This window comes from Trichogramma pretiosum, unplaced genomic scaffold (genome assembly GCF_000599845.2).
Source record: "Trichogramma pretiosum strain Unisexual culture from Peru unplaced genomic scaffold, Tpre_2.0 scaffold51, whole genome shotgun sequence".
NCBI classification, from domain to species: domain Eukaryota; kingdom Metazoa; phylum Arthropoda; class Insecta; order Hymenoptera; family Trichogrammatidae; genus Trichogramma; species Trichogramma pretiosum.
This window is the reverse complement of record NW_019641226.1, coordinates 393823-538001: the sequence shown is the minus strand read 5'-3', so window position 1 is coordinate 538001 and position 144179 is coordinate 393823. Positions and strand designations below refer to the sequence as shown.

Below are 144179 nucleotides of genomic sequence, written 5' to 3'. Positions count from 1 at the left end.
GCAATAATATTGTAAGCGAGCGAGACTTTTGTGGCTCCGAAATCCGCAAATGTGCGAAAAAGTGAAAAGTGATTTCTGTTTGTTCTGAGTTCGCGAGGAAAAACGATTTAGTGAGTCGCTTTGACCACATGTGTTATATATGTATAAGGGACACGACGATCGTACGCTATCGCACTCGGCGTGGACAAACACGCGACCACCGCACACGGCTCTGCACAAAGAATTAGCTATGCGAGTCTTTGCGAACTGATATTTTCTAAATAAAGACGCCGCCCGTTTGGCGTCGTACGGCTCAAAGTTTCGCGCACTCGTCGGTCTTTTTTTTTGCTGTTGCTTTCTTCGCCCGGCGCTGCCACGAGGCGTTACCCGAAGAGTTCGCAGCCTGCTGCACAGCACAAAGGCATAGGTCAAACGCGACCGCGGCGGGCGCCTTTTATAAAAAATAGAATTTTACTGGCCGATAAAATGCAAAATACATCTTTCGACTGGTGCGTTTGACGCGTTGCTTTGTTTTTGCTAGGTCGTGTTGCACTTGTTTTCGCCTTGTATTTCGTTACAATAAGTCCTCGGAAGAGTTCGTTGATATTTACTGCTGCGGCAAAACGATTCCCTTGAGACACTTTCTAAACGGTGTTTAAAAAGCATGTACAAATTCGTGAAATCGGAAGGCCGTGTTTATTAGAAAATGACGAAGATGACGAGTTCGTCGACTTTTCGAGCCCGAGTGTTTAGTGAGAAAATATCGCGTACGAGTATACACGAGCTATATTCGGTACATGGAAGCGATCGATGAAAGCTCGAGCAGGCGGGAATTCGCGGCTCTGCGGCGAGGGATTGGCGTATCTCCCGCCGCGCGAGGCCGCAAGAACATTGTAGCGATGTACAATATAATGGCTCGGAGGATTGAAAATTCAAATTTAGCCGTGGCTCGGCCAAAGTCGCCGGAGACACATTAAAGAGAGCACACGATATTATGTAACGAGAGTATAGCACCAGCACCAGCAGCAACGAAATATGAACACGAGCTATGATTTGCGAGCTCGTAAACCCGTTCATATAACGAATAATAATGTCACCGGCAGTGGCAGTCGCAGTGCTAGGCTGCCTCGCTGGAATATGTGCAGCGCTATACCATACGCCGCTGCACCCCTCCTCGGGCGTGTGACGTGGCTCAAAACCCACCTACAATATCACCATCGGCCTTTTTCATCCTCGGAGCGCCTATACAGCCATACAGCTATGCTATATAGGTGCGCTGACTATATATCTATGTATATGCGCGAGAGGGAGGCCAAACTAAACTCTCAGCGCGCGCACGCAGTGCCTCGAAATTAAATAATAAAATATATCTCGTCGGCATGAGCTTTTTCAGCGGCTTTTTTCCGATTAAACTTTTCTCGCTCGCTCGTTTACTTCTGCTCGCGAGGCTGGGGGAACTCTTTATTCGCCGCGAGTCGAGCTGATAGCTGCTATTGTATATATACCTATAAGTGTTGCGCCGAACGAAACTGCCGCGCTGCATTTTAAAGTTCAAATCACCGGGCTGGGATTTTATACGACTTAAGCAGTGTCTAGGATGAAAAAAGCTCGCTTAAAGCGAGCGGCTAAAGAACGGCCCTTTTCGAGCTTTTTCACTTGGCTTCGCCAAGTCCCATTGGACCGGGGGGTGCGCTCCGTCGTTCCAATCGGATTATGTAGTTTTAAAAATGCTCGCTTCCTGTGTCACGCACGAGCTCCCGCCTGCAACTTTAGTGCTCGAAATTTTTTATTCTAGATTTATTACGATAAGCTTCGGGGACAATAGTGTTTCACTCGTCGCGGCAGCAGCAGCATGCAAATTAATAAAGAAAAATCAGCCCAGACAATTGGAAGCTCCGTCAATAAATAAGCCGCAAGAGAATAGCGGCGCTTGGGCCTGGCATCTTTGCCATAATTTACAGGTGTCGTCGATGTCGATGCCACGAGGACCGGAGAGCCACATTCGCACACGTATACTCGTAAACACACACGTGCCGCAACGGAGAGGATGGAAAACTATTTTGTGATTTATGTTCTCGTTTTCATTAGCGGTTGCATGCTCATACGAGTAAGAAGGAAAAAAAGCTTCTGGTACTTGATTTTTTGCACGCATAAGAAAGCTAAATATGTAATAAGGGTAAAAAAGCGCGAGCAAGAGAGAGAGGCGACAAAAGCAAATGTTGAGTACACATAGAGGACGAGAGAATAAGAAGAAAAAGAGAGAGAGAGGTATGTGTGCGTATGCAAAGGCTGCAGGCCGAGTGGACTCGGAGCGCCGTGTGCACTTGTATTACGTAAAAGAGCTGCTGCTGCAGCTGCGCAGCGCTAGTTGCTACCGTTAACGTCCTCGGCTCTTATAATGGGAGTCGTGTTTTAAGAGAGGCCGAGCAGAGTAGTCCTCCCCGGATCGCAGCTCGTCGGCCGTGTACGCCGGCAAACCTGATTATATGCGCGCTCGCCGTTGCTACTCTCAGGTACTGCAGGCGCTACATACAGCTCTCCGGGCCTCCCTAATAATGAAGATGTTGTTTTAATTGCCTCTCGCGTGCAAGCATCTCTCGCTCCTGCAGCTAATTAACGCATCTTTTCTCTCGCTCCTGCGCAGCAGCTCCGTTGCCTGCAACACTGCCCACCACTGCTACGGCGCATTGTGAAACTGCAGCACGCCTATACCTTTTATTCCCGGCTCCCTTTTATCAATTGGCTTATTAATTTAATCAAAATCGAGTCGTCCGAGGTGTGAGAGACAACCGTGCAGGAGTCGATATGACGATGAAATTTATCGAGTCGACTCGAGTAGCAGCACGAGCCGCTCTTCCCGCGACGACGATCGTCGATATCGCGACGATGATCGTGATGTGGCGTAACGCGCGCCTCCCGGCCGATATGCCCAGCTTAATTGAAAAAAAGGAGCAACATTAACGAACGTCGGGGCATGGAGAAAAAACGTGTCGAGCTCCGATGTACATATATATTTTTTAATAACCACCTGCATATTTTTGCGCCCACAGCGGAATATCAAAGGAGAAACTGCGCGAGCACGAGGCAGCTATATCATGGAGGAGGTGCAGCATCAGCAGCTCAATTAAGAAGAGCGAGACCTGGCTGGGCATTAGCATTCAGCGAGTCCGTAATTTGTGCTCCTTTTAATTAAATCATCCGTTAAAGCTGTGCTCTCTCCTCTCTCTCCCTCTACCTTCTTGCAGTTCACTGTTTAACTACCTACATCTTTTTCTTTTCTCTCGCTCTCTTTTTCTCTCTCTCTCTCTCTCTCGGACACTGAACGCTTTTTTTTTCTTCTAACCCCTTCCGCAAACAAATTTTATGGAAGACGCGTAGGAGCTTCTTCATTCTTCTCGCTTCTTGTGCCTCGCGTCGTTTCTTTTCCTCGAGCAATTAACCACCCTGAAAGTTGGCTTCCACTTAAGCAGCAGCTACCTGCCTTTAATGCCAAGCGATGCATAGTCTCTCACATGCAAAGGCTCGGCTCGGAGGAGAGAGAACACGGGTAAATACGCGCAGTGCTGCAGCAGAGGCGTGCGTGGACTCTGGGCTCTGGAACAGCAGCGACGATATAAAAAAGGCAGAAAATGGCCAAAGGGAATTGAGATGTCTGTTTTTAAGAGCGTCGAAGGAGGCGTGCGCGTAAAAGATCTCTCGCGATTTAATGAAAACTTATTTCGAGTACTATACAGCGGCGCACTCGGCAAAATAATCACTTTCAATTAAAAACTCTTTTCTCTCGTTCCTCCCTCTCGACTCTTTGCTACTAGCTCTTTATATTATAACGAGTCTTTGACGTCTCTGTCTCCAACTACAGGACCAGCGTCAGCAGCATTTTTTCCAATGCTTGCTTTTTTTTCATTCAGCAACTTCTCTTGAACGTTATTTTTCTTATGTCGAGAGAGAGATATTTTGCATGCGAGAAAGAGAGAGAGAGAGAGAACAAAGGTTTGCTCTTTTGCTATAGATATAAGGAGAAGAAGAAACAGGAGGAGAGGAAGAAGAAGAAGAAGAAGAAGAAGAAGAGGAAAAGAGAATAAAGAGAAGAGGGAGGACGGAAAAGAGGACGACAATACGCGGCCCCCCGCGCTTCGAGCTCTAATATATTGCCGCTGCGCGACATGACACACACGCGGAAAAGTATTGAGGCCTTGTTAGTCCTGCCTCTATAAGGGTCTCGCTCGAGCCTGCAACTCTCACTTGGCGCTGCTCTCTCTCTCTCTCTCATCGCGAGGAAATATCCCTCTTTCGCTGCCTCTCTTTTATACCTTTATTCAATTTTGCACTCGAGCTGGAGCTGCTCACGCACGCCTACCTTATATACCTACCTCATACCTACCCACTCTCGATGTTGCGCTGCTGCTGCTGCTGCTGCTCAGCTGCGCCGGGAGAATTTTAATGCGAAAAATTGCACGTATATATAGCGCCAACGATTTCTTTCCTATATAATATTAAAGCGACAATATTATTCTCGCTACGGGCGTCCAGGGCTAATGGCGCGATCGACGAGCCTTTGTGCCGTGCATGTGGTGGCCGCGCGCCCAAGCCCAAGCCATTTGCAGAGAGCTATTTCAGAGAGAGAGCACAACGACTAGCACTGCTATATAATGCGATATATAGGCAATACATATACGATTATAATGATTGCCGCGGAGCACTGCAGCTTACATGCACTTGTACTTTTATGCTGCACACACACACACACACTCACACACATACTACTACACGTATTTCCTTTTCGATTTTTTGGAGATTTCTCGGCCAGATTAAATCGATCGACGAGCGAAATTTATTCCCAGCTCCCTCGATCTTACATAATCGCGCGCACACACACACACTCACGGATTCTCGGCGCGCGTGTATATAAATGACGATTAATTCGGTAAAAAAAGTGCAATTTAGAAGAGAATAAGTAAGCTGACTCTTAATATTATGATCTTGCGGTTACGAGCTCGTGAGAAATTTCCTTCAATCACACACATTGATAGTCGAGTCTTGAGTCGTCGTCGTCGGCGAATCCTCGTTTCGGCTTTACGAGAGCAAACACTGCCACGTAGCGAGAGAAAGAAAAAAGGAGCGCAGGAAAAAAGCCTCGAGATCCATATAGATTATGCACTGCGCGCTCGGCTCTAATAAAAATCTCTGACGATCATAATCCTCGCTTAAGCCAACGAGGTTACACCATGATAAATAAACCAATAAAAACGAAATGGCTGAACCCCTCGGGTTCGTGCGCTACTGCTGCTTTTTACTCGCGTGCCTTCGCACCGAGCGCGCACACAAACACACGCACACACAACACACATACCCTCTATGTGTATTTGCAGGGCTTATATAGCCCCTTTTCTCGCACCAACGCCTCCCTCGTATACGTATATAATGGCTCGCACTGGAACACGAGTCGATTTTTATTGACATTAGTATATTAGGCGCTGTGCGACGCTGCCGCTCGGTCCGGGGGCTATCTTTTCCATAAGTCACACTTGGAAAGCCGAGTGCAGATATCAATCGAGTCTCGTGCGCGCGTCGGATTCCTTCTCGCTTTCACGAGGCAATGATTACACAAGGAATTATCGCCTCGACAATGCGCCGCGTGCTCGACTGCCCATTTGCATGTCCCCGGCTCTCATTACAATAGCCGCATACTAGTTGTATCCTAGCTTATATCGCCAACTATCTCCCCCTCCCAACTCCAATTGCTCTTGCTGCTATCGATGCGATTTGCACATTTATTTCATTACTCTTTGCGATTTTTTGTAAATCGCCATTCGTACCTGAGCACCTGATTACCAGATGCTCCATTTTTCAAAAGAAAAACCAATTATTTTAACTACTTGGATGTAACGAGAAGAATATTCGAGGCTTGTAGGCACGCGATGATTCTTTGGTATGTAAGCCGACTCCAGTACATGATAGAAGCGAATTATACATTCATATGAACTGCCGTTGGAAATTGCTACTAGTGTGCAGATAAAAAGGGTCGTCGGCCACGAGCCGAGTATCGCCGTCGCTCCCCAAGGGGAAGGAAGAGACATATGCTCGCGTCAGTCTTTTATGCTATCCTGTGGCTTTTTCTCACCCCCTCCCCCCGAATAGACTAACGCGATTAAAAGCTCGACCTACAGACGATGATGACGATGATGCACCCGCGTAAGGCACAAAATTGCCCACCGCCACACTTCGATGTTTGACTTTCGCACAGTTAAAATAATCAGCCCGAGTCTTTTTAGAGGAAAAATGATGCCTCGATCTTTTATTATTATTTTGATTTTGTTGTTCTCACGAGCCTTTATCGGCTCGAGCATTATGAAACGCAATTCCAGCCATGCTTTGATTTATTAACGATTGTATCATTTAATTTTAGAGCTTCTTGAAGCGATTATCTGTTGTTACACAATTTTGAATCGATTTTTGATAAGTCAGTCGAGGAATCATACTTACTTGCAGCTCTCTTTGGATTTTATCGAAAAACTGAAAAACTTAATTTATCGCGTTGAAAAATTTAATTCGTGATAATTTATTTTAATTTTTCGTTTCGACACATCTTGTGACGATGGTCGTGTTACTATTTTTAAAGCCGATTTCAGTATTTGTGAAAGATAAGAGGAAAATCAAAAGTGTCAATCTTTTAAAGCTTACGAAAATTTTCTATAGATTTCGAAGAGATGAAGAGCAAATAGGAATTATTTTATCGCGTCGCGAGAGAGAATCAGAGCAATATTAGATAGCTGAAAAAAATCTCGAGGACAAATATGTCGAAATAGCTCGCGGTGCGATAATGAGGCAGCGAAATTAGAATGATGATAAATGATCGAGGCTCGGGTGTAGGAAGCTTTGCATATTCACACGTATATAATACACGGGGACACACGGACGTACGAATCGTCGTGCCAAAGCAAGACAATTAGAAAGTACTAATTATCTGGTAGTAGCGCAGAGTATAACGCGCAGATAGAGAGCGAAGCAGAGTAGCGAGAGCTCACACATAGAGCAGTGCAGGCTTAAGCTGCTGCTGCTACTGCAACCTCGAGCGTGGCTCGCGCTTGTGTCCGGGGAAATAATTACACAGCTCTTCGGAGCAGCAAAAAGACATATACGGCAAGAGAAAGAGGGCACACACGGGAAGCGAGTCGCAGCACATGGAAACATACGCGCGCTACGCGGACGAGCGGCTAAACGACCTGCTGAAAACGAGGAAAAGGAGCAAGCAAAACGAGTCAAAGAACACATGACAAAGACGAGCAGAAGAAGAAGAAGAAGAATAAAAGCGAGGAGAAGAAGAAGAAGAAGCTGCCTTAATGGAAGGGGCGCGCGAAAATCCAAACGACACTGCGCGACGCTTTTAAATATATCTGCGTATTGTTAGCGCAGATCGTCGGTGCGGCCGCCCAAATTAAAGATGCTTAATTTTCCTCTTAGCAGAGAGTAAAGAAAAAAGGAAAGAACGGCGCGTTTTATATATCGCCGTCGCAGATCTCGCGCAGTGGTATCGCGTCGCGCGAGTTCGAGCGCAATTAGTATCAGCCGCGTGGCTGCGGCGCGCCTTTACGACTCTCGTCGGGCGTACTATTACCTTTTTTTATCCGTGCCTCGAGCTCTCGCGATCGACTTCCGTGAGCGTAGACGTTTTACGAGCTGCTGCACTTTTAACGCTCGTCGACTCGAGTGCGCGGCTAAAGACGCTTAATGCGCGGCCCAGCCTATAATAATGCCCTGGCATTAGCGACCTATCGCCCAGCTCGTAATCCGCTATTTTCAAATCCATCGCGACGTAGCGATCAGTGCTATACGTAATTTCCCACAGCAGCAAAAATGCCAATGTCGAGCAGATCGCTATTCGGTCTCGAGCTGCTGCCGCCGTGCATATAATTTTGTACTTTTTCTCTCCGGCCGTCTGCAGAAAAAACGAGGAACTTTGCTAATTGCAAATCACACAAAACGTGAGCGAGCTACCTCTCTTTTTCGTCCAAATATAGTCGCGCGAGCGTCGAGAGTCGACGAGGCCAAAGTGCACTTCTCCCGATATACTCGCCCGAGATGACTAATGACACTTTAAGTGGCGCTGTTATTTCGCAAAGCCACATCCAGCGAGTAGTACGTTGGGAGCAGCGTCGGGCCCGCGCGTGGAATACTGCATACAGATGCGTATGCGTATAAGATGTATATACGAGGAGCGACGAAAAGACGAAAGACGCGCGACGGAGACGGAAAGCGCCCGAGTCGTCGGCGTTGCAATACATAGCCGCTGCTGCTGTATTTGGATTTCGGGCCAGAGGCAAAAATGCCTTATAGGCACGTGAGCACGCGAGCGCCTCGCAGTGCCGAAGAATAGATCAAAGGGCGAATAGCTGCTCCCAGATGCTGCATCTGCCGCGGCGAATCGATCCGCAAACTATGTATGCACGCGGAGATTCTCGACTCTTTTTTTCGAGCCTGTTATTTCGGAGGACGATCAATTTCGGAGGCCGTCGCTGCGACACTTGCCGCGCGCACAACCGAGCAGCACACCGTTCCGATATAATACATGCCGAGGATATAAAGGATAGAGACAAAAGAGCCAGACAATGCCTCGGCTAATGGAGTCGTCAGCGTATACGCGTATAATCGCACTGGCACACACTGGCGAGCGGATCGCGGCACAAATCATATTGTGAGATTAGAATTTTAAATCGCGCAGCTATACATGCAAAAGAAGAGAGCAGCAGCAGCAGCAGCAGCAGCAGCAGTAGTGGCGGCGTCGGCCAAATCTTGGCGCGCGATCTCCAACAGCAGCAGCAGCAGTGGCGGCGAATAAACTGCCGATTGTTATGAGAGCGAAGATTTGTTTCTCGACTTCTGCGCCGCTCATTTGCTTACGTATGCCTGCAAGAACGATACGAAGCACGTCTTAACCTATGTATTATATACCCCGGCCGCGTCTCGGTCCATATCTTTCCTTTTTTTTTTCTGTGCGAGCTCCTTTCAACGTATAAATGCGAGCATAAACCGCGCGGCCACAGCTGCACACACACATACACGCACACACAGAGACTCGTGCTCTGCAGCCTTTTCGACAAAGAATTTATAGAGCAGCCCGAGAGAAACAGCGAGAGAGAAAGAGAGACTTTATTGCTTGATGCTTTTTGACAAATTGCCTTATATACAGCCGAATTAAGCGCGCGACGAGGCTTGTTCGCGATGACTAATCACGAGCTTGATTGCCTCGTTTATAGCCCAAGTGTGTGCATACACTGCAGCGCACAAATGTATATATGATTTCGAGCCCTCTCTCATTCAAGTATCCAAGCGATGTTTACACATACTCGCGCAGACCGAGAAGGAGGAGAGCAAAAACAAGTCGTGCTTTAATTGAAGAATTTATATAAAGGCGATCTTACGACGCATGGAAATCCTTTTAAAGATCTATAAATGTAAAGCGCTAACGACTCTGCGTATTTAATGTCGAGCGAGCGCGTCGAAAGGACAAAAAAAAGGGCCGAGGATAACGAATGCCTCGAGACCCGGCCGATTGATAGAGTTGTTTATGCCGAGCATAAACCGCTGCTCGTGCACTCCGACTCGCGGCTCGAGCGAATAATGCCCTACCTACGCTCTATTTCTCCGCACTGCTCGACGAAATTACAAATTTGCTGCTGTATTTTCGAAACGTCCCCTGCTACCTAAAAAAGAACGAAAGTGAATTTGGATTACGATTTGACCTGCTACGGTTCGTTTGGCTAGTCTGACTTACGCATCGTCTTGATCGACAACGCAACTTAATAAGATCCAGGCGAGCTCGATTATTTTTTTACGCATTGACGCTTCTTTCGAGTCAAACGGGAGTCCACAATAGAGGGTCAATGGGCGAATGAAAATCCTTTTAGGAGCGAGCTATTCGTCAATGCGGTAATCCGAAGTTGAATAAAGCTAGGTTCGTAGCCGTGAAGTTGGCTACCGTCTCGAGTGCTCGAATATACTCGCGCTGCCCAGGAGTTTGCTGCTCGTCGACAATGGCAGAATTAACTTGTACACGTTGCTGGGGCCCTCGGTGCAGTGTAGCGTGTGCGAGATCCATCATCGTCAGAGACGCAGAGAGAGAGAGAAAAATGATTTTTTTCGCGATCCTCCGGCAACCGCAGATCAGTCCGAATAAAGCTCACTCCCAGGCTGTCTTCTTTATGTACCTGAACGCAGCCATACACAATCGGACAAAAGCAGCAAATGGAGCTGCCATGAGCGAGGGAGACAAGCGACGGCTGAGCATCGTGGACCTGCAAGACTATATGAAAAAGAAGGTAAGTAAGTAATCGAGTAGGAAAGAAAGAAAGAAGGAGGAGGAGAAAGCGCAGCGCTGATGAGCATCGAGTATACAGCAGCTCGCGGAGATATGCAATTAGAAGCGCTCCTGTTTTACCGACTGTCATGCTGGCCGCGGCCGAGTCGGTTGTTCTTGGGCTCGCGGTGTACATTCGTTAGCTGCTGTTTAATAGGACGAGAAGGTGCGCGTCGACGACCCGATGCGCAAGCATAGACGCTCTAGCTGCGGCGTCTCTAATTGAAATGGATTGGACGAGCTGTGCGACTATATACGGCTCCTGGCCCATGCCGCTCGATCAATTATCCCTCGATGTGCGCGCGCACAATGACGCCAAACGCGGCTAGTCGTCTCTGCTGCTCTCTCGAGGCAGCGCGAGGAGCGACGCAATAATTTGCATTAGCACTCTTTGCTCCTCTTCGACGATCAAACGAGTAAAGTAAAGCTCTGCTGTATGATTATTATCATTATATATCGTCGTCGATCAATCGCAATCGATTGAACTCAATAGTAAACACGTATTAACAGCGAAGAAAGAAAGAGAACTGCGTATTTATTGCCAATTGCCAATTGCGTCGATGGATCGAGTAGTAATATTCGTTCGAGTGCGTGCATATTGCGCGACGCGAAGCTCGCTGCAGAGAGACAGAGACGAAATAAGAGAGAATCGTTATCTGTTGCCAGTGCGCGAGCAAGAGAGCGAGAGAGAAAGAGGAGAAAAAAAGCATAACACGAAGGCGCGAATTTAATCGGTCGAGGAGTGCGCGCGCACGCGTGCTATCTCAGTCTAGCGCTAACGAGCCTGTTAGCAGCAATTATTCTAATTAATATCTTGGGGCCCCCTCGCTCGAGGCCTGCTCTGCTCTCGAGCGACTCGATACGACTCGATACATAGGCACACATGCAAAAAAGCATACGATCAGCGCGGGACGCTCTGCGCGATAAGTTTGTGACTCGACCTCTCGCGCGATTCATGAAAAAATCATTTAGCCGCGCTATAAGCCAAGCTATATACACAATTGGACGACTCTTATGGCGATCTAAGGATACATAAAAGCTGCTGCTGCTGCTGGACGCGCCTCGCTCGCTTATATGCAGCTCCCTCGGGCCTTTTTGTCGACGTCCTACCTTTTTGCTCGCAATTCCTGATTGGCCATTACGTCTTATTTCGCGATCTCGCGTAGTTAGCGCGACATCGCTCGACCAATATATCTATACAGTACATATGGTACGCTTCGAGGCGTATCTTTTACAATTCTCTGATGTCTCAATTACTGCGCTGGAAACTCGTTACTCGGCCGTCTCTCGCTGGCGTTTTCGTTATAATTCGCCGCGATTCGTTTTTTTTCCTTTATCCCCCTTTTTTTTCGTGTACGAGCGAGCGCGCGATTTTTTATCGTTCGCTGCAAGCACGCACGTGTACCTTGCGACCGGATACGGCTCGATGTATCGTATGAAATTATCAGTAAAGAGTTTCTCAAATTAAGTGATTTGTTTGCGAGATGACGAGTGCTGAAATATATATAAACGGCCAAAAGAGGCCAGTGCGAGAGAGGCCGCGCAACGAGATAGATAGCGCTTTTACAGGAGAGAGAGATGCGAGATGCGAGCGAGAGCCTGTCTTTGTGCCATATAGAAGTCGATACGTAGCGCGCAGCAGCTTTGTTCCTCTCATGCGAAGGCTCGCTCGAGTCGAGAGCGGAAGCAGCACGCGGACGTTTTGCATAAATCGAGTACGATCGCGTCCCGGACAATCGATCGATCAGCCGCGGCGAGTGCGCAGCTCATGTATACATCGTGTCGCCTTGTCTCGGCTTCGCTCGGCTGTCTGTTATTGTTGCTGGCGTTGTTGTTGTTGTTATTGTTGTTTCTGACTGAGAAACGAATTTACAGCCTTATTCCCCATATATAACGATCGAGCGCCAATAGTCCTTTAGCCAAGCTTGGCTTTTTTTCCTTTTTTTCCGTAAAAGCTCCAAAGAGAGAGAGAGAAAGAGATTTCAATTTGAATTGAATAAAGATGCATCGTCGCTTGCCATATAGCCAGATAGAAAGAGCGCGCAGAGGGAGAGAGAGAGAGCGCGTAGAGCGTCCGTCCTGTCGCGCGGCCCGACCGAAGCCGAGTGGGTAATAAATATACTATGATTTTTTGCTCGCTCACCCTTGCAGCAGCAGAGTACCTGCGCAGACTGCGGAGAGCGCTGCTCGCGATCTCTATAGCGACGTATACAAATTTACTCGCTTAATAAAGCAACATTGTATGCGATAAACTTTTATAACGTTACAAGGCGCGCAAGACACGCTGGCGTACACGAATCGAGGCAGCCGCGCAGCGACGACGCTCGACTTTCCACGACTCGCGGGGCTGTATTAATCCTGATTTATCGGCGCGATGTGCGTCGGAGATTGATAAAATTTGATAGCGCCGCATGTGCACGAGAGAGAGAGAGAGCCCGAGAGAGCTAGCTGATAAATCAATTATTGTCAATATCGATGCAGCGCCAAGAGCCAACGGCCAACGGTGGCAGTGCCGAGGGGGAGCCCCGAGAATTTCGCAATGCACGGAGAAAAGTGAGCACTTTTATGTTATCGACGGGAGCGCACGACTATCGAGCTCTGCCGCGGATCGAGCTCTGCTCGCGATATGAAATGTTGGCGCAGGAGAGAGCGAGCTCGATATTGTCTGGCACTGCAAAAGCCTCTGCTCGCTCGCTCTCCTGCGCGGCGAAATATCTTGTCTTTATACGATCGCGAACGCCATAATAACAACGCGACTCACTTGTGACCGGTACGTGGCCTACCTCGCTCACGAATTGCCCTTGCACGCTCGCCAGAAGACCATCTTAAATAAGCCATCAAGAGAGAGAGAGAGAGAAAGAGAGGAGTATTATGTGCGCTGCACGACTCTTTACCTGCTTCCACTCTGTCCGCCTCGAGTATGCGATAGGGTGTACACGTATACACGATAGCTGTGTATGAATAAGGACGGGGAGCGCGGCGCGGCCGACACGAAATACATCATCGCCTCTATAGCGTACTTACATGGGGGCGAAGAACGTGGCCCGGGGATTCGCGCATATGTTTTACAGAGAGGAGGATCGCGAGCAGAAATATAATGCTGAGCGAGAGAGGAAAAGGAGCTGCGAGCGATAACGGGGGCCAACTTGGAGCTTTGCTAGCCCCCGGCCCTTTCGATCAATTGTCGAGAGTCGTAGACAAAGTTTTGACAAGCCACCGACAAACGCTGAGTCTACCCTCTCGAGGGCTAAGACTCTTGTACTCGAGCGCGGATCGCATCCCCTTTCACGACAAAGTCCCGACCGACTGCTGCTGCTGCTCGCTCGGAAAAGCGTCTTAAAGTTGTTATGTATATAATGCGCGCGCGTATATGGACGCGCGGCGGAGAAAAACCGAGCGAGCGAGCCGACTGCAGGCGCACAAGTTTGCGATCGTCGGGGGAGGAGCGATCGTGAGCGAGCAAGTGTTTACAGCGAGCTGCCAGCAGCAGCACGAGAGAGAAAGAGCTGCAAAGTATACGCGATTTCTCTCGGCGATACGAGGGTGATCTGCGACACGAGGGCCGCGAGGCTGCTGCTTGTCTGCGACTTGCGAGCCGCGTGTACCCCCTTCTATCGACCCTCCTACGACGCGACGACGACCATCTCTCGGAGCTGCTCCTCTCTCTCGCCCAAGTGCCTCGATTGAGATGTCTCCTTTTGTCCCGATGCTCCCTCGCGAGTTCTGCACGCACACCTATAGCTCCGCGTGTATTAAATAGCGTTGTATTAGGAGGCAAATACAACCAAATCTATGTACAAATACATTAGCTACTTTTTCATCGCCAAGGCTACAACTACGTATCTATTGATAGCTACAGAAAAATAATTACGAATGCGTGTATGCGAGCGAGTGTGTGTGCAAAAGCGAATGGTTAACTATAGTTAACACGAATAAGAACAAAAAAGTGGTAATTTGTAGTGGAATTTCTTTAATTTTTAGATGGATAGACGCCCATTGTGCCGTTGTGCATTTCATAAAAAATTAATACGAAAGATATTCACTAAAGAAATTAAAGTAAACGACTTGGATTGGAAAATAAAAAACATCGTAGAGATTTCTCAATAATTGAAAGGTACTGTTGTTAATTATAAATTTCACCTATTGCAGGTGATGAGGTACGAGCAAAGAATCATTTTGTGGGATTGTTTTATTTAGCTGAGAAAACCAATACACATTTTTGCTTCCACGTGCTACGTAGGACATATAGTTCAACTTTACTACTGTTTAATTAATTTAAATTGTTTAATTCAACGCACTTACATATGCATCAAATTGTGATTTTGATTTCGTCTTTCGTCTTTCTAAATAATGGAGTTCAACCAACCAATTTATAGAAACTACTCTTTAATGTTCTTGGACATCTAGCGGCTATAACGAAAACTTAATAGCGACATGACGGAAGGTGTGGACTGCACGAATTTGAAACATGCCAGAGTGGCACATATGCAACATAATACCTAGCTTTATTTACAATGAAAGCAATTAACGACAAGTAATGGTTATGTGTTCTAATTACGACAATAATTATTATAAATAATTTTTCGTCACAAAAAAAAGTTTGAAAACTTACTTGTTCAGTTGAAAAATATTGTCATTTCCAATACAGGTACAACATTGGCCAATTCATGAATGTAAGATTCTCTTGAAAATCGATGAGCCAGTTAAAAATCGCTTTAAAGCAAACGATCATTAAAAATATTCTCGACTTCAATGGTACATCGTCCGCTCGTTTGATTTGCACGAAAAAAAATGTGAAAAGATCGAGAGGAACCGATCTAATTTTGTCTGTTTTGAGAATATGAAAAAAAAGGCAGAGAAAAAAAGAGAGAGAAAAAGAGACGGGCTAGATCTGTATCATAGAAAGAGTCGAAGCGGCAGTGGCACGGCAAACAAGAGAACAACACAGATCGGCTTAATGCCAATTAGCGTGTCGTATCAGTCATTCGGGTTCCTAAGGTCGTTAAAGCCACCTGTGAGTGTATATGCTGGCTTCTCGCAGTAGCTCTACCCTTGTATCACTCTTTAGCGAGCGAGCACTGCACACGTACACAAATATATTTGCATGCATGCGAGCCCAAAGAGAGAGAGAAAGATAATGAGAAAAGAGAGGTATCTTTTCCAGATGCTTATCTCTGCTCTTCATTGTCATTTGTTTGTCTAACTTGAGCGGATTAGAGTCAGTCATTCTTGTCAAAGGAATAGCCGCGCGAGCAGAAAGACAAGATTCTCTGCTTCGATATCAATGATCCATACTCGTTTACTTCATCCCTCCCCTACTATACACACATATTACACAGCAAAGATGTCTATCGAAATCATAATAATTATCGCTAAATTACGCTAATTCAACAACTGTTGAAAAAATCCATTTGACTTTACGATCTTTTATCTCGAGTCACGAAGATTAAAAAAGTTTAGGAGCGAAACGCTAATTCATACTTTTGCTGATGCAAAGACTACGTGAGAATATTTCATATTTTTTCGGGCGATTGTGGTCGTGTATTACACGTACATAATATACGGGCTGTCTCATTTAAGCGATGACAAATGATCTTGGAGCGATACGCGCGCCAACATCTAACCGCAATGAATAAAATCGATAAAAAAAAAATATCAAATTTTTCCCTCCCCACCTACTCACGCGGCACAGAGCGCGTGAAGATACAAATTAGTCGTGGGCCTGCTACCACATGAGCGGGGCTCATTGGCTTTTGTTGGGACTGGAATCGAGACTCGGCTTTTCCTTTGGAGCTGCTCGATCAAGCGAATGATTCGGCCCACGGCGAATGCACTCCCACGTTAAGAAGTCTCCCGAATTTGCTTTCTTACCTGAGCTGAGCGATATTGACGAATTCACCTGTGCGACAATCCCGACTTCTGCGCGAGGGTATCTGACTCTTCTGGGTCGAAGAGCCGCCGATCTTTCCCAGGACCGTCGAGTCGCTCACTCGCTCGCAATTGGATAAACTTCAAATAATATTACGCCATGTAATCGATGAGTTATGCCAAGCACTTTTCTACTCCCAACTTTTGATTTATCGCCGAGCCAAGTACTTGCTTGATTCGACAAAAACTCGCACAATCTTGGCTTTCTCACCCAAAAACCATGACCAAATTAATTATCCCGTGATTATAAAATAACCAGTCAATGTTATAACTAATTATATAATTTTACGCGTTACTCATTTATAACGCGTCAAGTCATTACTAAAATAGTCAAGTCAATATTTTTGTAATAAAAATAATTGAAAATATTAGCAAAGGTATGTGAAGATTTTTCGGAATTTTATGAGACAATCGTTTTAGATAACATTATTATTTATGATAATCAATGATTTTTTATTGCTAATTGTTTTATCTAATCTTGAGATATTACCATTCCGTCACTTTGATTCTTGCTTCAACTTTACCCAAACAGATTGGCACGTTGATTAGAATCCAAGTATGAAGAGTCTTTTAAAAGTTCAGTAGTTATATTTAATTTTTAATTGGTACATGTTAAAACGTATTGGGTATTTCGTGGCGATTATTTAATTCTATCTATTAACTGTAGTCAGTTTTCAAAGATTACACAGATACAATCAATGATAGATATAAATTGCAAATAAATAAAGATGAAAATATAGATATATTTATATTTACATTTATTTATTTATTATAAGTATATTTATAAATTTATTTATATTAAAATATATTTTGATTATAAATAAATACAAGATTGTGAAAATCTGTATAGAAGTTGCACACAGTGGCAGCCGAGAATCGTAAACTAGAATCAGCCGATGGTCCTGGATATCATCATTCCTTGGAGCAATCGGTCATCCGTGTAAACACAAGACGCACATTGTTGCAAGTAATAAAAATAAAATGAAAAAAGATTCTAGGAGCAAGACTCGGTCCGGAGAATGAAGACATCAAAGTTGGAGCGTGCTCGCGAGCGGGATCTCGAGAGACGCATGCAGAGGAGTTTGCAGGCATGTCGTACAAGCGGTTAGAAGGGCCAAGCCCGCGCAGCTCGGCTATATGTGCAATTAATGCCGCGGAGCTGCGGCCGCATAAATAATACGGCCAGAGGAAAAATTGCGTGTAAAGTAACATAAGCGAGAACACAGGGCTCTGGCGCGCGAGAGGGATTACACGCGGCGATCGTCGATTCCTACAGCTTGTTGCAATTGGGCGGTAATTTTCAATAAGGACTTGTCGATAATTCTTCATACGCGGCGCGCGGACAGTTGGACAAAGAGTATAAATAAGAACACAACTTGATTATTTATATACCAGCGCAGAAAAGATATAGAAATAAAACAAAAGTACGTGTATAGGCTGGCGCGTGTGGATGCATGTAAAAATGTGCATATATATGTGTGTGTGTGTGTGTGTGTGCTATAGGTGCAGGTGTTGGCGGATGGCTGCATATACACATGCGGCCTGGAAGGCAACGCACCGACAAAGTTCACGATTCGCGGTATTCGGCATTTGTTTCTCGATTATACACACTATGCGATTGTTATCTCACTAGTTTGGTTTTTTCCTCGAGTTTCTTGCGCCGAGTCGACGTCGCAGGGGCTATATCGGCTATTCGCCTCTACTCGTCGACGAGTCGTTTAAAATTAAAAGTGTTCGATGGCCCCCGATACTTGCGGAACTGGCTTCATTACCGAGTAGAGAGAGAGAAAGAGAGAAAAGAGCTGGAGGAACGGGCGCAACTGCATCTGTAAATACTAATTACACATGAGCTGAGCTGACTCGAGCCAGATACAGTACAACGCGAGCAGCTACAGTAATTCGAAGGCGTGCGCGCGAGCGGCTAACTAATTTTTTCAAGCTGCCAGCTTCTCGGAACGTCTCATTCTCTCTCTCTCTCTCTCTCTCTCGCCTTCTTTCGCGCTAAATGGCCAAATACCATTTGAAGGTAGCTTGAAAATAAAATTAAAGAGGAACCTCAAGAACAATGAAACGATCATTTGACCGAGAGGTGTGCGAGGCAAACTCGAATCAGTACAATAATACGGGCTGGACGCTCAACAGGCGGCGGCGGCGGCGCTGTTTGTTTTCAAAAGTGCGCAGGAACGATGTTCAGCAATGCTCGTCGAAAGACATTCGTATCAATTATGGGAGGTTAGCACTGGCCAAGCGTAGAGCTTCTCCAGCCGTCCGCTTCCTATATATTTTACGCAGTAGGGGGCTTCACCCTCTATCCCCCTCGACCTCTCCTCGCGCGCTCTTTATAGATACACAAACCATTATTTTCTTACGATTCTTTTTTCCTTTTTACTTCGGCTCTGCGGTGCGCACACCTAGATATCCTACGCGATTTCATGCTTTTATAGATATTTATTTTACTTTGGCTACTCGAAATCATATACAAGCATATTTATACGTCCCTTTCTTTTTTTCAAATTACCGGTAATTAGGGACGTGTACTAGCTAATGAAATAACTCGTGCTGGCTGAGACTTCTTTTGCCGAGGATTTTCATCGGACATTGGAGCTATACAATAGAACAATTTCCAAATTGAACGCTCAAATCCCAACTCTATTTTAGGTTCGCAAAAATAGAAACTTATCGTCTTCTTTCCGTTAAATTAATAGAAAGTATAGACTCGAGACTTATCTAAAGATAAGCTTTGTCGTCAATAGTCTTATAGTTGGCTGGAAAAAACAGCAAAAACAATCCATGGGTGCGATAAGCAATTTGTAAAATTCGACGTGGAGAGTTTCGGGCAGGAGAAGAAAGTGCCAAGAAGGAAGAGTAAAAAAAATGACTGATATAAAAGATGTTGCACGACTCCCCGGATACAGAATCGTGTAGCCGTGCAGCTCTTTACACAAAAATATCTTGTATTAGTGTAGCGGAACGAAAGATTCAGGCTGCGGTCACTTATTTGATAACGGCGTCATTTATCTTGTTCGCGTTGGGCGCGCGAGTCTTTAATCTTTTCGTGCTTGTAACACGATGACAAGTTTGAAAAGATGAGCGAGTAAAAAAGAATAAATGCGCAATTTCGATATTATTACTCAATAATTGAGCTGGGTAATTCCGGAGCGCAGTCCGAAATGTCGTGGAATCGTCGCTCGTACGATACATCCTTTTGTACTTATCGCAATGAACTCGCCGGCGGAGCAGCGAGCGAGGCATTATACAACGTATCGATCGGGCACTGAAAAAGAGTCGTATAGAGTCAATGGAATGCAAGATGGATGATTCGCAGGTCATATTATTAAGGATGAGCTTGTAACAATATTGAGAGAGCCAGACAAATTGGACCACCATGAGCGGAGTGGCGGCGGCTGCAGCCGAGACCACTTGACCCCGCGCTAGCTATTCCACAGAGAGAAATAACAATAATCGACGTGTATATTAATGAACGCGCAGAAATGCAGGCGAAACACATCACTCGATGACTTATTTCTTTTTCGACTCGATCCAACGCCGCATCGCTAACAAATGATACAAGCCTCGCTGCGAAGAGGTATCGCGCCACGCCGTCGTTCAATGGAATATCTCAATGACAGGTATTCGCCTTTTTCCCAGACACAAAAGTGCCTTCGAGACTCGAATTTGAGAATGTTTCGTTCAAAATTTCTAACATTGCAGCCACGTCGCGCCGATTCAATTAGACAAGACTTAATTTTATTCGCTCTTTTTTGTTTAACGAACGCACCCAATTCATGCACAATTATCGCCTCATCATTTTTAGTGGCCAAGTGCTTGTATTTTTAACGCATTAAGTAGTTTTTGGGACCAATTTTTTCTTGATTTATGATCTTTCGGCGTGCGGTTAGTTGAAAGACTTTTTTGGCCAGTACTACCCGACCCGAATAAAAACCGCTCATCGAGTCCACGCTAATTTTGTTACGTCAGATAAGTAATCTGTTTGGAGAATTCATTAATGTAAAATTTAATCTATTCTGGTAAATTGAGATATCATCGCTGCGATGTTTTAGTGAGCAAATTTATCATCATTTAATACTTTCAACAGATTCGATTCTTTCAGAAATCAAATTCAAGTTAAATATAAACTAGATGTAATGAAAATGCATGAGACTATTTTTAAATGTCACTTCCGACCGCAGAACATACTTTTTGCATCAACGAGACAACATTCATAAAAGTGACGAATGGCGACGTTCACACATTTTCTTTTGGGAAACTTCCAAAATCTTTCAATTATTTGATGAAATTTAACATGAGAAATCACTATAAGAAATTTTTTCTCACAATCTGCATCCGTCGGAAGTCTGAACGGTGTAGCCACAGGTCTGCCACCTACAGTAACTTTTAAAAAGCTTCTTCCCTCTTATAGAGAGCTTGGTAACTTGGATAATTTCGGAATGGTAAGTTAGGAATTCGTGTTACCATTGCGAGTCTGAAGATATGTACCTCATGATGAGAAGATTGTACCGTACCATCACAAGAATAAAGCTACTTATTATTTGAGTAGACATTTCAGCAGTAAACATCTTGCGGCACCTCGCGATGAATAAAGCAAATACTCAAAGAAAAAACCTTGCGTAGGTATGAATAAATGAGAATTGAATTTTTTTTTACTCTCAGCTCATCCGTTCAGGACGCTTCAAAATACTCACCCTATTATGCCAAGCAATTTTTAAAAGAGAGGATTCAAATCGATCGAGTCTGATAATTTGTAGGACATGCTGGAGCAAATTTTTAAAAATATCGATTTTCTAAAAGTTGATCCTAAAATTAAAAATTGCATCAAAATATACTTTCTATGGAAACATTAAATATGATTAGAACCACTTTATTTTTATTGACCGTCTTTATGCATGTGTCCCATAATGTCGATTAAAGTATTAATAGATTATTAAATGGAACGAATGAAATTTTAGGTAAGCCAGAAAGACAAGAGATTTCTTGAAAACTCGTATCATACAAGCAGATTACATAGAACTATAAAAAGGTTAATGATCTTAAAATCCTGAATACATTTTATAAGAAATAATATTTCCTATTTAATGCGATTTTCTAGTTTAGACTATGCATTTAACAGATGTTTTGATTATAAATATCCTGTTGTTTTACAAAAGAATCGTAAAATAATAAGTCTGTATAAAAAATAAATAGACTTCGTTCTTCTTAAATCGATCAATTATAAGTTCTTCAAAGTCGGCATCTCTCTACAGTTTATTTGAAAAGTAAATGAGTACACAAAAAACTGTAATAGTAGCTTCATACCTGAAATTTTTAAGAAAAGAACTGCTGCATATTTATATCTACTTCTGCAGAAATTTGCAACATTTTTTTACTTAGATGCTTACATAGATTTCGGTGACAAGCCTTTTTATGATACTTCTCATTATACTTGTAAGCGTTATGCTTGAAAAAAAGGGTATGCAATTTCTCTAATACTTATTTTAAGAATATGTGAGATTGTCGCTTCTTCCCTCTCCACTTCTGAGGCTAACTTTGGCGGCCCGTGCTCACTGTGCGTGTTGGTGCTTGACCGCACTCTTTATTAAGCCTCTTCGCTACGCAGATAGACCTTTTGTTTTAAGAATCTATTATAAAAACTTTGTAACACATCACTATCTTTTTGAATTATGTTTAAGGAACTGAAACTCCAACACTTATAATAATTCTATTTACTTCATATCTAAGGATGTGGTCAATCGATCAAGTTCTGAATGGGATAAACTATTGAATAATACTTACGATTTTTTTCGGATTGAATTAATAAGTATTATATTACAATTATGAAGAGTGCTAGCAAAATTTGAAAATTTTGAAACATTAGTTTTTTCTTATTTATAGTAATAAAGCGACTTTTTTCATCTTTGTAATGCAATTTTAAAACTAATTAAATTCAATCACCTAATAATTTGCAGGGGTTTTAGGGACTGTTTTTTATAGTTTGTGCATTAAATTGTAGAATAATTAAAATCTTTTATTTTTGTGTTATTTCCAAAAACGATATTAAAATTTAACATTTTTTATTTATCACACCATTAAATTAAATAATAATAAATTATTATTGCAGATAATCAAGAATAATTTACTGAGAGAGTAATTAACTCTGATTAATGACCTATTATTTGAATATGTATAGAATAACATGTAATTTGTTGCTATGAGCCATGAATAATGATTTAGCAAAAAGTATCCATTCTTTTAAAACGTCTGAATGGAATTATTTCAATTTTTTTGTTTTTAATTATGAAAAAAAGCTTTAAAACCGAGAGGCATAACGATCAATATTTCAACAGTATGCGAAAAAATGTCAAAGGGTTGAATCATGTAATTTGAAACCTGCTCGATAGAATATTTTCTAAAACTAAATATCTATAACTAAAGTGTTTTCTCCGACACTTTTCAATGGTGTGATTGGTTTTCAAAAAAAGGGAATTTTTCCAGTTTTGGCATTTGATGCAAGTAAAAAAGCATATGAGATTTTTAAAATCCGAAACTCCATTCTAAAATACCAAACGATCGTTAGCGAGTGAGAATAAAGTGCTGGTATTTGAATAAATCTCGTGAAATTTTAACATTGCGAACACGATGCGAACTAATCATGTTAATATTGTTTGTAACATTTTTTATCACACGCGCACATCAAAAAGAAGAGTAACATTGGATTCTGTGTCCCAAACCCTATCTTTATCACGGCTGTGCTGGAGCCTTTAGGGTATGTAAGATTTCGTAATAATGAATTGAAAAATATGGGCGTTATGCAAATTTAGAGATTTTCTATTAAATTCCATACACCCGAAAACGCATCAATGAAAATTTTTTCTTGCTGATTTTTTCAATAAAGGATAAGCTTTGTACCGCAGAATGAAATGGTATTTTATTTTTCAGCGTGCGTGCACGATGAAAAAAGTTAAAACAATATTAATATGACCTGTTCAAATTTCGTTCGCGCTGAATCGAATGTTAAAATTGCACGAGATTTATTCATATTATAGATACACATATGTTTAGTAACTGAATAATATGAATAAATTATCACAAAATTGACTGATTTGCCGAAAAATGTGTACTTTTTGAACTAAGAAAGCATTATTTTTTAAAAATATATATCATCACACGAAACACCGGTGAAAATAAAGCCTTAAGACATATGTTGGTTCATGTTTTGTGGTAAATATCAAACTAATAAACCATATAGCGATCTAGCAATATGATCAAAATATTTTTTGGATAGATAATTATGTTTAATTAGCACATGGTTAGAACGATCTACCTGAAAATGAAAGAAATATCTGCTTCGCAAGATAGTTCGAGAGGGTAAAAATAAATCGATATTTTACCCAATGATGTATGCTTACAATGACAGGCGGAAAAGTATTTTAAAATTTTTTATAGGATACGTTGTACATACCTTGCACTTAATGTGGCCCACTGATATCTAGGAGCAGAGCGGCGCAGAGCAGAGCACAACGTAGCAGGAGACGCATATGTTTTTCCCGGAAGAGGACAATTCAAAAAAAGTTAAATTATTACCGGCGTCACTGGGTCACAAGGAAGTATGGAGCCAGCAATTAATAATTTACGATATTTATCAAATATAGGTTTTGCTATGAAACTTTTTTAAAGATGTCAAAAATTTTATCGATTTTAAATTTAAATCGATTCATGCGTTGCAGGGACAACTAAATAAAAATTTCGTCATCTGTACTGTACTGAAACATTTCCTAACGGAAAGTGTCGCGATGCCAGCATCTATGCATTTTTTTTTGAGGAAGTTTCAATATGAGCTGGCAACAAGGTACCGATCGACGCAGTACATCCTCTTCGCTTCAAGTGTTTTTCGCAGAATCCTAGAGTGGAGTCGCGTGCCAGTATGAAATCGCAGGTGCCCGGAACCGTATAACTATCTTAATCATTGTCACCTATTGTCGAAGCCTGCGTTATCCAGAAATTGTGGTTAGTACAAATTAGTGGAAGCAAATAGGAAAAGTAAATGACTCGAGGCAGCCAGAGGATATACAATGTAAATCGACCAAATAAACTAACCGTGGCAGCAAGTGAGCGCGCGCGTAAGATAGAAGCAAGTTTTTATATAATGGATTCATTTATAGAGATGCGCAGTGGTAGTGAAGTCTAGAAGCAGACGGATCGTATAGTCAAGGCGCCAGCAATTTTGCCATCGGACACCACATTGCCTCGAGCGCGCGAACAGTGCATTGCACTTTCTCTTGCTTCCTTGGCCCAGCTGACTTGTACAGCTTGCAAATGAGAGCATGCGCACCCCCGCTCGAACTCTTTCTTTTTAACTAAACTTTTCATTTTATCGAGCTAATATTGCTATATTTATATTTGTTACTTAATCCTTTAGTTTTTTAATAAACTAACTATCGGGAGTACGAGCAAAAGAGTACTTGAAATTTCGATCAAAAAATTCAGAAAGCGATGACGGATGTGAGTGAAATCATAAGTACACTCTTAAACAGTATTGTATTGCTCTATTAACACGGATGATTCAAAATGTTTTCACATTTTAATTGTAGTCTCGGAACTAATCGCGCGGACACTTCTTGATGTTGTGGTGAGCGCGTAATTTTGACAACTAATTCCCTTAATAATTATCGAGACGACAGTTCGATTCACGTCCTCTAACGTAGCGAGGCGGAGGTTCGGTAATGCAACCACCCGTGAGAGCGGATCTAAAAGATTTACATTATTCCCACAGTAAAATTAAGCAGTTATCGTATTGCGACCTCAACAGATATTTACAAAGAGTAGGAGCGATTTTTTTTCATAGCCAAGCTCATATTTATAATAAAATTAGATTAAAGCTAGGTGAATAGTAAAAGACGCGAGATGTTGTAATTTGATCCAAGAGTATCTAAAATTACATTGATTTAAATTTATTGCTTCGAGAAACTGTGCAACATACATCAGCACTTCCTAATCAATAAAATTCGGAAGAGACCATACCATATTACAATAAAGAAAAATTGCGTCGGAATGGAAATTGTTTTCGCGATACTGGCAAGAAAATTGTTATCAAGGTTTGATAAATTTCAATTCCGACATGCATGTATACATGTTACACGCATACGCCTACAGATTGAGAGTAAAAATGAAGCCTGTCAAGGGCTTGAGATTCCGTTGATGGCGTCTGGATTATGTTAAGTCTGAGAAAAGAAGTACAAACCGCAATAGATGTTCGCTTGTATTTCGTGGTGAGAAAAATTAAATGTCTTGTTTGCGTCTCTCATATTATGTCGTTTGACGTTTACTCTTCAAATCGTTGGAACATGTTCACAGTTGACTTTTGAATTACTGTATGGGCATGTAATAACACTGACCGGTACAACCATGGACATGTATAAATTAGAATTAAATTTTTACCTACACGGGAGCTATGACTCTTCAAAAAGTTTGTTTACACAATTAAATACACATTATGTTAATTTCTGGGAAATGAAATTATGGCCCTTGAGATTGTTTGATTAAGACTTCTTTTATAAACATAAAAAATGATTATTCATTTTCCTTGAGCGTTTGTATAACAATCGGAATTAAACAACTAATTAAATTTATTAAATATAATTGTTGATAAAGTTTTTCAGCGACCAAAAACTGAATTCTTTCAAAACATGCACGATTGTACAAAGGCGACTTTTTTGGCACAAAATCAAATTGCGTGCAATTTGCCTTGGCATTGGTTAAATTGCGCACAACAGGCGTAGCCTAGCAGCGCAATCTCCGCCCAGAGCGAGTTCTGCACTCATGGCTGTCGCGTGAATTCCTTTTTGCAAATATTCGAAAGCATTTGTAAATTAATTATTATTTGCAATTATATTCTCTGGACTCAAATTAATATCGGTATAATGATTTTTGAATAGTTTGAATGTACTATTAAACTATTTTACAAAATATGCACGACTTATAAATTTAATTCATAAGTATAACTTATAAATCGTACTTTTTTGTTTACGTATGAATAAAAGGAAACTTGAGTACCTGTTCATCATCGCCTTTTTTAATTTTACTTATAATTATTCCGTTTTGAAGCCATCACTACAATGTTTATAAAAGTTTCTCCTTCGCAGTGTTGGCTGAGTGATTATGCTGGGTTGATATCCGAACACATAAGAGAAATAAAAAGTTTGAGAGCCTGTGACTCCTCCTACGCGCTTTCTCTCTGCGTTTGACATATGTATATGTACCCATCTATATATACATATACACATTCGACCTTAAGTGGATTTGTTTTGTACATCTTGTTCGTGTAGCCGGGTCGGGATGTGGACCTATGGCACTTGTCTGGACTAGCGGGAGAAAGCAACGCTGATCGCGCGACTGCCGCCTACCCTCCGATACCAAGTCATTCGTGAACAAGACACCCTAGAAATAACATCGCTGCGGCTGATACTTACAGTTGCAGCTATCATTCGATACTGAGCTACGACGCGTGCAACAAGTCGATCCACACGTTACTATTTTGTTAAGCTGCTATTTCTTGACTTTTTACATGTGTTTACATAAAAAATTTGACTTGAAGTGACATTGATGAGCTACTTCCATTGTGCTGGTGACTTTCATCAAAAAGTGAACTAAAAACTGCGGAATTGCGGAGTGTCGTTATTTTACGTGGTTTGTGCTAGGATGTTGTCACCTGTAATATCGGCTGCGGCTACCCCCTTTGGTGTTAGAGATATTCTCAGTGCTGATCAAGAAATGGGTGATATGAGTTGCTATCAAGCACCAAGCGATGCCCAATCGCACATGAGTGCGCCAATGTCGACTGATTATTACGGATACCCGAATACCCTGGATAATTCCTGGGAAACTGATAAGCCGAAAAATCCGATTCTTCATCAATTCCCTACCTATGGAAGTATGAATCATGTTCAAGAACTTAGTCAAGTCGCTCCACCTTATCAAGAAAGTTCAGCAAGCGAAGAAAGTACGCAAATGAATTATTTTAAAATTTTTTTCACTTGGAATAAATATAAAGATTTTCATTAACTAAAAATTTTAAAAAAGTAAATAAAAAAAAATTGTGATAAATTAAATATTGTATAAAATTAAATGATTCAATGAAATAAATTAAACAAAGTTAAATTTTAATTGAATAGATTACCATACAGTAAAGTATGGATCATGGATTAACAAAATCTGCTTTTATATTATTCTTATATTTCATTAAAAAATTTTTTATCCGTATATCATTTATTTACATAAAAATTGTTCTGCATTAGGAAATTTAGTAACATCGAGCAAAACAGAACTGCGAAAAAATCAGTCCAATAAGAGAATTAAACGCAAGCCTAGAGTTTTATTTTCTCAAGTAAGTAAAAGTGGGAATGAATGAATTATTGAATTGAAATTTTTTAATACTAATAAATTAAAAAAAAATGTAGAGCTTTTTTAAAACATTAACGCTATTCTAATAAAAAAATAAAAAGTGCAACAATTTTAGTTTTGCAAACAATTTGCAATCAAGAGATATAATTAATTCGTTCTTCTTTATGTTTCAGACTCAAGTATCTGAGTTAGAGCGGAGATTCAAGCAGCAACGGTATCTAAGCGCCTCGGAGCGAGAAGTATTGGCTCAGTCACTTAAGCTATCTAGTACTCAGGTAAAAATTTGGTTTCAAAATCGTCGCTACAAAAACAAACGCGCTCATATTGAAGAAGCTGAAAAAGGCCTCACAGAAAAGAACCAGTCATTAAAGAAAATACCGGTCCCTGTTCTTATTAAAGACGGGAAGCCAAGCAGCCAGGACACTTGGAACTCATCTTACTGGCAAGCCAATAACTCCACGTGCCCAGAATCGTCTGTGAACCCGATAGCGTCCGACTATCCCAGGACTGCTCCAATTCAAGAATACAAAATGCTCGAACATCAGCAAGTGAGCTCGGATTACCAGCCCGATTATATAAATCGAACGAATCCTATTGCCAACGTGGAAAATCAAAGACCAGCAATGTCCATGGATTACCGCCAAAATTATACTGGTGACGTTATGCCATTTCCGGATATGAGAAATATCGTACCAGAAGTCAAAACTCCCGAGATGAGAACTGCTCATGTTCCACCTGATTACAGCTATCATAATTACGTTACTCAACCAACTTATCAAATGCCTTATTATAATTATGTAGAGACAACTACAGCCGATCAAAATTTTCAAAGACTGTATTAATTTTTTCGAAAAAAATGAAATGTAAATATTTTTTGTTAGTTATATATAAATAAATAGTAATATTTAGTCGTTACTTGAAATTTTAATAAAAACTAACTATATAATTACTTTTGTATTTGAAGTATCTATTCGTAAAGACACTTCAAAATGATAAAATTAATAATAAAATCATTATTGTTAATTATAACTATAGAAATTAGTAATAAATTAATGTGTGAATGTCTAGCAGTAAGAACCAAAGACTTATGAATGTATTAATATTATATATTATACGGTCAACGTTTTATCAAAAATAAATACTCATTTTGATAAACTGTCTTAACTTTTTTACAAATACTTGATTGATACCTTTTAAACTAAAAATTTCATAATAAATGCATGATGTGCGTTGCACTGCTAGTGTGTATAAATAATTTCAAGACAACGTTGTCGGTATTGAGCTTATAAATAAGTTAATTCTGACAAGTTGAGCAAAGCCACTGATGCTTTTAAGTTATCTTGCAGCGACGGGTCATCTGGCACTCAAGTGTGCCTACACCAACATTAAATGTTCGCACGCGTGTCTGTTAGTATTTATATAAATGTGCTTCTTGCATCTTATTTGATTGGCCTGATGGAACGTTGTCGGTACTATATAAAACACTACAAAAATTTCTATTTAAATTGTCAAGGTACATGGCAATAATTCAAACAAGTATTTTATTATAAAATCAACTCTTCTCAAACGTAATTATACGCTGCTTACAATTTTTAGTTTAATTATCAAACACAACAATAACTCTTGATTTAAATATTGATGGTTCAAAAATTATGTTTACCAAAAATGAAATTTTATTCGCATGCATGCTTAATATTGTCTTGTTCTTCATCTAAATCTGTTCGGTACTTGTATTCGATCTCGTTCCCTTATGATTTTTTTTTTATAAACTAAAGTATCATCAATCAAGCCATGCGATACGTATGACTGAAAGCTTTTATTACCAAGAAGTATAATGAAAAAAGCTAATGTGGTATTTTATAGAAGGGATTTCACCGTCATTATACTAAAGGATTCTAAATGTATTTGCTAAGTAAACTCTTGCATAATAAATCATTTAGAAAAGCTATTAAAAAATAACTGTATGCTTCGATCATCAGTCTAAAGTATTTTTAATATAGAATTTTCTATAATCTTATAGTTTTTAAAAATATTCTTGATTAAAACAAGTTTTAAATGGGTCTCATTCTTCATAGTTATAAATTTTATTGTAATAAATTAGAAGTGAAAAAGATGTGTGACAATGTCGATAAAAATTGAAGAAATCCCTCTATTGTTGGTAATGCAGAATCCTACGCGTTTATTTGAATTGATCTCGTAAGATATTAGATGGAGTGTGAATGATAATGTGTTTCAAACGGTAAAAAAAATATCTACCTTGCTTCATGTAACTTCTACATATAGCTTATCAATTGATAAAAAAGACCTACAACGATTTTTCGACAAAGTTTATGAAACTTTAAATTCCAAACTACGATTGAAAACTATGCAATGAATAAAAATCATTCTGTTAAATTTCTAGTAAGAAACTTGAATAGACACACAGTTTGAGGAAATTTTTCATTTATTTCAAATTTTTAGTTCAGGCTAAAAACAATTTATATATGTACAATGCACATTGTTAAAATCAAAAATTCGAATTTGTAACAAATGACACAGACATGTAATTAACGAGAATAGGGTTACTCAGAGAATAAATAAATCATTAAAAGAAAAAAAATGTAGATGTACACAGTGTGCACGAAAAGCAACAGCTTAAACAAGAAAATAAAAATTAAAAGCAGGTCTGAATGGAACTGATTTAGTGAATGAATACAGTGCGTACGTACATATACTAAGCACTAATATTACATCTTCTAACTGACAGACGTGTGGACTTTAAAACCTAAAGCTAATAAACATTTCGCATTCATCCGGTCTTCTTGTTTTTATGTTCTTCCGCAGATACATTCGTTCATTTGCTGCTGTATTGCTTGACTAAACGCATCTCTTAGTTCTCTTCTGTATGCTTCGTAAGCAGGTACACGATTGTCGATTTCAGAAGAAATTTAAATACTAAAAGTCGAATTAGCTCATCGTTCTTGAACTAAATTTCATATTTATTTTTCGATCGATCGATGGTTAGGAAAAAGAGCCGAGTTTCTAGAGAGCGCAGAAAGAAGTTTAGCAAGAAAGATAAAAGTCGAAGCAGCAGTGGCAGATCTTGGCGAAGGGTAGTTGGAAAATAAGGTATAATTTTCCGCGCCAATTAAGGTCTTTAAGAATTGCAACCAATTGAGCGGGAGGGTCAGAGATGTCGTATATAAGACTTTTAGGGGAGTGCGATGTAGCGAGCTGCTCTCCCCTATAATTTATTATTGATTAGATTGATTCGTGAAGAAAAAAGTCTCGTTTCACTTTTCTTCCGCTCTTACTCGGCTCGCTTTTCTTCGGCTTAAAAATGTGTACTCCGCCCTGCTAGTGGCTATTAATATTGCCGACCAACATCGATTCTGCTCATCATTTATAATACTTAATTTACTTTGACCTTTAAAACTTTTTAGAACGTTTAATGAGGTGGAAGATTTAAAGTTAAGAAACTCATTTAATATTCACTCAATAAGCATTTAATTTAATTACATTATGATTCAATAATTTAATACTACTAGTAGAGAAAAAATAAAATATCTTAAACCAAAAAAGTAATAAAAATGTTATTCGAATTTAAGCTTAAAATACGTTTAATTTTGTTGAAAAATTGGACGAAAAAATTGTCGCTAAAAATGAATGAAAAAAGATGAATTTTTCAAATAAATTAGAAGGTTGAAAAACAAGTAAAAGTTTGTTGAGAGGGTGATTCACTGGAAGTAAGCAGAGTGTCATGTCGAAGTAAGAGTTTCTCATGGCAAGGCGGCGAATGTATCGAATGTGCTCAAAACGTAATTATTCAGTCATTGTACGCGTTGGCTCATTCGGTGGCAACAACGCATCGGCAGGAGCGAAATTTCGGATGATAATTATCGCAGCGAGTGCACTGAATTTAATACAGTCGCGCGCACGCAAAAAAGCTAAGTATATGGGCGAGCAGAAAGAGCCGGTGGGCACATTTTAATCGCATGAGCGCCTGCAAACGGCTACATAGTAGAGATTCCGAGTCATCGCGGAATCGCGTGCGAATGTTCGCATCGATACATACACGGATCTCAATATACATGAATACATTTATGTACGTACGATAGAAGTGAGTGCGTTTATACGCGGGGGGAGGAGTGGCGCGCGGCACAGTACAGTAGCTGCGCTACACACTGGGCCATCATCAGGTCAAGTGAGGCGTGTTTAACGCTTCTGTGGTTCACACCTAATTAAACCTACACAGGACACACACGGCGCGGCGAGCAGGACGCGCCGCGCGAGGAACGAGCAGATATGCGAGAAACTCAGGAGCTCGTGCGCGCACGTGGCGAACAATGCCGCCAGTCTTTAGGCGCCGATTGTTATGTAAAGCACACTCTATATACGCTCCAGCCTGCCTACGCAGTACAGAATCATACACACATATATATATGTATACGGATGTGCACTCACTCAAATATACTCACCACTGACACAAAGCTCTGTTCTCTCTCTCTCTCTCTCTCTCTCTCTCTCTCTCTCTCTCTCTCTCTCTCTCTCTCTCTCTCTATCTTTCTCGAGGCGAACTTGAATGTACAATACACGACTTGACGCGAACCGAATTATCGCTGCTATTATTACTTCCTTATTAATTCTGTGCAAAATTAAAATATGCTCTGACTTTTCCACGCAATCATAATGTGTATGCTACACCTATGCGTATAATCATATATAGCGCGGCATATGTAAAAAAGTCCTCGGCATATAGAGGTCAGATTGCGAGATTGACTGAATTAAAAAAGTTATACTAACTATGCTACTAGAGTCGATTTGTAACATTTAGTCTTTTGATTGCATTATCTACAGCTCAACTCGTTTACAATTTTTTTTATTCACCAATTTCTCTCGAGACTTAAATTCCAACTGTTTTTGGATCTGCTGTAAGAAAATCAGTGCGCTTCTGAACGTGAGAAATAATTAAAATAAGCACGATTTTGTCATCTATTGAGATATATTAAAACAATGATGTCATTTAAATATTCAAGCAATAAGCAAAAGCAAAAAAATCCCGTCAAAGAATAAACAATGTCTCAAAAAAGATACTCATTTGTGAAAGAGCAAACGAGTAGGTTTATTTTTGCAATGGCTTTTAGTCCAGCTAAGTCGTCATCGCGACAATCGCCGTGTCGTCTCGAAGCAAAGTACAAATCTTCAAGCAAGCATATAGCTTCGTACTTGCGAGTAGACTCGCAAGCTCTCAGCGAGATGGTAAGTTCGGGACGCGTGCGCAAAAGCTCGCCGCCGCTCGAGCGAGAGCCCAGTCATTGGCCAGCATGGGCGAGGCCAGAGCCGCTCGCTCCTCCCTTCTCAGCGAGATCCGACGGCGAGATAGGCAGCTAGAGAGAGCGAGAGAGCTTTTGCCAGCTAGATGGCAACTCGCGCTGCGGTAAGCGCCTATATACACCCGCGTAAGAGAGGGGAAAAGTACCCAACAGTCGGAGAGACCAATTCGAAAAACGAGAGCAGCCAGAGAAGAGAGAGAGAGTACACTTGAATCAAGCACACTCTAGGACGAAAGGGTGTGATGTGTAACAACTCGGCTCCCTTGTCCGCCGAGCGACTGTTCCACTGACACTTAGCTTCTTGTACGTCGAGTAGTAGTGATCGAGTTTTAGTGAGTGCAACGAGTAGCAGCAGCCCGACTGTTTATTGTGTTTTTCGTTATCGTCGCAAAGTTTTGGCCTACGAAACCGACGTTAGAAAAGTCGTCGGACAAATTAAGATAAATGATTTACGGAAAAATGGAGGAAAGCACGCGAAGAAACGCAGCCTCGGTCTCGCCAAAGTCGAGCCAGCCGACGCCGTTCAGCATAGCCGATATACTGAATCGCCGCAGCTCCTCGCCGGAAGTGACTCAGGAGGCGATAATCGACGCGGAGAAGCACAAGTTCGACAGATTTCTCCAGAAGAGCAAGCAAGTCCTGTTGGAGAGCTACCGAGCCGAGCACGAGGCGCGTCTCAGCCAATTCTTGCGTCTGCCCGCGTCCAGCGACATGAGCATGGTCAAAGAGATCGACCTGCTGCACAGCAAACTCGTGCAAGCGAACCTCGCGAGTTTGTCGGGCTTGCCACAGATCGATCATCAGGTCGCTTACAAGCCCTTGGACGATTTCGCCGCGAGTTACCATCATCAGCATCATCATCATCACAGAACAGCCAAGGAGCTGAAGATGCATCAACAGCAGCAGCAGCAACGCTATCACCAGGACGAGGCGCTGGACATGAGCAAAAGTAAATACCTTGGTGAGATATATACTCGAATGAAAAAAAGCATAGTCTGTAACGCGTCGGCGTAAAAATAAACGATGCAAAAGTAATGGCCGGTAATTAAAATAAGCGAATATCAATTGAGCGAAAGGAGAACGCGGGCATTATTAAAAGCCGAGAGCTGCCGAGCGTTATTTTAGTTGTACGCATAAGTGCCACTTGACGTTAGCAGACGTCACAAGTGCTGCTCATAAGCTGTGTGCCACACACACAAGTGCATTTGGCATCGTGTATAGCTGCGTGCGTGCGGGCGATCGCTGCTACTGAGCCTGCGGCTTACCCCGTTACATACCACGCGAACTAGCTCCTCATCCTCCGCGTCTTTCCAGCTTTTCGCTTGCCTTTTAATCATTAGCTCGTAAATGTAATACTTTTAGCCCGATGAAATTCATAGCTACGGTGACATATAATACACTCGAAGAGAAACGATCATCTGTATTTGCAGGTCATGCTCCGCCGAGCCTCGTTCAGCCTGTTAATTCTTAAAAGCTTATAAATACCCCATCGACACGTGAAACTGTAACCCAAACGACACTGAAATCAATCTCGTATCGGGTATCGCCGAGGGTACACAACTCGCGCGCGCATCGACACGAATATTCCTACTGTTGTCTCTTCGTACAAAGTGGAGACGTTGGCCTCGACAAAAATCAATCATACAAAGCACTGAGCGAATCCTCGGTTTTGTCTCGGAAAATTGATAAACTTTGATTACCAAAGACGCGTATTTGCTTTTTGTAAACTTCTACCACGTGTACGTTGATTCGTCATTTGGTTTTTATACTCTTATAAAAATATAAATTCGACGATTTTGTCTTTGTACCATAAATTTGTGTGCTTTTGAGATGAGTGCGTGACCTCAAGCTTTCCCCATTCGACTTCGGGCAGGTATCGTAGCTCGGTATCGCCCGCAAGCAAAACCTCAATCAACTAATGCACCCGAATCAACGAGTTGGCAGCCATTCAAAACGCCTGGCGTGCACTTCGAAAATTACCAGTATTACTTCCATCCTGACTACAAACCTGTACACCTTTACATTTTTTTTTTGCTTCATCATCTATGATTTGCAATAACTTTTCAGCGTATACATCGTGGCTCAAGTGCTCATCGGAAAAAAGTAATTTCTTGGATTCATGGGGTAAACGGAGCGGCTGGGTAATTCGAGATGTTTGCGTTGCTTTGACACAAGCTCGGTGAGCTTTGAAAGCCATTAAGCGAGGGTAGCGCAGAGTCGCGTCAACACATATCGTTTGGAATTTTATTGAAAAAAAAAAATCTGCGACGAACAAGCAAGCGTGTTTGCGGAGCGCAAGTAGTCTGGAAAACCGAATTGTTTGCACTCACAAAATCTCAAAGCTCGCAAACAAGACGAGAGCTCGGTTTTTTGGGGCTGCCTTTATCGTCTACTGCACCGAGAGAGTGTAGAGTCGCGCGGGTATAACAACGGCCGAGCATGACTAAAGAGATGCATTCGGCTGTGGATTCGAAATTAGACTACAAACTTGAAGCTTGTTCAGCGCCTCGTTATAATTCAGTTTATTCTCGACGAAATAACGCCTTTATTTCACTGAGCCATGTGCATTACAGACGCACAGTCATTCACTTTTTCTCTCTTTCTCTCTCTCTTTCTCTCGAGCCGGACTCTTCTCTTTCCGCTGCACACTCGCGCGCACAGACACAGACTCGCACGAGCATTGGTTGGATCATGCGTAGGCTTCGCTTACGCGGAGAAGGGGCAGAAATTACCGAGTAGTCGAAGGGTAAACAAATTGGAGAGCTACGCGCACGGCACGTGTGCGATACGTTTTAGCGCTGGCGGCATACAAAGATTAAAGAGCCATAAGCTGCCGATCGGAAATGATAACGCGACGATGATTTTGCAGGTGAAATGGACGAGGAGATGTACGAGACGCAGTGCCACCCGGGTCAGCAGTCCGGGTCCGGCAGAAAAAAGCGCAGCAGAGCGGCTTTCTCGCACGCGCAGGTTTACGAGCTCGAGAGGCGATTCGCGGCGCAAAAATACCTCTCCGGCCCGGAGAGGGCGGATTTGGCAAGAGGCCTCAAACTCACCGAGACACAAGTCAAGATTTGGTTTCAAAATAGACGGTAAGCCCGAGGCGCAAACGGCGAACATCAATCGCAGCCATTTCCAAGCTATTTCCTCGATTACGCTTCTTCTGCTTCTTTAATTTCAAAGTCGCACGTTTTTCATTGGCTTTTCACAGATACAAGACGAAGCGACGCCAGCAGCAGGAGCTCGGGGCGCTGGTAAACTCGAGCGGCTCCCCCAGACGCGTCGCCGTGCGAGTCCTCGTTCATCCGGACGAGCAGTTGGCGCAAGCTCGGGCGGCGAGTGGCCAACATCAACACCAGCAACAGTCGCATCAGCAGCAGCAGCATCATCATCTGGGGCCTGCGGGTAAAGCCCTCGGCTTTCCGTACTACTGCCTGCCGTATCACCCACTGCTCTGTTCGAGCGGCGCTGCGCCGACTGGTCTGCCAATACCCACACTCGACGACTCGGCACCAAAGATCGAACCGGACAAAATTTGAAACATCCAGAGCCACCGAGGCGCTCTAGACTAACTTCTCATTACGCATTGCGTCAATGTCCGACTGGAAAAAACGAACAAATCTTCCGTTTCTTTTCCGAGAAATTATATGATATATTATAATATGTAGGCAGCTAATATGTACGCGACGATTCGTTTTGGATAATAAAAAAAAGCCACCAGTTCGTACCTGCTGCGATCGAAATTCGGCAAGAAATGTACTACGCGACGTGCAGATTCGAAACTCGAGCGGGGACGATAAAGTCGTCTAATCGATCGCATGTGTAGGACAGTAGGTGGTATAGCAAACGGCTGCGCAACTACTAGTATTATTGCACGCGAAATATCCGGCTGCGAAATAAGCACTATTACTATTCACTGTAGGCAAATATTTTACGATTTAGATAATGTATAGAGCGGCAGCGCGGTACTCGGTATGAAAACAAGTGCGCGTCGGAAGGCATCGCGTCGTAAAAGCAAACTCCGACGACTCTGAATATTGTAGCATGTAAATAAATGTAAAGTTATCTTGTATGTCCAAGACCCGCAAACTTATGTATGTATGTATTTGTAGCCATGTGAGAAAAAAAAATGAAACGATAATAAAATAGACATAAATGTACGTATAAAAAGAGCTTCTTATTTATTCACAATCCTCCGAGAGCTAACTGCGTAGGAGTGGAAAAAGAGTTGCACGAATCTTCAGTAACATCGGCGGCTCAGCGGCCTAGGCAGAAGTAGCAGCAGCAGGAACAGTAGTAACGACCAGATGATGGAGATCTTGGAAAAAAGGGTGACACTTGTGCCTTACGCGGCGAGCTCGGTGTATCGGCCGCTGAGCCGCCGCCTTTTTTCACTCGTATCATAAGTGTGTCTCTCTTACGCGAGATGTGCTAGCAATAACACGCGGGTGGCCCTATCCTCGCACACGCGCACCCACGTACGTACGCACACATATGCCCACACATGCAAGACGATCTGTTTATTCAAGGCCCGACGATGTCTCTCGCCGCGCGCACGCACGAGCTCGCTCCTATCGAGCAGATCTTGACAGATCTTTGTAATTATATGGTACTTTTGTTATCGACCTTGCTGTTAAGATAACAACGTCGAAACGGAGAAAAAATTCTCACCACTTTCCACGTGTTTTTCTCTGAATGACACGAGCGCGTCTTTTAACACGTTTTTCTGATTTCATAGTAAATTAATAAGCCTGTGAAATGAACTCTCGCGGTTGACTTGTGCCTCAGCTTTGACCTTTCCAAGTGAAAAAACAAATTCCAGGCCGACGCGTCCGAGCTTTTTTGCTTTTCTCTCCCTCCCTCTCTCTCAATGCGTACATGCAGCTTGAGGCGGATAAAAATTTTATGACCGCTTCTGCAGTCCATTACGTCGTTTTGTTTACAATAATTTATAAACAGGCCTAAAGTCGTATAAATGCTCACTCCGTTTCTCGCTTAGCTGTAGCTGCAGTGCAGTTCGCTCGAGGCCAGTATAAGCTGCCGCATATAGCGAATATATCCTAAACAATTCGCAGATCATCCGGCCCGATCGCTACTCTCCAATCGTCCTCCGTGCAGCGATTTGTGGCTTTTTGCAATTTCATCGTTTTAGCCGGCCGCAGCCATTTCAACAGATTGTTCCAGCCATTTTTTACGTCTTCCTTTTTTTGTCCGAAAGAAAAGAAATGACTAAAATTGAAATGAGCGATTTACATTTTTCGTGCGCAACGAGTGTTATTAGATTTTTTTCGTCCTACGGATGAAAAAAAGGTGACTGAAAAAAGGTGGCTGACAGTGAAACGAGCCGTGCACGCCGAAGAATCGATTATACTTTCAAATGTAAATCCATGTATTCTTGATTCGCGTCGATTGTCGAGCTCTCCTATTCTTTCTCTTGGCAGTTTTATTCGATCTGACTTTTTGAGCTTGCCCATCGAAATTGTTTTCCCTATGATTACTGATTTATCTTTAAATAATAATTATTTTTACATTTTATTGTTATGTTTAAAGCTAGGATTTTCTTTTTTTGAAATAATTAAAGTTTCACTTTTGGTGATGAGGAGCAAATGAGATAATCGTAATGCGCTGTCGAACAAAAGTGGGTAAAAGAGAAAAGGAAGAAGAGTACCGGATAGTGAGAGAGATAGAGAGAGAAGGAGAGAGATGGGGAGCTCGACACCATTAACAGTTAATGAAAATTAGCTTCTGTCACCTGATTGAGCGTCAAATTGTTCCTTTCTTCTTAGCGCCAGAATGAAATGAATTTGTCTGTTGAAGCAATTGACTCGTTTCTAGTCAGAAAGTTTTTACAGCGTCGCACTGAAGCGCGTTAAAACTAGTGACATCCTGAAACGGTTAAATTAGGGTTTGCTATAAAAGTTTTGATTCGGTTGAAACTGCTCGAGGAAATTCAATATTTAGTTTTATCTTTCTGTAGCTATCTGCCACGAAAGTCCTCCTTATAAATCGCATCGAGCATACATACTGCCTTGCCGCAATCAGCCAGTTTCCTTGGCAACAGCTCAAATCGAAGTGCGTGTCACATAGAGCCGCTTTATGCTCCGTGGAAAAAAGGACTAGAAGAGGGTTATACAGAATCAGAACGAGCCGAGCCGAGGCCGTGAAGAAAGAGCCAAGGAGAAAATCTCAAACTTCGAACCAGTAATTTTACCTACAAGAAGACGCCTCGATTTGCTAATACTTATGCTAATTTTCGCCTGTACTATGAGTGTCTACTTAACGCGCTGGGAATTGCAGATGGAATCTTGATAATGTGGCTGCTTGAGAATTTTTGATTGAGTGCCACTTTGAATGCGCAATATATTTTTCAAAATATAAACTTTTTTATTACATTTTTATCATTCGATTGTTTTCACTTTTTCAACACTCTTTCTATAATAATCAATATTTAATTTCGTAACGACGCGATTTTTAGTTAACTCTGCCAAATTTTTCTATCATCCAAAAGTTTTTCGCTCAATTTTATTTCCTCATTGTAGCTATAGTATTTTATTAACACCCTATTGGTTCGGAGGTCACAACGATAACAAAAAAAGAAATTATCCCAATATGTGCGAAACCTAGTCACTGTATTAATTCAAGTGACTTTGAGAGTTACGGCTAGTAAATAAATTTAATACAAATGAATTATAAGAAAACACAAAAAAAGTTTCTTTTTTAAAATATTCAATGAAAGTGCATAAGAAGTAAAAAACTACGAAAAATCAAAATTTGAAACATCTTTTCGTGTTAAAATTTACTTGAAACGTGTAATTTAAATTTTTCTTTTTTGATATATTTTTTGACTGGGCGTATCGGTAAAAGGTCGATAAAAGAGTCGCAAGTGCCAGTACACGTGCGAGGTATATAAGTTTACGAGAAAAGTGTATTACCTCTTTTCCGGTGGTTCAAAGGAGAAATTTCTCAACGAAGCGAAGAAAATTGACTAAAGACGGTCTGGAACTGCAAGCGGCCAATCAGCGACGTTTTATCCTCGATGTAGGGTCGTACGTAAGCTCTATATAATACGCTTTTTACGCTATATCGAGGAGAATTCTTTTTTTCCTTCACATTCGCCGCAGATACTTAGCGAAATTGCAGTCGAAGGAGGCAGCTAATTCATTTCTTTGAGAATTATCATTCGACAATTTCCGTCAAATTTTTCGACGGCTTCGCGAATAACATGGATGCGAGAATTTCAGTGAAAATTCGTTAACGAGTCTAAAATAAGAGGTGGCGAAAATTCGAGCCGAAAGAATAACATCGGGGGTCGGTCGATACACGATCGTTCCCGATCGCATGGCAAAAAGCTCGCGCGCAAATTGGCCGGAGGCAAATAAGGCTATTTAGCGCGGAGTAGGCAGTAGAGGTATAGTAGGTGCGTGGTGAGATGCCGCCGTCGCCGCCGCCTTTCAGCAGCCAGCGCTACACGTCTCGAGACCCGAGCGCTATGTATATCGTCGTTTTATCTATAAATAGAGGAAGAAATTACCGAGTAGCTCGTATAAGCACGAGGCAGGCCTCATCGCCCCGCGTGCGTCCATATTGGAAAAATAAACGGACCGATCAGCGGGAAACAGATGACTATATGGGCTCGCTTGATGCGAACCTGTCAAACACGATTACTGACAGGCGCACGGCCCCTCGCGCGCAACCAGCGACTCGTGTAACGATTGTTTTTTAGTTTACATTGTAACGAGTCAGAGAGCCACGGCTACCGTTTCTCGATAATACGTAGATTGTATTATTATATGCGCGCGTATAAACGATCCTCTCTCTCTAGCTCTCCCTCTGGCCTCTGTCTTGTGCGCCGCATCGGCCAGCTCGAAGCCAGTCGGATCGAGCTGGCACTTTATGACCCGACGCGCTTCCGTTGCATAAAGCACGTGAGCTCTGTACTAGCTACTTTTATTGCCCAAAGCCCTGATTTATCAACGTATCTGAGATCTGTGTCAATTGCTATCCTCGCATTTCTTCCCCGTGTTCGCGGTTGCAAGAAATACTCGTCGATCATCGGTCTTGATATTTTAGACCAATATTTTTAAAATATACCATTTGTCACATTTGACGTTGACGCGTGTACTTAAAATTGCAGTCTTACTGGCATTTAAACGGAGCTTTTTAAATACCTCCTTTTAACGAGATGCTTATACTACGCTTTGTAACTAAATACATTATTCAATTACTTACCAAAGAATGATAAATTATTTCTCAGTATTTGGACTATTATTAACTTGAAAATAAACAGAAAAGACAAATTTCATAGATCAAGCAAAATAACACTATTCTCGTAAGTCGATAATACAAATTTTATCGACCGTTGGAAGTTGGTGGGTAACTATTACCATATTCTTGACCAGCAGAATAAATTAACATTGCAACAGTCGATAACTTATCGACGTTGGCTAAAAAATTTCCTTATGTGAAGGTGATCAATTATAATTCTAGATTTCCGCATAGGTGGCGCTCACAATACACCTCGCTCTTCGAGTACCGCATAGTTTTTATCGATTCTTGGGTAATTCTTCTAAATTGCCTGCATTTTTTATTCATAGAAACGCAATTTCGAGAATTTGAAGCAAGTTAAGAGCTGAAAGTGTTGCTGCTAAAGTAGGCTAAGTAACAAAGCCTATAAAAAATGAAACTCCGAAGCAGCCTATAGAGCACTCGTATAGCTATAAATCTCCGTTGTGGGATGAAAATTATTTAAAACGGTGGTTAATAAATATTTTCTTTTTATAGCTGAGCATAAAATACATTGTATACGCGTATTGCACCGGTTACAGAAGCAGACAGAGGCGAAAACTATACCGCGACTTTCGTCGAGTCATCATTCACACATCTAATACACGTTTCAGCACATTAGGTTTTTTAATTTATATTCATCATAAATTTAATAAGCTTTCGTAATGATGTTGCGATCGATAAGTCACGTGTTAGTAAAGAGAAAAAGAAGCAATTGGCGCGTCTCTTTTTAATGAGATAATTAATTATGCACGAAGCCTTTCATTTACCCAACAACAGATACAATTGTTTTTTTTTCTTTATGCAGAAATGCTGCAGCTCGACACATGCAGTAATATTCGCAAATAGCAGATAAAAATGTAAAACAGTCTGAAATGTTAGTCAAAGGAGGTGAAAAATGATCGTTAGAGCGCTAAAAAGCTCCAGTCTACGTCGATCGAGCTCGAGTACAGGTCGTGGCATAAAAAGCTTACATCATCGCAGGCGAGAGCAGTGTATATTATTATGCGTGTCTGCTTGCGAATAGCGAGGGGGTGTGTATGTGTGTTTTCCGAGGTTCGAGCCAGCAGCAAACCATTTAACAATTAGCTCGAGTTTGCGGCTTCGCCGAGGAAACAGCGAAGGAAAAATGACATGGCTCCACGCTCAATGTAGCGAGCCTACATTTGCATTTGAGTTATTCAACAGTCTCTCTACATGTGTGTGCTCGACACCTGTCATTTGGCGAATCGAGCCGACGCTTCTCTCTTATGTAAAATTTGAGCGATACGCGATCGTCGAGTACGGAGAAACACGTGCATATATCGTTGCGAACGATAATAGGCCAGCGACGGACTTTGGCTCGAAAAGCGATTGTAGGCTCTGGCACGATTGGCTCGAGCGATTCTCGGCCAAAAACGAGCTTCGAACTCGGTGCTAATTGCTTGTCCAAAGTCATGTGCAGTGGCGTCGCGCGGTCAAATGAGCAGAAAAAGGCAGTTTACCTGGGCAGCTTTAATAATTTCGAGCGGCCACAGCGAGGCCTACTAATTTCACCATAAGTCACTAATAGATTGAACACATCCTGAGTCATTTTTTGCACGGCAGCTCAGCTTTTATTATAATAGCACGACAATCAACGGACTTTGTCATTTTGAGTGCGCGCTAAGTGCTCGACTCGCTCCGTCTCTCTCACTCTCTCTCTATACATTGTATACATGGTGGCAGCGTTGCCGCATCGCGCATTGTTTATCGCCCAAACAAAAGAGTCGATGCGCAAAGTTGGATATGTTGTTGTAGCTAGGCACACAGAGCAAGCGGCGGCGGCGGCGGGGTAGTCATGGCGGCGAGTCTTTGAACGCCCCTTGGCCAATCGGGAGAAGGACTACTGCTGTTGCTCCATGACGCATTGCACTGCACAGGATGGTTGCGATGACCGCGAGACGGCACTGCCGACTCGGCGAGCGCAGTCCATCGAGGAAGGGATAAACGCGCTGCAGCAGCGAGCAACTGCTTGCATGTCTCGCCTATAACAACTGCGAGGCCCTGCTATCCTACCTCACGCGTCTACGTACTTTGTGCACTGCAGACTTTCGACTCGTCGCTTGTAACGAGCTTTTCGTCGCTCCAGCTCCGGTCGATCGATCGCACCGAAAATCAAGCGATCCTTGGACTCGCTGCGAACCAACGATTGGTTTACTTTCGACGCGAGACACGCATTTGCTGCTGCGATCTTCCTGTACTTTTCTGTCTCCCACTTCTCCTACGACATAACTCAGAAATCCGACGACAATTTGACCGGTGACTAAATGGCCGATGAGTTGCTGCCGATTACTGATTCATCGCAACGAATGTGATGATAGAAAATTATATTTTTTAACTGACGAATCTCGCGCCGCTGCCTGCGAATTGAGATGTTGCCTGAAAAAGTAAGGCGGGGACGGCGCACTGTTTCGGGCCTAATTGATTAATCCGAATTTTTGGGAAAAATTCACGCCGAGACGTCTGGCGGCAAAAAAGACGTGTCAATCGCCCGTCATTGCCTGCTATTTTATAAGAGGACGGCCAAGAAAAGGTCAAAAGATCGCCGTAAATGTGGTACCAGCATCTTTCTCAAAATAAAAATATCAACGTAAGGTCGTTGATTTCATCGGTTAGACCACCCGGAATCCAGGTGATATTGATAAAATAAAAAAATATTTAAAAAAAAAGGAATCTTTTTACTAGCTCGTATTTTATACTAATAGGTGCGTGCAAGCGGATTAATTTTATTGGTACTGATTTAAGCGATGTTCTCGGAATTATTGTTCGAATTAATGGAAGTGATGATAAATCTATAAAATATCATTTTTTGCCTGGCTTTGTAAGAATTAGCTCAACATTCGAATAATTTATCAGAGACATTAAGAAAAAAGGAAGATGAATACACTTGCTTGGATCATTAGCAATTTTTTATCTTTGTCATAAAACCACGGTGGTCAGGCACTACGATATTTTTCTCCTCATATCATCGCCTATGCTTGTGCTTTATAAATAAATAAAATCACGTATGAAAATAAACGTTAAAATTTTTCTAAAGAAAAATAATTTGTAGATGTTCACTTGACAAGTTTTTTAAGTAGATTGGATATATTTTTCAATTTTGCTAAGCATCAATATGTGTATACAGCAGGCCATGTAAAAGAAGGACAAAAAACAATTGGCGGAGAAATAATAATTCACAGGCTAAGGAGGATCGGTGAGCACAGTCTGTTCATGGTTGTCGAGTCATCGAGCAGTAGCGGAAAAGAGCATTTGGCCGGATCCGATGCGAGGCTCAAAGAAGAGAGGCTTTATTGTTGCTCAGGTACGAGCGAGCTGGCCAAAGATGAACTATATACAGCGCACCCAGAGCCTCGAAAACGGTTAATTAAATCAAAGGCCGCCGAAGCCGACACGTCATAAAATCGAACAGCGGCACCAGAAGCAGCAGAACCAGCAGCAGCAGCAGCGGACGAGTTTTTTTCTCGTAACCGAGTAGCACTGGGCCATATTATCCCAAATCGGCGATGACTTAGCCTCCGTTCGTGGCCGTAAAAAAAAGTGTTTCACGGCGCAACGATAAGCAGCGATGTCTTATAAAACTATAATACAGAATCTCTGTGTGTGCCGGCGCTTCTTTTTTGTCCAGCCGCAGCATACAACACTCCTTTTATTTTGCGTATACACGCACACATCATTTCGAGCATTTACGAAACCTACGACTGAATCCATTAAAAGTATTTTCAGTCTCCAAGGTTTACTAATTGTACTTACTAACAAATACAATTTCGTCAGACACGACAATGTTGGAAAAAGTTTTCGAAAGTTTCACATAAACAGTGAAACTTAAGTGTAAATGCAGCCATCAGATATTCCAAAGTTCTTCAATTTAACACTTGATTGTTAAATTATACGTATCTTACCTGAGTAAGCTTGGAATTTCGTTCAGCTCATAAAAAAATAAGATTGATTTAAGTAATTTTATGTATGAAAGATGTTTTTCTTAAGTTCATTAGAATGTCTAAAACAGATACTTAACTACAAAATTAATTGAACTAATTATGATATTGACAAATAATAAGTTAGGATTGATAAATATATAGTATACAGTAAATTAATATGATATAAATGTAGAGGTATAGTAACCTAAATAAAATAATAAATAAAAACGTTGTAATCAATTTAATGTACAGCTTCCCTATGAATTCATTGGCAATTAGTTTTTATTCTAAAGATAATATTACATCGTAGTTTTTTGTGAATTATGTAAATTTATAAAATTATAACCCTAATAAACTTCCGACATGAAAATATTGAAAAAATGAAGTATCAAAAACTGTAAAATTGTTCAACTAAATTAGAATTAAAGCTCAGTCTTTCCCTTCAAAATTTGAAGTACTTGGAAGAAATTTTCTAAAATAGATTCAAAATTAAGAAAATGAATAAACATGTGAAACGACAATTGAAAATCTGGAACAACTTTCAAAATAATAAAATAATAGAAATACAACATTTCATCGGTAATGATATCTATACATTTTAAGAGAAATTATTATAAAAAATGAAATACCTGTAAGAAATATACATTTACAAACATAACAATTTTCTTTTCATCAAAACTATATTACGTTTGAATACGTTTGAATAATTTTGGAGAAATAATAGAATATAACAGTTATATTCAACGATGCACGTAACCAAAGCATTATATTCTGCAATGCTGCAGAGGTAATTGCATCGAACGCTCATTGTAGAAAACCATATGTTCAACGATCTAGGGTAGTCATTGAAGTGATGATATGTATTCGATTATCGAGCAAGATGATGATATTTTCATTATAGTATCGTTTGACTCGAAAGTTTTTCAGCTAAGTTTGAAATTACATTACTTTTAGATGTTTATAGTTGATTTTATAATATTTATGTATTTTCCATGATTTTTGTTTGTTATTTTGGAATTATAAATTCATACTCTTATAGTCACCGATTTCAACGAACACGTTAAAACTCGTAACTTAAGGCTCTTTTGAATTAATTAGCATAATGAGATCAGAATGATGACTTAATCAGAAAATGTGAGCTCCTTTATATCCGCTCACATTTTTAAAATAATTAACAACGCTATGCAAAATTATGTTTATATGTAAAGCATTTCCTCTTTCCATACTTATTTTGGATATTTTATAGTTGGCTTAATAAACAAGTATAACAGGCACGATGTGCCAGCACGAAAATATGAAGGTGCAGCATGCAAGGGTGGGCAATTTTGAAAAATGATTGATGGAATATATCGTGGAGAAAGAAAAAGAGCCCAATTATACATGGCGATGTATGTAGGGGTGAATATTATAAGAGGACTGCATAATATGTATGTATTATAGTCGTGCTCTACAGTCGTGTTAATAGCCTCAAGAGGAGAAAAATTTGATTTTTTTTACTTATTTTTTTGTTTCGACTTTTACTTGTTCGATTACTTTTAAATTCTCCAATTTTCTTTAATTAATTGATAAAGATGTTTCACATCTTGCGGCTGTTCATAAACAGCTGTTTTTTTTTAATTTTTTCAATTTTCAATTTGTTTTATTAATCAAATTAGTGCATTGAGCTATTATCGTTCGTTATATCTTAATATAACATGATAATTTCGACTTCCCTTAAGAAGACACACACTCATAGACACGTATAGTATACATACATGCAGTAATAAGTATCAGATTTGACAACGTGCATGATAGTGCATAGTCTCGCGACGTATACGCATAGACAACACGTACGTATTATATGTATTAGCGATACGCATAAGCAAGAGAGAGAAAGATATCTCAACGCAGGTCGCAGTCAATCTCGTGAGCTGAGCCGACTGCTGTTGCTTATGCTGTTACGTTGCCTCGTGCGTATACGTAACACAGGCATACGCGCGTCGAGTCTCGGCAGCGGGCAGCAGCAGAAAGCAGTTCTGTAGCTGGCGCGGCAGCCAATCACAGCGCGTAGCGCAAACCGACGCTGTATAGGCAGTTCTACTACCAAAGTTGCGCTCGCTCGGACGGACGGACGGACGGACGGACGGACGGACGCTCGGTTTTTACGGGTTTACCCCTGACACCAAACGCGAATATAGATGTTTCACATCAAAAATGCTTCGAGGAAAACACGCTACGAGCGGCGAGGCTGTTGTGCTGCGAAAATTATGTAACGACTCGAGGGCACTCGCAAGGATCGATTTAATCGAGATTTCTAAGTACACATACTAATTTCGTTCGTCAATCAATTAATTCATCACTCGCATTTGCAGATTGGCTTCTTATTTTTTGCGATAGAATTGAAAAAGCGTATATCCATAGATCATTCTCTTAATGCCTCGAAGATGTAAAAATGGTGTAGCGCTAAAACGAACACCGATTCGACAATTCGATTTTGCTCTACGATTATATAGTAGCTCAGGCCCAGATACACATATGTACACACCTGTTTGTTATTTCCTGTTACTAGGCACGCTTTTAAAGCCGCATTTGTTTTCATCGGTGCTGCTTTCAAAATACGGATAAAATTGCTACTAGTGAAGAAAGTGCCTTTTTTGCCAGTCACAGCAATAAGAGTAGATAACCTCGTTTCAATATTTAATACGAAATCAAGAAATTGGCGCTTGAACGAGCAAATGATTCAATTTTCAAGATTACAAGGAATCACAATGGTTAATACGGTCGCATGAGTGACTAATTTGTTCTGGACAATAAATAGCTAAAAAGAGCAGCTGTAATGCTGCTGCGTTGGAATTGGAATTTGCTTTATTACGCTCGAGTAGACGTGAAGGATGAAAATTTATAAGGATAACAAATGAAAAACAATAGCTCAGGCAAGGCAGGCAGACTTCGTTTGACTCGCTCACCGTTTGAGTAGCTGCACGTAGTTGCAGCGAGCGAATAAAATTGGCCCCGAGGGTACACGAGTCGCGCTGCTTGCTCGTCGGCAGCTCTTAATGATCGAAGAAAGGAGCCGCCTAAACGACCCGTGTCCTCGGGTGTTGGGACGTCGCCGCGCGTACGCAGCACTACATACATATATACGAGAGAATACGAGAGCGAGCGAGTAAAAAGGAGCGATTTTTTCCCTATCCACGACACATGTGAGGGCGCGCGCCCGCGTTCCCAAGAAAGTTTGCGGATCCTCTCCTGATTGGATAAATCGTCCTCGTTATGCTCCCAAGCGAGGCGCCAAATACTTTTTCCCTTTTTTTCCTTCAAACAGTCCCGTATGAGCCTCTCGTTTTCTTTGTCCTCGTGTTTTTTGCCCTTCAATTACAGAACGAGAGCCTAATCAGAGCTCTCGCTTGGCTCTGCCAAAAATCCAAAGCGAACGCATCGTTATGATGTTCTGCCGGTAATTGGGCAAAAAATTAATCTCACCTGCGATTTCACGTACCGAGAAATCCGTCTTGTGCTACTAATATTCTGCAATTTGTCACTTTGAATTGTTCCTTTGTCACGTGTCTTCTAATTACCTTCGTGGCTGAATCGATTGCTTTGACTCGTCGTCTATTATTCTGGCCAAGAGTTCGTTGACGGGTCCGATTTTAAGTATTGTTGCAAGACTGACGGAACGATTTATAATTTTCTTGTCTGCCGGGTAATTGAGATAGTTGTCCCAGTCGATTCACGCGTCAATTAGCTCTGTCAACTGTGCGAAAGGCAAGTAACTTAGCTATTATAATTAGCCGCAGAGAAATTGAAAAGAAAAAAAAAAGTTATAAAAAACAATGAAAAGGAAGGGGGCCAGGGCAGCAGATTACGAGGTACCCGGCAGAAAATGATATAATCGCTTCAATGGCAGGTATAGCAAGCCATTCTTGTGTTTAACGATTTAAGCATCGCGTCAATTGAAAGAAAAAGCGGCGCGGTAGAAAAAGCGAGTGAAAAGCCAGTGCAGCGCGGCTTAGGCTGCAGGGGGGGAAACGGCAAAAAATCTCGTATCGATTATCTAAGAGAAGCGTAGTAGAGTCTCGCGGTGAAATCGAATAATCACTCTATTGTATCCTAATAGCGGTTAGCTGCGCATTCGATTCAGTCGTTAGATTCGTTGGAAGCTCGGAGGGAGCTCGGGCAAAAGCGAGAGAGAGAGAGAGAGATTCTTTTGGAATTTCGAGAGCGTCGGCCTGCAAAATCGCTCGAGAATATAAGCCGATCGCGGGTGAGAGGGACTGCGCTGCGGTCGCGCTTAAACGCGAGATTAATGACGAATCGAGAGATCGAGCCAAACGAGACAGCGAGCCGTGTCCGTATATATACGTTGTGGTGTATCATGGTAACCGATCCCGAGTCGATCGTCGAGTCTCGAGACTGATCTCGACTCGCGAGAGTTGCCGAGCGTCAGCACCGAGAGGCCGCTTCGATCGGCTCCGCATCCACCACACACATCCACAGTGCACACACAAACACAGCATGCATAGCATAAAACAGCAATCCTCACTCCTGTTACTGCAGCAGCAGCAGCAGCAGCAGCAGCAGCGCGTTTGCGTATAATTTTCAGTCCTCGCGTCGGCTCTTTCGTTTTCGCTCGTCGGCCGTATGGCGGCGCGATGAAGGAGAGCGGCGCCCTTTGAAGTCCAGTTGGAAGCCAATTACACGAGTCACACACACACACACATACACAGAGACTTGGACAGCGGAGCTCGGAGCACATACACATGCAGCACACACGCGAGGAAAGCTGCCTATAGAGCGCGCGCATCGACTGCCCCACCAGTAGGTATACACTGAAACGGCGAACGAGTGAGCCGCACACAGCGTCGTGAATACGACACTCAAACTGCCGTGGCGCTGCTAACTAAACGTCATCGTGNCTCGTCAATATCATTGGTAATCTACCACTTTATAAAATATAGATCTTTGAATTGTTTACAAATATTATAATTATTATTATGTTACATGGTCTCTTGCAGTTGGTATCTGATTTTGAGACTATAATTAACGAATTTTATATTTCTACTAAAATAACTACCGAGTTTTATGCAAGAAGTGAAACTTTTTTTGAAACTCAATGGCCAATCATCGCTGAAAAATTTATGGCAATTGTGAAAGTTGCCTCTGGCCAAAACATAAAAAATTTCAAGAAAAAGCACCAACCTTTAATAGATGCAGGTAATTAATTTATTTCATGTAAATATTTGATAATCGATGTCAGTGCATCTTTATAATTATATCTGTTTGCTTCATTTGTACAGGTAAACATGACAATCTATTGGCTCTTTTCGCTTTGCCATGGTACTTGAACAACACTCACGAAGGGATCACTAGAAAGCAAGCTGCAGATGCTTTTTTTCTACATCTTAAGGTAAGCTTCTCTACCCATACTTTATTCTAATTTTCTTCATTCTTATTTTTAATTACACAAATACTTTTTTACAGGATGATTCAAATTTAGCTGTAGATAGGGAGAATCACGAAAAAACTCTAGAAAAACTTTCTATTAGGATACCTTTGTATGTAATTTTATGTGGAACGATTGAATCAATTTCAAAATCTTATCTTGTATTTAATGGAACTATTATAAGTTATTCTAATCCGTTCAAAGCTATTTTAACTTGCATTAAGTGTCAAGCAGCTCTGCGTTCATGGCCCATTGCCTGTGAGCCAATTCATGCTTTTTTTCAATTTATTATCTATAAGATACCGATGAATAAGAGCTTATTTTTTGTCTATAAGACTCATGCTGTGACAAAAAACTTAATTGAAAAATTGCAAATAAATAAGAAATAAGGTTTTTTTTCAAATGTTAATTAATTTTTAAATTAAACATCACATCCTTTTGAAACATATGTACAGATATAATAATACAGATTTGTATTTTATCAGATGTAAATTTCATTTTTAAGTAAAAATCACGTATTTGTTAAATACAATACAAAAATAATACAAATTTGTATTCTATTGTTATTATTTATAGCCCTATCTTTGAATCTTTATTATCATGGATCTTTTTTTCTTAATCAAAGAACTTTTAATTTTTATTTTAAATATTTATGCAGATTCTAACTTGCCTAGATCGGTTGTTGATACCGTGATTGATTTTTTTGATAAATTTAATCAAAATCATTTCATACCATCTCTTCGAGCAGATATTTTAGAAGCATTAGAAAATGAACAATTGTCAGAGAGAACTAAAATGAAGTTAAATTCCGTTTTTGACGATTATAAAACGTTGTTTGTTCCACTTAATACAGAGGATAATAGATTCAATTTATTACGTAAAATCAATTATCGTAATCCGCAGGTTCCTGAGATAGGAAATGTATTAGAAAAAAAATCGGAAGGGAATCACACTTATGTTAGTTTCGACCCAGTATTTGCTCTTGTGATGCCTTTAAAGATCACTTTAAAACATTTTCTGGAAATTCCAAATGTTTTTAATTCCATAATGGAATATAGATCCAAATTACTTGAGGAAAATAATCCCCTTATTATAAAAAATATTATTCAAGCTGATTTATTCAGGCAAAAATATATCCCAAAACATTGTCAAGATATTGTGATTCCATATTTCATTTATTTTGATGAATGTGAATGCGGAAATGCACTGGGCAGCTGTGCAGGTAAAAATAAAATGTCAGCGGTCTACTCTCAAATAGCGTGTCTACCTCCTAGTATTGCTTCTCGTCTATGTGCGATTTTTCTTAGCTTATTAATGCATTCTAAACAGCAGAAAAAGCTTTCGAACAGGGAGACCTTCCATAAATTGGTCGATGAGGCTAATGACCTCAGGCAAAATGGAGTGAAAATCTGTGTTGATTCTAAATCGTTCGTAGTTAAATTTGAATTGCTATTGGTGTTAGGTGATAATTTAGGCTTGAATGATATTTTTGGTTTTACGAAATCATTCACAACCGATTTTTACTGCAGAATTTGTAAACTCACTAATGAAGAAGCTAGCCTCGCAACTATTGAAGTAAAATCAAAAATTCGAAAACGTGATGATTATGATTTAGACGCTAAAATAAAAAATGTCAATGAATCCGGAATAAGAGAAGCTTGTATTTTCCACGAAATTCAAAACTTTCACATCACGGAAAATACAAGCATAGACATTTTGCACGATTTCTTGGAGGGCGTGTGCTCTTATGATATACATCAAATTTTAAAAGTTTTTATCTTCGATAAAAAAATTTTTAAATTGAACGACCTCAATGAACAAATAGAATGTTTTGAATATAAACACACTGGTTGTAACAAACCACCACCAATAAAAGAGAATCATCTAAAACAACGGTTCAATTTAAAAATGTCCGCTTCCGAAATTTCATGCCTCACACGATACTTACCTTTATTTATTGGACATTTCGTGGAAGAGGAAGATGAGCATTGGCAATTATTTATTTTACTTCGCCGAATTTTTGATATTTTAGCATGCCATTTTGTTCGACGAGATAATGAAAGTTATTTGCAATCATTGATCGAAGAACATCATGAGCTTTACATTAAATTATTCGGTCCTTTAAAGCCCAAACATCATTTTTTAATACACTATCCTCGATTATTGACACTATTAGGACCATGTGTCAATTACTCGACCATGCGTTTCGAGTCACGTCATCGACCGATCAAATCCGTAGTAACTTCTACAAGCTGCAAAAAAAATCTGTTGTACACAATTGGAGTAAAAGAGCAATTGCGTCTGTGCCAAATCATAAATAATCAGATTTTTATAGAAAATGAATCAGATAGAGAAGATTGCTTCAATATGCTAAAAATTGAGTTAGAAGGCATTAACTATGAAGTAGGAATGTTTTTACCAATTAATATACAACAGCATAATAAATTATTTGGTAAAATCATAAATATCGTAAGAATCAATAAAAAATGTTATTTTACTATGGAAACTTACGAGGAAAAAGATTTTGATTCGCACTACTATGCGTACGTGGTGCGGAGAGTGAACGAAGATCTGTCAATTTTTTCCAAGAAAATATGTTCCGAAACTACCGGAATATTATTTAAAAAATACTGCGGTGAAAAGTATGAAAAATTACTATGTTTCCCATCTGCTATTTAAATTAATTTTTCTATGTATGACTAAATGTAAGATTTCGAAATAAAGATCTAAAATTCTACAGTAAGATTGAAAAAAGGGGTTTGTTTATTTACAACTAAAATTTATGCATAAATACATATTTATGTAATATTAATATTCATAATGTATTAGCCGATGAACTACATATAAATACTTAAACAATATGCGTCTAACATAATAAATTTTAAGTATTTAAAAGAGCAAACTCAAGGCTCTCCGGTAATATCGCATCCTCCTTGTATACACCGTTTGGTACTCGATTCATCGTGTGTACAGCACACGACGCAACGAGGGAACAGTCCCGCCACCAGTCCGAGTGACCTATACTCGAATTATGACGAGACAACACTCGATATCGATGTTCCGAAACTCGAGAGTGCTCGAGTATCTGCGCGCTGATCGTCGCGTGACTAGTGCTCGTTCGCCGTTTCAGTGTATAGGTATATTATATACCTGCGCACTGGGGCAGTTCTAGGTTGAGAGCTCGGTGTAAATTTCGACGCGTGTTGGCTCGCACAAAATGCGCCAAGCTAACGAGCGACGAATTTGTCTGGTCGAGCAGCCGATCGATTAAATCGTTGTTGCGCAAGCCTCGCTGTGGGGCCGCATAGCAGCAGCAGATCTTGAGCTGGCTCGTCGAGCAAGGATTAAACGGCTTATTACGATCTTTTCATCGTCTCGATGGTGAGTGTCAAGCTGCTCGCGCGCTCGATTGAGCGTAGAACTCGAGCGCGAGGAGAGAACGCGCTCGCACGCACACGGCCCGCACAGCCACAACACGAAGTTGTTGTGTAGGTACGAGGGCCGCGAGGCGTGCAAAGGAACTCGCTTGATTGAACGACGGCTGATTGACGCCTCGCACGCTCGAGCCGAGGCGTATTATCGCCGCTCGTTTATACACGCACGCGTACATGTGCAGACTGCAGCGCGCCAGGGAATAGGTAGTATAGACTACGAGTCGAGCTCCGCGTATCATTGATCAAGCATCGATGTATCCCATGCATGTGGCCCGAGTACGGCGAGGCACTAAAGTTGCAGCTCGCCGCGATCAAAGATCCGAGCTGCGAGATACACATTCATGGATTATTTTTCAAGCTGCAGAGCCCGACTATTATTCTACCCCGTGATGCGCCTTTCATGCAGCTATTATATATACACGGGTCTCCTGATTGGATTTGCGCTGACTGTGCGAACTTTATATAATATACTACTTGGCGGGAATTTGACGCTGCACTGTACGGAATGGACGACTCGTCGTTAGTTCGATCCTTTGTCCTTGATTCATCGTCCGTTCATTGATTTTCACATCTCCAGCCCGGAGCCTGAAAAACAATGGAAAAGAGGATTTACGGAACGACGTTGACTGAATGCAAAATACCGCGACGAATTGCACCATGCCAGAGCGTAATAGTACTGCCTTCCGAGAAGCCAGAAAGAAAGCAAAAACAAAGCATCGACTTTTATCGAGCCTCTAAATCTTAATTTGTCTGCAAAAATAAGTGTGACAGCGGTTGGAATTAGCTCGGGAAATCGCACGGGCATCATGGGAATTGAGACATCGATCGGCGAGAATCATTCGCGTCGTTTCCAACCTGTATACGCCTTTATTATTATGCGCGTCATTAGCTATACCGAATCCTTTAAATATAAAATCATGTAAATGTCATGTATAAGTGAGTCACGCCATCAGCAGCAGGTGGCAGAGAGAAATTAGTGGCTAGCAGGCGTTATCGTGTATTCGACGCTTTTTTTTTCCTGCCGAGCTTGTATACGCAGCCAAGTAGCTGACACAAAATATACACGCATCATTCGATACAGATATACATTCCCTTTTACCCGTTCGAGTGTAGCACGCGGCGAGTCGAGTGCGCGAGCTGATTTTAATAGCTCGCGACTTGCTCGAGTACGTAATACCTACGTGTAGGTATATACATGATACGTAATGTGTACGAGTGTACTCATGATGCAGCTATATAGCCTTTTGCAGAGAGAGAGAGAGAGAGAGAGAGACCGGATGGTATCGACGCGGCGATGGAGCCTCCCGTTGCACATTACACCCAAGGCATCTATAGCTCAATTTGCCGACACCTCGGTAAGTATAGGTTTGCTGGGTGGTCCTTGCCAGCTCTCGGACGCAGCGAGGCAGCAGCGGCAGCAGCCCACGGAACGAGTATAAGTGAGCGAGAGAGAGAGAGCCGAGAAATCATCGTTTTACATGCTGGCGCGCGAGTCTATATATACCGCACGCCAGCCCCGAGACAATGGGTTGCACTGGAGGCGCGAGCCCCGACAGGCTCTCCGTACTAAATATCGCCCGAAAAGTCGCGTCTCTATTCCAGTGCCTATTTCGAATGGAACTGGCACTTTACTTCCTTCGAGCTCTTTACCTCCCAGCTAGGCTATTCTTTGGATGCCACGAGTAAAGCGATAATTCCGAAAAATAACCCGATTCGAATCCGATCGAACGATCTTGTACATGTATACGAAATGCATCGCTAAGTAAGCCGAGCTAGCTGCACGAGAGCAGTTGCTCGAGTCGGCAAAATATTGTGTCAACGAAACACAAAAGAATAATGAGAAGTGGCGGATAATGACACCCTGTCAAGTGTCTACGTATGTGTACGTACGTATACGTAGTCCAGGCGCACTGCTGCTCCGATGTTTGAACTTCTTTTGTCACGGCTTCCTCACGCGTGACGCGGTGTGGCTTTTTCTTTTAGCTGCCATCACACGCCATCTGACTTTTTCCCTTCTCTCTCTCGGTTCCATTCAAAAAAACGTATTTCGCTCCGATCCTGGCTTCGTTCTCGAGGATGAATTTTCGCTGCCAAAAAAACGGAAACGCTTGAAAGGAGCTGGTCAGGTTCTTTTATGCTCACGCATATAGCAGCGTAGTATACATACACGTGCGAAACAAGTGGAGAAAAAGTATAAAAGTTAGCTGTCTTAATCAACGAGGACATGACTGACGGAATGAATGAATCAAAATGATCAAACAAGTTTTTATTCTTATGGGAAATAAACGGACTGGCTCGAAAAGTAGTAGGCTGCTACTAATTATGAATCCATTGCGAGGCAATTTAAGCAGCAGCATCCGAGCTTTTATTGCCTTGGAAAGCGACAGATATATATATATCGCGAAACATGTACTCGCGCCCGAAGCGTAATTAATACATTACTCGAGAGATTTTTGACTGGAGCCGAGCGCGCAAAAGCGTGAGAGGCACAGGAGCTGAATAATCCTGAGATCTCGCATATAAGCGTAAACGGCGCGAGGAGAGGAAAAAGATGCCGAGTCCTCTCGGCTCGCTCGGCGGTCTGTGGTCGCTCGCACACACCGAGAGTCGGCTCGAATCGCTAATATAACCCGTAGTACTCGAGTCTTTTTCCGGTACACATACAATATAGCATCGTATAATAGATCGGCCGGGGCCAGCTCTCGTGGTCTAGTCATCAATGTGTCGTATATGATAATGCGTCGAAGGTGCAGCAGCATGTAACGCGCTATACACTACGCGAGAGCAGTTAGTCGACGAGAAGAATGAGAATAATAAAAGTCGCAGACACTCACGCACCGTATACGAGGGAGTCGCGCGAGGATAGAAAAGACTCGTCGACCAGTCGGAAGAAAAAGTCAGCAGTATATAACTATATGCGCGTGTATTATAATATACGCATACAAGTGTGCGTGTGTGTGTGTGTGCACGCATTCAGTGCTCTCGGTCTCGAGGCATTAGAGAGCGGTCCTTTTGAACGTCGGCGAGCGGCTCCTTTGTCGGTTCATTCGCTCTTCGTGCGATTTGCAACTAAAATCGCCTCCCTCCGTGATTTGCTGCAAATTTATTAAAATGACGCGTTGCCGAGCTTGCCGAGCCGCGTGTGCCTCGCACTATAATACAAGCGTTGAGCACACACATCGACACCTCGGCTACTAGCCTCGTTTTTTCGTCTATTATTGCTTGCGTTATTGCCGCCCGGCCCGGCAAGTGATCATCGAGGCACGTACGAGGCTTTTCACGTTTATTCTTGAATCGGCGCCGCCGGACATTGTGCAGTCGTGCCCTTTGATTGCTTTCCAGGAGTCTCTCTCTCGGTTATGGCTCGGATTATAAGTACCAACGGTGGCAACGAGAGCAGCCGAGTTTGTCGACGAGCCGCATAGGCGCAGCGCGACGAGCTTTCGAGCTGCTCCTGCATTTGTGCAACGCAGCGCCGTTTGTTCTTCTCGATTGGGTATTCATCACTGATATCCCAGGCATCCAATACCTTTCACCTGCTTTAATTGCCTCTCTTAGGCTGCAGCTACGCAATCGACTTGTGCAGTTTCTTCGCTCTTTGCCGTATCTGTTGCCGATCGCGCTCGGCTCGCGATAATTCCTTTCTCGGCGCGCATATTCCCATTAATAAACTTTGTAATCATGACTTGGACGTTGGCCAGGTTTTTCTCAAAGCTAAACTATGCAAAACTCGATACTGTCGAGTCCAGCTAGAAACGCTGGGATGTCGTAACTATCGTCGACAAATCGATTTTCAATGCACTTTGAAGGAATGTCGAGCCGCTCGGTAATAAAGTAAATAAAAATAATAGCTGGAAAGGGCTACGGAAAGAAAGAAATAATAGGTGTTGCAGTTGGAGCAGTCGAGCTCGAGCTTGAATTATCATTAAATATAGACGTTGGACTTGGAGACAAAGTGGCACGACGAGGCCGAGAGCAAGAGAGAGAGAGAGAGAAAGAGAATGGCCAAGTGAACTCGAGACGTGGAAATTTGAATAATATAATAGCGTGAAACACGAGGGATGGAAGAAGAGAGGAAAGGTAGCAGTGCAGTGGCGGCGACGGCACGCGGATATAACACGAGCATTAGTGCTCGAGATGTGCAACGAGCTGCCTCGTCGGTGTATATCGCGAACGAGCCGAAGAAAAGGAAGACGAGGAGAATGAAGAAGCATCGCGCACGAGAGCAGCGGAATAACGCGAAGGAGAGCAGGATAAAGAGGAGGGAGAGACCACCCCGTGGCTCGAGTCGGCTCGTTTGATCTTCTCCCACCCCTTTCACTCTTTCTCTCTCTCTCTCTCTCTCTTACTTGCAGTGTAGTCGGTGCAGATCTTGCCAAGACTTACTTCTCTCTTTCTCGCGGGTGCGCTCGCGGTCTCTTTCGCGCACCTATATCCTTCCTTGTCTCTCTCTCTCTTTCTCTTTCTCTCTTTTCTCTCAGGAACGCGTCAGAATCACACCTTCTCTGTACGATTACTCTCTCGCACTAATAACGCCGACCCCCGTGTTGCTGCCGCCGCCGTCGTTGCATTCTATATACGTGTGTTTGTGTGGGTTTGTGCGAGTGTGTAAGGCGGCTCGGCTGTTTCTCCGTATAGCAAAGCTATATATATGTTTCTCTCTTTCTGCGTTTCCCTCTTGAAAGAGAGAAATTACGAGCACGAGCGAATTCGCATGCCATCTTTATCCTTGCCTTTTATTTCCCTCTCCTTCTTTATAACTGACGATGCTCTGATTTATCGATCTTAACGATCCTGCAGGACTGGCCGCGCGCGCGCGCTCACACATACGAGCCCTGTCCATACAGCACGCTATACTTTGAGCAGTGCGCTGATCCATAGAATCCCATTCAATCGTTAATCCATAAATCGGGAATTTGAAAAAGCTGCGAAGGCTCATTTGCCGCGAAGCGAGGCAGCAGCTCACAAAAAGAGGCTTATATTTCGACAGGTTGTCGAGTGAATATAAGCGAATCAGCCGGTGCTTCTGCAGCTAAATGCCTGCTATGCGTGCGTGTGTGTGTGTGTGTGCATCACACGTGTTATACCTGGCACGAACATCGCGAAACTTGGGCGTATTTTCTACAGGCTACTTAATTATGTCGACGTTAGCCCTCTAATCTGCTCCTCGCAGCCGACTCACAGCCCTACACACATACACGCACTCGCATACATGGACGAACTTGATGTATATATAAGCGAAGCGCATCTAAACACGTTTTAGGTGGAGAGGCAGCCGCGTAAGCAGCCTAATGGTAGGACGAATTTTTCACGCGAATCGCGACATATGGCTAATGATTTGGCTCCCTAAAACTTGGGCCGACGTGGCATCGTCGACGCTGCACCACCTTAAATATACACAAGATCGCGGCACGCATCTAATATAGCTCTGGGCCAGGTAATTGCCGTGCGTGCGCGTTAATTTGACACTGTCTCGTTTATACTCGGAATCGTTATGACTTTTGGGATCAATAAAAGCTCGTTACCAAACAACGATCGTGCATCGAGGAGCCACGTGATACGCTACCGGGAATTTCCAACGATTGTCAATTTGGAGCACCGATCGAGCAACTCGAGCTCAATCAGCTCTCGGCCGCGAAAAAACCTGCAGCGATAAGAAAATTCATCAAAGTCCTGCACGTACAGCGGTATGTGTATTTTCATAAAGTAAGCAGAAAGGAAATAAGCTGCAGCACGGTAGCCTTGGCAGGTATAAAGGTAAGGTATATAGTACGAAGCAATCGAGCGAAAGGAAGCGTCGGGTTAAAAGCGAGCGCAGGAAATCGTTAAATGAGCTGCTTCGAGCGGAAAAAAGGGTGGAAAGTGCTGTTGGCAGGACCACCAGGACTTTCGAGGCTCGAGTTTTAAGCGTCTCGAGGCTCGTCGCTCTCGTCATCATCATCGCGATGATCATCGTCGTAAGCGTGTGCGAGAGAGAGAGGAGCAGATTGGGGCCTTGCGGGTCGCGCGCCCGCCACTCCGAGCGCCCCTTGGTGTGAACAACAACACGCTGCATGTATACAAGTTGCTCGTGCTTGCCTGGCCAGAACGAGAAGAGAAGATTTCGCGAGATGAATCGGCGGCGGTGTCGGCTGCTTTCAGAAAGAGGTGAGAGCGAAAGTGCGCCGAGCTCTGTAATCAAGCTGAATACCGCCGCCTTCTCTCTCTCTCTCTCTCTCTCGCTCGCTCGCTCGGATGCTAAAGCGCGCCACAAGCCTCCCTCCGCAGCTCCCAGCCCCCGTGTACTGCGTTCCACGTCCATGGAAATTCCACGCGCGGCTCTCTTAGCGCCTCTAATGTTTTCCACTTCTCTTATGTCCCCCGAGCTGCGACCTCTGTCATTATAGAGAGTCGTGTCTCCGATTAATTGCCGACGAGCTTGCCAAATTACCTTGGCCCTGACGACGCGAGTCATGGCTACGGAGCCAAATTTTCGCATATACAACTGTATTGGTCGATCGGATAGATCATCTAAATAGGAATTCTCAACCTTTAAAGCTCGACCGACGATGCGCGATTCTTTTTTATCCTCTCGACGATGGAGAGCTACGACGAAGCGAGGAATAAAAGGAATAAATCAGATGCGTCGAGCGGAGATGGAGCAGGCGCGGACGAAGAAAAAGTAGCGAGAGGAGCGAAAAACGTTTAGGCCGAAGCAACCAATTAGTCTGACATATTACTCAGTTTCTAGGCACCTTACACACGAGTATTGTTGTTACGCACGCGTTGCTGCGAACTGATTTTTCTCGGCCGTAAGTTGCTGGAAAAAGGTGAGGAAAAGAATGATAATAATGTATGAGGAAGAGCATCGTAGCTAATGCTATATCGTGGCGTCTATTAACGAGCGACTTTCGCGCGCGAGTCCATACGCGCTTTATACCTCTACTAATTGTCCGCGTGCGTACACGAGTGTAAGTTTGTGTGTGTGTGTGTGTGTAAGGTACTACGTATGTTGTATATGTATATAAAGGTGTATAAGACAGGAACACGTTTCTCGCGTGCGAGGCCCATCGGAGTTGCGGATCTCTCTCTCTCGCTGCTCGGCGCGCCAACGACGTCGACTCGACGAGTAAATGAGTCCGAATTATGCGACCCGGTGGGCGTGTTCGATTCGTGCGCTACGTACTGCCATCCAGCCGTAGAGAGAACTCGAGAGAGAGAGAGAGAGAGAGAGAGACCGACGAACCCTTTGAAGTCTCATTAGCGCTTGAATGGGAAATTTCAACTCAACTTTAAAATGTTAAGCGACGGCGGCGGCTATCGATCACGCATGCGTATGTGTGTGCTACACACGGCTCGAGTCAGCTCGACGCTTTATTAATACGTATGTAGGATACGTATATAGCATATAGCTCTCGACGCGCGCATGCATAATCGAATCGTTCGTCGAAACTATCGCTCGCTCGCGCCGATTTTTGACTCGAGATAAATTTAATAACGATACTACGTTTCCGAGTATCGGACTGTACTACGAGAGTAGCCGGGCAAAGAGCGGAACAGCTGAGATTCTAATTATGAAATCTCGTTAGAAGTAGCTCTGACGCTCGGCCATTACAAGTACGACGAAGCTTGCCTAGACTCGGCCTAATTGCCTTAACACCTCATTAATTGTTCAACCACAAATATTAGAGATCACGGCTCGATGTGTATGTGTGTGTGTATATTGTGTTTATATAGACTGTAGAGACGAACGACTGGCTCGAGAGCGCCACGGTACACACACGAGCGAGCGATCAATCATAATCATCTCTACACTTGAGGCTCTTCTTTGTTCTTCCTTTTAATTCTTTCACGTTCAAGGCCGCGCGCATAATGTCTTAGCCTTTTTTCTCTTTCTCTCTCTCTCTCTTTCTTTCCGCGGACTTAAACGCAGATTATTATATACAAATCTCAAGTATCGCGTCTATTATATAAATAAACATATCATTGCTCCGTGCCGCTTTCAATAGCTCGAGCACGTAAGTAATTCGAGTTTACATTGAAGAGAGCCTGGCTCAAAAGACTGTTGAAGGATGTCGTGTCACGAAAACATTATCTATGTCTCATTATAAAGTAATTTCATCCATTTATAATATCCATTATTATGGCTAATCAAGTCATCAGCGCACGTCGATTTGTAAAATACACCGCGTCGATCCGTGAGCGTAGAGTCTTTTGTTTGGTATCGTAACGCGTCATGCACGACGCGCCGAGCTGTGAAAATAGCGAGCGGCTTCGGAGCGGAGGAGGAAAAGCCACGAAGAGACGAGCTAATTCAACGAGACTTTGATTCGGTCTCCGGCGGAAGACTACACGAAGCCGAAAGCGATCCCTGTAAAGAGAGCAAAAATTCAATCGCGTCCAAAGGGACGATCCGACGGCTGCGGCCACGGCTGCTCGATGCGCCTTGGCTTTTGCAATCAAGGAATTTATGTTGTTGCATAGCGCGAGGATGGGCCCACAATAAACGATGCTGCTCGACAAGATGAGATCGGCTCTTGATGTATTGGATGCGCACGCGCGATCCCCGACCGTAAGCAGCGCAGCGCAAGTACGAGCTCGGGGCCCGCACGAAAATTGCTCTTACTGCTCATCATCGCCATTACGGATATTCTTTATTTGAATGCGCCGCGCGGCGTCGGGAATTACAGGGCGGCTCTCGAGGCCTCGGCTACCTTGCTTACCGGCTTACTCCTCTCGGCTTATATGCAGCTCGTCGGCGCGCGTCTGCTCGATCCCGCACGTATCGCGTATACAATGAGACTCTGCGTGCCTCTGCGTGCCGACTGCGGCTGACGTTCGTATCCGCAGCCACGCCAAAGAGCTGCAGCGCAGCTACCTAATCGACTCGCAGCTCCTTCAACTAGATAATCGTTTGCACCGAGCGTAATTAGCGACGCGCTAAGCTCTGGCCTCCGGCGGCTACTTTCCTCGGCCAGCGAGTCCCCGTCTGCCGTGGGAGGGAAATTCGGACGCAGTTAGCGAGCCTTTCGGGACGAGAATCTTTTAACTTTTTTGGCGCCTCTTTCCACACTGGCCCGGATCGTTTCAAAAGAACAAAGTCGACAATAGACACTTAGCGCGCTCGCACGTCGCGATCATTACTACCGCTACGTCTCTTTGTAGGCATTTCAAAGGCTCTTTAGCAAATTGGCCATTTGAATGTATCGAGAGAAACTCGCGGACAATAAAATTAAGAATGTCCCATGAGCAAAACACACATATACGCAAAAGTTAATGCTCGATTTCGAAATTGACTTTTATTGCTGTGCGAAAGGAGTTAATATTCGAGCAGGTCGCTCGGATCTATTAACGACTCATGATCGTTTCCTTTCGAAATATGCACGACAACAAGTGTATCAAAAGACCCGCGATCATAGGCCCACCACGAAATTTACTGTTAAACAAAGCTCGAATTTTACCAGCTTTCGAAAAAAAAGAGAGCGTACGCGAGAGAACGATAACGTTTTGATACTTTACGCGCCGTCGAATATGTTACTTTTATATAGTTAACGCAATCGTCGTCCGATCGTAATACAAACAGTGATTGTAAGGAGGAAGGTGGAGTTTCTCGCCCACTTTTTTGTATACAGCAACGCTACATGCTTAATCAACGGCCTCGATGAATTATTTAATTCGAGCATAAAGCCGAAAAGTAACAACCGAAAATACATAATGCAGCGCTTGAGGTAAAAAGTGCATGCGTCGATTTAGAGTCGCGTACATCAATGCTGCGTGCCGTATATTTACGAGCGAGCGGAGTTTAGCCTAGCGAGAAACGAGTGCGTATAGTCGTTGTATGTGAATAAATGTGCAGTTGCAGAGCCGCGGCTTAACGCGGGCAGGCGCGAACGGCATCATGAACTCGTCAGCGCGGCGTAATAGCCGCAACTTAATAAATTATATATACATGAATGTATACGCGTTAGCGCAGAGTTCAAAAAGCTTCTCGGAACGAGCTATTTTTGGCGAATTATTTCTTTTCATCTCGCACCTTTCGTCGACTACTCTGCATTGGCTCTTTGTCATTCGATTGGGTGACCGCAGAACCGAAGCGTGCGGCGCGCTTCTTCTTTCTTCCTCCTCCTCCTCCTCATCCTCCTCCTTCTCGTCCGTCCTTCCTTCTCCGTCGTCTCATTCACTTGGACACTGCGAAATAATGAAAAATCCCAAAGGGCTCCGACCAAATTCTCTCTAATATGAACTTTGACAGCTCCTGTCTGTCATCGGAATTATGTCTCGTTCGAACGCGTGCAACCACTCGTCCGACCGACTCGCAGTTTCGCTATAATTAACTTTTTTACGCACCCGACTTTCGTAGCGTTTCAAATGAAATCAAAGGCTTGTGAGTAAGGACTATTAAGGTGACAACCATCCAATAAGTTTAGAAGATAAGATACCATTTATTGAAGATCACTATGAACATTCTACTCGCTATTTTCGCCAATATCCGTAAATGTGCAAGTGCACTCTGACTAACCCCTATGCTTTTTAGTACAATTTAGTTGATCGTTATAATTTTGCAACGAAAACAAAATTTCTGCCCGAAACGTATTTAATATTTGACACAAGCTTGTATCGAGTAGGAGCCGACGTAGCCACAGCAACTCAAGCACATTGTGAGCCGAATTTTTGCACTCCAACATTTTCTTATTTCGATTACAAAAAAAAAATAAATAAATAAAGAATCCCTAAAACTTTATAACCGACAGCTGTATTTATATTGCAGTGCCCGCTGTATACAATAATAATCATAATCATAGTAATAATTATTATAATAATTATTTTTAATAATAATATAGTATAGTATCACTTAGATGCTTATAGCGCGCTCATGATCCCTCGATTCCACGCCGAGAGAAGAAATTTTCTTTATATTCTACGTGTAACATAGAATTCGATATGATACATAGTACATCGACGACATGTATAAAATTCAAATTTTCCTGAACAGAAAATAAAAATATTCCCAAAACGATTTATTGGGAAATTCTTCTATGTACAATTGATATTTACACACCTCGAAGAGGGAAATACACACGCATACGGCACGCGCACGATCGCAATACTTGCAATCTTCGTTATTTAAAATGGTTACAATACATACAACATATACCTTTTCTACACCTTTCAACACACATAATTACATTATAGTACACTAATATTCACTCGTAGTTATGTAAAATATTTATAAGCAATAACAATTTGGGTCAGTAAATTTTCAAACATACTCGATTTAAGTAATAAGTAATATCATGTGCGAGTAAAAAGATTAATTGGCTGTTTTGTAGATAGATCGCTAATTAATATGTACACATTGACAATATCATAAATGACCCGTTGAATAGGATAAATTTACACGTACATGGAGAGAGTGTCGAAGTTTCGTAAGATTATCTTAAATCGTAACAATACTGTTTGTCGGCCAAGAGCCGGTCGAGTGGTAGTCGATAGTCGATTCGCAAGACTCGTTGACGCTCGTCATTCCACAGGACTCGACCTCGACTGCCTTAAAAATAAACTCAAAACGGAGCTAACGGTCCGCTTAAGATTTTTCGTCGATGCTGTTGGGCAGAGGTCGCTTCTTGAGTATGCCCAGGTCCTGGACGTTCTCGAGGAAGGTCTTGTGATGCTGAGCCACCAGCAGCGGATTGACCGTCTGCACGTCCTTCTTGAGCTCCTCCATGTCTCGCTTGAGCTTGGCTCGGCGATTCTGGAACCAGGTGATGACTTGGGCGTTGCTGAGTCCCAACTGAGCGGCGATCTCGTCGCGGTCCGCCGGCGACAGGTACTTCTGGTACAGGAAACGCTTCTCCAGCTCGAATATTTGTTGATTCGTGAAGGCTGTTCTGCTCTTTCGCTTCTTCTTAGGCTGCTGACGATTGTTGAATAAGTGCAGATGATTAGCTTGTTCTAGAGAGGGCAAAAAGGAAAAAATCGTTAAAGTTTCAGCTATTTAAAAATTTTGATTTAATTTTAATTAATTTTTATAAAATGTACAATAATCATAAAAACTAAAGGCTGTCAAATAAAAAAATTTGAGGTAAAAATCTCGTTTTCCATAATCTAACATAGCTAGGTATAGGGCTTTGACAGCAGCAGTAGCCATTTACATGTTGTAAGCTTAGGTGCACTCATAAATGGATTGCGTTGAATGACTAGCGAGGAGAGGCCAAGTCGGCTAGGGGACGCGCGAGTCCGAGTTATCGCTCGTCGCGAACGGTCATCGATTCTCCGAGGCGTTATGGCGGCGGCGGCGGCGAGTGTGAATTGCAGCCAGGCAATGCGCGCACGCACAGTACTTATAATATGTGCTGGATAGAGAGAGAGAGAGAGAAAAAAGAAGAAGGAGGCAGCATTACGCCGAGTGGAGATCAAAGGGCTACTACCGCTGGCGAATCAGTCACACCTGCAGAGCAAGGCGCGCATTACGCACGAGGCTTGGACAGAGTCAGTCTCGGGCCGCGCGCACAATCGGCAACTATAACGCGATACATAACATACTTATATTTAGCCTCGTGCACGTAGCTACGAGCTGGGCATAAGCGGGATAAGTAGCGGCGGCCGATGGATTTCGACGTTCACGCTTCGAATTTCGCGATACGCTCGTTTGGCGTATATAGTGCAGCTACACTGCACGTGTGATTGGTGCGCGCAATGCTTCGCAGAGGTTCCTTCAAAGCTTCGCGCCGAGCTGTTTAATCAATTATCGGAACGAGCGTCGCAATTATTGACTCGCAATGATCAGGAACCCGATGATCGAATCGGATAAGGCAACAACGGTTGAGCTCCAAGTACTTTTCGGAGCGACGCTGCAAGTTGTACAATTGCAACTCGTACACTGCGGCACACGTGGCATTGTATAGGTGTGCGGTACATCCATTTGGCCACTGCAGCAGAGACGCACAAGCATATGCAGGCGAAAAAGAGCCACTGAGATATTAGTTTTTGCGGTCGGAGCGGGTCCTTGATTCGTTTGACGAGCACGACTACCGCCGCGTCGATTCATACGCATCGGGCGGAGGCCCGTTCGAAACTGGAGACAAGAAAAAGAGAGAGAGAGAATCATCACTCGTCGGGCTTTCAAAGACTAGTGTCTCCTTGACATTCGATAATAGCCAAGCGTTAATTGATGGTACGAAAACGAAGAGAAATTAGGGGGGAAGGAGGAGCTGAGACAAAATGGCTGGTGCGCGCGTACTACGCTATGCGACATCGGCATGTACGGCACTCCGAAGTCTCGTGTAGCTATATATATATATTGCTCGAAGCTCGAGGCGCGATAAACACGTATAATGGCTGAGCGACAGCGGAGCAGTGTACAGAAGTGTATAAAGTAGGGGCAGGCGGGCAATTTGTCTTTCTCGTGGCCACAAATCGTTGCCGAACATTTGGAAATCCGAGCATCCGTCGGGAGATTTATATTGACTCGCGCACTGACACCGAGTACCGAACGCGCGACACACGAGCTGCCGTTAAGACGAATTTATTTCGATTTAAGGCCTTTTTTATTGATTTTTCGCTTTTTATGGGTTCTATTATAAGCCGATCGGAAGCATTGATCAGCGATACAAAAGAGCTCGAGCTGCCAGCCGCACGCGATGAAATTAGAAAATCCATTCCAGACGTCTTTTCCCTTTTCCTCCTCATCGTAGATGGCCTGTGGCGACTCGGCGAGCCACAAATCGGCCAACCTCAAGCGTATGCCATATTTTCTCTCTCTATCTGCAGAAGCACCTGCGCCACCAAAGACTCGAAAAGGAATCGAGAAACACGGGATAATCGGAGCGCAACAGATGTAGAATCGATTTACCCAATAGTTCGGTGCGATATATTATAGGTACATGTGATCGGCTGCGATGCTACACATACGAAGGCGCGAGCTGTTAGTGCGCCGCGGTCTGGCTGCGACGATCGAGAGGGAAAATGTGCGGATCGTATTTTCGAATCATCTTCATCAAGTGGCCCCGTACGTACGCGGTGTACGTGTGTGCATATATCCCGTAGGGCGTTACAATTTGCTCGATTATTGCCACCTGGTAATTTCGCTGCCTCGAGGCAAACTCGGCCCGATCCGCGTACATTCATAAAGCGCGCCCGTAATAATATTAAAAAAAAAAAAAGAAGAAAGAAGGCAACAAAATATATATACGACGTCTCATCTCGTCGTCCCTCTCGGGTGGTCGCTGGCCGGTCGTTTTCCCGAATCCGCAAGCCAGTAAGCCAGTTGGACGTCGGCGCACTCTAATTACCGTCCGAGGCGATATTTCATATTCTCACCGGCGCGCGCGCGCGTATAAGCAGCAGCAGCAGCTCGGCTACATATTACATGCTGCACATCGATACATATTACATGCGCATATCGATCAATATAACCGCTTAATCGAAGCCGAGAAACGAGCTCGATCGCTTCTTGCTCGTCTTGTTTTGCACTCGTATATAGAGCTCGCGCAGCTCGAGGAAACGCGATTTCTATTAGCCGCATCTATTTCATGGGACAAGAGCTGGCGGTAGCAAGGACCGTTTAGCGAAGCTTCGTTTTTTTCTATCCTTGCGGACTCGTTGACTCGGGCCCTTTCCCCGAATATTTTCTCGGTCTCGTCGTTCCCATCGCTGCCAGCTCCGCTTGGCTGGCTCTTCTGCATCTCAACCCTTCTATTTGGAGCATCATCTCTCGTGCGCAGCGTCGGCAACGCGGCGGTTCGGGTTTCCGTCTACCGGCATGTGTGGCACAAGCCACGTGCCACTGATTAGTGCAATTACCGAAACAAGGCTCAGAACGCGCGCGCGAGCCTTTCGTTCTCCCTTCCGCACGCAGCAACGTCTCGTCTCGGCTTTCCGCGTACTACGCGCATGGCGAGACATCCTAGAATTTGTTCAGCAGACTATGAGCGTACGTACCGACGAGTGTTGTAGCGACGTCGACGAGCTTCTGTTTATTCGCTCGGCACTCGAGAGCTTTACCCCTGCAACGTACAACGAAATTCGACCAAAATAAAAAAAAAAAAAAAGAAAAAAAGGGAACGTTCGCCTCGCAAGGAGTTATACTCGGAAAAATGAAGGCGTCGATTGGGTGCAGATATGCGCATGCTGAGATACATGCTCTCGCGCATAGGCCGAACGCCGCCGAATGCTCGAGTCATTAGTCATCGGCCGGAGAGACAGTCGTCGTCACCTTGTGCAATTAGGGAGCGCTAAGTGTTTTCTTCTCGACATTTTTACAGCTCGCTAAGACGATCCTCTCTTTCTCTCTCTCTCTAATGTCCTGCAAGGAATGTCTGTCTGTGTACACTACAACTCACTTGGCCCCATTTTTTGCGGGCTCCGCTCTCGCGACTCGGCGGCGGCGGCGACAAATTGAAGGAGCTGCGATGACGCGACGCTACGTAAAGAGACTGCTCGCGCGGATAATATTTTCAACGACGCGCGCGTCTATCCGTTGATGCACAGTGCGACGGGCGCGTATACGGGTAGGAGCGGCCCAACAATCGATTCGTTTGATTTATTATGATTGGCTGCGCAAGAGATGGCCAAACAAAAGACGGATTAATTATTAGTCAGCTCGTGAAGAGAGAGAATTGATAGTCCACGTGGTCCGGTCGACGCGCGCACCTGTCGCGCGTAAAAGTGCACTTTCGGTCGGTGCCGCGCGCAACGCGTGTGCTGCCCTGTTAGCGTACGAGCCTCGAGATGCAGTGGCGCAGTCTCGCTGTTAACTCTCTCTGCAGCCTCGACGACGTCGTGCAGCGATACATATATCGCGCGCGAGTCTGCGCGTTCCAATGATCGTTCGAGTATACAAACGAGCGCGAGCATAAATACACAGAAGAATTACATTTCTGACTAAACGCTCGTTTGTGCCCGCGACGCGGGGAGCTGTTTTAATTTAGAAAGGCTTGGCGCGTGGGCGACAAATGCTTCAGAACGACAGATCTAATTGCTCCGCGGAGCAACTTTTCTTCCTCTTTTTTTCCTCTCGAGTGGCTTTTCTTAGTCCAAGAGCAAGAGCAAGACGGCGAAGATGAGATTGCATTCTGCGAACGAGCCAAAAGACATTTGCAGTTTCTCTATCTACTTTGAGGCTCGACGACTTAATTTCTCGCTGCTCGACGCGCTTATAAACACGTTTATTTTGGTACACGCGCGTACAGGTGAGCCGCTCTCCCGAGTCATCCATCAGGCAATTCGCAAATCAGCATCCGCATTGACCGGATGGAAACCAAATGAATGATCGGGCAGCTCGAGGCAAACGAAAAGAAAAAAACGAGTACTGGTCGGTTAGATTATCTCGCGCGGGCTTTTTTCAGAGTCCAGCATGCGCGCGGAAGTATCGGCAAAAAGCCGTTTTCGAGAAGTGCTATAATTATCGGCTATTCGTTTAACGAGAGAACGAGATGGTCAAGCGAGCGCGAGGGAGTAGCCGAGAAGGAGCTGAGGAGACAAATAAGGGGCGGGATGAGTAGGTCGAGGAGCAAGACTGCCTACGCGAGCTGATGTAATCATGCTGTCAGACTGCACACGAGTCGAGTGTACCAAGCCCGAATCAGGCTCGATCGTGCGAGATAGAGAGGAAAGAGGGAAATGTCAGGTCTAGCTGATCCGTCAGTAGAGAGTAGAGCTCCTCCTCGCTAGTAAAGCAGCTACGAGACCGACGCGCTCGCACTTTTCTCTCGACGAAGCAGCATAAAGCGCAGTTCGAGGCAATTAAAGCGTGTCTATAAATAGCCACGGGTTCTGGAAAAATATCGGTGCAGTTGGCGATTAGCGAGGCAATAAATGAAGAAGTAAATCTTTCATCGTATCAAAAGTGGCTCGCGTGGCTGCCGAAGCCGAGCGAGAGAAGCGGTGATCGCTCAATGATATTATTATATGTGTGCAAACGTATACAGGCCTGCGTCGAATATCGTACGTAATACGTTTTTATTCGTCGTCGCGCGCGCAGCTTCTCGTGTTGCCGATATTATCCCCGAGTCGAGCTGCGCTCGTATTATAACGAGTCGTTTCGATGCTCTCTTCGCGGTAGGAAGAGGAGAAAAAAAAATAAGAAAACGGATAAAATTAGTAACGTAATTTATGGTCCCGCGGGAGGGAGAGAATTAGCAATCGACGAGGATGATGTATGGCGTGTAAAGCGATTTAAAGCGAGCCGACTAACTGAGAAAGAGAGAGAGAGAGAAGCGCAGAGAAGAAGAACAAGCAAGAGAGAGAGAGACGGAGAAAAAGAGAGCGAGAAAAGCAAAGGTGTGATGCTTTGTGCGTAGCGCGACGCAAGCCTCGGGACATTAATACATGCATGCGCGGACACGAGCTTTTTTGGCGCGACAATCCACAATGCAGTGCCGTACAAAGCCAGCTGTATCAACATGCATTTGTTAAGACAAGCCCTGCGTGTTGTTTTGTTAATTTTATTATATTCTCTCCTGCTCGTTCTTTTGGAGCTTCTATTCGGTTTCTGCTCGACGCAAACAGTAGCTGCATTACTTTTTCCTCGTTTCGCAGATCGATATAGCGGAGGCCCACAAGGACGAGCTGCGCACGAAAGAGAGAAGGGGGTACCGAGACCGAGGGACACCTGTGCCGAGCGTAGCCAACCGATTACCGTTGCGTCATCTTTCCAACAGATTAAATTCAATCTCGTCGGCAGATGCCTAATTTCAAGGGACGATCGAGCGAAAGAGACATAGGCAAGGGACGGCTGCTGCTGCTTCATGGCTCGTCTAAAGTATAGCCTTTTTCACGCCACAATCAAAATAAAGCAGCGGCATAAAGCGAGATTTGTATTAAAGGACGTCCATCAGGTGTGTAGGTAGTAGTAGCAGCAGCAGTAGCTACTTGCTGCCCGATCTTTTCGCCTGTTTTTTTCTTTTTTCGTATCTCGCAGTCGTGTCGCGTCGTCGATAAAATTAATCATTTTGGCATTAGCTCTGGCCGCAGGTGCCGTCCACTTTCCACGAGACTAGTCACAAAGGCCTCCGCTCCTTCTCTTGTATATGTGCACACAAGAAAAATACTTCCGCGATTATAACACGTATACAGAGTATAACACGGAGGAGAGCAGTTGTTGTCGATCGCTTCTTATGTATACAGTCGATCGGAAGCATGACTAATTTTATACTCTGTCCGCCTTACCGCCGCCAAATTGTGACTTTGCAACTTTGCGCGAGGCTATATAGCTCGGCTCGTTCGCTCGACTCGGAGTGGCTCGTATTCTTATAGGTATACTGCTGCACATAGGCTGCGGGCGATCGCTGCAAAAATTCAACGCAGCCGAGGAGCGAAAACGCCGAGCGCTACTTTAACTCCGTACCGTATAGGTATTACGCGCGCGCAGCCCAGCTGAAAATTGAATAAACAACCTTGGCATTCTGGCGGAGCTATTATGTTTGCAACATATAAGCAACGGGCGCAGATCAAAGGCCTGACAATTTTATCGCCCGGCGGCGCATTAAATGTACCGATGCGCCGAAGAATAACAGACAAATCGCCAGCCCCCGTCGTACGTAGCGTACTCGCCGAGCGGCGAATTCCAGGATAGCAGTGCATAAATCGTCGCTTCATTTTTCTCCCCCGACGACGCCGTACGTATAGTAGCTTCTGCACCGCTGCGTCCGAGTCAGCCGAGTGTGTGTGTGGCAGCAAATCTCTCGTCGAGGCTGGAATTTTGCAACTACGCGCTATTACACGTAGGCCGACTTTGTCTAGCTGTAGGGAGCACGTGTTAAAACTCCAAAGTATGTGCGGCGCGTTGGTGCGCCGACGGCGTCGGTATACACAGCTTTTTGCGCTCGATCGACGTGCGAATGAGCTGCGTCAAGACGGTAGCCGCGTACCCAAGTGCCGCTGTGTGTATGCATACACTTATTATAGCGGCGTTGCCACCTACGGTCGTTTACCAGCCACGAGACAAGCTTCCAGAAGTTAAGAGAGTGGGAAGTAGCGAGTCGACTTTTTGCAAACAAAAACTGACAGCTACGAACGAGACCGAACGGAAACCAAACTGCGTTCGGACGCCTACCGTCCTCGTATTTATGCAGCTTTTCTCTTGTCTCTCGAGTCGTGCCGTTATATATTATACACGCGGCAACTCGTGCGCATAACCGAATGCGTAATTGATCCCGGACGATCATCGGCTGGCTTAAGCCTGCTAAATCGACTTTGATCTAATGTCGTTTCACGAATGGCCGACTATACAGCTCCTTGCAAGAGCTATGCGTATCAAAACGCGTATGTTTGGCGCTCTTGTTTGCACAAAGGGGGGCGACGAAAACAATATCACACGCCAATACCTCCGGGTTATTTCAGTCGAGTCGATCGGGCGTGAAAAGAGCAAATCGTCCTGCGACGATACACACCGGCTTAGGCGTGATTTTTTTTTGCAGCTCGCAGCGACGCGTCCGCTATTTGTTCAAAAACACGTCGCTCCGCCGGGTAATTACATGCGTGGATTGTACCGAAAAATCGATGCCCGTCCGGCGCAAAGTGTATCTGGCTTTAATTTTTTTTCTCTCTCTCTCTCCTCCCAACACACACACACGGGCGGGCTTGCAATATTAAAAACTTTGTCAGCGACGATACGAGCAGCAGCGCAGCCGAGAAAAACAATAAACGCCGAGCGCGAGCCTCCGCGACTGGACTGCGCAAACAAAGCATAAGCGAGCCGCCAGAAATGTAGGTGCACGAGCAGCGGGCATAATTTATAAAAGTAATTATACAGTCTGGCTGGCAGCGGTGAGGCTACGTACGACGACACGCGGCGTATAATAACTCCATCGAGGTATTATCTTATAGCTCAGCGTCGCCACTGCTACTGCTGTTGCCGACCGCTTGAATTTCCCTCCTCGTTTGTTTTCTTATACACACATTCGATATATAAACGCTGCACCGGACTCGTAAGGGCTCGCTCGTTTCTTCTACTTTTTTTCTCTCTCCAGCCCAAAGAGGATGCTTATTATTAAATGATACTTGCGGTGTTGATCTATCGATCCTACGCCTCGAACCTATATGCTCTACTTGTATCGATACTATAGTCATTGCAATCATTGCTAGTTCGCACGACTATGCGCACAATACCAAATACTCAACTAGAAAGTGAAAGAGAGAGAGAGAGAGAGAGAGAAGGGGCACGAAAATCAATTTGGTACAAAGGAAAATTTATTACCCGAGAAAGGAATGTGAATTTTCCCTGTATGTGACACGGCTACGCAGTACGTAGGAGTACGAAGAGAAAGAGAGAAGGGGAGAGAGGGAGAGGCGTCATTTGTCACGAGGCGAGGCGCGCACTTTGCCTTTTCCATTTTCCGCGCGATTTCCCAGAGTGTCAACCCCTCCTTTACGGCGACATGTCCTCCCTTCCGCAGCTTAGACACACCCTCGACGCCAAGAGCTCGCACTAAACTGATTTTAGGGAATGAAAATTGGACTTGCGCGCAGAATCACGCTATATTATACCCTGATGAAACGAATGATTCGACGGAATTTCAGACGCATGCACTGAATGAAACGTGCAACGATATAACGAACAAATTTTGATTCAAATAATTATCCTTTATCAATAACTTTTTGTGGAAACTCGATTTGATCGATCAGAATCACAATGACATTGTGAATTGTGCAGAGGCTCTATAAATTTGAACAGCACTTGAAAGGACTGGAACGATAAAATAAGAGTGTCATGGTACAACGATTGCGGTGCAGTGTGCATTGTCTACAACTATCAGAAGCTTACATATTTAAGAAGGCAGTTCTTATATCCGATTATCTAGTCTCTTGGCTTTGTAGAAAAAAAGTCGTTTCGCTGGAATTACACGTGGAAGTGTAAATTATGTCATATTCGCACATGTATAGAGGCAAGAATCGCTGTTGAATCGCAGTGAAAAGTCAGCCGAGCCGCGACGATGGCAGCTATGCAAGTGTGCACCTGCACACACAGAGTCGCGCGAAATAAAAGGGAATAGAGCGCGCGAATAAAGTGCTTGCATATAGAGTATACAGAGAGCAATTACGCAAGTTTGCTCGACGAATAATGTATAGACGAGCGAGCATTACTCCGCTGCGATTGTTATCGCGCGAGCCCGACGACGAGCTCCCGATAAGTCGGAGGGTGATTTTTGAAACGACAAAAGCAGCTACGGCGAACTGGACGCAAGAAGCGGCACCGGGCCAACTTTGGGCCGCGTGATACGACTCGATACGTGCACATAGATATCGAGAACTCAGAGCAGCACGAGCGAAACTATGCATGAGCAGAGAGTTGGTACGAGGCGAATTTAACGATCGGGCCGAGCGAACGACGCGAATGTGCAGCAGTGTATCTATAGACGATAATGAGGATCATATATGCGGCCGAGCTCCGCTACGAGGCGAATCCCGCGCGTGAAATTCAATCCGCATGCGATACGCGAGTGTGTGTGTGTGTGTGTGTGTGTATGCCAGTGTAGCTGCCAGTCTAGAGCTGCCTAGGCTCGTTCGATACTCTCGTTATTATTACAACCCTGCTGAGAAACTCGTTTGCCTTCCATTATTCGCCCCCACCGAGGCGCGCACAGCCCTTGCTCGCAGTTCGACTTGTGCCGAGCGACGTACAGATATATAACCTAGGCATGTATACGTAATATGTATACCGCGAGCAAACAGGCCTTTATATATATGCTACCTAGTAGTAAATGCACTCGGCGAATGAGACGTCATTTTCCTCCCGCAGAGTCTCCTAATATGCATACAAGGCCAGCGACGAAAATTCAATATTCTCCGCGCAGCTCCTCGTTTATATCGCGCTAAATGGCAATTATTAATTATCGCGTTCCCAATAACGCAGACTGACATGTATTAAGTACGCGATGGCGAGCCGATGCAATTACATAAGTCGAGCGCGCGTAACGAGCCTGTGGACGCCTCGTCCAATTTCTTTATTTTGCTTCATTAAATGAGAAAAAAACGCGCGACGAGTGCGTGAGTGGCTATGAAATCGCGTGATGGAGCTGCAAAACAGCTGTTTCTCGGTGGCATCCTTCGAAGAATCGACGACCGCAATGCCGGTAATTGACAATGCCGTATTGTGCAGGTATGCTACGAGCCAACGTGTAGACAGTATATCATACACACGAGTCCAATTCAAATGATCGTATATATATAGGCGCGCCAACAAACGACCGATTGAGACAAAAAGAATTGCTGCTACTGCTGCTCGCAGAGGAGGAAGAGCGTTTGTATGTTTTTGCAGCAAAAATAAGCGGTTTCTTCGGCCATAAAGAGGCGCATCGTGACTACCGTAGGCCGCCGCTAGCGTGAAATTATATTCCGACTCCGAGGCGAACAAAAGCGGCGCACCGAGAGCTACGTAGAGCGTCGAATCGGATATCGAATCCGAGCGATTGTTTCTCTCCTCGACGATTCGACGACTCGACTGCACACTCGACGAGCCGCAAGTGAAAGAGAGAGAGAGAGAAAAAACGTCGATAACTTCATTTACGCGGAAGTATCCACCTCTTTAGCGCGAATCGCGGCGGCGATCGATGTTTTTTCAAAGCCACAGTTGCAGTTGGAGCTCGAGCGCGATTCATAACGTATCTAAATCAGCTCGAGGTTGCCAATATGCAACTCGCGGCCGTAACACCTCTTCGTTTGCCTTATAAGCTATCAAGACGACAAGTCGCTCGAACTTGTATTATAGGCTTTATGTATAAACGTACGTGCGTTGGCGAGGCACTTTGAAATGCCTATATTGGCTCGTGTACGCGCACGTTTGTGACTGCTCTCTTATAATCTGCCTTTGTCGGCCTGCAGCGAAATAAGCGTTAACGCCGTGATTCATGCGGCTCCATTGTGTACGCGATGCTTTTTTAACGGGCGCTCCCCAGACGCAAAGTTCAGCTTTTACACATTTTATACGAGACAAGTTTTTTCTTCTTCCTTTATTTTTTTATACCGAGAAAATTTGCGAATCTTTACGAGTAGCGTTTCGATCTCGTTGAATAATATCGGCCGTGAAAGACTCGCTCGAATTATCGCGTTTCAAATGCGACCGGCATTATACGTACGAATTATATCGCTGGCCTAGGCGAATTAATCGCGCGCACGCTACATATGCAAGCGGGGCCACGTAGCAGTCTGCACAAATTGCGGAATAAACATAAATACTATATAAAAAATAAACAATCGCGCGCACGCAAAAGTTTCGGGAAAAAGCAGCGCATCAGCAAAATTACGTTATTTATTATTCAAACAATATTTACACGCGCCTTCACGAAACTCGAACTCGCTGAATGCTCGCAAGAACAAAAAGAAAAGAGAGAGAGAGAGAGAGAGAGAGAGAGAGGAAAAAATAAAAGAGCCGAGCTTATATAGCCGTAATTACGCTGTATATGTGTGCGCTGCTAGGTAGCTCGGTATATATATACGCTGCATTTCGTGCTCTGCCCATGTGCTCGGCGCGCATTAAAATTCGCGTGGCAAATAGCTTTGAGCGCGTTGGCCGCCGAGTAGCAACGCTGCATTGGCTAATGACTTTAGCACACACACAGCACACATACACACAGAGCTGGCAAGTTGGCGCGCGGAATATCGATCGCAGTCTACACGCATGCAACGGCCAAGCTCGTTGCTGGACGTCATCGCGGCTTTTCTCTCTATAGCTAAGCGCTACGTTGTTGTAGTTATAGTGCAGGGGCTCTAGGCGCAGCCGATCTGCGCACCTCGTCAAACAATGCGCGCCCGCCCGAGTCCGCCGCGAGCTGCTTCCTAACAAATGTACTACTTTGCGCCGCGCGATTAGCTAAATCCATCGGAGCTACCGCGCGACAAATTACTCCCATAGCCAGACAATGAGTAAAAAGTATTATAATTCGAGAGAAAGCCGAGCCTCTGCGATAATGTAAGCTTTGCACGCGCGCCTATATCGGCTGCTGCTGCTGCTGCTGCCACAGAAAGAAAGAGAAAGAGAAAGAGAGGAGAGAATCGAATAATTCTCAATTAGCCGTAAATCTGCTCGCTCTAAGTCGTATTTATGCGGTGGCTGTGCCAGGCGACAAAAGATTTACGCCGCAGCCCGCCAGGAACGATCAGTCTGAGTTTGCGTCTACCCCCGGCACGCCACGGCTCGTTTTCGTCATTTTCATCGAATAGCAACTTTATTACCTCGCGGCGCATGAAAAATCGGCGAGGAAACAAATTTTTATCCCGACAAGAGAAATCCAATTAGCCGCGCAGCTTATAGCGGCGATAAAACGGCCGATCGTGCGTGTGAGCAATATAGTAGCAGTATGTATACGTAGGCAGTAGCTGTAGCAACAGCAGCAGAGCTCGATTTTGGACCGAAATTTGCATGAGCTGTTAAGTGGCGCGCAGTCGAGCGCAGTCCCAAGAACGAGCGAGCAAAAAATCCGATCTCGGAGCTCTCTCAAAAACGCTGTAATTTTTTAAGTAATGAGACAGCCTTTATAGGTCGGCGGCGGCGTCGGTGCACCCAGTGGCCAGGCTGCAACGGCGACCACCAAAAACGGGATAGCCGCAAGACCAGTAGTTGCTACGAGGCTTCGCGTCCGGCAAATGCCGAGAAAGCCAAGTATAATAAATTAAATTGATGCGCCCGAGTCCATAGCGAGGAGAGACTCGATCGAACCGAATCTCAGCACGCGATGATGGCTCGTCGAATGTCGAGTGATCCCGCTGAGAGCTGCCACAGAAATGTCACCGAAAACCGACGTTCGCATCATTGGATCGATAATCTATTCGGAAATTCCACTGATGATCCACTAAAACGCCTAGAAAATCCGGCATTGGCAAAGCTAAAAAGAAGGAGTAGAGCACGTCTCACTTTCACGTTCATTTATTTCGATTCGTGTGGTTTCAAGCCGAGTATCATTACTGCCTGCTGCTTATATACTTATTACGTGTAACAGCAGCCTTTTACGACTGCCGTTTCGCGTACACACTCGCACACACACATGCATATATCCGTAAACATCGATGAGTGCACTTCTTGTAAGTAAACGGCCGCGAGTATTGAATGCATGAAAAATGACTTAATTACGAGGCTCACTCGTACCGACATCTTCCTGTCTTTGACGCGTCGTTCGCGCTCGCATAATATTATTATATTTATACGCGCATTTACGTATATACTGCCTATATATTTACTCGCGCGCATTATATTGGCCCGGAGTCGTGAGCCGACTCGTCCAGCCAAATACATCGTTTCCAATCCATTCTCTCGTAGCCGCGTTATGTCGGGCGTTTTTTAATTAGCTAAACAACCTCTGTACTAGTGTGTGTTTTTTTCCTAAGGTGTTAATGAGTCGTGGCGGCAGCAGCCCCGGTAACGCGAGTATAAAGGAAGGCGCGTAAATACGTGTGTGCGTATGCAACTAATACCCCGTTTTACGTTATCAGTCTAATTGGTTTTCAAAAGAAGAAAAGCTAATTTCATGTATAGAACTTCCCACATATGCACGTGGATATCGGAATATTTAGCGCAACTTGTATTAGCATAATTGGATGTGGTCTATTTTACGAGATTGATACTTGTTAGTGGGTAAAAATAGCCTTTGCTTGAAAAATACCTGCTCGAGCTATGACTTCTTTTGCTGCTCGACTGCAGCGCGTGTTATATATAGTGTCGCTTTGAGCGCGTGTCCGTTTTCAAACGATTCCCATTGACACCTTTTATTTTTTTCGAATTTACACCTCCTCTCGCTCGTGAGAGAGAAAGAGAATAGAAAAAAAGGTAATTTTTTCGCTTTCAATATTGCACCACTGAAAGATACATTACGGGCGGTGAAGACTCTATTCACACGCACACTTGCTGTGTTGTGTCGGGCGCTCAAGGAACGAAGGAAAAAATTGAAAGATGAAAAATACGCGCGGCTGCCGAGATAATGTAGCCGGTGCGCTTCTATACAGGTTGGCAGCTCTCAAAAAGCCGCTGCCGTATGTGTGTGTGCGAGCGGTATATATCTAAGGGAGTTTCGAGTAAAAGACCATCGCCGCAGGATTATTAAGGGTCTGCTCGTGGGTTTGTGCTGTGCGCGCATGTATATACGATGCTATGACTCGACGAGAGAGAGAATATAATAATGAGAGGAGGTAAATTACAAAAACGTGGAGGCTACCGTGCGCTCGAGTGTGTGCGTGTCGTGCCGCGCCGCGACGAGCGCATATATACCATAAACCACAAGTCAATTGCATGAATATTATAAAGATCGATCGATATCATCGCTGCTAAGCTCTATCCCATGCAGCGCAGTCCCTCCTTCGCGCAGCAGCCTCTCCTGCGCTCGCGATCGCGTAATCCAATAATTTGAATATCGTAAATGCAATTCCCTTTAATGGAAACACGTATCGAATTGGACGATTTTTGTGCGCGGCGCAGAGAACCTCGACCATTTTCGCAACCGCGAAATATGAAATGGGAAAAATACGGCAGCCGCGAGATGATGCTCGCTCTGCCCTTGCGATCCTGAATATAATATACAACGCCGCCGCCGCGTCTTGAGCGAGCGAGCGAGAAGCAGAGAGAGAGAAGGAAAGAGAGAAAAAGAGAAAGAGAGGAAGCAAAAGGGAGCCGAGGAATGAATAGCTAGTAGTGGCGTGTGAAAGTAACTCTCGGAACACGGGGCTTTGTACTCTACCGCGCGCAGGCGCGAGCGCCAATATATATATACGACTATAAAATCAAAATTACTCTTCTGTATAAAAGCTAATCATCGATCCTATTATTTCTTCAATTTTTTATCATTATTGGCCTGAATTTTGCCGATATTCGACCTTACGGCGCGAGAGCAAATACTCGAAATTGGTGAAACACCGAATTCAGCAATACAGCTTATTCAACCTGACGTAAATTTTATATCGGCTGACAGACTGCCGACGGAAGCCGTACCTTCGCGCTGTCGTTAACGCGCGCCTTATGCAAATGTCCCCGGTCGTTTCGATCAAACATTTTTTTGTCGCCGTTATCGGCTCCCGAAATCAACGCGTTAGGCTAATTAATCGAAGCTCACGTGAACGGACACGCGCCTCGTCCGAAATATCATTAAACTCGATGGCTGCTGCTGCACAGCTGCAGGCCAAGAGTGAATAGAGCCATAAATAAAAAAAAACTACATCGCCTCCATTTTAAGTAATACAGTGCAGTATTCATGTAAAGTCAAGAAGAGAAAGTACAAATATAAAGGCAGGCATGGTTAAGTAGTCAATCGGTTCCCATTGCATTTCTATTGACTGGTTAGACTTAGCTACTGATTTTACATGACAATCAGTGCTTTTATGTGTACTCGGAATTTAATTGGGTGGAAAACGGTTGTATATTACAAAAGACAGTACGTAGTACGCGTGTGACATTGTACGTCTTGAATAGTCAGGATTTACTGATTGGATCTGGATTCAATCAAATTCAACCAATCAACTCTTGTAGATCTCAAGTCGTGATTTACGACCGACGTGTCTTTGACCGAGATTCAGTAAAGATTTAATTCGGATTCGGTGCTCATTTTCATATTAAGATTTACAAGCCCACAAAGCACTGCCTCTATTTTCATTCGGTTACATACATCTTTCGTCGGATTCCCACTGATACATAAGGAATTCTTACGTTTTATCGTTAAATGGAAAACGAGACCAAAGCTTAATAAGCCACGTGAGGCCGAGCATCAATGTTTACTAATTGGAGGTGAAACGTACCTTGGCTGTGCTCGCCGGCGTCAAAAGTTTTACTGGTCATCTGAAAGAGGGCGTCCAACGGACCTCCTCCCTGGCTCGGGGTTCTCTTTCCATTGGGGCCCGACTGCGAGCCGTGCTGGTGCGAGCTTTTCCTCTTGAGCTGGTGGTGATGGTGCTGCTGCTGCTGCTGCATGCTCGAGTGATGCATGCCCGAGTGCAGCGAATGATGCTGGTGGTGATGGTGATGGTGATGATGCACCAGCGGGTCCGGACTGCCCGAGTCCGAGACGGAACTTCGACCGGAGCTGGAGGAGCTGCTGAGCGGCGGCTCGCTTATCGAGCCCGACATCGAGGCCAGCGACATGCCCATGATGGAGAGATCTCGCGGACCACCGTGGCCGAAGTGCGCCGTCACCGAGTGATGGTGCTGGTGGTGCTGATGCAGCCCGTGCTGGTGATTGCTCGGGTGGCTGTTCTCGTGCCTGTGATTCTGCTCCTCCGTGTCCCAAGGCCGGACGATTTTCGCCTTGGGCCGGTGCGACAGGATGTCGATGATGCTGAAGGACTTGACGCCTCGCTCGCTGGCCGAGCTCTCGCGCTCCCGGCTCTCCTCCTCGTCCTCCGACTGGGCCACTTGCACCATCTTCAGCCTCTTGAGGGGCTTGAAGTAGTCGTCGGCGCCGTTGCCCCGAGCTCGCCGCTGCTCCTCGTCGGCCACCGCCTCGTCGTCGTCGTCCTCGTCGATGTCGTCCTCGTCCTCCATCTCTCGCAGCCCCGACAGCTCCGCGCTGCTGTGGCGCCGCGACGAGCCCAGCGACCTGATCCGCCGCTGTTCCCTGTCCCGCGTGTACTCCTCGTCTCTCGAGCATCGCTCGTCCTCGTCGTCGCCCTGGTAACTGGACACCCGACACGGACTGACCGATCTCTGCCTCGGTGCGCTGCTGCTCTTGTGCTGGCTGCTGCTGCCGACGACCAGCGGCAGCGGACTAGGACAGCCCACCGAGATCTCGTCGTCGTCGAGGTCGTTGTTGGTTCTCGACGACGTCGGCTGTGGCGGCTGGGGTGGCTGGGGCGAGGAGCAGTTCCTGCTGGTGGCCGCGCTGGCCACAGGCCTCTGGGGGGAGCGCACCAGGCCGCAAGCACCGGGGTTGGCGCTGCTGCTGGCGGTCGCCGCGCCCGGTGACATTGTGTAAGCCGCCGCCTCGCTCATTTCGGTGCTACACATGCTGCCCGACGGCGAAACGCTTGCGACGGCTCTTATCGCCGAGCACACCAGTTTTGCGTCGTTATCGAGAATGTTTTCGGGTAAAAATGACACTTTCTCGCACTCGTCACTGAGCACTCGTGGGGGGGAGCACACCCGATCGATTGCCAAAGCCAACGTACCCGACTGAGATATTCACACTCGATTCGGCATCGACACTTGCCTCGCGAGTCGTCCTGCTTTGATCGCTGCGGACGATGGCATCGTCCAGGACGAGATATCTCGCTACGCGAATGACATGTACGTACACTTGGTTGAGCACTCGCGACGCACCAAACGAGATCTTCTTGCGTCGTCTGCGACTCGGACACTGTTTGGCACACTGATCACGCACAGCTCGCACACTCGAGCAGAAGATGGCTAGAGTTTATCCTCGCCGCGATTGACAGTGGAGGAGAGTTACCAGAGAGAAATACGCGACGAGAGCACGACACGCGAGAGCACGAGAGAAAAAGGGAGAGAGAGACCGAGAGAGAGAGAGAAAGAGAAAGAAAGGTAGAAAGAGAAAAAGAAAGAAATGCGTGTGTGAGCGAGCAAATTTTGCACGAGTAGTCTACTCGTGCTCGAGACTGAAAACCTTTTGATGCTAGTCGGAGTTGCGGATCGTCGAGACAACAACGTCAAAGAGGCACGAGTCCGCGCATGCGCACCCACTCCCAGTGGGTGTGAACGAGAGCGGCCGGATAAGAGCGTCGAGCGAGCAGGAGAGGGAGCGACATCAAAGCCAGCCGATGCTCGCACCTCGTGCAGTTGTGCGCGGCTGGGCGGGGCCTCTCGGGGCCCGAGCTCCGCCCCGGCTGCCTCCCTGGCTTCGGACCAAAATGACGTCGAGCGCCCACCGCACACACTTACTCGTAATGTATATTATATACTCTCCCAGTGTGTAGTGTGTAGCTCCCTGCGGAATTTTTACGACAAGTACTTAACGTCCGCCAGCTCTTTCCACGCTTATCCTTTATTGCTCTCCTATGCTCGCTCGCTCGCTGCTACCGTTTCTTATTTTCTCTTTTCGTACCTAACTATACCTACGTGTATAAACTCTTTTTTCTATCCTCCAGTGTATCGAGCAAGACCTGCTGATTTTAGTAAGCGTTTTGTTCTCTACGACATTCTTCTGTTTAGGCGAGTATGTACTGAATTCATCCCAAAAATATCATCAAAAATATATCCAGTACTCATATGTTTAGTAATGATGAAAAATGACATTAGTTGTTATCAATATTCCATTTTATAATAAAAAAGTATAACTCAGTACCATTGTCACGTACTTGAATAAAATTATTTTTTAAATCACGTCAAATTTTGGAGGTTTTTCCTCATCTTACAAATATTTCTTTAGCAATGCATGATTGTAATTTACACTTATCATACGTTTTTTGAGACATAAGTAATACATTATAGTAGTGCATAATTATTATGGGTTGTTTATTTTTGTATTTAAAAAGAGGGGACTTGAGTGTAAATTAACACAGTGCCAAAATATGATGCACGATATTCATGACGTGAATAGCACTTATTGTCACGGCTTTTAGAGTCCTTTCCGAATGCTATAACCCTAAAATAACATGTCATATAAAGTGTTACTCCTGGCATGAGTAGCATTTGAGCATTATTAAACAAAAATTTTTTTTTAAGGTTTTTTAAAAATGTACTCATTCTGTAAGTATAATTCATGCGTTGATATATTTTATGATTTCATTATCAAATTTATACAAATATAACGTTATAATGTTTTAATATAATAAAACATTTTAATACATTCTATAGTCAAGTAGAGTATGCCCATTCATCAAAAATGTATAAAATAAATACATTATGCAACGGGTGCAGGTTTACTTTTTCAAAGAAACGAGGGAATTGATGTACGAGCCGAAGACGAGAGCTGTAAAGAGTTTTCTGAAAAAGCATATTCGTACTAATTGCATACAACACCTTATAATACGAGAGCCTATACTATTAGCAGTAAATTTGTTTCTTATAGAGCTAGTAGTATGAATAAGTAATGTTTATATTTTTGAAGTACATAAAATGATGCTTCTTATGTTTGACATACTCAATCGGTCAATAACACATTTGATATATGAAATATTTTTTTCAAATTAAAAGGTTTAAAAATGAACAATATCTATCTTTATATTTATACTCGCGCAGGATATTATAAAATATAAATTGAACAGGATAAGGCTCATTAGCTGTGGGGTTCGTGCAAAAAATTTAATCAAATAATTTAATTGCACGACTATACCGTAACTACTCAAGTGCTATTTTTCCATTAATATATCAAATAGAATGAAAATATTCAACACGAAACTATATTACATTATTCTTTACGTCCATGAAATACTTTGATAAAATATTGTTCGATCCCTTAAATGATAATTTACACGTTTACTCTTTAATGGCTGTAGTGACTTTTTGTTTGCAGTAATATTATTTGTTTTCGTACGAGTTTTGATGTACTCGAGGTATACTTCTTGGAAAACAATGAAAAATGATAATTCAGCAGCTACGACCAGTCATAATTTACTTATAATTTTCTTCTCAAACTCGAGGAGGATTCGAGCTTGCCCCTACCTGTTCGAGGAAGCAAAAGTTGTGTAATAAGGCACGGGCATGAGCGCGCCTGGGCCAGTGTAATCGCGCACAGTTGTGGGTTCTTAGGACGCCAAGTTATTACTCTAGACGAGCATTAGAGCTGTTTTTCCAGCGGCGAGCAGTCGGCTATTATACAGATCCGCGAGAGTACAAGTAGTGCTCTCGACGGTCGGTGTATCGTCTTTGATGCGTCGAGTCGTTTAAGGTGATCTCGATCTCCGGGCATATACGCAGGATTTTGTGACTCTAATAGCGTGATCCAAGCTGTCGGATCCGACACCGTCGAGGGACTTTTATGACTTAATACTACTCGCAGGCGCTCGGGGGACACGCGATCCGACGTATGGCATTAATTGCGATATTTCCTCGAGCTCGTTCATCCTCTTAATTTGTTTATCAGCATCAACGTATTCAATTTGGCGAAAAGCAAAACGAGCCACACTGACATATTTCGCACATGGACTCTCGTGTGTATTTGCGTGTAACACAGCAAGCCAGAAACTCGTGTGTATACTTATCCGCGTAATTGACGACGCTATGCAGCGAATACAATATATGAGCTGAGAGAGAGCCTCGTCACGCGAGCCTCGCTATTATATATTACATGCACAGTGCGTGCACATCCCTAGCTCGGGAGCAAATTCACATGGTCGAGCCGCTGCACACATGTATACACGCGTAATACGGCTCGAGTATAGGCGAGCAACCCCTTGAACGCGTTCTACCCTCGCGCTGTTTTCCCGGCCTGATCGAACGAGTCTCGAGAGGCGACGTTGCGCACCTTCGGCGGAGGCACGTAATGCACGCAGGAATCGCCGAGAGGGGGGATGTGCAGCCGAAAGCAGAGCCCGAGCGCCGCCCACCGAGGCCGATCATTGGCTCGGCGGCTCACGCCCCGCACTTGGCTCGATACCTCGGAGCTCGATAATTCAGCTTGGCTTATAAACTGGCAAGAACAACGGCCAGATTTTTCATGCACTTTGGCATTGCGGAGAAAATGGTCTTTTGTGTACACAGAGCAGCAGCGGCAGCGGCAGCAGCGAGAGACCACACGAGCGCTTAACGACAGTCGATCTTTTTTTACGGGCACACGCTACACGGCTAACCCCGTTTTCCATTATCTCTGTGGCGTCTATTGTCGCGCGCTCTAGCCCGAGAGAGCTTTAAAACGACAAATTGTCGTGTGCTTAGGTAGCAGACGCGTCGACGTAACGAGTTCACCTATTGTCTTTTTCTTCTCCTCGTTTTCCCCCGCTCGTGTAGCACTGGCGATCATCATCGTTTCACCGCCTGCGCCTCGGCTATATACCTCCATAATAATAACAAAGCCAGAGCTCTGAATTATCTTTGAAATATGCATGCGCGCGGTCTGCTACTGCTGCGCTAGTCGCACATTGCAGAAAATATATATCAACTCCTACACTTGCTCTCGTCAATCTTTCAAAGCTAATTACGCACCGCGTGTGTTTCGCCGGCGACAACGGCTCGCAACAGGCATTAGGTAAACAACGAGCCGACCGTTGCGGCTTTCATTGTTCTGCCAACGTCTGCTCGGACTCGAAATTATACAAAAACAAAAAAAAATCAATTCCATCGTTGCGTATAGGCGGCACACGTGTTAATTATGCAACGAGTGCGAGGCTGTGGGTTATTTAAAATCCACCCGCACGGCCCAATAAGCAAGTGCATTTCGTTTGGCGTTTGCGATCAAGCGAGTCGTTCGTAACACGACTCGTTATTACCTTGCCAAATGAAATTGTTATCTAAGTAATGAGTAGGTGCGCGATCGCGAGCTGTGAATTACCGAGAACTCGGCATGTGGCAATTGATCATCGGCTCGGGTGAGCTGCACCGCGCGATTACGTTCAATTATTCAATAAAAATAGTCCGAAAAATATAGACGTAAAATTTAAGGCGAAAAGCGCGTTGAGAGACGTCGGCGACGAGCAACGATGGACGAGGAATGCAACTCGTAAGTTATTCAAATCGATGTAATTGTGCGTGCGCCGTCGAGTCGTTGGCTGCTCGCGCGATACACTCAAATGCGGTTTGTGTGCGACATTACGTCAGCTACTCGCCGAGTACACCCGTGTACATCGGTATATCGAAATCGATTTATCAAGCGCCTACCTGTGTATGTGATATGTAATATGTGCAAATAAATACGTAGCAGCGCGCGCAGCGGATGAAAGCACGCCTGATAAAATTCAAAACAAGTTCCATGCACGAGGTATATAATCTAAGAAAAAACTTTCCTTGCGGAATGGTCGCGGCGCAGACACGCAGGCAGACGAGCCCCGTGGAAAATTTCCGACCAAAACCATTGATTTATCGATCGCGAGCCGCGAGACAGAGAGAGAGAGAGAGAGAGAGAGAGAGAGAGAGAGAGAGGCAGGGAGAGCTACTTTAAAAATTGGCATGTAGAGTAGCATGCAGTGGTGCGCTGCAAGAAAAAAAAAGAACGACAGGCAGCAAAGGGGTAGGTAGCGCGCGCAACCGCACGACAAACTTTGAAAATTGCCATTAAAAATTCAAAGTAAAATACTTTGCTCCGGTAAAAACTCTGCATATCGGACGATAAGAAAAGAGCGAGCTAATTTTTGTATTAATCGTAATTGAGGGTGAACCGCACTTTTAAGGAGACGGCAATTATTTACTCGTTGATGCACGAGGCTTGTTTTGAAAACTCGAGCCCATGCAGGCAAAAGTACGATCGCTACTCGAGCGCGTCCTCCTCGTTGCCGAGCTGTACAGTGAAAAATTTTTTTAAAGGGTTGCGGTTTCTAATTCGATTTCTGCCATGTAAGAAATTATACGTTTCAAATGAAGTATGTGCCTATATACGTGCATGCGTCATGTGCGCAAAGGAAAAAGAGCCGCGCTGCACATGCACAAGTGAGCCAGCGCGAGCATATGTCGCGCATTCGCCTGCACGTTGGCCCGTATATGCGAGTGTATTATATGTGCAGAGCTATATGGCATTTCTTTCGAGAAGAATGAGACGCGAAACTGGACGTGCGTAATGTAATATTAGAGCGCGCGCACAGCCAGCGATTCCGAGGAAATTCGAAATTATATTACGTGCGAGCTGAGCCAGCCACGGGCGATTCGTATTTGCGCATTGTCAAAGCCTGCTGCTTCGAGATTTTTATTCAGCGATCGAGGCGGGCGCGTGGCCTTTACACCTGCTGCTATACAGCTAGCCTATACCCGCGCGCACCTTTGCCCGAGCAGACGCCAAAGCTGCGTATACGTATAATAAGCTTCTTGGCTTGTGCTCTTGCTGATTGTATTTCTTTATCCTTCCTACGAGCTGGACAATGCAAATTACCTGCATGGCTCCGAGCATGCACATACCGTCGGCTCCCGCTGCTTTTTCCAATCTACCATCGTATCCCATAGCCGCTACGAGGCTATTTATCGTGACTACAATAATGCATTCTTATCTTTTTCGTGTCTCGCTAGCATCTGTTCGGACACGCACGACACATTTAAAATCACGGATTCTCGACGCTTACGCAGTTTCGAGAAAAAGAAATGTCAGTTTCCTCTTTCGAGCCGGCAATAAAAATCGAGGCACACGTCTTCGCGCCTCCTATTTATAAGAAGAATTTCCTCGACTTGCGGATACCCTTTGTGCAATACAGACGCCCATTCTGATTTACGACTGAACGTCGAATTTAAATAACGTTGAGAAGTAACGAGGTGTAAGTCGCTTTAGTAATTTGAGAAAGGTCGCGCGCACGTCGATATGCGTCAATATGTGACCGAGTAAAAGCGATTTTGAAAAAAAAAATCAAACAAGTGCTAAGTGAGCCATTGAAGAAAAATAAAAAGCCAAGCTGTTGGCGATGATACACATCTTTTATGTTGAATTATAAAGAACGCAAGGAAAGAAAAGGCCATGAATCACGGCGCCGTTATTGCTCGAGCAATAAAATTGAAATATTCAAAAGGATGAGAAAAGAGTCGGCTTTTTTGTCTATTAGAGTCAAAGACACTTTGTAAGTCATTAATATACAGGCTGCTTGGTCGATTGAAAAAACCAATCCTGTCTATTAAGCGTGCCAGCGATCATCGTCATTGCGATGAAAAATTACAGCTCGATTAATTAATGTACGAGCTGGTTCGCGCGTGGGTACGCGCTGCAGAATATAACAGATGCAGAACGCGCGATAGCGGAGAATTTCCCCGCGCGCGCATCATCATCCTCGTGATCACATTACAGATCTTTACTCGTGCACGTATGCAGGCAGCCCGTCGATTATAAAGAACTACGAGTACGCAGGCCGAGCGCGTAAATCATAAATCGATTGTATGAAGCAGCTTCGTTGGCGGTCCCTCTCTCGAGCTCGCTCTTCGATCGTTGGCTATTAAACGGTCTCTCCTTTCTCTCTCTCTCTCTGCTCGGGCTAATAAGGAGATCGCGAGAAGGAGGAAAGCTAAGGTGTGACTCGGCCGTATAATTTACGAAGAACTGCCGCAGACCTTATACGCCACGTAGCGCATTTTTCGACTTTAATATTTTTCCTTCCTCAAAGCGCGTTAAGACTGATTATACACTTATATATTGTTCTCCGCGGAGGTCGACTTTCGACTTTTTTTTTCTTTCCGGTGATAATCGACCTCATGATCATCGTTTCCGATATGTGCCATGATTTGCCGCTACGCAACGTACGTACTTTGAAAATCGATACCGGAATTTAATTGTGCTCGTTCATCGACTGCGGTCCGTTTACCGAATTGGACTTGTACTCGAAACGATCAAATTCCTTCGTCAAAATAGAAAACATCATCGTGTCACTCATAAGCAGATTTATAGCACTCGCATAAATATCAATGATACACCTGTCACGATACAATCTATTGCTTTTCTTCCACTTGTAACATGATTTTTATAAATTTGAATATAAAAACTGCTTAGTGATATAAGTTCAAGTAAATATAATTATTTATTGAGATTAAACAAATAGCAACTTTTTGATGTTCATAGATCTGTCCCTAATTTGAAGATTACATCAAATCATCCGGCCTAGAGAACATATGTAACTCATTAAAGCTTGAATCTATAAAATCAATGAATTGTATTTCATGCATTGTGAGCTCAAAACTTTAGCAATCAGGTAAATTGAAATGATATGATTGCAAGGCATTGAAATAAACTTTTTCAAGAATTTTCAAATCTTTGCTCGTAATCGTATTGAATCTAGCTCTGGCACAAAGATTTGCAACTCTAACTTATAACTTGTAGCAAACCGGTCGTTTGCCATCGACCCAAGGGGGACGAAAGATTTAGTTTTCCCCTTCATATAAACGAGTTTGATACGGTATTAACAGTAAAAAAAACATGAACGGTTGTGAAAATTAACCCCTATTGGTCTTGCTCCATCTTTGCTATGACGACAGCAACTTTTAAAAATACCCATAAAAACATTTCGATCAATGATCTTATTTTATAATATCTTATAAATTCTTGGTTTTGTTTACATTTATATTGACATTTATGTAATGACAGATTTTAATATATTTTATGTTTAAAAGATGACGTGAATGAGTTAAGTCATTTAATCAATTTTTTATACCCATTAGACGAATTTATGATCCTAAATAAATTTATTGATAAGCTCGAACTTATTAAGTTATTTTTTTTAAAGGTACTGCGATATAATAAGACTGGTTCAGTTAAAATTTATTTACTTTAGAGGCTAGAAAAAAAATAACGATAGGTATTCCGTACGTAATGAAAAAATATGAGGGTAATCGATCTAATTTAACTTTGCTAAGGGCTCACTGTGTTCAAATAAGACGTGAGCTAGTCATTTCCAGTGTGTACGGCAGAGTTGATAAAGATTGCTTGTTAAATTTATTTCAATTTTAGTTCTGATTTAATAAAAATAGCTTCTGCAATTACAATATAAACATTGGAAATTAAATATTTAAATACACTTGGTAGAAAAAATTTGTTTATCTATTAATTTTAATTTATTTTCATTTGTTTCAGGGTTTGAAGCTTACATAAAAAATACATTCAGACACCTTAAAACCAAATATCAAAATATACACGTTGGAAGTATTACCGATGGTGGAGTCAAAGTAGAAGTGTAGATTAGAAAATTCAATATGGATGGCCTTATCCACAAAGGGCATAAAGTAATAATCAAGGGAAATATTATTACAAGAAAATCTTCATTACCCTACGTTCTGATAGAAAGCGACGAAGACATAATATTACTTTAAAAAGAACAAAAAGCCAGTTTTGATGATCTGGCAGAAATTACTGATTATGTCAGTGAAAAATATGAATAAATTTAATTATTATTAATACATTTAATTATATAAACAGTATATTTAATAATATCCAAAAATGATATTAATTATTAATTTAAGATTAATTAATTATGAATATTATAAAATAATAATATGTTTAACAAATAAAATGATATATGCTGATGTTAAACAAATAAAAAAAAAGATGATTGGTACAAAATTTATGTTTTATTTGATGTAGTTTTTTATTTATTTATTTGTATTTTATTTCTGTACTATTTATATATAAGCCGTAATGTAACATGCGCGCGTAGCGCGCTCAGCGGCAACTAGTAAAAGTAAATAACGTTGATGCCTTTCAAGGACAAAAATGTGACGTGATAATTTTGAGTTTAGTGAGATCAAACGATGAAAATTCGATAGATACTTTCCCATCTCATTATATACTTTCTGAAATTAACGTTACCGCTTGGGGTTTGCGATGCGACATCTACAGTCCATACACCAACTACACAATGTCTAGTACGAGAGGCTGCGAGAGCGACAAGCCGCACGCATACGACTCCTCGGGTATTAGCAATGTTTACTTTCAATCACGCGTCAAGCCTACTTGCATTGGATCAAGGAAACAATATACTCCAAATACAACGTGGTAATTATTTGTTAAATTGACACATTTATTAAATTATTTTATATTACATAATCAAACGCCGATGAATAATTTTCATCAGAGTAATATCGTTGCTCCGCATAATGACATAAGATGCAACGCGTTTTATATTCGGTATAGTAACTTTTCATAATCATAATTTGCAATTTTATACTTATAATATTGTTTCCGTGATAGTCAAAATCGATGGAAAAAGATCTCATGAATAGATCAGACTAGGAACTTGGGACTTTTTTATTCGGGTTTATAACTCGTCTCATCCCTCCTCTAATCGTAATTCCTGTCACATTATAATAATTTATTTAAATACTTATATAAATAGAAAAAAAATGTATGCGTAAAAATTAAAAAATACAAATAAGTGGCGCCGTTGATGAACGAATGATGCCGATTTGTCTAGGTTCGTTTTTCCAACTGAGCGTCATTTCGATGAGGCATTTAAAGTGATTGAAAGTAAAAGGTTTGAAGATTTCAAAATCAAGCGAGCGTCTAACGCTATGTTTACCTTCGAACATTTTGAGAAAAGAGGATACAAATTGGACCGAAGCGACGCTCTGACGATAATGAAATTGTTTGCTAAACACGTATTGTTTGAAATGCCGACGATTCCTGACTGGTATGACGATGAAAAGTTCAAGAGCAGAGCGAAATCGCTAATGATTAGTGATAATGATCCAGGCTTGACCCTCTATGACCTAACCCGATTAAGAACTAGAGAGGAGACGAAATTACTCACACATTTGGACTACATGATCTTTGCGAGTTCGCGTGCATGATATAGTGAGTATTTGCTTCCCAAAGGACCTCTCCAGGCGTGTTTTGCCTACATGCGCGAGAATCGATTAAGAGGATTTTGCTTACGATGGGCACTGGATTTTTTTTCGAGCTGACACGCGGAAAATTGCCAATCGATTGCTGTGAAATGATCATGGGGAAGTTGAAGAACGAGTATTTATGTCTTATTTGCTTGGCAGCAGCAGGTAAAAGCTCATAATTGCCATAAACATGTCTTTTTTATACTTTTAATGTTCGGCGTTATTATGTGTTACAAATTTTTCATATTATTCAATTACATACATTTCAAAACAATTGAATTCATGAATTTATTTCTCTAAAGGCAAAAAGATTTGAATCCATTTTTTGTAGAAATTTATATTATGATAAAAAGCACCTATTCATTATAATCTCTACGTTTAGGTGAAAGGCTTAAATTAGATGAGTAAAGCGTCTAAATTTAATTGCAGCATTGGGTGCGTCCACAGTAGCCATGTTAGCCGGGGTATCCTGGCATAGCTGGAGCTACGATACAAATAAAGCCGAGTAGTATGGTTATTGCAAACTGCTTTAAATTGCTTTTTTTAATCGTCCCCGACTTGGTCGTAGGCTTGAAGATCAGCATTGTCCCTGGTGTTCTCCTACGCACACTCATTTAAAATATTGTTTTTTAGAACGCATTCCAGTCTGGTGATAACCTGGGCTTTTAACTGATTCGCACCTCGAACTCGAACCGATTAAAACGGGTTCATTTCACTGAATTATTAGTAATTCCACATGATGATATACCGTCAGAATTCAATGGTAAGCTTGCAACTTCTTTGCATAACTATATTACTTTATTTAACGTACAATAATTGTATATCACAGAAAAAGTTCCTAAGGGGAATTTTATCGACATCGCAATTAATTCATCTCGTGTTCAAAATGGCGAGTCAAACGACTCAAGCTCATCGCATCAAGAACAAACGAGTAACCAGCCTACTTTAACATGCACTTAAAAAAATTCCCTAGTATCAAACCATGATGAACCTCGAGAAATCCACAGTAAGCTTATAATTATGAAAAACTAAACTTTAATTAAAGTGATTTTTATTGTATCAATATCGTTATTACTTTGATTAGAACATGAACCGAGTGTATCAATATAATTTTCATCGTAAACATTCTCTATTCAAAAAAAACGATTGAGTCATATGACTCAAACTCTTCAATTGAAAAGGATTCACTTCGTGGATATAAAAATTCATCGTCACCGAATTTCGAAGATCAGTCCTCATTTGATGTATTGGATTTGTCGACCACTAAACGCGATGCGTCAAATAGAAATCAACAAGATCGAATTTTGAATATTATAACTAATATTGCTAGTACATCAAAAGGTTTGAAATTTTATTGCAAAATTATTATTACATTTTATATAAATATTAAAATTTTATTTTAGAGCTCGATAATGCAAATGTAGCTCCAAATTTTAAAGAAATATAATGAAGGAAACATTCTATCACCCTCCTGATGTTACAAATCCAAAGAAAAAAGGTAAAGCAAAAATTTCTCGCGTTCTTTCATCCGAAGAATGGAATGATCACCTAGCTAAGACTCTAAATGAAAAAGAAACAGCTAAACAGTTGGCTCAAGTGCGTAAAATACAACAAGAAGAAAATCGGAAGATAAGAGCAGATTTAGATGCACAAATATGGAAAATTAGATTCAAATAAAGAAAATAAAAATTAGTTACGTAAAGAGTATAATAATATTGAAACCAAAAATAATTAATAAGTAAATTATTTAAGTTTAAAATGTTTTGTTAAATGTTCTCATGTTGTAATTGAAATTGTGATTTAAAGCAATAAATAATATTTAATTACAACCAATCATTTGTTCAAGTCATTTCACGATTAATACTAACCTATATTCAATTCTTTCAAAAATGTGTGGTCAGTTTATGGGACACCCGCCACGCTAGATACGCGGACCTCGAAGTGTTTATATTTGTGCGTAACTCGACGAGTCGGTCTTGGGTATTATGTAAAAATTTTTCATTTTCCTCGAGAAAATTGCCGGAAAACCTTCAAAGTCGAATATCTCAAAAAGGGCATTTTTAAGATTTTTCTAAATAGTCTCAATCGAAAGCTGAGGAAATTTCCTATCGATATGCAAGTTTTCAAAGAGCGGTATTGAGTTGCCTTTCCACGAGTGGCTACTGTGAACGCACCCATTGTGCACAATGACATATTTCCAGAGAAATAAGAGAAAGCAAAACGTTGAAGGGCTCAAATCCATATTTTCTTAATAACTTAAGTATCATGTTTGAGAACTAAAGTCTGAATCTAAAATTATGTACTTCCATTTAACTGAAAATGCGTTTTTATCAAAAACACGAAAATTGGACTTGAGTTGTGATACCTTTTCAGCACAAATAATTAAAATTTGAGTAGATTTAAATAGTTTTGAGTTATAATTTTTATTTAAGTTTCAACTTGACAGTTTTCAGACCTAACACCTAATTATAATAAAATTAATTTTTTTCTCGATGCGGAAATTACAAAAAGCATTTTTGTGCACTTTTGTCGATCACCTCTAACTCAGTTTGGAAAGTACTAAAATAATATTTAAATCCGAATATATGGTCGATTTTCTGATAACTGAAATAGTTCAAAAAATTTTGTTTGGACAACATATTAGTCAGGATCTCTTTTCAGAAACTTGAAAGCGGTTATTCACTTTAAGGTTTTTGCTGAAGATTGGAAAATTTCTGGCTTAGCCTTGAGTCAGCCTTGCTCAAAACCTTTTTTCCTGCAATTGATCGAACATTTAAAACGGATATCGAAGTGTACCTTAAAATTATAATGCTTTATGTAAAAAAGTATACTATACAATTTTTTTAAAACTATTTGAAAAATTTACGATTTAACGGATAGAAATATTTATATTTTTTCAACATATCTCTAAAAAAAATTCAACTATTGTGAAGTCTTCAGTTTTTGAAAATGAAGACCCTTATATTCACATTACAATAAAAAACTACAATAAATTTAGTCCAAATAGCCACCCAGAAAATTAGTTAAACGTTTTCATGATACTTTATAATGGCTAGACTTTTGTTTAAGAAATGAAAAAAGTCTTAATGATTTGTAAAAAGGAAATATTTTGTGCCAGAAATTCGATCATTATATTATCAGTGAAATTCAAAAGCTTTGTAATATACCTAAATATATCTGAATTTATATTGTAATGGTCTTTAGTACTTATTGTGGAAATTTTGAGATATTCGACTTTTTCAAAAAAGCTCAATAGACATCTCAGAAAACTTTATTGAAAATGTATACCTTTTTTGAAGTAAGAGATTTCTTCAAATATTTTTATTTTCTATAATTAAAATAGATTAACATATTTTAAAATGAATTCGAGTAATTGAAATTAGCTTACCTTCAAAGGTTTCTGAATTTTTCAAGAATTACCTTTTTGAATCGTTTTAGATAAACCCAAGGAATATCTGCTTATAAAAAATAAATGGTTGTGAACATCCCAATACATTGAAATTATTGATGCTTTGAAATCCCACCTAAATCTTGGGAGAAGTGCAATAAGCCCTTTATTTGTGATAAACTCTGCGATTTACTGTATACCAAGAATTCATTACAATTGCAGTATTTATCGATGCCAATAGTAATTTGAAATGATGATATTTTGTATCTGGTTAAATGGAATTTTGCTTCAAATTTTCAAATATTTTTAAAACAAGATTGTAATTAATGTTTCTACCATTAAAAGATAAATTGCTACTTTCTTTAGAGAATTATCATCGCAATCATTGCGTCGCGTTACTACTTGATACTCTCTTTAAATATTTTTCACAATTGAGTTCATTGAAAAACTCAATTAACTCTATTATCAAACTCTCACTCTTACATGAAAAGTGAGATTAAAACGATCAATTTAAATAATTGCTATGCATCAATCAATGCTGTCAGTTCTCTTGCCAAATTTGTAATTTATAAAAATCATCCCGCTACTAGCAGCCTATTAAGCCTCATTATACAAGATTGTATTTCATTTAAAAAGTAAACAGTATTATAAATACTCATAATAATTTAATTTTGTAGCATTGTACAACTAACTTCTAATCCTCACTACTAAAAGTCATTGTCATAATTAATACAGGACATCCCTCGATAAAAAAGCTCAGCAAACTTTGGCATTAGCCGCGCGAACTTTTGAGAAAGCATCTGAAGCATCGTTTATAATAGGATGAAAAGTGACTTTTCTACGGTACTCGTATACGTCGACACCTTGAAAAATTTCTCAACCAAAACCTGAGCAAACGGCTATTTATGTCTTCATTGAAAATATAATACAGTCCATTATGACTCTCGTTTGCGGCTTCACGCTTTGGTGGCGAGTAAGTAAGTATATTATAATACAGAAGAGGATCCATGGCAGGAACAGCTGGAATTGAGTTTTAATCACGAAGACTTGGCTTTGGCTATTGTTGGACTCGGGTTACTTGGGCGTAATGAAAAGAAAAAAAGCCGCTCTCTCACTCTGCGGCCATTATATTCACATTGAGGAAGTGTAAAAGAACTTTTCATCGCACAGGGCCTGCACTGTGCGCAGATCTATATAAGTGTGTACAATCCATTTATAAATAGTGTACATAAGAGGAGAGCACGAGCGGCGCACACAGGCTGCTTTTCACGAGCGATGAGCGAAGCTATAGCTCCGACACCTTTTGTCGCGTAAGCCGCGCGAGACTCCGAGCGAATCTAAAGTCAAAGCTCATAAATTGTCGAATATAGTGCGTGCGGTGAGTCGCGATGCGCGCGCCCTCGAGACGATTTGTCACGCGATCCGCAATGATTAGCTGACAAAAGCCCGAGCTGAAGGACCCCTTTTTATCCCGCCCTAGAGAAAATTATATTATGTGTATTACAAGGCGGATGCCATGTTGGACATTCGTCACGCTCCAGTCTGTCGAATGGAGCATTACGAGCTCTCGTGTATGTTCATGCGCTCATTGATGCTTCTCGGCTCGCTACGGCAATTGCCATTGTGCATAGGAAATTCGAGCGATTCTCCAGATTTTCTTGATGACTTGATACCGTCGCTTAAAAGTCTATAATATAGCATAAAGAGCTATAGATGCCAAACAAGCTCGTCGCTCGTCTCTGCTCTTCGAGCGAACGATTTTTCTTCTCTATTTCCCCACTCGGTGATTTTGCAGCAGTCGTCTGTATAAATTGTATGTACGGGCGCTCTACACGATAACTTTATGATCGAGCTATTTATATAAATCGCTGCAGCCGCTATACCACACAGGCCTCTAGTTGAGACACACTCCATGCTCCGGGCATCGACTCGATGATCAACTCAACATTTCAATGAAATTTGCTGTTTTCATACGACAGCTGATCGCAGCTATTGGTGCGCTACAAAGTTTCGAAATTTTACTATAATCTCGCTCGAAGCTTTTTTTATATAGATCGATATTTTCTCTAAATAGAACGATTTATATGTTGTACATAGATAAATATATATGTGCGTGGCGCACGAGCCATTACTCAAGCGCTCTCAATTAAAACATTGCAAGAGCTGCCTCGATAAATTCGGTAATGATGATAAAACAAATGGCACGCGCCGCTCGTTCCAGGTGCTGTGCTTGGTTGCTTTGTACTTTTACCAAGGCATTGGACGATATCATTTCCTCCGATCAAACGACCAATCACTCCTCGTTCGAGTAAATTTTTTAGCTCCGCTTCGTTACAAATTAGGTCTAGACGCGCAATCTATTTCTCGAAACAGTCGTCATTGAGAAAGAATAATTAGACGCTGGCAGATTACTCGGACAAGCGCAAAGTGCTCGTTACAATCACGCGGATGTAAGGCCAGGCTGATTTAGCTCCGAGAGCCTGACCTTGAGCAGGACTTTATATTAAAGTTGCTAAAGTCTGAAAGGTACATAATGCACAGCTCTAGTACTTTTGCGCGAGTGTACGCGTTTATGCATTGGTGTAAGAGTAGCTCGCATACACATGTGTGTGTGTGTGTACACGCGAGAAGCTCGAGAGGAAGAAGAAGGCGTGTGTACAGCCCGAAAGGCATTACAGTACCAAAGAGAGAGAATATAAGCGCGCGCGCGCGTAAAGTAAAGTGTATAAAAGCAATTCGTGTGTGGCCCGGAGATGGCCGGTTCTTCACCTCGCGAACGAGTCGGTTCTCTTTGATCTCGCCAGTTGAGCAGCCAATAGCCATGCGCTACGAGCTCCCTCCCCTGAGCGACGCTCGGATGCTGCTTCGAGTGTTGTAAAGCCAGCCTCTCTGCCAAAGCTGACTCAATTCTCCAACTCGTCTATACTCTCTACGTATACACTTTACGGACACATGCATAAGCGTTTATCTCTTAGCTTTCTGAGGGAGCCAGCTCGTGTGTATAGGACTTTACAGTGTATCCTCATCCCCCTCTCGACGACGCGAGCTATACGAACCTCGCTTGCGCCAAATGACTTATTCTGTCACTCACGTGTCAATTACGCTCCTGAAGCTCCGGCAAATAAATACATCGCTCGAGATTTCTCGGCTACTTCTTGCGTGCAGTAATATAACACTTACACTCGTATACACGTACACACGTATAGCACATATTTATGGATACGAACGAATGTGTGTGTGTGTGCGCGCTGCGAAACTACCGACATGCTCCGTTAGCTTCTGCTGTAGTTGCTAATTAATTTGTAGACACCTACTACCAAATACACTATTATATACCATGGGAAAATATTTTTATTTTATTTTTCCTCTTCCAAGCTTTTAGTCATTATATGTGGGCACTAATTTTCAAAATTAAGTTGTATGTGATCAATTTATCGGACTAAAGAGTGCGAGTGATCGGTCACGTAAAAACTTTGGAATAATTGCTATGGAAAGCAAAATGTTACACAGTACATTACTTTAAAGTCTTCATAATGCGTAGCAAATAATAAAAATTTAGGCACTTACTTTTTAATATAAAATACAACACTTTTTTTATCACTCACGTTTGTTAATGAAATCCATTTTTCAATGACTTTATTCCTCACGAACTATGATTAAATAAAAAAAGTCGACAAAAAGTCTACTTTTATTTTTACGAGTCGTAAATAACGCTTTAGAACTATACGGAGTATAGCTTACTTGACAGTCTCATAAATGTGAATGCATGCTACGAGCTGGCTATCAGTACCTAGACAATGTGTGCAATATGCATGTCAACGAGCTGGAAAACTAATGCTGTATAATAATCTTTCGCAACGTGAAAATTGTTCATTTTGTCTTGTTTAACTATGACTTAATAAAACTAGTTGGCAATTAATGAAAATTCGTCCTTATGTTATTTGTTATATTGCTTCTCAAACTAATAGTAAATACAAGTCTAAAAGGGATAACGAAGTTAGTATAGAAATAAGAAATTTTCAAACAAGTTTTCTGACATTTTTACGACTATGTTTCTGAAAACTACTTAGATATTCTAAAGAACAATGAATAAAAAAGTATATCCATGTTGCTTCCAGTGAACAGTATGAAGTAGAAATATTGTCAAACGCGTTTGAAATTTTCTCATTTTTGGTACCCGTGATTCGGTATATTTCAAAATATTTTTGATACTTTTAGTTAAAATGATTATATATTTCATTTTTCAGAAATTAAAATAAGATAGTTTACGGTAGAAGATGGAAAAGCTTAAAACATTTCTATGATTTTCAAAATGTTCAGAATATGTGAATAGAGGAAAAAATGTGTATTAAAGTGTAGGACAGATACAAACCCTTGATTTCCTTAAATAAAAGTCCATAAGATAACTCGTTCAGTGAACCATTTATAGTTAATTTCATGGAAATTTTTTTTAAATGCCATTTGTTGCTCAAGTAACTTTATTTAAAATACTACAAAATTTGTTTGCAGTTGCGCAATATGAGAAAATTAAAAATATAAATTTCATGAAAGTTATTTCCAATATAGCATTATTACCCTCTATATTTTGAAACAATCTTGAAGATCTGGCATAAATTTTCTATTTGGTTAAATTGAATAAGTATACAAAAAACATTTAATGGTCATCCATTTCAAATCTACAAAAAGACCGTAACAAAGTCACCTGATCATGTACAGTTGAAAATTTCTTATTTATTTTCTTAAATAGATCGAATTTCAGCATAAATATTTTTTAAAGTTAATAGTAAAGTACATATATTTTTCTAAATACAGAGCAGGCATTGTTGATTGAGAGTATTACATTTTTTGAATAATTTTTAGTAGAGCTTCGAAAAAAAACTAAACGTTGAAACTACGTTTATGGCTTGGCTGGAAAATTTTAGAAAAACTATCGATTTTAAAGAGTTATTTTGCTCATAATTATTCATAATTATTAGCATCCCTAAATTTTTTCTCAAAAATTCACTTATTTTTCACAATTTTTTTAAAATAAATTAATTTAAATAACTTCTGTAATTTTTGTTTTTTTTTTTTTAACGTAATTCAAATATTATTTCGATTGATTAATAGTGTCATCTAAAGTGTCATGGATAATTAAAAATACATTCAAAAGTCAATCAATAATGTTTATATTGTAGCTCATAAATTCAAATAAATGCGAGGAAAAAATGCTAACATATTTAAAAATTATATTCTGAAACAATCGGATTAGAAGACACATATAAATCCAGATTATAATAGCTAAATTCATTAAATCAAAAATATAATCAAAAAAGAAAAGAAAATTAATTTCATGAAAATTGGAAACTTGAAAATACATTTATATAAGAAAGCGCAATAATGGAGCATAGCAAGAAGTTTTCTTGGTGAAATGAAATTCAAATGAAGGTGCTTGACAGTAATAGCCAATTTTTCATTCATGTGGTGACAAAATGGATATGGCAAATGGGATATAAACATTGAGTTACCGCATCTGATGGCAAATTCTAATTTCAATAGTCAAATTGCTAAAGCTGAGCCGTTATACAGTGTAAACCTCGAAATAGACGAATGAAAGCAGCTCATGATGGAAGAAAATTTAGCTGAGCTTCCGGATGAATTAGTCCGCGCTCTAGAGCGTCATTAAAACGATATTATTCGGGCTTACGTACTCAGAAAAGGGTGCTACGTTATTTTGCCAATTGGTTTAGCATAAGCGCGAGCATATATCACTCAAAAGCGTAGCAATTTCATTTTAGACACCTTAGCCTGCAGTTGGCACTGATCGTTTTAATTATCCAACTCGCCGCTGCTGCTACGATCCGCGCATAGACGTATACACGCCGAGCTGCAAACAGGAGCGAGATACCGGGAAAGAGATGAAGAGATCACGCGCGCCACTTGCAGCAGTTACTTTAATTGTTTTCTGATGAGTTTCTAGCTCCATCAGAGCTGCGCGTGCACAAGGCGACAATTTTCTAGCAAATTGTTTCCTTATCCCGAAAACCGTTCGCTGCCTCGACAATAACGTGTGACCGAGGTCTTTTCTCACTTCCGCGGCATATGCACCGTTCGCGCTTTTCACTTATACTCCACAGTCATTTTTTACCCAACAAATAGCTTTTCCACACCATCGTTCTGCAACTACCAACCCACGTAACCTTTCATGTAATTTTTCATTTCACATTTCTCGAATTATTATCCTGATTTTCGTAATAAGAGATCCCTCGTGTCAAACAACAAATTAATATTAAATGTGTGAACAGCGTCGTAAAAAATACAGTTTTGTGAATAAGTCGCGGGCTGCAAGAGGATCAAAGGCGGCCCGCTGATTAGGCAACAGTAATAAAAAGGCGATGGCCAAGCCTGAATCGTCGATCAGATTTTAACGAATCCGAATAAAGCAAGTATATATGTGCAACTTGCAATGGAAAAATTCAATTTCTGCTCGCGAAAACAAATTCGAAGGGTTGCGCATAGTTGTAAGTTATCGACGAGGCCTGGGAACGTTATTTAAAACTCGAGAAATGAATATGGCTACTCGATTTATTCTTGTGTGCAGAGAATTGGGCGATCGTCGTAATCCCTCGGGCCCGCGCCAATCCAAGTGCAATCATCATCCAGCGCACGGATTGCTAAAACAAAAATTTTCTCTTTCCAATCTACCGCAATACACTCGATTCAGCATTGATGAGTGCAGCCCGCGAGTGGTAATTTTCACGAGTATAGTGCTACGCCAATTTTATTACTGCAAGACTGATTTTATTTGTTGTTTGAGCTTTATTGAACTTTGTCACGTGAGAAACGTATACCAAGCACACTTCGTGCGGATAACTCGTGCTAACAATTTGTGCATTTGAATAACAAAATTCTATAATATTTATGTCGATGATAGGTAGAGTTAAGATTTAGTTAACATTTTCTTTTAAATTTATTAAATTCTGCCAATAACTTTTACACCATTACCCGTGGTCACTTTCAATATATTATGATTAATATTTGCACAGTATTAAAAAAAACCTTAAATTTTATGCAGATTTAATGTAAAATCAAATATGAAAATTAAAGCAACTGGTTTTTTTTATTTCTTACTCAAAGTCAGCTTCCACCACTAGATGTTGAATACTTTTATCGGAGAAACTCCAAGTAGCTACATAAAAATAAGTATATAAGTCAAAGCACTGTTCGAGCGCAAATTGGAATAATAGTTTGGCTTTGGAATCCCAGAGTTGATAAGTCTTACACTCTAGGTTATATATACAATTTAAGAAATTTTTGAGTCTCGAGACAGGGTTTGTAAAATCAACACCGTTTCTGCGTGAATGCGGTGTTATTCGATTCATTTCTTATTACAAACATAAACGATAAAGTTATTAACTTGAAATCAATAAATTCAGTCGAATCAATAAAATTCAAAATAACTACCTGAAAATTAATGCAAGGGTGAAGGAAATTTTTTTCTCTCATACAATATGAATCTACTTTTATGTAAAAAAATGTCAATTGATTTGAATCAAATTTAAAAGAATTTTTACTTTAAATTTTGAGATAATTTCATGTTAAATGGTGCACGAAAAAATATTCAAATTAAATTTAAATCACATTCTTTTTATTAACTTTACATGAAATTCAATTTATCTCCAAGTGTAAAGAAGCTTTTACCTCAATTTTGATATAATTATTTTCAACCTCGCAGTTGAATAGATTTAGATTTTTTCATAATAACCCAAAAGATTAAAGGATCAAGAAATAAGCACAAGTGTGTATTATTCGATCAGGCTAAAAACATAATAAAGTTGCTGTTGACAAAGGTATGGTCATAAAATTATTTTTGGCAATTTCGCGACGATTCGAGCAAAACTTTTTTCTCAATTTATCGAAATACGACAGGGCCGAGGTCGTAAACTAGAAAAAAAAGCCCTTATTTTTGCGAGCTCCCATGCAGGGATAGGCTCTCCGCGTAGGAGTACAATTTATCTTGAATAATTTATCGACGCTGAGGCGTTCGTCACTTGCTGCGTGCGTGTGTGTGTGCGCGAGGCTCCGGACAGAGTTTGTGCACACACAGACTCAGGGTAAGAAGGCTAACAACCCTAGTTGTTTAATGCTTTGCGGCACGCCAACGGCACACAACGCGCACAACGTGACCGGCTTCGTCCCGCACCACGAGTACGGCCGGCATCAAATATTCAAGAAATTGCGCGAGCGACACTTGTGTAATTATACCTTCACGTCTTTGTTCGGTATTTTGTATTCGGAATACACACATACATACAGGCGCGCATTTTGACAAGAGGCAAAAGCAGATAAATTTGCCCGTCGTCGATGCTTTTTTACTCGTCCAAGTTTTCTTTTCGTCGAATTCGCTGCTTAATTGTCCATTTCTCCAGATATATTTGGCTCGTTATATCGTAAATTCGCTTTTATTTTTGCGGATCAAAGATTGTCCCGTCTAAGGAATATTAACTATTAAGCATCAAAGTGTTTGCTATTAAATTCAATTGAAAACTTTTTCTCTTACCGTTAGAAGACTAGGACATATTTTGGTCATTTAAGAGAGCGAATTTAGGGGGTAAATGCGAACGCAAAAAAGTAAAATACAGTAAATTACATAGGCGTAAATGTAACAGACAAATTCGAAGGATCGCGGCCTGACCGCACTGCGAGTGTTTCCGCAGAGTATTTATCCTTCGTTGGACTGAGGGCATGCAGCCAGTGTATAGATTTTGAGTGAAATTTTGTAAAAGATTCGCTGCTCGTGAGCGTGTAAGGATCCCTCAAATGAGACGTAATATGGACGTACGAGGCAGAAGACGCACGGGGAAGAATAGGCCGGGCTCGCTTGATAATGACGTTGTTTTGGTGGCGGCGGCGGAAATTCTCTCGCGAAAACAACGACGCGCCGTCGAGTCCGAAAAGAGCCGAGCTGGCCAGCAGCAAAAAAGTTTCACTCTCCTTGTATACACAGTGCAACACTCGGATATGTGCTCATAATGTGCATGTGCAACGATGCACTCGGGGCCAGCCTCTGGCTCACGGGTCTCTTCCTTTTAGCGGTTAAAATCCTTCCTGCTTATGGCATTTATATAGGCCGAGGCGCGTACGATATACACGCCGGGCATATGCGCGTACGCACGAACGAACGTATATGGGTATATTATAGGTGGTCGCATGCATATTGTGTGTTGACTTTCGCGTGATGATGCGCGCTGCGGAGCGGCTCAACCAGCTGTCCCACACAATAGCACAAAAACCGAGAGTAATAGTTCAAGACTCGCCTTTTTTTTTTAACCAACAAAAAACGCATTGAATGAGCGAGAAAAAAGGGGACTCGGAGGCCGAGCGAAATTGCTTCATTACTCGGCCAGAGTAGACCTAATAAGCGCATGTATACATGTGTATACGGGCGCGCACGCTTATAAAAATTGGCAGCTCCTTCGTACCTTTTTTTCCTTCGGCTTATTAAAAAAATAATATTATTCAATAGAGAAGTCCTTGTCCACTGACACGCCACAATTGAGCGTATTGAGCGTATTATTATAAAGAAAGTCCTGTGTGCGAGCGTGTATCGGTCAAAATTTAAGGGTGTACCTTTCGAGTGAGAATAAATGGAGCTGCGGAATTGAAATAATGATAGAGCGAGGGCGTTGAAATGATTGCGGAGCACAAGGTGCCGGAAATTAAGCAGAATACTCGCTGCTGCTGGCAAAGCCCGACAAAAATAATGAATCTATATTACGTTGTAAAACTGACACCGACTAATAGTGCCTAGAGCTGGCCGCACTGCGGCTGCCAAGCCAGCCAAACGCGCGCCGTATCCCAAATGCAAGTCGGAAAAAGCTGGAGCGCAAAGAGGCCGCGCGGCGTTTCGGTTACGCAGTCTGCAGCGCGGCCACCGCTGCTTCAGCCACTTGTGACGATTCGCGGAAACTTACGGACTCGTGCGCGACGCCAACGTTTTTCTTTTCATTAGTAACTGTTATAACACGACGACGACGCGCGCTTACGCTGCTTTGGAGCGCGTCCTCCTCGCCAAAGAGCTGCTTTGCATTTTATTGTCCGGAACGACGTTTCTGCGACTTTTCCAGAACAATTGTCGCGCATTTTCGAGCGAACAAGGACGATCGTAAAGTGCGCGTTTTAAACTCGCGCCTGCACTATGCGCGCGTGTGGCACGTTTCGATACAGCCAACATCATTCGCGCCGCTACAGCTCGTCTGGCTCAAATTTTGTCCAACGAATTTCGTCGAAGCGCATGCTGCACTTGACCGTAATTTATAGCCCTCGTTCAACGCAAAAGATTTACCTATGATAATTATTTACCCCGGCCTTATGGTACGATAATTCTTCTGTGCCAATTCATATACATTCTACACGACGAAGTATAATTAAACATTATTTAATTTACTACTTACGATAGTATTTGATTGAATGATATGTTCGTGATACTAGGTGTGAAAAATCGTATAGAGGACTAGGCCGGGAAAAACCGAAAAATCTCTGTGGATATATAATTAAAGGCTGAGGCAAAGCCGAGGAGCAAGACAGTAAAATACTAAATTGATGTACATATTTTATTATCTTAGTCAATATACAATTTGGAGTTTATTATTAATATTTACACTTTTGAAACCAACATATAAAAAGTTAGAGTAGCATGTGCTATTTTCATTGTGTGCACGAAAGCATTGAAATTGTCATAATAGAAATGTTCAATTTAAATGCAACTATTAAACAAATTTGACACTCATTTACTGACAACTTTTCTGTATTATTACGAGTGAAGTCGTTTTTCAACGCTTTGTTTCCATTAGGTAATGTCGAACCATGACGTACTATTTGTTGTTTGTCTTTTTTTAAGAAAATTGAGTACAACAATTTGATCAATTTTGAATCAGAAAAAAATATTTTTGAATTGGATGTAATTCAAAATTTTTTTAAATATCTTTATCGATAGCCAACGATAGTAACGAATCATTTGTGCACGTCTAATTTAAAGATTTAATTTACAGAATAAATTGTATTCAGTCACTCTTAACAGCTTTCAATCTAGATCATTAAATTAAAAATTTATTTAGTTAATCGCAATTTGTATGAAAGAGTGAATTTAAGTTAAAATTTCATTAAATGTAACGAAGGAAATTCAGAACATAGTAATTTGAAAAATTATGTAAATACGAAAAGTGCCATGATGCAATCGTCAGTTAAAGCGGGGAAAAAGTCCGAGAAATTGATCAAGGTAGAGTCTCGATATTCAAACAGCCATTTGAAATCCTAAAAGCCAGTTGCAGCTCTATATGATTTGAAATGTAGTAGAGGCGTACTTTGCGACGTGCAAGAGTACGAATTATCGGGCTGAAAATGACGTTAATGTTCGTTAGCTAGGCACACAGAGACATGTAACATGGTTTCCCTCCCTCGTGCGCGGGACGAATGTATACATTATTTTTTCTCTCGGTTCTTCTCAGGAATGGATAATTTTTCCTGCTGTATGTACATATACGAAGAGCGAGAGAGAGAGAGAGAGAATTGTGATTACGAAAAAAAGCGAAGAAGCAGCGACGAAGCAGCGACGAGGCAAGAACAAGCCAAGTATTACATGCGCGCAGGCAGCTTGATTGATGCATATCCGTGCGCAGTCGTCGACGAAAATTGCCAGCGTCGAATGTCTGATTATATTTGTATAAAGCCTGCTCATATATAGTATGCTAATGTCGAGCGTCAACGAGACAAGGTCTTTTTGTCTGTCCGTCGGTAGTAGTAGCGGCAGCTCAGAGAGGAAGGAGAAAAGTGGCTTCGGCTGGGGAGGATACGCGTGCGATACTTGCAGTACTTGTTATTCGTTCTTACGAGGAAGTCCTCTATCGGCAAGAACGAGAGAGAGAGAGAGAGAGAGCAAAGAGCTGCAGTACTAGTCTGCAATTTTAATAACCACATCCTACGGCCATTGGGTAACACGATGGCGGATGCACCTCCTACGCACTCGTCCCTCTGACCAAGTCGCAACGAGTCGCGTTATACCAACGCTGCGTTCTGCTGCGCGAGTCGACGATATAATCTACCACTCATCGCCGCGATCGTACTTAGCTTCTACCTTCAAAAATGCCTCATTTATAAATATCTTCGCCGCACCTACGCAGCGATACAACGCCAATAGCAGCGGCTACGATTTCGTCGCGTGCCAAAACTTCATTAGCGCCGCTACTCGCAGACGGAAAAATCGGCCCGACTTTCCTTGCACAAAGTAAAATACCTCTCTCTAGAATGACGACGCGCTGTGTACACAGTAGAGAAACGAGCTTTACGTCGATTTCTCAATAAACGAATTAGTCTCGCGAGCCAAGGGTGTATATAAAGAGCCGCATCAGCACAGAACAAACAAACGCGACGAGTCGAGTGCGGTGCGCCGCGTGACCAATGCACCACGAAAATTCCCCAAGAAAGCCAAATTGAACCCAGCTGAAAGTCTTGAACAGCATAACAAATATAAAAAGGAAGTGCAGCGATGAAATCTTTTAATTTCTTGATTTAAAACCACCTTCCTTCCTCTCTCTCTCTCTCTCTTTCTTTCTGTCCCTCCTCTCTTTCTCTTTTTCTTTTGACCCGTAATGCGAAAATCAGTCCACCACTTGATTGTCTTTAGTCTTAGTTGTCGTCGTCTCGTCCCCTTGCAATGACTTGACAATTTTCGCGCTCTTACGCGATGCTTATATAGACTTAGCCATATAACGTCGTCGTATGTATAGCTATATGGAGCACACACATGCACGAGCTCACGGATACACAGCTTGCTGCAGCACCAGCAACAACAACAGCAGCAGCAATAATCTGATTGCTTGTATATATGCTCGTGCAGAAAAAGCAGATACTTATACACGTATACATGGGTATAAAGCTACGAAGCAGCCAAAGCAGTATCGTTGGCTCGGTTCTGGCGGCACCTTTGATCTTATTGCGAAGCTCCGCCCAGTTTTTTCATTTTTTCGCTCCTTAAAAGGCGCAGATGGACAAAGTGTATTGTAAAGTGGGCACACTATATACTATACTACGCTGTAGGTGCAACGTGCCGCTGCCGAGCCGTGTCCAATTACAATTATTAAGGACTCTCGCGAGCTCAATGTTGGATGTGTGTGTGCGAACAGGCACGAGAGAGCGAGACAGAGATAGATGCAGCTATACAGCTGAGAGAAAGAGAGAGAGAGAGAGAAACAGGCGAGATGTGCCGCTAATTATCCGATCGAAAATTTTTGCTCAGGACACACACGCTGTTAGCTGCCGCGAGAGATTCTTCGACTCCTTTTCTCTGATCGATCATTCTCTCTTTCGTTTTCAGCACATGCAAAGCCTCTTTATCGCCCCGGTACTTCGAAAAGTGCAGCTCTTAAAAACGAGCGAAAGACAAGACAAGAGCGAGGCTGCGCACGCGAGTAGAGTAGAGAGAGAAAGAGAAGCTTTTATTCTTTCGCTGCGTGGAGTACGCGGCTACAGTGACAAGTCGCCTCGCGCTCGAGAACGCAATAATCGTAAAAAAAATATACTCGCTTCGGCTCATGCCTCTATGCACGCGCGCGCCCGAGCTCATATGTATGTATACGTGCCCGCGTGCAGACGTAAGACGGTAGCCTCGATTTAGTCGTTCCGCGAATCGTTAATCCTTTCTTTTCCACCTGAGCGCAATATAAAACACAACTCGTATACGAGTGCGGAGTAAAAAGTACATTTGAATGGAATAACGCGCGAGCAAGGAGCAAACATTGTCATTGGTGCCGAGGCATCGGTGACGCGCTTTGCAAAGAAAGGCATCGAATATTATATGGAGATTGGCGAGTCAGAGGCAAGGAGAGAGCGAGAGAGAAAAAGAGGAGAGGAGAGCCCTGCACCCGAAACACTAAACATATACGATGAGAATTGAGGGCCTCTTAAAATAGCTGTCGTTTATTCGTAAGAGGGGCAGCAAAAGCTTCATAAGATTCTGTCTGGCCTGGCCTGCGTAATATTATTATGACAAAGAGGAGTTGCTACTCTCTCGCACGCATAAATAAATCGTAAATCAAGTGAGACGAAAAAAAGTCGACCGAATCATCGGTCCACTCCATCTTCGAATGCGGCTACCTTTGCCTGCGCGAATCGTCCTTTAACCCTTGGCCCGTTTGCAGCGCGAATTTATTTATTTATACTCTTACGGGCTAATTGTAAATCATACCTTTTTCGGTACAATACACGAACTGCCTCGTACCTTCGATTCAATTACAGGCATCGCATGTTTTGCACAAAGGGAGCAGATGTTGGAAAACTAAAATAATGGAAATGATGCCTCTTCGCGGTGTAATATTATAAAGCTATTACAGAGCGAGGAATCAATCATTCAGGCCTGTCTGCGTAGGGTAGCTTTGCGCATTGTTCACACCTTTCCAGCTCACAATGCTAATGTTATGGCTATTATGTGTTATGTACTTTTCGAGAGGCAAACTCCCGAAAGGGAGAGGGTACGTGTGTGCTGCGCACTGTACTTTATGATCGGCGCGCGGGGATTTCGTATATACACTCGCTTGCCAAGTCCCTGAATCGCGCCGAGAACTTTGGCACGGCAAATTGCGAAATGGAAAATTCGCGCTCTCCTCGATCTACATCCAGCTCGCGAGCAACAATAAACACTGTTGGAGCGATATTAGAAGATTCGTGCGAGCGAGCGAGCCTTTGAAGAATTTAATGACCGCGAAACAGTGTCTTCCAGCCTCGCTCACGGCTAATTCGCAAATAGACTGGCGCGATCGTTTGCTTTTGCGTGTAATTCGCGCGAAACAACGGCGATTTATTTGAGCGCTGAAGATTGAATTTTAATTGCCAATCTATATGCGACTCACCGAAATAGCTGCTGACGAAAAAAAGGCAAATTACTAGCCAACACAAGCTGAATAGAGGTTTTTACTCGTAGCGAAAACGCGGCACATCTCTGGATTTCTCATGGGCAACGTAGCAAAAACTGCTCGATCCTCGTTGAATCAGTCGAGAGCAATAAAAAAATCAGGCTGAGTCGCGCTACGAGTCACAGGTCGCAGCTCCTTTTCAAGAAGCCCGCAAGTTCGAGAAGTAAAGCGGGACGATTCACTGCTGCTCGGGAAACGATCCGAGGCTGGTGCGCGAGAGCAAGAAGCACAAGAAGCGAGCCGAGGCGTACAAATAGAAAGTCTAAAAGTCGATAAATTGGAGCTTATTAAGAAGCAGGAACGCTCGTGAGCGACGGTTAGAAAAGCTGGCTCGGTCGCGCGCGTACCGAATCCGCGCAGCGAGCGCATGAAAATCGCAACGAGCTGCAGCCGGAGCATATAAGCTAGATCAAAGCGCGCAACGGAAGAGCGAGAAAAAGGCTGCACAGTTGCGGGGTCTCGTTGGTGGTGCTGCTGGTGGGGGGGATGCCCGCCGCGCCAAGAACGGCATACACTGTGTCTTGTACGCGTGTTTATCTCGAGTAATGGACTAATGACTTTTAATGTATAAATAGCAGCTCTCGAGTGGATAGTGCAGCGCACACACACGTACACACACACGTACTGCTGCGGGGATCGCGACTGCAACGCGACTCGCGCTAGCAGCCAATTAAAGGGACAAAAATCCGACTGTTGCGAGTGCACGAGTAGCAGCGAGGAGAGCTGCAGACGCGTAGCAGGCGTGACGCCGCGAGGCAGCGAGGCAAACTAGCCTACCGAGAGCTTAAGTAGCGAGATTTAGAGGCGACAGGTGACTCGACCGACGAGAAAAACACTTAATTCACCATTTTGGCGACATGGCATTCGTCTCGTCCCTCTCCGACTATTATTAATAACGAAGCGTTTGACTTTGTGCCAATTGTTGAAAAAACTCCCTTTGCCCCAGCGATCGCTCGCTGCGATAAAAATGCAGAAAAAAAACTCGTTCTGTATGCGCAGTCCACGCATACGCACAAGCTCTGGCCATTTAGCGACGTCTTTAGGTTGAGCAGTCGAGCATAGCTCCTTCTTGCCAAAGAACACAGAGGCCCCGAGACGCGTCGTGTATTACGCGCCCAGCAAAAGCACACACACACATGCACACGCACGAGGTATTACTTACTGCATGCATTACGCTCTATAAAAAAATATTACTCGTCGTCGCTGTAGTATTGTTGCGCCTTTCCAAATAAACCGCTCCAGACGACGATTCTAGTTTCTACCACTGCTCCACGCGCTGCTACATAATAGCCTCTCGCAGTTTACACAATCGTCCTTTCATTTCCTCATCTTGCGCAAACGCGTATAATGACGCGACGACAAAGAAAGTCGAGGCGAATAGTACTAGGCGACGACGGACGCCCGTCCCCCGCGTACTACACCTATCGCGCTCGAGTACAGCGCGCTGCCAAACGCTCGCTGCAGCACCGACGGCATAAAGGACGTGACGATTTACTTTGTTTATTTTCGTCGAGATCCACCTCGCGCGGTATGACGTAAAGCCGCGCGCATAGAAAAGCTCAATTAAACGTCTACTTAATCGCTTTATAAAATCGATGTTGACTCGCTGGCTCCATCGTCGAGCCATCAGCGCAGTAGTTAGTTCAAGCCGAGGCTTGCCAAATGCTCCGAAATAAATGGCTCTGCGTCAAGCGAAACATACACACGCAGATAATTTAATAAGTTACACACTGCAGCCTGCGCAAAGCTCATGAAAGTCACATTATCAGCTTTTCGAGCATTTATTCAAACATGTACACGAGCTGCAGCAGGGCTAAACTTGCTGACTCATGTCCCGCACACGGCTAATTTTGCTCTGCTCTCGATGTTTATTAGACTGCAGAAAAGTCAAACAGTCTTCCGTGTCAGCGGATAGATTAAAACTTTGACACAACCTTTTGCCGCGGCTGAGGCTTTTTAGCCGAGCTTAATCGACTTGCACGATTTAACGGAGCATAATTCGCTCGAGCTTCCAAATCCAAAATTTCGTGTAAAAAAAGCTAATTGGCTCGATCACGCTCGGTTGAAAAAAGTACGTTGATAATGCGACGTCGACGACATGCTCGGATCGAGCAATTTGTAAATGTTAGAGGCGCAGTGTAATTTGTAAATGTAAAAATTCGCACGCTCGCGCGCAGCTGTTTATTTTGGCGAGTTTAGCGGAATAATCGGGGCCGTTGGAAGATGCTCCGTCCCCCGGGACACGTGTCGCTCGTATATGCTCAGACGCGATGGACGATTTGGCTTGACTAATCGCCTCTCCAGAAGAAGCTGCGCGCGAGCAAAGAGCTTTCTGCGCGCTGTGGCGGACTCGGCTCGACTTTTTTCAGCTCGTCCGTGGAGAGCCGTGCGGCTCTTTAGCGCAGGTTAAAGACGGGGCCCGGAATTTTCAGAAATATAATAATTATAACTCGAGCTCGGTCTCTTGATCTTCTTGCTTTCTTTGAACTGCGCTGCACACCTACGCCGCCATGCATGTGCGAATAAAACCGACGACTATCGTATCGCGGCAATTTACTTACGTCTTTCGACACCCACGCGCTTCGCGATAATTTTCTAATGATCCGATAGCAGAGCTACAATAGGCTCGAGAGTCGATAATGTGCACTCGATCGATGTTTCTATTGTGCGGCTTGGCTTTTCTTCGGCGTAATAAGCCAATTACGAGGTTTCTTCAAACTGCCCGTTGAAGTCTATTGAAAATATCTATCGACGCGTTGCCCAACCTCCATTTCCTTTTGAGTGGAATCTCAAGCAAGATCTCGAGAGATCAGTTTTAGCAAAAGCCACCGAGACTGCGGCGGCATCATTATTATTATTAAACAATCTAACTCGAGATCTCTCGTGCGGATATATATGAAAGCTGAATCTGCGCCTGCCACATGCACACACGGACGCGCACACAGACGCACCTGTGTGCTCGGGTATCCTCGGCTCTTTCTTACAAATGTCCGCGGCTTGCCAAAGTAATTTTGCCTCGACGCGGCAGCGGAGAGCTGCACAAATACGTTATGCGCGCGTTAATCAACGCTACCGCGCGAGCGAGCTACGCTCGCAATCAAACTCCAACTGTACATTTGCAGCTTTCCGCCGCCTGCATACATTCTCGCGATTGCATTCAATCATTTCATATATGCGGCCGGTTCATATGCATATATGCATTTACTCGCGCTATTTACATAAGACCGCGTGGCAAAGACGTGTGCAAGTTCATTAAAGATCCTTTTCAAAATAACGAAAAATCGTTTTTTTCCACTGGCCCGATTCCGCATCAGAGGGCCCGAGTAGAATGCACAGCGAAACGATAGAAACCTTCTCGTATCACTATTCTCATTTAATTTTCCAAGCCAATGAGTCGAATTCAATTTGTCATACTTGAAGCAAAAAATGCCTGTTATCTTGCTCGCGTAATGACTGTCATGACAGAAAAAAGGAGAATTTTAACTGCACATCAACTAATTTCAATGTGTGATCGCTGATCGCCATGAATTACGACTAAAATAGATAATGAACGATAAATTTCTCAATGATACACGAACTTTTTTTCTTCGCTTAAAGAGAGTCACACATCAGTGTCACTATTATATTTTCCGCGGAAATCATTCCAAGAAATGGAGATGCACCGATGGAAAGCTATCAATCAAGTGGCAAACCACTTGGCAAAACATCGATTTGTACCGCAAAGCAACTATAGCATGCCAACGAAACTCGAGCATTGAATTTTTCAATTAGTTTCCAACTGGTTCTCGGTAAAATTGTTATGTTAAATTCACGACAATCAACGATCAAAATGCGCTCCGATACACAAAGGTGTCTTGTAAAGCATCAAATGCAGTCACGTCGGAGACCTATTTTTTTCCTTTATACTCGCAATTCGCTCTCTTTCTAATCACACTTCCACGTAGAAATTCTTCGTATTGGCTTTCAGCGAGCCGTTAAGTGTGTACGAGTGCAAAAGCAAGTATTGTAGTGCAGCTACGACTGCTAAGTTTTATTAAATGATGCAGGCACATGGAAAAATGTCATTACAGTTAGGCATTGTTATGAAGCAGCTGACGCTCAATCATTTAGTTCTTCCAACGTAAAAAAAGCGAAAGAGCGCAGAAGGAAAGGAAAGGTCTACATGAAGACTAACCATTTTGTTAATAAATTATTAAGAGTGTTTATTCAGGGCACAAAATACCCATGTATGTTGCGTACTCAAGTGCAATAATGTAATGAATTATTTTACTGACTGAATAATCACTATAAATTATTTCAAGTCTTGCTCCACACCATAAAAATCAATCGCTTTTCCGATTTAATCTCAAGTTCTTCGATGAAAATGTGTTAATTTATTATTACTTTTAGTTTAATTAAAAATATAAATGCATGAAAATATTATAAAAGTTATGTTATAAACTTAGAATATAAACGATGTTTCTCAATATGCCCTTGTCGCTATCACGATAACAATAATAAAAAATTTCTATAGATATAAATCAACATTCATCTGATTATGTAGTGCAGTATAATTACTTAATCACAATGATACATTTTTAAAGCGCTTCTCGAAGAATGAATATCCGTCTTTTTGAGAAAACACTCTTTACGTACTTAACAGAAAGTGCTGACACCTTTAGCAGATAATTAAAATGAACATCCTAAGATGATTCCAAGTGAAAAAATAAAAAATGCAATAAACTAATTCGTTATAATTTACTCTACTAAAATGTAATAAGTATAAATAACAAATGCGCGCGATCAAACAAAAAATTTTAAAATATCTTATTTTTCTACCAACACATTTCGATGTTAGCAACGATTGATAAAGAGATCTGTATTACCGATTCATAATATAATGTACACTTATTCTCACGAATGTATCAACTGATGTAAATCAAATGATAACTAGAAATATTATAAAGTTTTTGGAAGTGTTCATAAGAGTAATCATTATTGATAAAATAATTTTAACAACAACAAATTTCAGATCAGAACATTTATATTAATCTTTTTTAAGAGTGTAATAAAGTACATTTGCCATTGGTTCCAATGGTGTTTCTTTAATGAAATTAAGACTTGAAATTAATTGTGCGACAGTCCGTTTATTTGAATTTTGTATATAGAGTGATAAATGACGAAATATACCTCATCAGATTATTATTTGCATAACTTGCTAAGAAATTTATGATCAAAAATAGCAACTATATAAGTAGCTGGACGTAAGCAAACTGATCCTCTATCAATACAAGCTGCTAAACAGAAATCTTTTATACATAAATTAAAAGACGAAAAAATGTGGGGAATTCATGAAAATAAAAGAAAAGCTATATCTTTGTTTATCCTTCTAATGAGATCAAATTGTGTCCTGATTATGTCACATAGTGAAAAGTTATTTTTTTTTTCGAATGTACATATTTTATTACTAGCCTATTGGAAGGGAACAAAAATTTTTTTTATAAATGCTGAAATTATATTTTCTAGGGGTAAACATCATTTTTGACATAAAATAAAAATTTCTTTTTAATGTTAAAAGAAAAAATTACTTTCAATCATACAATTTTACTTGACGTGTAATAACTCGTGTAACCTTGATAATATGTCGTTGTAATAAATATAAATTTGAAGATTTGTCCCTCCAAATGATCTTATATGCTTATCAATAAATCAATCGAACTTAATCGTTCAAACGTTACTATTTGATTGATATGGAAAATATGTGTTAATGTAAGACGTTATTGTCTAAATGTAGGTGACTAAAAGCAAAAGGTAAACACAATAACGAAAACTTTATTAGTTAATGATTTTTTTGTATTAATTTCACAACGAGAAGAAAAAATTTTATCAAAGATACATCATTTTTTAGCTTTTTTGGCCCGCGGAGGTTTTTTGTTGTTACATTTTCTTTTTACATTAGTTTTTAAATTATCTTTACTATCCTTATTAGAACTTTGTCTCGGAGCCGCCAGACAAATATTGTACAAATCTTGATTATTCAGATCCTCAATAATCATCTCACAAACTTCAATCGGCAGTCGTTTGTGTATCAACTCGGAAAAAGGATACAACGCGAATAGCCGGAAAAATCCCCTCGACATCGTCTCACACAGATGTCGAACGCAAGGATCGCGATGCTTTACCAGCAACTTGTTCACCTTCTTCGAGTGCGCGAACTCGAGATAATCCCTGTAGGTGAGTCGTTTTTCCTGCTCTTCGGGTCGCATCCGAACCAAATCGTCGAGCGACAGACCGGGAACGATCTGTATCTCTTCCGCTGGTCTCGTGAACTCCTCGTCGTCGTACCAACGTCTTTCTGCTTGTTTCACTGGCTTCTGGAACAATCGGCACTTCTCGAACAACTTCATGATGGTCGCGACGTCGCTTTGGTCGAGTACGTATTCTCTCTGATAGTAACTTTCAACGACGATCAAGATACCGGCCACTAGTCTGAATTTAGAAATCAACGGCTGCTTGTTTCTTTTTTTAGTTCTTTCATTGGTATCGCCATCGAAGAAAGCATCGAGCTCGCCCGACTGCAAAAGATCCGCCAGAGCACGCTGAAGCCGTGTCCGTCCCGATGCGTCCCGACCGACGTATTCGACCGGGTTCCTCTGCAAGTCGATTATCTGAAAAAATAACTTGGCCAACACCTCGTCTTCGTTTATGAGACAAAGATGAAGAGGCGTCAATCCCTCTGCATTGGCCAAATGCGGGTCGGCGCCTCTGCTCAGCAGCCTCTCGGCCGCTTTTCTGTTACCGTAGCGCCCGAGAGTCAGGTGTAACGGTGTATTACCCAACTCGTCCTGGGCGTTGACGTCTAATTCCTTGTGACTCTCGAATAAAGCCTCTACCGTTCGATCGTCTATGCTCCGCCGGCTAATCAAGTGCAGCACGGTCTCTTTTTTCGAATTGGCCAAAGTCGGATTGGCTCCTTTCCCGAGCAGAAACTCGGCCAAGTAAATGCGTTTCGACTCCAGGGCCAAGTGTAACGGCGTGTTACCCGCCGCGTCCCGAGCGTCGATCCTCAACGGCAGGAACTCGGCTGCGCTTTTCTCCATCAACAGCCTCGCCAAATCCACGGAGCGACGTCCCCGGCAAACGATGTGCAGAGGGGTCGATCCCTCTGCATTGGCCAAATTCGCGTCGGCGCCTATGCTCAGCAGAACCTCGGCCGTCGTATCGTGCAAGGCGCCGTTGGCGGCGCAACTCGCGATCGCCAGATGCAGCGGCGTGTTACCCTGCCTGTCTCGAGCGTCGACGCGCAACGGCCGCTCGAATTCCTCGCTGAGCTCGAATAAATTCATCACCATATAGCCACATTTGTAATCGCGTTTGCTGATGATATGTAGAGCCGTCTGTCCCTCGGCGTTGGCCAAATTCGGATCGACGCCACGTCTCAGCAGCGCCTTGGCTAAGTTCTCGTGACGGTGTCTCACGGCCAAGTAGAGCGGCGACTCGCCAGTCTCTCGCGAGATGCACTCGGGGTCGACCCGGGCGTGATCGAGGAATCTCTCGACGACGTCTACGCAGCCAGCTTTGCAGGCCACATGGAAATGGGTGAGCTGGCCAGACTCGTCCGTCTGATTCACGTCGAACCTGTCGTAAATCTTGAAAAGCTCGCGGGCTACGGTGACACAGGGGAAATAATCGACTCGACAAGCATGATGCAGAGGTGTGGTGCGATTCGACCACGATGCCTGACGATCGTCTTTGTAGCCGGTGCGAACCACGAACTCGATCAATTCTTTTCCTCTTTCTTGATTTCTTTTGTAATCATTCAATTTACACATGGATTTGTTCATGTAGATAATGACGGCTGTGAGAAACTGATCGATTACTTCGGATCGACAGATGTCTCGGAGATCAGGAAGCCGACCCTTCCAATCTTTTACCAAACCGTGAATTGTAGGGATCAATTCGAATATATTTTTTTTGTTATCCAAATTGACATTTTCCAGCAAGTTCTTCAATTGCTCCAAGATTTCGGAGGTCGACATTGTTCCCAAGCACTCACAAAAACAATTCACAATTTAAGATATAACTTTTTTCACAAAAATTACTTTTGATGTCCATGCGATGTAACTATATGTTCACGACACGACGTCCTACGTTGCACTGATGAAGGCACACATATCTATACATAGAAGACAGTTTAAAACACATGGTGAAAGCTATTATATAGAGGTTACATGGGTGCGCTTTCTAATCGTTTTCGTTTCAGAATGCGTGATCTTGGAGGCGCAGTGTCAAATTCAGTTCCTGCGCACACTTCAATTTTGATCTGATGAATGAATTTAAGGAGATCGGTACCTCAGCTCAAAAATCAAAATTTCGATCCAGTTTTCTGAAACTTGTAGTGAATATTTCTCTAAATGGCTCTATGGTGACCTTCATCTTGATATTTTTAAGGTCGCCATAGAGCCATTTAGAGAAATATTCACTACAAGTTTCAGAAAACTGGATCAAAATTTTGAGTTTTGGACTGGGGTACGGATCTCCTTAATTATAATTTCTTGAGGATCAATATAAAAATAATTTTAATTTCTAGGCGAGGTTTTTTTTACCCATTAAGTCCCAAGAGGACGTTTTTTTGACACTTATTTCGGTCGCTGTATTTTTGATGAAAAAGGGGTCGAAAAAATATGCTAGAAGCCTGTTCTTATATAAAATTTAATGCCCTTTTAGAATCTGAGCTCAGATTTTCGAAAAAATAACCAGGTCAAAAGTTATGGTAGATTTTATAAAAAAAAACGTGATTTTGAAAAAAAAATTTTTTACTTTTTGATTTTTCAAACGGAAAGCATTTAAAATCTCATGGTTTTCGGACAAATATCGCGTCCTCGATGTCTAAACTAAAAGTTAGAGGGGTTCCGATTCGAATAGTTGATGTTTAAACAAACAAAATGGTGGTCAAAACGCGAAAAAATGAAAAAAAAACTTGTAGATTTTTTAACTCGAAAACGAAGGACTTGAGGAAAAAATTTTATCGAACAAAAAGTATTTAGAATTGATCAAAGAATACATGTGAATTTTTTTTCAGAATTTTCAGAGCGATATTTAGATTTTTGGATATTACCATTTTTCGAAAAATCCAAAAATGGTTCCAAAAATTCTGAAAAAAATCAAGCATGTTCTTTGATCAATTTTAAAAACTTTTCGCTCTATAACTTTTTCCCCCTAAAGTTGATGGTTATCGAGTTAAAAATTCTTGAACGTTCTCAGCCAAAATCAAAAATCAAAAATGAAACCGAAACTTGTGCTCGTATTTATGCAGAAGATGTTATAAAAATTATTAGCGTAGATAGGTTGTATTCGTATTGAATCTATGTCTATCTGGGCTATTCCACAACAGGTGTTGCAGGTCCAAAAAATGAAGTTGAAACTAATCATTTACTCTTCAAGAACACAATGAAAAATGGAAATCCTGAACACTATAGCCCCCTAGGTCCAACCCTCATAGATCTACAGGCTCAAATTTGGATTTTTATGTTTTGAGGATATTGTGATTGTTACTCTGCTTTTTTGGGGTGCATATGAAAAAATTTCTAAACCATGTTTTTTCACGTAAAATTTGATGTAGAATTCAAATCTGTACTCAGATGTGACATTCACAACCTCAAAACCCCTTAAAATTGAAAAAATGTTGTAAAAGACCATGAAAGTAAAAAAATAAACATGTTTGTATACTTCAAATTGGCCAATAGTGTAATATGTTCATCGATACACCAAAATACAACTTCTGATAAAGTTTGGTAACTGACAAGGAGAGCTATTCAGGTGCGGGTCATGGATTTGCTCCAAAAATTTTTTGCGGTCTCCTGGTACCCAATACTCAAGCTCCTTGTGCTTCGTTTGATCCAATGAGCCTCAGGGCCCATTTTGTAGAGGATTTTCCACATTATAAAAAAATATTTGTTGTTTTCTATATCGAAATAGAAGTACTTAAACGAAAAAATTTCAAAAGTTTTAAAATTTTTCAAAGAATCTGCTTGAATTTTTTCAAAATTTTTGGGACCATCTATCACTTAATTCAAAAGGCCCAAATTTGACCCTTCTTTTAGTAGATTTTAGGACTTCGTAAAGAGAGTGGTAGATGGTCCCAAAAATTCTGAAAAAATTCAAGCAGATTCTTTGAAAAATTTTAAAACTTTTGATCGTCCCATTTTTTTGTTTAAGTACTTCTATTTCGATATAGAAAATAACAAAGATTTTTTTATAATGTGGAAAATCCTCTACATGACCCATTGGATCAAACTAAGCACAGGGAGCTTCAGTATTGGGTACCAGGAGACCGCAAAAAATTTTTGGAGCATGAAATCCATGACCCGCACCTGAAAAGCTCTCCTTGTGAGTCTCTATTACAGACAATTTGGTAGCTTACGAGGAGCCAAAAAACATGGTTTTTTCCTCATTTTCCATGTTATCGATAGAAAATAACATAGATTTTTTTATAATGTGGAAAATCCTCTAAAAATGGGTCCTATGGCCCATGAGATCAAACTAAGCACAGAGAGCTTCAGTATTGCGTACCAGGAGACCCCAAAAAAATTTTGCAGCAAATCCATGACCCGGAGGTGGGGTGGTCTCCTTGTCAGTATTGCAGTACGGGGATCGCGGAGGTGGACTTATTTCGTTTGACCGGGAATCGTTTGCAGTGAAATGGACTTATCTCGTTAAGCCCGGTGTTATATTTAACGATAGGTGCTATTTTCAGCTTTTGTGACACTTGTACCTTTAAGTAGACATAACATATAGGTAATTTATGTCATAAACTCGATTTCGAAAAAAATGGAGTTATCTCGTTAGCCCTTTCCACCACAGAAATAAATGATTATAACAATTTGAATTTATAATAAAAGAAATTATAAAAAGACTTTTATAAATAAAAAAATTTCCTCCCACAAATGAAAGATTAAGGTGCAGCGCAGATGCAAAGACACCATCAGAGCTGCAGCTAGAAGACTAGAATTTTTCAGCGTTAACTCCACATCATGCGATGTCATACTAAAAGTCGAACGTCGCAATGTCGAGATGATCCGAGGCTGAAGCCAGTGCGGTGGTTGCAGAATCCGCGTCAATCGCCGGCGACAGAGGCGTAGTATTGGCAGAGTTATTCAGACGTGAAAAATTTCTTTTGAAAGGGTTTACCGTGAAAAGCTATGCATACGCTACGCAGTGTATCTTCCAGTCGTCGGCAAGTAAGCTAGCAGATGCCAGTTTACCCTCAGGGCAAAGTTAGCAACTTATAAATATGATGGCAGTTTTGAGAGCGATTTTAAGAAATTGTAGAAGTACGTTTTTGAACTTCAATAACTTACTAAATGCTACCTATGTTATTTTATTGGGATTATTTCTCGTAATATATTATTATATTTATGTTGATTATCGTAAGTAAACAACACAGATGACCAATTTATTAACAGCTTAAGGGTAAATGCTCAGTCGGTAAATTAAAGTTACCACTAGAGATGTTATTGTACGTTACAAACAGAAATTAAGTTGGATTAAGAGAAATACACTGAATAGAGAAACAATTGAAAAAAAACAGATGTCGTCCTATACCTGCGAGGTTTGTATAATAACTATAAACTGTATAAAGTATTATAAAAATGTTAATAATTAATAAAAATTAAATTAGAATGGAAACAATGAGATGAAATGCGTAATAATTTGACAATATGCCGTCAGTGAATAAAAGTATGGAGGATGTTTATTTATATCCGTGTAAACACGCGCACGAGTATGAAATCATATTGATAAAACTAGTTCGTTAGTAGGCACAGACATCTCGATGCATACAAAGAGTAAGGTAAAAGGCAGTTGCTACGGAGCGCAGACTTTTTCACTCGCGGCAAAGCGTACATTTCATTAATCTGGTTCTCAATTAACGGTGAGCGAACAGATAGTAGTATTAAACGACACCTATTACTCAGGCGATAGTATCTCGATAACAGCGAGAAAGAAGGGAGAGAAGGAGAGACTAAAGCAGCCTCATTGCTTTTAACCACCTTATATTATACACACATACACACACAAGCTATCTCATCGAAACAGCAAAAAAGCTTAATGGACTTTACACACGGTCAACGTGCCTTTAAAGGGGCACTGTACACAAAGCTTGTGTGTACATCTTGTATGCATTTTGCTAAGGCTCGTTTACCTATAGGCCTGCGTGTGTAAATGTGAGCGAGAAATTTTAATTCAACTTTTATCTACGTCAAAGCAGTATGAAGAACAAAGCAAGACGTTTTTTTTTTTTTGGGGAGCATCGAAAATTGCATTAAAAAAGGAAGTCATTGGATGTGCGCTTATGAGCAGTCTTATCTGTGGAATGTTAAAAGGTCGCCTCTTCATCAAGTCGAATTTATTCAAGCAACTGCGGGAATAAGTATCTCTCTTCATTCCGAGCGTATATGCACGCACACGTGCAGCTTTGGATATGATATTTTTCGAAATTGTTCTGCCAGTGGCGTGCACCGAGCGGAGAAAATGACAAAATGAAAATACATCATTAATTTCGGCGCGCGCAAACTTGTGTGAGTCTGTATACATATATACGTATGTGTGTAAATGCATGGCATCCAGACTGCACGCACCATAGCTGAATCGGACTCGACGCGTACTGTAATTTTGACCGTAAGAAGAAAAATAAGTATACGTAAGAAATGATATTTCGCTGGTGTGTATAAAGGACGCCTGTATATAGAGTTTGCGGTTTGGGGTATATTGAGGCTATTTACGACTAAAAGCATAAGTGAGGCCTCTCTCTCTCTCTCTCTTTCTCTCTCTTGCAACATTGTGTTCATGTGCTGCGAGGGTATGCGAGTGTATGTGTACGTGTGTATGTGTATGTGCTCGTGAGCAGGAGGGCATATCCTCGTGTGCTGCTGTGCGCATCTCTGCAGTGCGCGGCTGGAAGGCTAAAGGAGGCAGTCAAGTCGGGAGACTTTGCTTTATGTACGGACACTTTATGCCTCCGATTGCAAACGACAGCGGAACGCTCTCAAGGCGATTCGAGAGCCCAAGAGAGGCCGAGCGCTGAATATCGCGAGAGGAAAAAAGCAAGACAACAACGACCTGTTTAATTTAATGCTCGCTCTGCCGCAGCACCTATACCTTCACTAGCGCCGAATCGCAGCTGATTTTCAATGCATAAAATACACTACAGCGGATAGTACTTAAATTAAAGTGCTCTCTCGGCGAGAGGAAGAGAGGGAGAGCAAGAGAAACGCCAAGGAAGCATACTAGCTGCTCCGACTGGGTCAAAGATCAGGCATACTTATGTTCGCAATTGCCAATCTAATGACAATCGATCGGCAATGGATATGCGATCGCGATCGATCGATCGTTTTGCCGATACGTATATAATGCGCCACTCGTGTGATTGCCGATTGCGGTCGCGCGCGCGCGCACACACATACACGAGAACGTGTAGATCCATCCGCCAGGCCAATATTATAATCATGAGGCAAAAAACGAAACTCATTAGAGAGAGAAAGACGAATGCATCATTTCCGACAACGATATATAATGGTTTTAATCTCGCCAGCGATAGATTTCAGCCGAGAGATTGTGACGTTCTCTACCATATATTATAATGCACTCGTGGTTTTCGCCAAAGAATACGCCGTCTGTATATATGCGAACGCTTACATGCGTCCTATATATTGTCGGGCGCGCGATCCTCTGCGTGTGTAGGATAAGTACGTGTGTGTGCGCGTGGGGATTGATTGGTAGCCCACGCAATTATGACTTTTTCTCAACGATTCTAACACACGCACACGAGCTCTCGTGTACGTGAAGTCAGTTCGCACACATATACGTACATACATATCTGTGATACTTTTTTTTTCTCCAACAGGAATTGCGTCGCGTGTAATTTCGCGAAAGAGCCGCATTATCCCGGCTCTCTGGCAGCAATTCAATTAATGTACATATATCATACACGCGTATCGTTACAATCTCGCAAGATGGCGGCCTTATTCTCTCGCTCGTTCGCTCGAGCCTCCTATGTATCAACGTGTACGATACGTACGTATGTGCATACATACATCGAGTTGAAAATAAAAAAAGGCCAACGAGGAGAAACAAACGTAATAACGTAGCAGTGTATATGGCTAATGGTCGAGCAATTTTACAGAGCGAGAGAGGGAGAGGATATACGAATGCCTGTGCGCGCACACGTCTTCTGCACACTGCACAGCACTTTTACCCCTTTTTTTACTATGAAACGATTTTTTGGATCCCTACTCCTTTCTTTCTCTCTTTCGCTCTCTTGCGCTGCATTCGGTACTATCTTTCAGTTGTGAGTGCATATACTGCGCTGCACTCTGCACTCCCCCACCTATTTGGATAAATTGCCATGCTCGACTTGGTCCGCTAAACGTTTCTGAATGAGCTTGGTAAATGCTTCAAAGATATATCCTGGACGAGAGAGACAGAGACAGTGTATTATATTTCGCTTTGCCAAAGTATAGGCTAGAAAAACACTTGGCTATATCATCGAGCCATCATCATTATCATCCGAGCCAGTCCCGGTCGAAATTCGAAACCCTTTGTATTACCTGCACTAAATACGTATATAACCCTTGCCTTCTTCTCTCTTGGACTTTTTATTTGAGAAATTGCATTAATGCAACTCCCTTTCGAGTGTTATACAAGCGACTCCCTGCATTTGAAACGAACGTAAAAGCGTGAGATTTTTCACGTCTTTGCGCGAATGCCTGAATATTGCAAGTTTAACCCAAGTGTGTGCGACGCTCTGCGGTGATTGTGCCTGCCGCATGCAAACCAACGACCGGCTGGGCTCTCCCGTACCTCGCTCTTACTGTCAATTAAATTCTTGCACCTATTGCGCGTATCAAAATATCTTCAAGGCGGTTATTTCTCTCTCGAAAAGTGTCGATCGGGGCGAGCAGTGCGATTGCACAAATGTTAGATTCGATCGAATGCAGCTCGACGAGCGATGTAAAATTCAATAATAGCACATAAAGCTGAATCAATAAGCTGATCAGTCTACATTCATTTCGTAGCTATCTTTGTCACTTGGCGTCTATTCACCTCGCTCCTCCATTATTGAATTCTAATCAATTTTACCGTTTCGACAGCTCACCGCGATTGCTCGGCCAAATTCCCAGCCGATTATTTTCGACAACACAATTTTCAGCTGCTAAATTACTCTGATTACGAATTTATCGACTACAAATTTTGCGCTCAATCTCCTAATAAAGTAAAAAAAAATTATTACGAGTCAATCGAATTATACTTACATAAGATGCATTTTACTTTACTTTCGCCGATGGATAATTTCAGAAGCATATGTCAATTTGCTTGGCAGTTGGGGAGGAAAGCACCTACTTCTAAGACTGTGACAGTTTACGGCGACTATTTGATGAATTTCTGAGATAAAAATAATTGTACACGAGTTGTGAATGCAGCAAGCAGAAAAATAGTACAGCACTTCCAGACAGTAGTTATGCACAAACTGAAACGACTGCGGCAATGCGCAGTTCGCTAACTCGCCTTTTTTACACGTTCGCGGAAAAGCTTTAGAAAAAAGAAAGCCAAGTGTTTATGATCTTGAACATTTTACCGAAAACTACACATTTTGTTTTTAGTCGAAATAAGAAACAGAGTATAACAATAAAACATTCACAACTTCTTTCTCATTTGTCTGTCGAAAGAAACGTTGGATTTTAAGATTCTGATAGATCGATCATCAATAACAGAGTGCAGTCAAAGATGTTAAGAGCGAGGTAAGTTGTTCAAGACGACTCATTCAGAAGAATTATTAATTCTAAAATTCTAAAATCGAAATCATTGATAAAAGAGTAGATGTTGGTTAACGCACGATAGAATAAATCGAGAATCTGGAGGAAGGAATGCTGCAATGAATAAGAGTAGAGTTGAAAAACCGAGTAAGCGAGCGAGCGAACGAGCGAGAAAAGAAAAGGTTTGAATCGCAGCTTTAATCCCAGTACGGCAATTCAATATCCGTTCTCCGAACGATTTCGCGTGCAACAACGATTACTCTCGGCCATTTCAGTTTCGTTTACTTACTTCTTGTCTGCTGCCGTTCAAGAGATCGCCGTCAAACAATATAGCCGAGAAACAACCTTTTGCTCCCTTGAAAATGCCATTTCATTCGTGGTTTTTTCTCATATACAGAAAGCGCAGCTATGATATAGCTTGACCAAAGCATTAATAGTAGATTTTCTTACAAGGGGGAGAAATGAAACTTCCGCATGCACGTGATAATGGCGCCGAGGCGAAGCCGAGGCGTCATATCACGTGTATGAGGGTGTTTCATTTTTCACCCGTGTAAGAAATAGTATTTTTTTCCATCCCCGCGCAAAAGTTTTCATAAAATTATCCAAATAAATTCAAAATATAAAAATGAATTCAAGATCTCAATGCATATAAAGACTTGCATTTGTTTTTTCTTTCGCATCGAGGTCTTGATTTGCCGCCTGATTGTGCAAAAAACAAAGCGGTTATGGTTATTATTGACTTTTACATGAAATCAGTTATATGTGCTGCGAATTTTTTTCTTTTACTTTTAGCATTGTGAGCATAGCAAGTCATACTAAACTTTAACATATGACTCTGTAATTAAGCTTCGAATTTTGATGCTCGCCCCGACATTAGCATCACGAGCGAAGCGAGTGATGCTGGTCGGGGGGGCGAGCATCAATAACATTAATATAAAAAATATTTTTTTATTTTGATTTGTGTGTAACAAGTTACACACAACATTCTTTCTCGTCCGTAGACATACCATCATGCGCGAATGATATTTCAGGACTCTGCATAATTTTTATCACGTAATTATAATAACATCTCTACGTATTGATGTGTCTCCGACCAATTGTAAGCTAAGTAGTACGGGCGATAAAATTATAAATATTACGTTGCTAGGCTGAGCTGGCCACAGCAACCGCTGCATCTGTCGGACACGCAGAAGTGGGCAAAAGTACTTCTTTTTCTAGGCTACGCGTACGGCGAAAGTAAATACTTTTGCCGGAAGGATGGAAAAAAATTCTTTTTACAATTGGGTTATAAACTTGAAAACGATAATTTCCAAACTTGTACCACTGTAAGTACCATTGTGAACTAAACGTATTATACTTGCAAAATATCCTATCGAGCTTTAAACGAAAATCGTATGTCAGAAATTGGGGATTGCCTCTGATACTAACTAGAAGAGTCTCTTAGATACGGATTACAGATCTACTAATACATTTTATGGCGATTCTTGACACAACAAAAATATTCATACTTTTTGGATCCACTGGCCTTGAAGACTATTATAATAAAAATTATTAATGCTTGCTTAAGATATTATTGCAAAAATACTTTTTGCGTTTATGCTTTCTTAAGGAGATTCTGTCTATTTGATAAAATTATATCTTATTATTTTTCATAATTTCCTTTAAAAAATCAACGTACGCTAGCAGAACTACAGTATAAACGCTTCATCAACAGAATTTGAACCATTATTATGCTTAATTTGATGCTATATGAATTTTATATACTTATCAAGATGTACCAAAAATTTCAGTTAATTTCACTCATACTGCAATGCGTTACCTTTGTTGAATTTAAATTAAATGATAACGAAAAAATAGAAAAATACCAAATAGCGTTTTTTAATTCACCTTTAAAGTTTAAAATCTATATTAACTGTTCTCATTACTCGACTATCTTTATTGTCCAAGAGTTCGGTCGATAAATGTGTTTTTTTATATTTTTTGTATTTTTTATTTTTAGTATAAAATTAAACATTATATTCTACAGAGAATAAAAACAAGGAACGAATCTGATCATAAATTTCTGCACAAAATAGTTAAAATAAGCTTTATTAATTTTCATGACGATTTCTAAGGTAAAAGTAAAGAAATAAATAAAAATTAATAATAGAAGCATTCGTAAAGTACCTAAAAATGTTGCGAGCCATAGACTCTTCCTGTAAATGCAATATTTTGATGATCTTGCGAAAAATGATTACCTTGTTAAAAAAACGAAATTACTCGCTAGCAATATTATAAAAAATTAAGCAGAATTTTTCAGATAAAAGCTTGAAAAAACTACGAGTTTGCATGTGCTTAAAAAACTAGAAATCCGCATCCACAAATTGCTTAGATGTACTGGACGATTGCCGTATTCGGTAAAAATTGATCCTATAGCGTGTTATATACATATACACACAGATGAAAGTAATTCCGTGGTTCCCTTAGGCTTTCAAAAATAACATCCAACAGCAGCGAGCTCAATTTAGTCCCGTGTAAGTAATTTCAAATGAAACCACCAGGCTAACAAATCTTAACTGAATTATGATAAACTCGAAACTCTTTAAAATTGCGCGCACGCAAGTCACTGCGGAATCATAAAGATTTCTTAGAACAATTTGAAAGGTAAAAAATGCGCCTTTTTTTAGTTCCTCGAGATACTGTACGGGTTCGATTGGCAAAATTGATGTTTTTGTGGCAAAATTTTGGTGATTTAATTAAATAATTTCAAAAGTTTATTTCTGCAACTGATCTTCCTATTAAGTATCACGCTATATTGGAAGCGAAAATACTCTGGGGCTCGATCATTATAAAATTTTCAAAATAAATCTCGAGCCGTGGATGCTGCAGTCCAACTATAAAGATGGATGCATTAAATATATTTCGCTGAACGATTACTCGCACTTCTAGCGAATTGGCATAGCTCGCGTATAAATCGGAAAGCTGCGAAATAATTGAGGAAGAGAAAAAAAGGTAAATTTAGCAATAAGCCTGAACGAGCTGCTGGCAATATAGTTGAGGCGAGCAATCGATCGAACAAGGTGTGAAAGCGCAGCGCATTTCCCGTCGCACATTGGCAAAGTGGCCTGAGCTCGGAAAATCGAATGGAGCTCTCTGTCCAAGTACATGCACACATAAGCGTGACGAGCTGCAACGAGGTGAAAAGAGATAGCCACCGAGACCGGCTCTCGGTGCAACGTACGGCTTGGCTATTGCGCCTGTGCCGCGGCATAGGATTATAATAGCGCAAAATGCATCGACGCCAGCACTGCCATCTGGATTTGTATTTTAAGCAAAGCCGGTTGAGATTAAACTACTGCCGCGCGCGCATGAGAGAGCATGAGAGAGCATGAGAGAGCATGAGCGAGCACGAGAGAACATGAGAGAACATGAGAGAGGTGCGATTACGATCCAAGAGGATCCGATTGGCCCAAACATTCGTCGAACGCCAGAGGCGGGGCATAAACCTAATGAGTTAGTGTGTGTATAGCTTCTCTTTCTTTCTTACTTACTGCATGCTCCCTTTTTCTCCCTCTACGCTCGCGACTCCTTCCTTCTTCGGCATAAGAGTGTATCGCGCAAGCGGCTATAGCTCGCATGTACACACAGCAATATCGCAAAGTACATTAATGGCTGCAACTCCTCGTGCAATTTCATTACGCCCCAGAGAAAAGACTGTATAAAGCCTATACGTGTTTCTCTATACATGACATGCTGCATTGACCAGCTTTAATCAAGCATCATTGAATTTAAGCAGAAAAAATCTGATGCAGTCTTTCATGACTCCCTTGCGGATGGCTGTATACTACTCGAATCCCATTTGTCGAAGAAACGACTCGTTCCAATAAACATTTTATATTCAATATAATCGTCAACATGAATCAATGATTCCCTGCCTGCATCGAGCCAACGTCTATAATATTAATTCAATATCGTTTCGATTATTATTCTCCTCGGCGGCTCGAGCGCTGCCGAAGTGTATTTACAGAAATTGAGCCAATTATACGAGCAGCAGGTAACTTTATAATGCATAGCTAGGTACTGAGAGAAAAATTGAATCACGTTTTGTGCACACAAGGACTTTTGCTATAATAATTGCCGTAATTTCTGTCCAACTACTTGGCTTCGTTAAAATGCATTCGTATTAACTTAGTTTCTTAACTTTAATTTACTTGGTCTCTTATATGTTATTTATGCTGCTTTTTTTTCTTTTTTTTCAATTACAAAACAACGAAACGTACAAAGTTTTTAATGACATTTTCAAATTACTTTTGATGCGTGCATATGTGGCATTCTACGTCAACTCTGAACATATGACGCGTGTTTAAAATAATGTCATCGGTCATGTGTAAAAAAATTAATTATAAAATAATGTTATTCTGAAAATCTTACATTTATTTTTAATCAGTATTTAAACTGAGTATTTTTGCCTCCATAATAGTCTAGGAGCCACACAGGTGCCCGATTCAAAATGAATCCCGAGAGCTGAACCAAGGTGTTTACCTCGTATTTTTTCCTGCTGAAAACGAATTTCGGAGATAGACATCGATCCAAATGGCAGTATTTTTGATATTAACAATTTAATTGTTTAAACGGCCATAACTCAAAAACTATTCAAGATAAATCAAAACAATTTTCCGTCATTCTATTCTAAATGAAAAAACGAAAAGATTGGATTTTTAAAAGTTAAAATCGGTTCATTAGAAAAAAAGTTATGGACAATTTTGTGTTTTTTGCCAAGTCGATCCAAATCTGCTACTTTCGAGTTTTCAACGATTTTTAATTCGTTACATATGCATCGGACGAAAAAATGACAAGAGAAACTTTTTGTTTCGAATTGTCCAAGAAGTCGAAAAATATTTTTTATTTTGCAAAATGAACAATTTTTTTACAATAACAATTATTTGTTCATTTCGTTTATGCAAAAAAAACAGATCATTTCCTCGTATTTTTTTCTGCTGAACACGAATTAAGAGGTTGGAAATCGATCCGAGTCGCCGTTCAGTTGTTATTAACAATTTATTAATAATTCAATTGAGGCAAAGTAAAAAAATAACAAAAACTTTTCATTTATTAATAACTAAAAACAGTAAAAAAATTAAATGTTTTTACACGTATCTAGCTTTTTACATTAACAAAAATTTGAACACAGAATACATGTAATGATATTTAATTGTTTTATTGTTTTTAATTATTAATAAATGAAAAGTTTTTGTTATTTTTTACTTTTCCTCAATTGAATTATTAATAAATGGTTAATAACAATTGAACGGCGACTCGGACCGATTTCCAACCTCTTAATTCGTGTTCCGCAGAAAAAAATACGAGGAAATGATCTTTTTTTTGCATAAACGAAATAAACAAATAATTGTTATTGTAAAAAAATTGTTTATTTTGCAAAATAAAAATATTTTTCGACTCCTTGGACAACTCTAAACTTGGCAAAAAAACACAAAATTGTCCATAACATATGAACCGATTTTAACTTTTAAAAATTCAATCTCTTCGTTTTTTCATTTATGACGGAAAATTGTTTTGATTTATCTTCAGCAGGAAAAAATATGAGGAAAACACCTTGGTTCAGCTCTCGGGATTCATTTTGAAGCGGACATCTGTGTGACTCCTGGACTAGAAATTATTGTTAGGGACCCGTCCCGTTTACACTATACGTGTGCATCTGCCCACGTTCAAGCAGTGTCGATCGGTGTTTAGCTGATCGGACACAGATGAGCCTTTCATGCCGTAAGATGCATACGAGGCTATGTGACGTCAGAACAAGGTTCTGGCGTTGAAGTTATGCTCATAAGGCACCACATGCAGCGTAGTGGTAAAAACATGAGTCGATTGATTTTCTGTTGTTTTGTTGCTTAGCAACACAGTAAATAATAAACTTTTGTTCTCTCCTAGCTCTTCCTTGTCGACGAATTACTTTGAAGAGATTGTAGATTTTAAAAGCGTTTTACCGAGCCACTTATACAAGTACCCTGGCGGGGTCTTGTCACTTGTGGGAGTCGATGCGCTACCTAGCGGCCGGTGTCAAAGCTCGCAGAAGCCGGACTCGTATTCGCTCCGGCGCACGCGTCTATTCTCGTCGACTTCTGTTACTCCCACTCCTACCGGCTGAGCATGGAGCGTTCGCGCGCAGCCAGAATTCGTCCGTAAATCCACGTTTTTTGCTACTTAATTGTTCATAACTTTTGAATCGTTTGAGTCTCCAATTTGAAATTTTATACAGACTTTCGTTATTAGATTACCTTTCGATTGAGATAGCGTCGAATAAAATCTAGGAGGGTATACTTGCCGAAAAATTGAGTTAATTTTAAAGTCAATTTTCTCTATGAAAATCAATTTTTTTTAAAAAAACTGATACCACCATTAGAAAGAACATAAAAAAATCGACCGGAATGCATATGCGCAATATTTTTTCAGGCCAAATCGCGCCGACAACGGCAAGTTAGAAAAGTTGCGATACATTAAAAAATGCCCCGCGCAAGCGCATTGTCTGGTCGAGCGTAGAATACGTCATAAGTGTCTTGAAACATTTCAGAACCCTAATATTGTTATTAAAACTGAATAAAAAATGTTAAAAAAAATTATAAATGTTCATCGCAGGTGATTGATAATTGGATTGACCAGATAGTGCAGCATTCTACCAGGGTAGAGTTACGAATTATACGACATTTAAGATTTACAATCTATCAGTGTAGCTATAAGTTTGTTAAACAATACTTAAATGTTTGAAAATGTAAAAAAATTTGGATGAAAATTTGATTCACGATGAAAGAATAAAACTTACGCTGTTACATCAAAATTGCAAAGAAATTATCTTGCACTACTAATGTTTTGCTTTATCTCATTCATTGTTTAATGTAGGAGTTGTGTTAAATAAACAATTTTAAAAATAGTTATTTACAATACGCTGATCTAAAACTCGCAACATTGTTGATAACTTTAGTTTCTTGTGCTTTCAAGTCCTGCATGCAACGTTTTTACAAAAATAGAAATAAGAGCTGAAGAAGAGTTTAGTAGAAAACTCATATTTAAGCCCGGATACGTATAGTAATATTACGATACAAGTATCGAAAGTAAAAATTGTTTGCCCTGTGTAGTTCAGCTCACTCCACACGGATCCTGACAGTCCAGCCAAAAAGGGTCACCTATGGTACCGTACCGATTTCACATTTATGCTCCCTTTTCTGAAATATAAGTCTTATTTTCTGACACCACAAAGTGAGGTCAGCGAGCCCAAAGAGTGTGATAGACACGATGCGGGCCAAGAAAGTAAGTCTTAAGCCACAGACAAGCGTGTCATCATAAATGTGACACGCATTTTTTCAAAGGCAACGAGGATAATTAGAGTACTCGGAGCAAAATAAGACAACTACAAACTTTTTTCACTTTCAATCAAGCTAAACTAAAATTATCGGCTGCTTCAATTTTTCCAAGTATAACATTGTTTGTAATAAAAATTTGAAAACAATTCAATTAACATGATTGGGCACATTATCCTAAAAATATGAAAATTGACGTTAGCAACATTTTTCTTTCCGAGTAAGAAATGAAAGTGGCTAATAAAACGTTTACATAAATCAATAGCATTATTGCATTGAGGCGCACGTTCATACTCACGGAGAGAAGGCCTACAGTAAAAATTGATGTTTGCTGGGAAAAGTTGTGCGGATAAAACTATGGTGGTTTTCTGTCATAGAATATAGTAATTTTTACAATAGTTTAAAAATGTTGGTAATGAAATATGATGAGATAACCATTTTCTACAACAGGAAGCTTTCATATTTGGACTTTTGGAGAATGTTCCCAGTTAACACTGCAATTTTTACTGCAGATCTTTTTTCCGTGTAATAATAATGCGAGCAAACAAATAATTAAAGGAAAAACAGTCGTAAGCGCAAAAAAATGATTAATTTGATGCCGTCGGAATATGATAGCCGCTAATACTTTCCAAGAAGTTTTCACATATAAACACAGTGATTTCTATGTACACACACACTCGGACAATTTATATATGCAAGGCATCATTATGCGAATGAGTATGGTACATATATACACGTGTATGGGTGGTATGTATGTATAAGCGGCTCCGGCGCGTTGCATTGGCAAACTAATACACGCACACGCGGGGCAATGATGTTGCTACCACTACTGTTGCAGCTGTCCGACGTGCAATAATAATTCTCTCGCGTCGTTGTTGCGGGCAAAAGTCACTATAACGTGAGAACGCTCGTGCCTGCACGAGAGCAGCAGCAGCAGCAACAACTCAACTCTCTTTCGCTTATAAACGACGTGCCTTTTGCGGCTTTTGTGGCGCGTCAATCCGGTAAATTCGCTAAGAAATTCCTCGCTTCGAGAAGACCGAAGTAGCAGCAGCAGCAAAAAAACACCTCTAGCCTGCTTTTGACGTTTAATAATCGAGCGTCCAATTGAGCACGAGTGCTATTATCCGCATAAAAGTGTACATACAATATCTGCTGCAGTTGCAATTTTTAAATGCTCGATAGTCGAACATTAATTGCCGCGTATGCTAATTTGCTGCCGAGTTAGTGCTGCATTCGACAATAATTGAAAAGGGAGGGAATGAAAAAAGCCGAGCCTCGAGTTATTGGGAAAAATTAAGGCAACAATTTCATGCCGGATAAAATAATAGTAGAGTATATATGTGGTGGGAGGTCTCTCGCTCTCTTCTCTCCCTCCTGTAATCACGTTAGTCCCTGACATACACAGGAACATTACATACATTGCACGAGGGAGTAGGCAAAGAAAATTCGCCGCCTTGTTTTCTGGTCACGTCGCGCCGTGCAGCTCGACTCGACCCGCGTATATATAAAACAAAGGCCAGGAGAAACCGCGAGAAACACAACAGCTCTATATTATGCGGCTCAATATTTAATCTCTCATTATCGCGCGAGCCGAGCCTGCACTCGAGTCCCCGGCTATAGCTGTGCTAGGACTCGTGCGTTTGAAGAGTTGCCATCAGGAATCAATACGGAAGACGCGCGTCGAGCCGAGCTGCACACAGCCCTCGTGCATAAGTAAAGCTACGATCGACGCGTGAACCGGCTGCACAACGAGGCCAAGATTTTTCCAGCCCGAACCAACGAGTTTTCATAATCCAAGCCCCCAATAAGTGACTATTTCTTGGCTGATCGTTCAGCAAATCAGTAGAAACTTCACGATTTAATGATACGAAATGGTATTAAGACGCTGTGTATCGAAAGTGGCGAGTTATACTACCTCGGCAAAGCTGCAGAGCGCAATATTTAATGGCTCGACTCGGACTCGGCATTATTGCAGCGGTAATATAAATTCAATCGATGCGCGTGCTCTGCAAGCAGAATAATCGGCGGCCGAGTCGTTTCCGCGAAAATCTCAAACTCGCTCTGAATTTTGCACAAACGCTATAAAAATACGAAGTAAGGAAGGCAGCTCTCTCAGCTGGAGCCCGTAAAACTCGGGGCTGATTTCACGCAACTTTACGTCGGCCGACGCATGCAGCCACGCTCGTCCATAGACGGCGGCGGGGCCAATTGGATCTGGACGAGAGAGAGAGGAGTAGCCGGCGTCGCCGTGGATTTTTCTCTCGCACGTAATACGCGTAATAAAATCGACTTTGTTGCTGGCTAGAGCTAGAGAGAGGCTTGGAAAATGTCTCTGTTGGGCAGGTTTGTACAAGTCGAGCGAGTAATTCAGTTAGAGGCGAGCCCCTGAGAATTGGCCCTCCGCCCGTACTTTACTGCGCCAACAAGAAGAAGAGCGAGCCCAAGTGAGTGAGCGAGAGAGAGAGAGAGAGAGATGGTGAAAAATCACCGCGCAGCAACGAGCTCGAGAACGAAAGACACCATGATCGAGTACCGGACATTAGCTGGTGTAATGAAAACATGGCTGCACTTCTCCCTGCTCGAGCGCAGACACGCACGCACACACACACACACAGAGACTCCACCTGCGCGAGTATAGCTCAAGCTCCAGCAGCCACCTGACGTACACGCCACTCCTTTATACTTGTCTCAAAATTTAATCTTCAATTGCGCGTCTTCCCCTGCCGTTGGAGTTTTTTTCTTGGGCGCTGCGAGCTCATGCCCTTTTGCTCCTTTGTGCTGTAGCCGGCCGAGGAGAGAGATAATCGTGACGCGAGCACTCAATTTTCTGCGAGCGAGCAATGTCATTAAACGAGAGCAGCCTGTGCGCTTTGCTGCATTCTAGTCGAAATAATATGCTTATAAGAAATGATTGCCAACGTATACATGTACGAGCTGTGTATAGTATTGGCTGCACAACGGAGCTGCATATCATTGCAAATATATACGCAGTAATATCGCGCACACGTTAGTTTACGCATACAAATATAGACGCGCGCGCGACTCGCAGAGTATAATCTCTCGAGGGAAAATTGAATAATTAAATTGACGATTCCATTGTGCCGAGGCTGAGGCGAGCTCTCGAGCTCGTGCGCGCGCGCTTCATGCAAATCCAATTAAAAGTCACTGCTGGATCATGTGCACACAATAGGGCTACGCAACTCGAGCATCAGCGATAAACAATCGTTTGCAACGAAAAAATTGTATACGCTACTTTGTAGGAACGACGGAGGCCTTGGCGAGATTACTCGACGAGGATAACTAGGAGTATAATGAATGAGTAAAGCGAGGCATGCGCACGCACATATATATGCGTATGCGCCCGACGATGTATATAGGAACTGCGACTCGACTCGTCCTCTCCAATAGACCAAACGGCCGAAAATAAATCAAACTTCAATAGGCTAAGTGCTTACTATTATATATTATACATATACATTTATTATAAGGCGTCGAGTCTGTCGGTGTTGCTCTGTGCAGTCGCGCGCGCGCGCCTATATAGGTGCAGTACTTGACGTTAACCAGATACTCGAGGCTTGTTTTGCACGCCCTCTCCGGCACACCGCACCGTCGCTAAGATTAAACTCTACTTAATTCCCCGCGCTGCAAAGGCCTGCTATTCTCCGGAGTCTTTCTCTGCGTGTGTGTGTGTGTGTGTGTGTGTGTGTGTGTGTGTGTGTGTGTGCCCGGTGCAGCCAGCAGGACGACACTTTCCGACCTTGCGTTGATATTAAAAAATTATGGCCGCACTCGCATTCGTCAACTTTTTCCAATTTCTTATTTATCGGCGACTCAACTCGGCCAAAACTTATACCTATATACACGACCAGTAAACAGATTTTTTTTCTCGCGCCGGCCAGTCTATTTCTGTGGCTTGTATACGTATGCGAGACCGAATGCGATAATTTTACATCGGTTTGACGCGATAGCCGCAGTAATAGACTCGAACAAGTTTATTGAATAAACTCGAGCGGTCGAAACGCAGGCGGCACAGCACACCCTCCTGCGGATCTGTCGCTCGGGCGAGCGCGATTTTTTTCTCGGTGATTTATGCGGCTGAAATCGTCCAGACAAACGCGCGAGACCACTGCCAGGGGTTGGCCCGCACTTGTTTCCTGCTCTATACCTACTGTGCTTTTATACACCTACAATGTATGTATAGAACTGGATCTGCACAGCTCGTAAATCTAGCCGTTTCACTGAATATTCTCGTAATTTTCCTACCAAACGAATATCGGCCTTCCTCTAATTTACACTAGCAACGATTAACTCTTCCCTCGTGGCTGCCCGAGAACATTTTCTCGCACTTTGCTTTTTTTCTTCATTATTCTTTAGCCAGCGTACGGATAATCAAGCTGGATTTTTAAGCGAGTCTCTGAAAATGGAAAAGGCTGTTTGTTATTATGTATAGCTGCTTCATTTCCGAGCCGCAGCAAGAGTGAAAGCTTTTTTCATGAAACTCGCGAAGGACCTGTCGAGTCGGTCTTGTTAATCAATCAAAGAAAAAAAATCTCGAAAGCTTAAATTGAGTGGGTTCTCGTTGCGAGCATGAGCGGGTGCCTTAATTGAATCCCGTTACAATATTGCAATTGCGCCTGGCTCGGCAAAAATATAACGCTTTGAGAAACAATTTCAGCGTTTCGATTGGAATATAATCCTGTAATGAAAAGACTTATTCTGCAGTAAAAGAAAATGATGTGTAATACACTCGGGGCCAGACCAGGCGCAGGCAGAGTGGAGCAATATTTATCAAAAGTACGGCTGGGGGTTGTATACGTGGCGTGGCCCCCCCTCTGTTCCGTGAGCAAAATATTTTCACCCGCACTCCCCCGTTGTTAGCTGCGACGTATGAATGAAAGTTTCATGGGTTGCCGCGCGATGCATCCTCACACACAGGTGCATGGGTGCGCGAGCAAAAGCCAAGTTTGCCGCCGCCGCCGACGCTAAATGTTTTAGCTTATACTTTAAAAGTTGCGAGGGCTGAGTAGAGCCGAGCGAGAGTCGGGCCGAGAAATCCCGAAATCCTTGGGGATAAAGTTTGCCTGGTAAATTTTTTGGCGCGCGCAGCCGCTGCCGCTTGTCAGGATTGGCTCGCGCGGCCCGGAGTTTTCAGAAAATTCGACGGGCCGCTCTCCTTTTCCTATAATACAGTTGACATTTTATTTGCCATCCTCGGCTCTTATAAACTCGAATCTTATTGTACAACGTCGCTCCTGCTTTGGCGAAGTTTGGAAAACTTTGCGGCGCGGCCTCTTCAGGTTTATAGGCTTGCTCAGCAGTACTCGGCTGCGCATAACTTATTTACATACGATATCGGCTGGACGAAAAAAAAGGTAGGTAAGGAAAAAAAGACGAAGAAGTAGACGAAGCAGAAGCATCCGAAGGAGAGAGCCTCGCGCGTTCCAATGAAAAGCGGTAAACACTAGATTGGAGTTTATAAAATATATATCGTAAAAGCGAGCTGGTCGGAGAAGAGGTTAGCGCTTTCGCACATATTACGCGGACGCGAATCTAGGTTAATCCTTTCTCCGCGCGACGACGACGAGAGCATACATTTTATTGGAGCCCGATTGGACTGCAGCCGCTATTAGGCGCATGCACATGCACGTAATCGAGCGGAACATATTATAAAGCGTGCTTACGAGTGCACGACCGACGAGAGAGAAGTAATATTATTACGGGCACGATGAGAATGTGGCGAAAAAAGGACGAGGTCAGCTCGCGGTACGTACGTACATATACTTGATATACGTATATACGTGCTATACGTTCATCGCACGAGCCATGAATGTATTAATGTGTATAATGATTCGGAGAGAAAAATTGGTATCTCGCAATTTCGTCTAATTGGATATACATGGGGACTTTTAGGTGGCGCGGGGGGAGCTACTGCAGTGTTCAACAAGCTGAGCTTTCAATCGCACAACGTTATAACGCGTATACAATAGAGATGGCTGTATCGAGATGAAGTGGGTGAGAGAGAGAGAGAGAGAGACATCGGAGCGATCAGCAAGGGTCTAATCAGTCAGGACAGCGTAGGCCTGTGGGCTCGCGCTCCAGTCCCCGGAGAGATGCAAGTGGCAGGCGGCAGTACAGTACAGTTTCTTTGCTCGGGATCATCGGCTGCGAAAAGAACGCGGGGGACACGCGACTACTAAGTACGCGCGGGGCGATCGGGCCTCGTGACTCGTTGATTGGAATTTCAAGTGCAGGAGCAGATACGTACACGGCTCGTTAATACTTGATGAGCGTCGCGCGCGGATGCATCGATCGCGACGCGCGATTCAAACTCGAACTTCGGGGGCAGGGGGGACTGGAGGCGTGTAGGTATACGAATAGCAAAGGCTCAAGGAGCGATAATTCGAGAAAAGTGCTTTCATCCGCTTTAGGAGAAATTGTTATGTCAGTTGGGCCAAATCCAGCAGCGTAAGCCGGGGCGAGGAAAATTGAAGTGGCGTTCCATCATGCGCCAGCGTCTTGGCTTAGGCCGCTAAAGCCGCTCTCGTCCTTACATATATACGAGGCGCGCTTTATATTATATGCGCCTCACGCTCCTCCTCGAGGGCGCCCTCGAGCGAGCCTCATGCAAAGTGACAGCCGAAACGATCGCGCGCAAACGGATGAGTATCCTAAAAGCGCAGGATCTGCTACGTGCCAGCGACGAGTACGCGACTAGCGTTTAGCAGCTGTCAGTCTATCTTTGCTATATAGCTGCAGTGCAACTCGAGAGAGCCGCCAGCTCCGCCGCCGCAGAGAATAGAGGATGATCGTTGCGAGAGAGAGCCAAGCGCTACTAATCGTCGCCTCGCTGCTGCGCGTAATTGCAAACAACCTCGACCTGGGTTCACTCGGTCTCTGCGCATTTACCTTTGTTAAACTCGAATATCCTTGCTCGTCTCTCTCTCTCCCTCATTATTTTTCAAGGTGCCGCGCTCTGTTGGTTGCGCTGCTCTGCGTTGGCTGCTGGCTGCTGTGCGCGCTCGGCACTCCGGCTCGGCTGTTTACCTGAATAAAATATGATAGCGCTGTCACCGCGTTGTTTTCAAAGCGGTCAACCCGGGGCAAGTCAACCCGCGCCACCCTACAGCCATTTCGCTTTCGGAGCTGCCTTCTTCTTTCTCGCTTTTTCTCTCCTCTCTTTCTCTCTCTTTCTCTGCTTTTCGTTTTTCCAGCTCCCTTTTTCTTATTGCTGTAAAAAGGATAGATAGCGAACGTTGGCGGCAAGAAAAAGGCCTGAATTATTCGCCAGCCGGTGAAAAGATCTAAGTGACGTCGAGATAGATCTGACACTTGCGACAACTGTAAGCCCCCCCGGCGCAGCTCGACGAACATCCCAGCCAAGCTCTGTAAACTGTAAACTGCGCGCCGCCCTCCCGATGGATTCGATCGAGTCTCGAGCGATCGCTGTTTCATCTCCATCAGCCCGCCCGACTACACGAGCCATTTGCCTCAACGAGATGCTCTGCAATTGCGTATAGCGCAGTTGGACGCGCAGGAAGCGCCGAGTTGCCTTTTTTTTTGCTCGATATCGAGTAATCGCGCCTCGATGTACTCATGACTGCGCAGCTTTTGCCTTTTCTTTTCGTATTTGCTTTCTTTCGCCTGCCGAGCGATCGATTACAGCTAGTACATATTTATTTTCCGCATTCGCCGCGCGTTGCCGCTTGTTTGGTATAAAACTCGTGCCAAGCTACGAATTATTCAGGGAATTTTCGACGTTTTAATTCGGCAAATCGAGAGCAAGAAACGTGGCTCTTGTGCCGAGCCCCTGCGCTATGCCTGGCTCGAGCATACGTGCGAATTTTACGCGCGTAGTACACAGCGAGTTCTCAGCGTGTTGGCGAATGCGTTAAAAATATATACGCGTTTTCGCAGCTACAGATGTTGCGTTCGGCTACGACTCCATACCTCCGCGTAAACGCCAGATACGCCCCAAGTAGCTACTTACATCGCGAGAAATATATAATAAGAAAGGCAATTCGATTTGCCTCGCTCCAGTACGGCATTTTCGTCGACGATATCGCGCGCGGGCGCCAGTAAGAGCGACGAATAAATTTAATGAAATTTCCAACGGAGCTCTTTGAAATTACGCATCGAGCTGACTCGGCGATCCACAAACTCGAGCGATCGCTCGAAATATCGAGCTGTAGTTGCGAGTATTGATTGACGTGCGGAGTACAAACGTGCACTGCAGCGGGCAGATCTCGACGAGCAACCAATTACTCGCATGCCAGGCAATGAGCGATTCGCGGTCGAGCCGAGCTTTTTTGCACGCAAACATTTGCTTTGTAACAGCACGAGTAAATGCGTGCTCCAGCTGTAAGGTAAGGAATTCGAAATCAGTCGAAGTGATACGAGCTCGAGCTGACCTCGAGGGGGAGGGGTGCAAGGGATCGCCTCGTCAGAGTGGACATTTTCTGCCAGCATAATTTCGCTGCGCAGCTAGCCGAGTGCCGTAAAAGAGGCGAGAAACTGAAAAAAAGTTCCATTTGTTGATTGGCATAATCAAGCTGTGCAAGCAGCGGAGTAGTCGCATGTATAAATAAAGAAGCGCGAGGCGACTCTCGCAAGGGCTTAAAAAAGATGGCAAACGAACGAACGAACAAACAAACAAGCTGCCAAGTGCGTGCGACTGATTGTCGGTTTCGCTTAAGCTCGCGCACACGATGCTTTGTTATGGCAGCTACACGTATAGCGATTTACGCGTAAGTAGTCGAGCGTAGTCCAGAGTAGTAGACCGTCGAGCTGATAATGCGAGCACAATGTCGAGCTGCCAGTGCAGCTCAGCATGGCGGGCCCAACAACGGCACCATTTTAAGCCCGACGAGCCACTTATTGGCACACATGTAAAACAGCAGCAGCAGCAGCAGCAGCAGCAGCGGAGCGTTAAAAACGTAGCAAAAGTAGATTCCACGGTGGGCCCGAAAGGTCGTGGCCGCGTAATCAAGTCCTCGCAGTGCGCAGAGGAAGGGAGTCGCGTTGCAGCGACTCGACGCGAGAACACGAGCTCGCTAAATCGCGATAAATAATGCAGGTGGGCGTTGAAGCGCCGCGGCTAAAGCTACTTTGAGCCAGCTAGAGTAGGAGCGAGCTATACAGCGGCAGGTATTACGAACACACGTACTACGCGTGTACAACGTAGCGAGCTCGTGTGCGTTTAGGTTAAACGAGCCGGAGCAGCTGCTCTGTGCCATATAGCAGTGTACATGCATGCCTCGAGGATCGAATACCTTCGATGGGCACGAGCTCGTCCCCGAGCCAATGGGACGAGCGGTGGGCGTGGTCCTGGGCTCGAGCATTGGCCGAACGATCCGGGGGGCCAGCCTCGCTCCTT

General features: G+C 42.3%; 4 protein-coding genes and 2 long non-coding RNA genes across 6 annotated transcripts; 5 read left to right on the top strand and 1 right to left on the bottom strand.

Annotated features, from left to right (window-relative positions):
- Positions 1-26858: 26858 nt before the first annotated feature.
- LOC106660275 (homeobox protein Nkx-2.5-like) lies at positions 26859-28497 on the top strand. The gene is made up of 3 exons (XM_023458273.1): positions 26859-27254; positions 27550-27638; positions 27829-28497. Exons 1-3 carry the CDS (start codon positions 26954-26956, stop codon positions 28495-28497), a joined length of 1059 nt encoding a protein of 352 aa, XP_023314041.1. The 5' UTR covers positions 26859-26953.
- A 4734-nt stretch (positions 28498-33231) lies between these two features.
- LOC106660276 (homeobox protein bagpipe-like) lies at positions 33232-36556 on the top strand. The gene is made up of 3 exons (XM_014383207.2): positions 33232-33928; positions 35837-36059; positions 36179-36556. The coding sequence occupies exons 1-3, from the start codon at positions 33412-33414 to the stop codon at positions 36504-36506; spliced, it is 1068 nt and encodes a 355-aa protein (XP_014238693.1). The 5' UTR covers positions 33232-33411; the 3' UTR covers positions 36507-36556.
- A 13536-nt stretch (positions 36557-50092) lies between these two features.
- Positions 50093-51022, top strand: LOC111693527. Its single transcript, XM_023458268.1, has 4 exons — positions 50093-50102; positions 50186-50384; positions 50468-50577; positions 50652-51022. Exons 2-4 carry the CDS (start codon positions 50309-50311, stop codon positions 51000-51002), a joined length of 537 nt encoding a protein of 178 aa, XP_023314036.1. The 5' UTR covers positions 50093-50102; positions 50186-50308; the 3' UTR covers positions 51003-51022.
- A 13479-nt stretch (positions 51023-64501) lies between these two features.
- LOC106660277 (lateral signaling target protein 2 homolog) lies at positions 64502-83539 on the bottom strand. The gene is made up of 2 exons (XM_014383208.2): positions 81741-83539; positions 64502-65978 (listed from the first exon to the last, which is right to left on the bottom strand). Exons 1-2 carry the CDS (start codon positions 82942-82944, stop codon positions 65611-65613), a joined length of 1572 nt encoding a protein of 523 aa, XP_014238694.1. The 5' UTR covers positions 82945-83539; the 3' UTR covers positions 64502-65610.
- An 8892-nt stretch (positions 83540-92431) lies between these two features.
- On the top strand, positions 92432-93480 carry LOC111693528. The gene is made up of 2 exons (XR_002763423.1): positions 92432-92497; positions 92916-93480. It is a non-coding gene; the product is annotated as an uncharacterized LOC111693528 (long non-coding RNA).
- Positions 93481-93772: 292 nt separating this feature from the next.
- Positions 93773-94427, top strand: LOC111693529. The gene is made up of 3 exons (XR_002763424.1): positions 93773-94093; positions 94160-94336; positions 94415-94427. It is a non-coding gene; the product is annotated as an uncharacterized LOC111693529 (long non-coding RNA).
- Positions 94428-144179: the final 49752 nt, after the last annotated feature.

Excerpts from the sequence above, each read along its gene's own strand:
- LOC106660275 (XM_023458273.1), top strand. The coding sequence starts at position 26,954 with ATGTTGTCACCTGTAATATCGGCTGCGGCTACCCCCTTTGGTGTTAGA. Across the intron at positions 27,255-27,549 it reads AAGTTCAGCAAGCGAAGAAA|GAAATTTAGTAACATCGAGC; the intron begins GTACGCAAATGA and ends GTTCTGCATTAG. Across the intron at positions 27,639-27,828 it reads CTAGAGTTTTATTTTCTCAA|ACTCAAGTATCTGAGTTAGA; the intron begins GTAAGTAAAAGT and ends TTTATGTTTCAG.
- LOC106660276 (XM_014383207.2), top strand. The coding sequence starts at position 33,412 with ATGATTTACGGAAAAATGGAGGAAAGCACGCGAAGAAACGCAGCCTCG. Across the intron at positions 33,929-35,836 it reads GAGCAAAAGTAAATACCTTG|GTGAAATGGACGAGGAGATG; the intron begins GTGAGATATATA and ends ATGATTTTGCAG. Across the intron at positions 36,060-36,178 it reads ATTTGGTTTCAAAATAGACG|ATACAAGACGAAGCGACGCC; the intron begins GTAAGCCCGAGG and ends GGCTTTTCACAG.
- LOC106660277 (XM_014383208.2), bottom strand. The coding sequence starts at position 82,944 with ATGTGTAGCACCGAAATGAGCGAGGCGGCGGCTTACACAATGTCACCG. Across the intron at positions 65,979-81,740 it reads CGCCGGCGAGCACAGCCAAG|AACAAGCTAATCATCTGCAC; the intron begins GTACGTTTCACC and ends TGCCCTCTCTAG.
- LOC111693527 (XM_023458268.1), top strand. The coding sequence starts at position 50,309 with ATGGCAATTGTGAAAGTTGCCTCTGGCCAAAACATAAAAAATTTCAAG. Across the intron at positions 50,385-50,467 it reads CCAACCTTTAATAGATGCAG|GTAAACATGACAATCTATTG; the intron begins GTAATTAATTTA and ends TCATTTGTACAG. Across the intron at positions 50,578-50,651 it reads CTTTTTTTCTACATCTTAAG|GATGATTCAAATTTAGCTGT; the intron begins GTAAGCTTCTCT and ends ACTTTTTTACAG.